The 121,896-nt window shown below is 44.4% G+C and overlaps 4 protein-coding genes and 1 long non-coding RNA gene across 5 annotated transcripts in view; 3 read left to right on the top strand and 2 right to left on the bottom strand.

Moving 5' to 3' along the window:
* Positions 1–1,365: 1,365 nt before the first annotated feature.
* On the bottom strand, positions 1,366–28,303 carry eif3ea (eukaryotic translation initiation factor 3, subunit E, a). The gene is made up of 13 exons (XM_035634728.1): positions 28,147–28,303; positions 26,850–26,967; positions 26,513–26,630; positions 24,340–24,382; positions 23,230–23,334; positions 17,622–17,747; positions 17,139–17,263; positions 14,474–14,600; positions 13,721–13,822; positions 9,606–9,715; positions 3,299–3,401; positions 2,708–2,842; positions 1,366–1,531 (listed from the first exon to the last, which is right to left on the bottom strand). Exons 1-13 carry the CDS (start codon positions 28,234–28,236, stop codon positions 1,496–1,498), a joined length of 1,338 nt encoding a protein of 445 aa, XP_035490621.1. The 5' UTR covers positions 28,237–28,303; the 3' UTR covers positions 1,366–1,495.
* An 8,493-nt stretch (positions 28,304–36,796) lies between these two features.
* Positions 36,797–60,174, top strand: emc2 (ER membrane protein complex subunit 2). Its single transcript, XM_035632652.2, has 11 exons — positions 36,797–36,880; positions 38,262–38,375; positions 40,532–40,596; positions 41,620–41,705; positions 43,539–43,596; positions 47,772–47,857; positions 48,161–48,220; positions 51,795–51,876; positions 52,093–52,203; positions 54,106–54,210; positions 59,603–60,174. The coding sequence occupies exons 1-11, from the start codon at positions 36,841–36,843 to the stop codon at positions 59,687–59,689; spliced, it is 894 nt and encodes a 297-aa protein (XP_035488545.1). The 5' UTR covers positions 36,797–36,840; the 3' UTR covers positions 59,690–60,174.
* Positions 60,175–62,111: 1,937 nt separating this feature from the next.
* On the top strand, positions 62,112–70,514 carry LOC118312763. The gene is made up of 3 exons (XR_007031489.1): positions 62,112–62,203; positions 69,852–70,264; positions 70,393–70,514. It is a non-coding gene; the product is annotated as an uncharacterized LOC118312763 (long non-coding RNA).
* A 30,912-nt stretch (positions 70,515–101,426) lies between these two features.
* Positions 101,427–105,947, bottom strand: LOC118312759 (transmembrane protein 74). Its single transcript, XM_035637622.2, has 2 exons — positions 105,404–105,947; positions 101,427–104,776 (listed from the first exon to the last, which is right to left on the bottom strand). Exon 2 carries the CDS (start codon positions 104,707–104,709, stop codon positions 103,849–103,851), a length of 861 nt encoding a protein of 286 aa, XP_035493515.1. The 5' UTR covers positions 104,710–104,776; positions 105,404–105,947; the 3' UTR covers positions 101,427–103,848.
* Positions 105,948–113,876: 7,929 nt separating this feature from the next.
* Positions 113,877–121,896, top strand: part of trhra (thyrotropin-releasing hormone receptor a) — an 8,380-nt gene continuing 360 nt past the window's right edge. Inside the window, exons 1-2 of the mRNA XM_035637611.2 lie at positions 113,877–115,068; positions 118,897–121,896. The exon at positions 118,897–121,896 is cut by the window's right edge and continues 360 nt beyond it. Coding sequence (XP_035493504.1) covers positions 114,262–115,068; positions 118,897–119,322 — 1,233 coding nt within the window. The 5' untranslated portion in view covers positions 113,877–114,261 and the 3' untranslated portion in view covers positions 119,323–121,896. The remainder of the gene's footprint in view (positions 115,069–118,896) is intronic.

Raw genomic sequence — 121,896 nt, 5'->3', positions numbered from 1 at the left:
TTCTTACTCACTTAAATACCTGATAGACACTAAAATGAGCTCCAATAGTTGTACACTTTCAGCTCCTGAGTGTACGTGCATCCTGAATACACACGTACATTTACCTGCGTGTTCTAGAAGGACTAGAGTTTCATCCATTCTCTCTGGTCACATCGTCCTGATACCTTGTGGGTTGGTAGTTTAGGAAAAAGAAAAATATTGCATTTTGTCATTTCACCTTCATTGTATAAAGAACCCTATGGGGGAAATTAAAGTGCTCATATGATACTTGTTAGGGTTTTTTCCATTAATTTAGTGCTTTGTAGATTTTTTTTTTTTGTGCAAGTCACAGAGGCCAAAGTCTCTCTCTCTCCCACAGAAAGCACCGCTCCTGAAGCGCCTGAAACGCCTCGCTTGTGTTCCTGGCTTGTTTTCTGTAAAGCGTTTATCTCTAAGCGGTTGACCAGTCACCGGACAGTGTGCCAGCCGACCAATCAGAGCAGGCCGGGCCTTTTTCAGGAGGCCGGGCCAAGAGCTAAAACGGAGCGCTTCAGACAGAAAATGCGTATTTTGAACATTACGCCATGTAAACCTAGACGCCCCAAATTAAAATTATGAACCTGTAAATGGCCAAAACACTTTAAGAGGAGGAAAATGTCCATCATCGGTCTGTCCTGGTTCTTTGCTGAAGGAAAGCATGTCATGCTTCGGTCAAGCAGAAGGTTTGTTGAGAGATGAGACACTTTAAAAACGTTTGATTTAGCCTAATGAAGCAGGTGCATTTTCACATAACAACCCCTTGGAAAAACTGTTAAATTACATGTAAGAAGAAGAAGAAAGAAGGAGAAAATTAAAGACGTGATGGAGGGAAAAGGCCTGTTTGTGAGTAACTGTGACGAAGACGGAGGGAGGGAGAGTCAGAGCACTGAGTTATGAGAAGATCGAAAGCAGAGAAAAGCGGGGGTGGGGTGGGACATTAAAAAGATTGTGTCCGTCTGGCTAATGGTTCTTTATGGCTCCCTCATGTCCTCAGATGGGCAGGATGACTGGCAGCGAGTGTGACCACTGGTAACTCTGCATCACCTCCTGCTTGCCCCGGTTCAGCCGACGTCCCGCTCGGCGAGGCCGCCTGCCACGGTGAAGAGAACCACTAAAACACCATAAAACCGACAGACTAAACAGCCATTCATCATTACAGCGCACGCACGCACGCACGCACGCGCACACACACACACACACACACACACACACGTCTTAACTGCCCCACTCCGTGACTCAATGGGCACATTAAAACTTCATCGAGTATCACTGATACAAAACGCTTGACCGCTCAAACCTCAGCCGCCCGTTTGTAATGTCCAGAAATAAGGCAATCGTGGGTGAAAATGGTTTTGTTGGTCACTTTTATTGAACTGGTGATGACTTGAAATCAAGTGCAAAACAGCACTGTGCTGGAGAGAGAAAAAAATAAAAGACGTAAAGCAATGAGCAGGATGGATCCGTCTCTGCTGTGTCGCTAAAATCCAGATTCCTGACCGGCCCAGTTTGGCGTCTGGAAGAAGAGCATGAAGGAAGAAAGTTAGATTTCAGAATTTGTGGATCGCTGAAACCGATCGAAACTCAATTTGTAGGAAATGTGGGGGCAACATACATGTGCAAGCAGTTAGGTGCTGATGTTTTTCCTTGTCGGGAGTGTGTGTGTGTGTGTGTGTGTTCCGCTGGTGAGCGCTGGGTGGCTGTGAGAGCTGACAGGGACCCTGAACAGCCGGCCCAGATGGCAGTAAATGTTCTCTATATGTAAGTGATTTGTAGCCTTGAGGACAGCAGGAAGTAGCGGTGCTCTGTGAGTTGTTTGCAGCCTCTTTTTGTCTAATTACAAAAAACTCCTTAATGAGGGGGGGGGGTTGCCTTCTTTTTTTTTTTTTTTTTTACAGGACAGGGTTACGGCTGCACTCCTGCAGATATTCAAACAACAGGGAGGAGGGTAACAGCCACTAAAGAGCTGCACGGTTAAAAAGGTGAATATTTAACATGTCTGTTGTAACTCCGTGGCCTTGGCGCCGTCAGGTGTTGGATGAGCGAACCGACCAACTCATCAATCTGCTCTAACAAGACGTGCATGTCTTCATGGGACTGCGGAGGTGTGTGAAGCGACCCGCTCACAGTGTCAGAGTACGTGTGTGTGATTATGACATTCTGTGTAGTTGTGGTGCTCGAGCAGTCGGCATACCATGGAGAAAATAAAACACACGTCAACATCAAAAACACACTTAAATGGAATGACTGGACCCTGAGCCAGACATCTGCAGCAGGTCCTAAGTGCAGGGAACTCCGGGGTTTGAGTAATGTTCACCAAGAGCCAGTGTGAGGGGTCCACCTTATTTAAGTTGCTGAGCTGAGTCACCGGGCTCAGGCCTCGTTTTATGGTTGTTTGGAATCTACCTTGTCATTAGGCCTTTGAAGGGCAATGGAGGGATGAAAGCCTCGGCTCTGTTCAACTTGCTCTTACTGGCTTATTTCGTGTAAAGAGAGCTTTTGTTGATGGTTGTTCATCAACATTCTTTGGCCTTGTTCTTCTGAGCTGATCATTTGAGATGCTTTGAACTGCCCCGGGCTCGCGTTGACCTTCTCGCAATCTTGATCGGCGAGGAGAGGGAATGGGTCGCCTTCGGCTGTGAGCGGTGGATCGTGTGCATTTTTTTGCATGTACAGTATGCGCGTTACTCACCTCGTTCCTGTTGTTGTGGGCCTGCTTCTTCTCAATGTTCATCGCCAACATTTGGCTGCGGAACGAGAGGCTCTTGGTCTTCTCAATCACCTGCTGGTATGGAGATATGGCGTTGTTCCCCATGACCACATGGCCCTAGAAACATGGAGAGAGAAAAAATTAACATAGCAATCAAAGTTGGTCTTGCAGACACACCGCCCTACAAACGACCACCAGAGGTTTGCATATGTCCACATCTACTGTAGGAACATGCAGATAATTCTATGTCATTCTGAAGGACTGGGCTGTGATTTCCTGATTACAGAGAACTCTTGTGATGTCTATGCCAAAACATGCAGGTTCAACATGGAGCCTCACAAAAGGGACCAAAAAAGGGTGAGATGTTGCGGTTGCAATGTCCTTTACCCTTCAATCACAACACTCGGACACATATAGTGCCTCTCTATCCTCCAGAGGACGCACAGGAGCTTCTACGTGGGGGCAATGTGACAATCACAACAATCGCCAAACTGCAAAGGTCTGTTTAAAAGGCTTTGATTCATTAGTTCAGCACTGAGCCGACTGATTTGGGAAGAAGACGGGAGGTCTCACCAGTTTGGAGTCGATCTTGGCATCCAGTCTGGCGTTGCGGATAAGGTTCACGATCCATCTCTCAGCCTCCTCGGGCGTCATGTTGAGTTTGTCTGCCAGCATGCTGTTGGGGAGACACAGAAAGACATGAGCTTTGAGGCTGGGTAGAGGGGGTCTGTCTCAGTGGCTTGCAGATCCTCATGAAAGTTAAAGGGAATGCCCAGGGATCTACCATATTTGCGGAGCTCATATAATTCACAATACTCATTTTGAGGTATGACTACATAGGAAAAAAAACTATGGTGCTTGTGAATGCATGGTCTCAGTTTTTGAGTGGCAATGTTGGTCTGTCAATTCATTCATGACATGCATGGTTCCCAGAGGATGAACCCTTTCCACTCTCGCCACCTCAAGTTCCATAAAAAAAATACTTTGGATAATGAAACCTGAAAAACAAACAAATCCGTCACTTTGTGTTTAGTGCTAATGTGGATTTGACAAAGGTCGTCTACGTCGTGAACATTGTACCCGGCTAAACACCATGATGTTAGCATCGTCCCTACACTGTGAGCATCTCCGCTCATTGACATTAACATTTGGCTCAAAGCACTGGTGTGCTTTAGTATCTCAGTCTACAACAAAACATGTGGCTAATCGTTTTATTTTATTTTTCCCAATCATAGACTTGTTGGGTAAGATTAGTCTTTTGCAAACCATGACTTCACCTAAACCAGGCCGCTGTCTGGAAGTGATAAATAGGCTACATAAAATATGTAATGGCACCAAATAACTCTTAGTTAACACCACATTAGGATGGATGTTGAGCATTAGCTGCCAAAGGAATAGTCACTGTTTTCATTTGACAGTGTTAATAAATGGCAAACATATTGCCCTTCAGGCAAAAAGGTGTATAATGCGAAGCACACTCCAAAACACGTCTAATGGTCCTCGGCTAATGAGCGCTTGATTTACAGACCTGTATGAATAACTCAATTAGAAGTGCTAGAAAAGTCTGCCCCACGTTGTGGGCCTCTGTGGTTACTTGAACCTTCTATTTTTTCCCCCCCCGTCCTTTTGTTCCTCTGTCCAGGACACACACTCTCCCCCGGCAGGCCAGGCCACTTAAGCTTGTCATGACCCACTGGTACGAGCAACAACTGTCCCTCAGAAATAAAAGCCAGGTTGGAGACTGGGCTGCTCTTTGATTCAGCTAGACATGGATGTGTCACGGCACCAGGAGGGGACGCACTAGGGTGGCTGGCATTCTTTGATCCAAAGCTTTACCCAGTGCAGCTGGCTTCCCTTGTGGCTTTCAAAATAACTAGACCCCCTCGGTATCCCCCATCTAGAACCCCAACACACACACACACACACACGTTTCCTGCCCCCTCCCTCCTGTCTGACCCCCACCACCCTCCACGCCTACCACATTTCATATAAGGGCCCCAATAAATATCCTCAACCCCTCTCTGCACTGCCGACAATTACCACGGCAACACTACCTCAAAAGCAAGACACCGACCTCTCCAACCCCTGGAAAACCTAACACAAACACTGTACGTACAAATTTGTCATTGCGTATGGCCTCTGTTTGTTTGCACAAAATAATGGGGGTTATAAGGCCTATGAAAACAATTTGCTCGACTAATTATCACTTCCTGGTGCATTAATCACACTGTGTGTGACTCCTCAGCTCGAATCTGCGCGGACCACACCCCTTCTCACGCAACAGCTCTGCAAACTGATCCCACCACGGCCACCATCACTGATTTCGACCGTCGCTCTTGAATTATTTAAGACATTCTTTTGGTGGAGAGTAATCTTACTTGGGATTTGTGATAATGTCTGTCTTACCTCAAGGCTTATACGGGCGGAAAAGAAAAAAGAAGAAGAAAAAAAAAAAGACCAGCACGTGGTCAAATGGTGGCAAACCCACATAAAGAGGGGAAGTGAAATGATGTCAGTGTCTGGATGGGGCATTTAAAGCATAAACAACAAATAAAGAGCATTACCTCAGCATAATGAGCAAAATAGGGTTTGGTCTCCAAGTGACAGTGCATATCTCAACACTTTCACCGCAGTGATGTGATGGAGGGGGTGGGTAGTGACTTAGAAAAGCACCAGTTGGGAGTAGATTTGTGTGGATCGCAGCAGCAAAGATGGGAAACTGGTACAGAGAGACTGACCAACCTGTCACTCACGTCAAAAATACTAGTAACTAACTGGCTCTGGTGGACATCTGATTACACTTCAGGTCGTCAAAAACCTGGGGAAAATGATGCATGACAACAAAATTGCTCCTATGGATCATTATTGGGAACCTAACAAGTTCAGAAAAGCGTCAGCTGTCTAATGACGCAAGTTTGGCCCATGATGGAGAACACATGTCAGCAATCACAGTGACACTTTAAACACAGAGGATTTTTTTAGTTTGCAGGCGTAAATGGTGCTTGGGCAAGTGGTGCATTGTTAACAAAAATAATAACTTGTAACTTGTAATAACTATTTGTTTAGCACTTTTTAAGAACAGAGTTACAAATTGCTGTACAAACACAAAAACAGAACAGTAAAAGATGAGGAGGAAAAGAATCAAACATGTCAATTAGCAAGTTTAACAGGGAATAACTATGATTAAAAATGATACAAAAGATACAAAAAAAGACATCAAACAACAAAATCAAAAAACACACAAAAGTAATTTGGTTAAAAAACAAAGGATAAAAAGAGACTTTGTGAAAAGTGTTGCCTGAGGATCTCAGGCAGTGTGTTAGGTCACAGGGGAGAACAGCACTGAGACACGAGTAGGTGCCAAAGCAGACAGAGACTTAAAATTAATATTTATTTTAAAATTGATTCTAAAAAGCAACGGGTAACCAATGTAGTGAGGCTTTGGAACCAGTTAGGAGTATATATAGCTGGAGCACTTACAATAAGTTGGCTGGAACAGAGATTTTTATTTTTGGAAGAGACGTGTGTACAGGGAGTGACAGTAGCATGACGTAAATGAAAATGATATTCCATAGCTGATGAACTCACGATTGGACAACCTTTTTTTTTTTACGCAGAGGTCCAGTTAAAATCAGAATTAAATATTACACCAATATTTCTGGCAGTTCCACCTCATATTGACTGATGAAAAAGAAAAATGAATTTGACTTGGTGTTATTGGGACAAACGACACCTTCCAATGCAAAGAAATCTCACATGACCCAAACTGCTACATCAAAAATTAACTAAGTTGATAATCCACCTGACAGTGAACACACGCTAGCTTCTACAAGCTTCACAAAAGTAATCGTTTAGTAATGGGAAAAAACAATAGTCAACAGCTGTTATGAGCAGCACTCCTTCATAATCACTGGTATTCAGAAACACCCTTCACTTATTTACCTAACAATCAAGTAATCAACGGCAAAATTTCGAATCAAATTTGTTGTTCGTCGGGATTTTTACCCAAGTGATTAAGTGATTGCTGCGCAGGGGAACTGGGTGTTTTGTTTGACAATTCAGTAAAGTGGGGGCACATGTCAGTCAAGACCAGGTCAGATATGATGATCAAAACAAACACGATCTGGTTTCCTCGCCGGGGACTTAAGCTCACCCCCTAACCCCCTTCCAAACGTGATCCGTGCAGCACAGCACAGGAATAGAGAGCACCCCAAAAGGCCCAGGGCCTTGGCCCGTACTAGTCAAATTCCTCTAATCTAATTTATAAAAGAAAGTCTGGCAATGTTTTCCTCCCAGGAAGGACATTCGTATATCAGAGCAAGGTTACTTTATGTCATTGTCTCTGAGAGACAGAGGTCTACAGCAGCTAAGAGGCAGCTTAAACCTCAGTGTGAAGGTAAGAAAGGAGAAAAAAAGGGAGCAGGCAATAGGTCGGACTCAAACAACCCACACTATTGACATCCTCTGGCCCTTAAGCCGAGCAGACAGCCTGCAAGACTGGTTTTATTTTACACAACCATGATCCCCTTCCTTGGGGGAGAAAGGATCACTTTCATTTCGACCCTTTACTCACTCTGGCTCCTGAGCTTTCGACTTCAGGCTAGGGGACTCCTGTGGGTCTCAATAGCAACCTCACACTCGAGGAGAGGGGTCAGGGATTGGGGTCTAACGCTCTTAGAGGAAAAAGGAGGAGAAAGGAGGGACGGGGGGACGGGGACGGGGGGGGGGGGGGGGGGGGGGGGTCCTTCTCAAAAGTAGCCCCCTTCTTAACATGGCCAGCCTTAAAATGAATCCTTTGTTAAACACTAACATATGATAGTGTTTGGGAGACTCTGAGCCATTTGGAGCAACCTCGCCTTCGGCTTGGGGTAAAATTGATTTTTCGGGGAAACCGAAATGATCGTGTGGTCTTTTTAATGACTCAATTGTGAGGTGGAAAGATCTTCAGTGTTACATCCAAATACACAAGACACCCCGTCCAACTAGCAGTGAGTGTACAAACTGTTGTGTACAAATACAATCTGGGGATGGGTGGGGGAATGCCCAAATGATCACGTCTCAAGCATTTACTAAAGATGTCAAAGGACAAGTGTGTATTTGAGGTCAACGCAGGGCCTCGCCACTGAAACACTCAAGGAAGGACTAAGGAAATAAAGCCTGTAAATCAAACAAGGAAAACAAAGCTAAATTAGAAACATACTCTGGACACTGAAAAGTCTAGACAAAAGGATGTGTGTGTGTGCGCGCGCAGTTACGAGTGTAGGCTGAATCGCTTTTTCACTCCCTACAGTACATTTTACATAAGCCTTTATTACATAAAATAACTAAATTAAGCCAACTTCTTGTCTACTTTCGTTTCCCGAGCTGTGGGCACAGGGCAAGCTAAATATCTGTGAAACCATCGTGGCCAACAGCTGTAAAAATGTCCTCATTAAAAACGGCCATCAACTTCCATCTGAGCACACGCTTGGATACGGAGGGCTTCTGGACAGAGTGCTAACGACATGGAATTTGGGTGTCCGTCAAAAATAGACATGTTCTGTCCATCGTCACTGCACAACCGGAAATAAACATGGAAATCCCTGAAACTGCCCCCGATGTGTGTTCCTGCGTTAGAAGACCTCGACGCACGGAGAGAGCCGGGGACACGGAAAAGAAGGTGAAAAGTAGAAAAATCACAGTTCAACTTCCTCTTTCAGTGTTACCACTAACCTTTGTGGTACTTAACAAGTAAATGGATCCAATTGCAGTAAGTCTGCCAAAAAGAACCAGGACTCCTAATCAATTCCAGACAATCTGCAACTGGAGATTTCGACAGGGCCCGATCATGTTCCTCGGTTCAACCTTGACTACAGACCTCCATGGCTCTATGTAACAGTCAATGCAATCATTTTCGTGTCAACAGAAGTAATTCATTCCCTCTTTCCACTGAACATCGTGTGTTCGTGGACCATATTTGAAATGCAGACCTTGTTTCAAATCATCAGTGTTCGAAATTTGCCTGAGGCGCGGCATTCTATGACTATAGCTCTTTGAAAGCTGTTGAAAATCTGTACTATAAAAAAATGATCAAAAAAGATAACCAAGAAAATAACATGCATTATCTAATATCTCAGATTAGAGAGAGCAACAAGGACAAATCCACCCTTACAAAGATGACGATTAAAGCTGAGAAGGGTGAATGCTTCTGTCTTAATATTTGTCACTATGTAACCTGATTTAAAGAGTCAGTCAAATCCTGTAATCTCTCAATTGCAGACAATTACTATAATCTTTTCCCCCCCCTCTACGCTAATGCTCACTATAATTAGCATTGACTAAATTTCTTGGTTTTGGGGAGGCATCCAAAGTCAATTTTGTTATAATGTAAGTAAACTAAAATTTGAAACAGAACCCACTGACCCCCATCAACCCGATGGAAAAGGAGCTGTAATGTTCCTGTGCATTAGAGTAGCTGGGAACTTGTGTCCTCTAAATCCTGGCCTATTTCCTGGGAGAAAGCTGCCCATCAATTGTTCTCGGACAAGGTGGTCTTAAAAATGTCTCCACAGCGCAAGGTGTGGAGACCTGGAAGCAGTTAAACCTCACAATGCCTAATCCTCAAGATGTGTGCGGTCAGCATGGCTGTGTGTGGACGGGGCCATAAACACTTATCTGCGAGTTAAATTCCACTGATCACAAAGCCCGTGTTCTTACTTCCTGCGCACAGAATGCTTAAAACGTCTAGAGATAGCAAACATGACTTCCTGCTAGTCTTTAGGGATGCCGGCCAGAATTCTGCTATAGTCAGGTTTAAAAGCAACCGTAGCAGCCTCATCCATATAGCCTCACCGACGAGACTGCGAATTTACAAATGAAAAGTGATGTAAAAGTAACTTACCTGATGCTAATGCACTGGTGAATCCTGCAGAAGGTCTCAAAAATGAAGAGACGGGCATTCTCAATGAAGTCCTCCAGGCAAGCAACCAGGAAGAAGTCGTTAACAAGGACCTAAGAGAAAGAAAAGCATGTTACTTAAAGGCAGCGCAAATACTACACAAAGGGTTATTTCGGTCTGTTTACAGAGCTACTTCAAAGTTTATGGTCCAACTTTAAGGTTCGAGTTAAGCGAAACAGTTAAATATTCAGTCGTACTGTTGCTTTGACTCATTAGTACAATCACTCTTGGACCTTCAGACTGAGCAGCAATGGAGAGTCACAAGGGCAGAATCACTAGTATCAATACGTCTGCTTCTAGGAATTCATGTCTTATTCAATTAAGCAAAAAAAAAAAAATCAAAAATGGAAATCTGTTCATTAAAACCAAAGTAAAGCCAATTTTATATATTCAGAGAAAACAGGGCAGGGAGGGTAAAACTGGCTACATGAAGGTAGCCCCAGGCCAAGCAAGGTGCTTCAAATCAACCGCAAATCATTATTTCTCTTTAGCTACCACATGAGACAATACAGTAACGACAGAGCCAACCACAGAGATGACCACATTGCCTGTGACTTGTCATCAGTCTTCAGCTACAGTCATCCAACAACAGCAGCAGCAGCAGCAGCAGCAGCAGCAGTTTAAATAAACTAATAGATGAGAGCAATGCTTTTCAGCCATCTCTACACGGTATCACCTGTGCCTTGTTACTCATAAGAAATACGGCCTTTGCTTGGACTCTCTGACATTGCTACTTATGGCCCAGTCATCCATTGTAAATGTTCATGACCCAACCTCAGCCCTAAAAGGTACTCGTGTGTGAAATGTTCCTTTTCTCAGTGCTCGCTGCATTCCAACTCTCCATTGATCGCAGACCACCATCTTCAAAAGTTCTCTAAGAACTACCCGCCCTCGGTTTGCTTAAGCTTAGAGAGCTGCTATCTTGCCCAGAGTTCTGCTCAAATAAAACCCAACTACATGGCGCTATCAGGCAACGCACATTTCATCCATGACAAGGCATATCTAAGGCTGATAAAACTTTGAAGAGTTAAGTGCCCTAATTACTGTCATCTGGGATTCAAACCGCAAAGCTTAAACAAATCCTGAAAGGGGCTTAAATAGCCCTTTATGGGCAATCTTATGAGGGCCCGACTATAGGTAGGCCTATACTTTTCTTTCTTTAACATGTAAGCATCTAACATCTGACAGTGATTCCAGAATCAGGTGGAGTGGGAAACTGTACAGGACCCCCCCCCCCCCCCCCCCCGCTCGTACTGTTGTACAGTGGTGGGACAGTGAAGTGAAGACAGGGCAGCTGAAAACAATACCCATATCTTGCCATTACAGCAATCACTAAAGAGACGGGTGCCACTCTTCTCGATGGCTCAAAATTGATGCATTACAAATGCTCATCAAGACAACAGCCCATCCCTGTGGGGTATCCATTTACCTCAATCATTCCACGGTCTATGAATCCTTTTACCTCTGAAATAATGTGCCATTTAAATGCTTGCTTTTGAATTTCTTCAGGGGAAAAAAAAAACAGCCCAGACTTCAAAGTGGACCATTTTGAAAAATGTTTGCAGACCATCACAGGCAATGCATTAGAGGTGCTGCTACACAGTTTTGGAACCACCCACCTTGCTCTATTTGCTTGTGAACTGAACTCGGTTCAATAAGAGGGCTTTTGTGCCTACTGGTCATGCTCTGATAAGACTGACAGGTAGGCCACTGTTAAAAGCACCTGGAATAACTTGGGCTCTGACCTCAAAATTTAGTAAGGGTTGTAGCATCTGTTTCAACCACAGAAGACTCTCTGTAAACAGAACCCCGCGAGGCAAGGTCAATCTCAAATCCAGAAAGTTCCTACAAGGTGCACGCAAGTTTTTAACAGGGTCGGTGATTGAGGGCGTGTATCATGTCTTAGCTGAAATTGGATACGGCTCTAATATTGTTGATATGCATCGATAACATCATTTGGAGATGGCCCTTGGAGGCCTTTGCACGGGAAATATGTCAATTTCTCCTGGAACATGCTGTTGATTTTTTTTTCTGACCATGCAAACATTTTCTGAAAGTACAACTAAAAACAAATTTGCCCAGATGAGTTTGGTTATAACTTCCTTGTTTGTTAAGTAGCGCCGAGGCTCAAGACTCTTTGTATCAGCTTGAATATAGGCTGAAATGAAACGGAACCTTCAGTGAACCGCCGAAATGATTTCTAAACATTTACCCCTGGGAAAGACCCATTTGATCAGGCCAGATGTTTTTCATTTTGAAAGGTTTATCGTCGAGGGGCGAAAGATGAAAAAGGGGCCAAATAACCCGTTAGCCCTTTATTCCTCTGAAGGTCCAAATTATCAAGTCATTTGGGAGAACAGGATTACAGTGTGTATTGCAAAGAATGCACTAGTAGATCAAGTTACGCAAAATATACATTCAGCACAACACCAGCTGGGACACCTGTGCTCTCTCTCTCTCTCTCTCTCCCTCCCTCGCTCTCTCTCTGTGTCTGTCTGTCTGTCTGTCTGTCCGTCCGTCCGTCCGTCCGTCCGTCCGTCTGTCCGTCCGTCCCCAGAATCTGAACAGCCCCTAAAAACAATGCTCCCTGGGCTCATGTCATCCAGGGAAACTTCTCCACTGGTCATATCTTGGTTGTGAATGGGATTTCTCTTTTTGTTATGTTCCAGGCAGCGATGAACTTCAAGACCATTTCATTCTGCTCCATTGCCATTAATTGATACTTTTCTGTTTTTTAGGTATTCCTATTATTGTGTTATCCAAATAAAGGAAAATGCAGCCCTTGCATTGCAGTTTCTTAAAATATGAAAACGGTTGTGGCAACACTTGAGAAATACAGAAATAATTTGTGAAAAAAAGTTATATAGGCAGCACGTCCAACAACATTATATGAAGTTGACCTGATAATGCCAAAGCATACTTACTGGTAAACTGTAAAATTCGGTATCTTCTCATATTTATATTCTATTTGTTCATAATGCCTTTAGTGGACAGTGTAATTTGCATAATTGTTATTTTGCAGACTAACTTGTCAATTTGTTGGGTTCAGCCAAGTAAAACCAATGCAGTCTGTGTAATAGTATTCATCTGTTCATACTGTATTAATGTCTGGCCTGTTTGGTGCAGCCAGACACTTATTCAGCTTAACCAAACAGTTTCATTCCTCTATTATTCTACTATGCTTTAATGGCACATGTATCCCAATTGTTGTTTGTTTTTGACACTGATTTGGACTAATTAGTATGTTGCTGCTGTGTGACTAAAGTTTTGTGGAGCTTGTGATAGGGTTATATCAGCATTGTTTTTGAGGACAGACCTAAAGAAGAGGGGGTTCTGAAAAAATCACAGGGATTTGTTTAAAGACATACATAATGATAGAATAAAATTGAAACTTGTTTGTAAGGTTTGTCATTGAGCTGTAAATATCATCCAGATTGCGCTCACTTTAACATATCAAATTATATCACAGCATTCACTGTGTTCAGTAATATAGTCAACATACAAAGAGGACTTTGACAGTACACTACCCGCATTCTATTCTTACATTGAGTACTACAGTTACATTTAGCCAGTAAAAACCAAAATTGAAATAAATGCTCTAAGTGACGGAGCTATGACAGCTCTCTCTCTGAAAACGAGTGCCTGCACGCCTCTGTGGAGGATTCTGCTTATAAAGCTTTTACTGTTAACTACTGGCCTGATGGGTCAATTACAGGCCATAGTAAAAATCTGACTGCCGCCTGAGTCACACCGTGTCCAAGGAGACCTCTATTTCTGACAGAATGATACAAGGCGCCGACTATCACTGTTCTGTCAGCACTGGACCCACGCAGAACTCCAGCAAACAGAACGCTGTGTGAACAGGCCGAGATCAGACGATTACAAACCATGTTTACTACGACACTCCATGTGAAAGTTCAGGAGTCACACCCACAAATCAGAGGTCTTCAGAAGAACCTCTGTATCGTCACGGAGAGGCACAATAAACTCCTTCTTACAGTTTTTCGGAACAACAGGTCGAAATGTATGTTGCTGAGGTCACCAAAGATGTTACTCACCGACTCGCACTCCCGGAGTTTCCTCTGAGCACTGTCAAAGTCAAAGTTCACGTACAGGCACTCCACAAACTCTGTAATTGGATCTTTGTAGGTGTAGGATTCCTTGAAAAAAAATAATAAATATAGGTTTGGTTATGTTATGATGCAAATAAAGCAGACATACACAATGAGGTCCAGTGTGTAGTTATATACATAGAAAAATGCAATGTAAAACATGACTTTACACAATAACTAAAATAGCACCTAGTGTGGTTGTGTATATGTGTATATTCACTTAATATACAACATAAATCCTAGCGCTGGTGACTATATAGTCAGAAGTCAGAATGACCACCTGCTGGGCACAATAGCTAAATAAACATAACAGTTTACAGGGACTTGAACAAAAACACATTGCGAACTCTGAACAGTTGCAAATCATGCTTACAGAGAGAGTCGCAACCTGACCTTAGGCCACAGAGCAGAGCGCTGAGCACATGTTTTAGTGATTACCCACAACCCAAGATGGTACTTGGATCACTGAATTATCTTCTGTCATTGGCAGAGAAAGCTTTGGTACGTTGCATTCAGTCAGTTCACTACCATTTATCAGACATAATGGGTTTAAAGATTCTCGGAGGTTGGATCCAAACAGTAAAACACACGCCCTTCTCTTAAAAAAAAGTGTAAGCAATGCCATTAGATTGCATCCTTCCATGCCTGGGTGGCCTATAAGCAATGACCTGTTAACTGTTTATAAAGGAGTTCTGTTACCTGCTGTATGACCTTCACCAAATCCTTCAGAACCTGCCGACGCTTACGGACATCCTTGTTTGTGATGACCGCTGTGGTCAGGTAACGCAAGATGTGGGGGCACATCGTCTGGATAGCATTGAGGTATCTGGAATAGGGAAGGACAAAAGTAATCACTTTTCAGACAGCAAAGGCATGATCTTTACAAGGACACATCATATAACATTTTGGCTGCTTATCGGTCCCCTGGCATTTAGAACAGAGAAGAGGCCTTTGCAGCTCAACAGATGAATGTCCTAACAGGACTCTCTCACTGCTGGACATGGGTCCCAGATTTAAGCCATCTCTTTCATTAGTGTCCTACGAGAGGGAGGAGGAAGAGAGAACCCCGACAAGAAGATACAGATCGGTGAGCAGGGACCTGCCCAGTAGCTGAAACCCAATCCATCAGGGACTGATGTTTCGACCACAGGTCAACTGGCTCAGGGCTGAACACAAGAGACATGGCACTGCTACAGGCGGATTCTAATCCCACACCAACTATGGAGGCCACGCTCTGTAAAAACAACATGTAAGGTTTGCTTACAGACACGTGCACGCACGCACGTACATGCCACTTTCCTTGTAAAGATGGCAATCAGTCAACATTAACTGTATCGTCAGAAGTCTTTATTGGTTTCTAAATATGTATCTTTGAACTTCACCCTCCACCCCTAACCCCCACTGACCAAATTAAATCAGAAAAAGAGGAAGTGGAGTGGGCCCCTGTAGCCGAGTCCAGAGCAACACATGGTGTTCAGAGAAAGATTGCCAACAACAGTTTAATTAGCTGGAACAATTAAAGGGACAGGGGACCTGTGGCAGTTGTGATGTTGAGTCTAAAAACAGAAGTGGGCTGCTTGGCAAAGCCACCGTCAGCCGGGGTTTTAGGAGAGCTCTCTCTCTCCCTCCTTCCCTTTGTAGTTTCTTGACTCCCGTGGAAGACCGCAATGCTCCGTGCTGTGTTCCTGATTAACTTACACCTACTCACTCTCCAAGGGGGGCTCCAATAGCAAGCAGTCTTGCATGAGTCACTGTACCATATCTGGGGGATATTCACCCTACCCCACTTTGGGGACCTCGTCTTTTTTTTGGGATCTGAGTTTTGAGGCAACAAGCATCGTTGCACTGGTTTGCTGAAGATGCTGCTGAGGCATGCAGCCAAGAATTCAAGTACAAGTTCAAATTTCAACCTTTAAAACGCGCGGGGGGGGGGGGGGGACGACAAGGAAACAAGGTCCCATTTCTCAGCCCACCTAGAAGAGAAAATGGTGTTGAACAATTGTAATATATGAGTAATATAGACAATCAAGCGACTCGGCCTGTATTACTATGATATAACTCCACCAAAGTTGCACCTGTACCATAACTTGCTGAGCACTATATGCTCCGAGGCCAGTGCCAGTCTATCAACAGTACACAAACAAGGCTTTGGAACAACATCTGCTGACTGCAGGGGTAACGGAGGTCAAATGTGGAGCTGAAGGCCAGCCACTGGTCACTGACTTCAGCCAACGGAAGTACTGGTCAAGAGATGGGAAACAAGGGCCAAGCCTCAGCGGGGAAAACATGAGGTTTCGAGACTGTGAAACTGCAAAGCACACAAAACTACCTCCGTTTATCCACACAGATGGTTGGGTGAGCTTTTCATGAGTAATTATTGGGCAGGCCTCCTTAATCATCCACAATAAAATTAAAAACTGAGTAAAATCCAGGGAACCAGACATTTGAGTGTGCTGTGTTGTGGTGGCCTGTCATACTGTCTGTGAAGCCCAATCATCGGGACAATTATACAAGCCTGCAATCAGAACAGGGGGAAGGAGCAAAGACATCAAAATAGGTGGTGTGCAAATTTTAACACAGTGTATAAAGTTTCCGATCTGCAATACACATGGCCTCGTTCTCGACTTGGAGAGTAAACAGACCACACGAACACACACAACCACACGAACACACACGAACACACACACACACACACACACACACACACACACACACACACACACACACACACACACACACACACACACACACACACACACACACACACACACACACACACACACACACACACACACACACACACACACACACACACACACACACTCTTACTTCTGAAACCACTTTAGAAAATACAAGCAGAGTTCATGAAGAAGCCCACCACCCAAAAATGGGTTATTAAAGCAAATGGTTTTCTCTACATCTAGTTCATGTAGAAAATGAGTGACTGGCCTTTTCTCCAAATCCCATCACAATTGAGAATTATTTTTGGAGATACTAGACTTTAACCACACACAAAAAAAACTTTATCTATCACAAAACACATTAGAAAATACAAACACACAAATGCAACTGAGACAAAAAAAATCAATTATAAGAAACAATAGTTACCAAAATAATTCAAGAGAGCTGTCATAGACTCTCTGAAGCGTAAAGTGGCAGCTTCTGGTTGAATTTTCCAAAACAGGAAACACTTGTACTTCAAGCTACAAAACTTTCCCTTTCCTGTCTTCCTGTCACCATTGTTTAGTAGAAATTAATCTCTAAAACTAATTCCAGGCGTTCTCTCATGAGTTTTTAATTTTCTGGGTGTAAAGGGTATGTGAAAAACCAAGAAACTGATAATTCATATTATAAATGTACTCACTGTGGCTGATACAGAAAGAGCTCAATGATATTGTCTCTGCCCTTGGGGTGGTTGAAGAAGACAAAGAGGGACCAGTGAATGAGCCACGTCCGCTGCTGGAGAGACTGGAGAGGAGAGCTGACAGACTGGACAAGGACAAAGACAAAGAAATTAGGCCGGCAGGTGTCACAGAAAACAGACAGACAGGCAAAAAAAATGAAAATGTTAATTTGTTTCGAGACAGCTACTGTAACATAGAAGCTGCCCTTTTCACCAACAAGACACATAAAAGACGTTGAGTGTTCTTGCCTCCTAAATGCCCATCAATCAAAAACAAGACAACCACTTTATACCCAAATCCAAGTTCCCTAAGTAGTCAGATGAGTGCGTGTGGGTGAGGAATAAAATGCCACAGCAGAGCTGTACTGAAAGTGAAATGTCAATATGGAGTCTATGTAAGGGAATCTAGATGAGGTATCAAATTCTGAGAAGTGGGGCATTTACGTTGTTATCGATAGTCTCTCTCAGGCGGGTGAGGTCCTCCATGGCTGCCTCCCAGTTCTGCATCAGGATCTCAGAGGCCAGTTTGCCCCACAGAGAGTTCAGGGCATTCCTGTCTGTAGCTGGGACCTTGTGAAAGCAGGACATAAAAGGGACACTTGGTTAAAAAAAAAATATACATAACATTACAACATACAAAATGTTTTCCACACTTTTTTGAGGGACCAAAATGCTGATTAAAAGTCTCCCAATATAGGATGGCGGACTGTTCAGTAACATCTGCCCTCCTGGCTTCAGTGGTGCTGCTGCGCGGCGCAGTCACTCCTCTTATTTATACTGGATAACCTGATTAAATTATGACATCCTAAGGGAATGGAGTTTGACAGAAAGAGAGAAATGGATCATGAGAGACTGTTTATCTTTTTATTAAAACCAAATTTGCAGCACTTTTAGATATAATAACCACTGCATTGCATTTGACCATACAGCCTGATACCTTCTTACCACATCAAGTGAAGGCATGTTTGGACGTTAGTGACACACTACACTGTCTGAACAATTTGCAAAAATTAAACCATCTTAATAACAGTGGAGAATGTGTAATGTTGAAGGTCCTCAAATCTAATTGCGTATCGGCGATGAAAGACTTTTAACTGGGCCCAAATTGTAATGCCAATTACAATTTGGGCCCAGTTACAGGAAACATTTCAAATGTCATTTAACTTGTCTGCAGTTAAGAATGAGCCGGTGATTTAGCATCATGGTCTCATGACGGTCAAAAGTGATGCAGCAGAGGTCCAGATATGCCAACTTCCTTGAAATTGCCATGGTTATCCGGAGCGGAGGTCAAACCCATCCTGATTTATTATGAAATAGTACATTTATTGTCCTCGGAAAAAAAAATTTACACCAGATATTCAGTTTCACCATCATGTCACGTGAAATGCCAAAATTGTGTCACTGACTGCAATTAAATGAAAAATGAGCTGCCCGACCAATCTGAATTATAACAATCAATCTTAAGGATGGGGCAGACACACTTAGCACCCAGTAGACGGGTGACGACTTCTGACTCCGCACTGACTCTACACCAAATTAAAATTTTTGAGGGCTGATCAAACATATTATCTGTGATTTGTCATTATATATTTAGTTATTTGTTTATTTTTTTGGCTCAAATGATTATACATATTTAAACACACATCACATTCGATAAGATACTTAAGAAGCACAAAATAAGAAACACTAAGAAGTGTTCTGTGCTTGTTGTTTAGCACTTATATTTGGCTAACCAGACAAATAAAAGTTAACTGTTTCCATCCATTTTTGAGAATGATAACTGCAATAATCTCCTTATATTCCCTCCATTAACTCCGGAGAAAGCCTGTCGTTATTACAAGGTAATTACTCTGAAAAATGAAGTGACACTAACAAGACACATCTTGGTGGAGATAATCACTCTGAAATATGTTGCAGGCTACCGTTTCTGATTTCCAGAAACAGGCTAAAACAAACGCAAAAAAACAAATCAGGTAATGAAACACAGGTTGAGAATGCCTCTGAACCTCGGCAGCGCAATCACGGCTGAAGTGGACACTGGACTACACCCTAGGGCTCATTGGAAACTCTGTGCCACAGTAGTTCACGATAACACCAAACACCAGACGCAGCGACATGAGTCAAGCAGGAAGTCAGAGTGGGTGTCTGCTGAGCGGCCAGAGAAACCTAGATGCTAACCACACACCCCCGCGCACCGACGGACAGCCGCTGAAGTGGACTGTGAGACACGACAGATGCACAAGTGGAGGAAACGCTAAAAAAAGAACAGGTTTCCGCTGGAACCCCACGAATTGGGAAAATCATTCCGATATAAAGGTTTTTTTCTTTTCAACTCAGCAAAGACCAGTTTCACTCTGATAACATTTCAACAAACAGCTATAACATGAGACGATAGCCGGTAACTGGGGAGATGTTTGAAAAATCTCTTGTGGTATTTACCCCAAAAGGAGAACACAGTAAGACGGTGTGTTATCCAGTCTGATACACTCAGGTCCATTTTTTTTTTTTTTACACTCAGAAGTCACAACAGAGATCAGTATTGTTACATGTAGAGAAAAAGCTGGCTCTGCCATCAGGATTAAGGTCAGAGTTTCATCTTTTGAAGTGTTTTGTTTGTTAGTTTTCTCCCTCTCTTGGAAGTCCCTGCCTGCTACGTTTGGCTGACCTCCAGGTCATTATGGCAGCTTTCTACAAACACACACAGTCTGGCTTTCACCGATGGCCACGCTAGAAAAGTTTCAATACCTGGGTTTTTCCAGCAGTTACCTTAAGTTTCCATTGGTTTGTGAAATGGGCACATTTCACTGACTGACCAGCAACAATAAATTTACTGTGCTGGGGATCCTACGGGATACTCAATCTTTATTCTTAACATTCAATCCCTGCATTAAGTGATGATATGAATAAGTTGCTCTTTTCGGGCTCGGCCACACTGTAACAAGACCTGAGGCATGGATTTTGCAAGGCTGGCTTCCTTCGTTTAATTGACTGGGTTTCCCACGTTAAATGACTTTATGGAGCCTCACCTCTCCCATACGGGGGAGGGAGAGACAGACAAGGGGCCTGTGAGGATGGGAGGTCCACAAAACACAGAAAAGAGGGGAGGGAGGAGGCAGTACACAGGCTCCCACTAATGAAATCCATTTCTACCTTTCCCCTCCCATCTAAAAAGTCTCTTGCATTGTCAAGAGTAAGCAACAGATATCTAGTTACAGAGCCCGATCTGGCAGGAACTTAAAATGAGGGGTCGGACTATTTGAGGGGTAAAAACTGAAGGAAAAAAACCCTCTATGCTGGACTTCGAACAACATACCTCAATTTGAGCAATTTTGGTTTATTTAGACTGAGCTGCAAAGCCATAAACAACTGTTGCTGGAAGAGAGAGACGCATCCGTTGCAAGCTTTTGAAGAGCCTTACTTTAATGCTTTTTGGGTAAGAGCAGCGCTTGGGTGAATTACTTGTCATCTTGTTTCGGATGCAGCTCTTCCTTATACACATTTGAGCAGATCGGTGAAAAACCCATCAAATGAAGTACCCAACTGCTTCGGGTTAAGTGGGTTGTTTGTAGCGAAGTGGGTTCATCACTGTACAGAGCCGCTGCCAAGTTTTTCAAGAGAGGACGCCCCGGCATACTGAATGTGCATGACTAGCCAGAGTCACTGACATCCCAAAGACAAGAGGCAACACAGCACAGTATCAAATGCCAATTAGAATGGGAACAAAGGACGGTCTTAATGTTTTTCACTCTAATGAATAGACAAAATGTTGATCTTATTCTTGCCCATTCTTTCAGGGCTGGTTTTGGCATGATTCCTGGCTTTACCGCAAAGCTAAATGTTGAACCAAAGACAAACAAATGCAAGAGGACAAGTGAGTGACACTGGGAAACCACTGACTATGCAGGCTGGTTCCACTGGTCATTATAGGCCATTCAGTTGACTTGAACCTACTAACACTTGATGCAAGATTACACAAAAAAACTGCAACATTTCCAGCTGCTAGAAATGTGGTTTTATTCCAAAGGGAGCAGCCACTGAAATTAACAAGGAGGAGGACAGAAGCTTGACTATCCTAAAGAAAAAACCAGAGTAGGACGCCACCCAGGTGCTGCTGGTGTGGACACGTCTGATAGTCCTGCAGCATCTTCACAGTGAGGAACTCTATTGTTTTCCTGGTTCCATTTGTTTCTATGACTTGTGATTGGATGTTAACCAAGTTTGATAGCTGTTGAGGAACCAGCAAATATGAATATCTGGAGTTGGCGACTGAGTCCTCATCACGTTATGTCGTTTGCAGGGATGCACAGCGCTTAAAAATAACTGGGACAAAACATGGGTTGTAACTCAACAGCACATCAGCAACTGCTAAAAAGATCTTGCGTGAAAGCACCTTAAACCTATTTGATAGTTGTCTCTCGACATGTCCATTACATCTGTAAAAATACCAATTACTGAGGAAAGAGCTGCAGCTTCCTCTGTTAGTCTACGTCTTCTTTTGTATCAAAGACCAGCCAAGTACAGAAGATAAAAGCCTAACAAGCAAACCATAGATGTTGTTTGTGAATCTAAAGAGACAACAACTCTAAAATGATAAAGGGCAACCTTTCATGCAATTATAAAAGATTATTGGATATGAGAGACCTCTACATTTGGACTAAAGCTCATGAAAGGTTTGAGAGACCTTTTGAGAAGAAGCAGTCCTTGTAGTGGAGCTGCACCTAGCCCATTTATCCGTCTTCTACTCGTTTCTGAGGGCAAAAGAAAGAGAAACCACAAACTTCCAGAACCCAGGCAACAAGTCTCTTTGTTTATAAAGGAAATAGAGGGGTGTGCATGTGCACTAACAAGCTATACTGCCAGTGCTCTCCGTGAACTGTAATTATCCTTCTCGGCAAAAAACACTTTGGCATTATCTGTTTGTTTTAAAAAACATTTATCTTGAAAATTACTTAATCAGGCTCTTTGTATTGTATACATTTGTCTTTTACTTACAGCTCATAATCCCCTATCTCCCCTGTCATACACACACACATCCCCAGAAACACCTTGCAAAATGTGTGGGGCCTACTTCCTGCTAACTAAAAGATACCTTGCAATAACTAAGCAACACCATAAAATCAGAAGTCATGACAAGGGACTCTTGGCCACCACACTCAAATCAATAAACTGTCTACCGAGGCCCGCACCAAGAGGAGACTACAGACAGATTATGCAGTCAGCCACTGATCACTTGGCCCAGTTAAAGATGCTACTCGAGTCTCCTCCTAATACGGGCGACGTGCAGTGAATTGAATGGGCAATGACATAAGCTTTTCACATTCAATTACTTCTAAGTGTTCTTTTTCCAATCCCATTCAAGTATTGGCCTTTTGAGGAATTAAAATAATCTGGCAAACACAATGTGACGTTCAATTTTAATATGCGGGGAAATGCCTCACGGCAGTTTATAAATAAGGACAGTTAAACACTAGCTGGGGCCCAGACAAATTCTGGGAGCTCATTTCATTTGCTCTGCCAGACTCCGTCTGGATCCCCGCCATTGGGAAGTGATTTCCTCAGGCAGAAAACTTGCCAATCACAACCTATTATCTGATAATGGGCGGGGTTGATACCGTGACGCGGAGAGAAGGTACTTTCGTAAACAACCAAGGCATGCCGCTAAAGAACGAGCATTTGACTAAACCGATATTTTCTCTAATTTCACCCACAAAAACGACAACACTCGCTCACAGACATTGTGGAATCATCATCACACACGTCTCCTCTCCGCTGTAGTCTGTTGACATTTTCGCGTTGCTCAACAGACGTCACATAGTTCGTTGCTCTCACTGGTTGTAGGTCTATCCAATTGCGTCCGGAGGCATTTTGGTTTGCGTCCGTTGGTTATGCCTCTTGGAAATTGAAAATGAACCGAGAGGTCCCAGACTTAAACTCATTTGGGTAATAGGGATACTCTGCTAAGTGAGGTGAAGTGCACAGTTATCGGCAAACATCACTATTAATATTAACTCGCGTTGGGCATGTGTGTGTGTGATAAAATCTGAAAACTTACCAAGACACGGAAGAAGTAGAGGTACTCTGCAGCGCCGGAGTAGTTTCCACACTCGTACTGGAACTTGGCGTATCTGTACAGTGTGTCCAAATACTCCTGACGAAACTTCAAGAGAAACACAAGTGTATCCGTATCACAAACAGAGAAAATATGAATCGTTGGCAGATCAAGTCAAACAATACTTGCAATGCATATTTAAAATCGAAACATTGTGCTTCCTCTGTCATTTAAAGCAGGTCTGGTGCCAAAAAATTACAGTTTTTGTGTCATATCTGCTGTATTTTTTTAAAATCATAATTAAAATAATAACTTCTCAAACAGCTGGGCTACAACAAATGAATTTTAGATCACAGTAACTTAACTGCAAATCTAATTTTAATCTCAGATCTATCCATAGCAGTAGCATAGTTCCCCGGCTGCGGTGGCACACCAGTGCTAAATGAATATAAAGTAAACACTGTTATATCATATCAGTGGTATTTTGCCTGGGCGAGAGAATATTTAACTTTTGCAACAAAAATCTGCCAAGAAGTGGTCATGTGAACTAAATTAGCAATGCATATATAGGGCTATCATTTCGAGCCTACTTGTCTTCCTATATTTAACTGCTGTCCAGTATCTCGGAGCAGCGTGCGCTGACGTCAGGCCATTCACCAAGGTTCAGTATAACTGTGACAGGCTGCGAGCGCTCCAGGCCGCCCAAGCCTTTCCCACAGCAGGCTGTGGGGCCCCGAGCCTGGGCTGTGTGGAGGTGCACTGAGGACAGCGTGCAGGTCAGCGGGATACCGGAGTGGGAGGGGACCGACGGAGGGGAGGGTAAGAAGCCAAACATCATGGTAAATATAGAACCTCCGGCATTCTTGCGGCTCTATCCATGAGTCTCGAGCTACTCCGTTTATTCTTAACAATTCACCACAGAATGTAAATGTCCGCAGAATTTGTGCAAGCCATACAAACCCTGAAAATGAGTTAAGGGTTTTGGGAAGTAATTCTGCATTTCCCTGTGCAGCCTGCCCCTCCCACTTTACCCCTAAAACAACCATGGGTTCACACAAGAGCCATGGGAAACGCAGTGAAGAAGTGAGATGTCAGCAAATCAGGCAAACTTACGTTATGTTTTTCTGCCAGATAGTCAAAGAGCATTCGTCCATCCCTGCAACAGAGAAAAAAAGCAAGACAGTTCCTGTAGTTAGAGGCCATTTAACTTGAGTCGCTGTTTGGCTGCGTCCTGGTGTTTGGAGCCCCATTCAGGTATATTTTTCCACTTCTGGTCTAAATCAAGAGCCGTTTCACTTTTAAAACAGTATGATGGGCTGTTTATTACATTTGGTTTGGCTACTACAAATCTATACTAGCCATGTCTAACAAATTATGTCTGGTGAGTAACGTGAATACTGATTTCTCAGCACAGCCTCTGAGTCTCTATGGCTTTGTCAAAACAAAGGAATGCTCTGGCTTTTCTAAACCATTATATCCCAACGGCATTTAACAACTTTGCCTGTGACCTAAAATCTTGGTATCTATGAGGACAGACACCACACTAAACCGTTGTGTCAATTTAGCATAAGTTCGCTTTTGGAATTTGAAAGTCAGAGTCTGCATTTGCTGGCAATTTCATTTAGTCTGAAGTAGATGTGTGCACTGCTTTAGGACAGGTTGTCTCCAGCTCGGAGGCTAACAAAGGACAGACTCTTGGGATACTTCCCTGTGTGGTGTGGCAGTCTGCTCTCCTGATATTATGTATGAGCCACTTAATTTCCATTTATGTTAGTACCAAAACATCATTAGGGCTCTGAACGTCATTGAGCTACAAATGACTCTCAAACATCAGTAAGGGTTGTCATTAGGGTATAATGGCCATTGTGTTTGTGTTGGGTTTATTAATTATAATGAATAGAAACATGAAACTTGGCCCCATAATTGGAAATAATGTGCAAACCCTTCGCTGGATATATGAGCCCAATCGGCCAGATGGTGGAGCAGGATTTACGGCCAAAAAATTACAATTTCTGAAAGGCCACACCCCTCCGATTGACTTGAAACTTCACAGACACAGGTCCGGCTCAATGTGCTCTACAAAACAAAGTATCTTGGGCCATAAATGTTCAATAAATTGGATAACATGAATAATTGTCATGTGATTTTTTAATTTATTCATTTTTTAAGATTTTGACTATCAACGGGAATTTTGTTAAACAGCATTGTGGGTCTGAGCTACACAATTCTACTATAATGGGGAAATAATTTTTTTAAATGTCACTAAAAGTGAGGCTTTACAGGAAATTGGCAATAACTCATTTACGATTTGAAGCCCTAACACTTTTCAATTCATTTTCTGTATACATTCTGGTGATGATGAACTAAACTTTTTAAACCATATGTCAAACTACCATGTACCACCAGATGTAGGCCTACAACAGAACAATATCTGCATTGTGTCTTAACAGTGATAGAAAATATCTTGCATATGAAAATTCAGCTGAGAACCTTACGCTGAGATGTACAACATGTGGCAACTGTTCACTAAAAAGCAGCATTACTGCCACCTTCTGCACTGAAAAAGTCAAGGAGCCATCGGCAGCATGTAGACTAAAAAACTAAAGTGGTTTCATTGCTTTCACAAGCCCAAACAAATTAGATCACAAATCATAGATCATCCTAATGATGATGGTAATCCACAGAGTGTTATAATGACAGACCGTTTATAGATATAACAATAACATGATTTAATATGAATGCTGTGCTTCTTTTCTGGCCTCCACAGTTGTCCAAATAAAAGTCTGGTTAGAGATATAGGTCTACTGGCTAACCACTCATTAAAATAACCAAGAACAATAGGTTCTATTACCCTGTAAAATACTTTGTGAAGCTGTGTGTATTAAGCACAATGGACAAGACAATGGAGTTTAATATCAACCTATTTCTCATTTTCAGCACAGGATAATATTCTAATCCACACACATTGTAAAAACAAGCAATTACATTGAGTGTAATTGCTGCCGATGGCTCCTTGACTTTTTCAGTGCAGAAGGTGGCAGTAATGCTGCTTTTTAGTGAACAGTTGCCACATGTTGTACATCTCAGCGTAAGGTTCTCAGCTGAATTTTCATATGCAAGATATTTTCTATCACTGTTAAGACACAATGCAGATATTGTTCTGTTGTAGGCCTACATCTGGTGGTACATGGTAGTTTGACATATGGTTTAAAAAGTTTAGTGGAATGGTTGCAATTAGGTCCAGCAATGGTGCTTGAATTGATGAAGAAAAATATTTTTTTTTTACCTGGTGGACTGCATCTGCCTCGTTGTCTCGGGGTCCTCGAACATCTTCACAATGGGTTCCGTCTCTGACTGCAGCTGCTTGAGCTGGGCCACAACCTCTGTCCTCTTCTCCCTCAGAGCTGACACAGGGAAGATACAGAAAAAGTCATTAGCTACAACATAAACCACCATGCATGGTCTGACCCAGCGACCCCCGCACTGGAAAATGCTGTAAAACAAAAGTCCACTGTTAAATCAATTCTGAATGGAGTAAGTGGTGTCGCTCAGCTGCTCTTCATGATGTCTGCTATGATGTGAATGAGTGCAGGAGTGTGTGTGCACCGAGCGTCAACACTTACTTTGGGGAATTTCCTTGTCAAGAAAAAGGCTCCTGTACACGTCCATGGCAAAGTCCACCATGTTGGTGTCACTGAGCAGGTCCAGTTTTCCATGAAGCAGCTCCTGCTCATTGTAGATCTGTGGAACACAGTCAGTGACAGAAAAAACAGTGGTTGGGAGAGATGTACATGAATATCATTATTTGACCTGGAGGACCTGACTATATTACAAAGTCGAATACATTGCAATTGCAATTTTACTTTTTAAACCATTTTGTGGTATATAACTGTAAGCCCCCTCCCATTCATTACTTCTGGTGGTGCCTCGACGCCACAGGCCTCCACCGCCATGTGCATCGTATTAGCTTCCAAATGCTTAACATTATTTACACATATGTTACAGTATATATACAATATGTGTACTGAATGAGCCACAACGACATGTTGGCTATGGTTCATATGACTTCATAAAACGTTCAAGCGCACTTTATTGACGGTCACTGCTGGCCAACGAAATAACGTTCATGCTAGCTTGCTAAGGTTAGCCCACGCTAACGTTAGCTTCAGGGATGCTGACGGATGTCCGCTTGCCCTGGCTTTTTGTGGTAAGTGTTGAATACCAAAGCTGTTAAACAATACTTCCAAAATATGTTGCATCCATATACGTTAATTACCCTCGGTGTTTTTTTTAATTTTTTTTTGTTTCCGTGGATTAGCATCTAGCTCTGTTCTGAGTGGTTCATGTCCCAGTGTATCCCCCGTTAGCAGCAAAATCGCGTGTGTAAATGAGTAATAGTAACATGCTGGAGAGCATCGCCCAACTGTGCAACTTCATACATTTTAACGTGTAAGACTCGTTCAACCATGTGAACATCATCAGTCTGACACAGCGTGTGTGGCTAGTTTCGCAAGCCTAGAGCTAATCACAAAGAAAAAACACGACTTCCGGTACTGGACGTTTCACAGTAAAATTAAGAGGACATCTTCCGGTATCGTGAAATGGTGCGCAACATTAGATATCGTGATGCTTTCATGGTGTTTTATTGTGTTTCACTGCATTAATCTATTAAAACGTTTAAGCCTTAGTTCTCCGCGAAGGTTTCAATGTTTATGACAAAGGTGAAGTGTACTCCGCTTTTATTTAGAAAGCCTTGAGCTACTCTTCCGGTTGCATCAGCGTGCCGCCTTTACACAGCTGCCGAAAATGTGACCAACTCGCTAGCGCGCGTGGCTTTTACGCCCGCTTAAAACCACCAATAGCTCCTAAAATCGACAAAAAACACACATCGACGTGTTCACACGCGAATAAATGTCGTACCTCTTTGACAGACAGGAACTCCAGCAGAGGAAAAACGAGGTGACGGTCTAAAAAGTGGGCAATTTTGGTGGTGAGGTCGTATTCCGCCATTTTTGCTCCGGGGAAAGGGAAGTGGCGGAAGTGTGATGCAGTTGTATTCAGGGGGACGGACCAATCAGCGTCGTCGTCAGCTTCCCCAATGAAATATATAGAAAAGACCTGTGATGCTGATTTTACATCGCTGTTATGAAGATTATTCGCAGTCTATACAATATGCAAGAAAAATTATGCATATAATATGAAGCAAAATAACAATTTATAGATAGACAGACAGATATATAGATAGATAGAAAAAATAGATAGATGGATTGAATATTTCTTTGAGATATGCAGATAGATAGTTTCAAATAATTTACTTCATGTTTATGCAGTGTGCGGAACCTAAAAATCAAACAAATGACTTTTTTAAAATCCCCTAATAACAAGCCAGTGAGGAGTGTAAAACTTTGCACTCCACGCACCACTATGTAGGTGGTATTTGGTTTATATACAGTAATAAGTTTTAAGGTACTTGTGCAAAATGTGAAAATATTTACTGGGTGTGATGAACTCGCCTCCCTCATCAAAGATCTATCATCTCGAACTAAACCTGCCCTGGAGCAGGTAAGCCATCTCATAAACTACCATGGTGATTTACTCCTCCGGTAAGAAGAGAAGCAGCTTTGTACGACGGAAAACCCTGAGTTAAACCTGACGTTACCTCGATAACCGCTATTTAATTGATGGATTCTAAACACCTAAAGTGCCTAAACCTTTTGGGGGTTTCTGAGAAGGATGTATGACTGTGCCTTGTAAAGCGTTCAAAATTCTCATAATTTCCTTGTGGTATTGATACAGTGAAACGTTTCATTTATGAGAGTGATCCGAGTGAACGTTTTGTTGAATGTGAAAACATCGGCTTTCCTCCAGACACCACCAATGTTTCTCCTAAAAGCCCATGTGTGACTTCTTTATGAGACTTAAACCATTTGAGGGCAAAAGTAGTCATGATGAACCCGCATTTACCAGCCAGCTAAATTTGAATCAAAACAACCAGATCATTTCCAATCATTTGACTTTTCCACAAGGTTAGAATGTCTTCACTGTGCACATGAACCATCCACTCTCCTCCCCCTGTATTTCAGCAGCTGCCTCGTAAACGTGCCCATGTGTCGACCATACCCGGCCGACAACAGCCAATATCAGCTACTAAATGACCCATCTCTAACAGGCTTCACTACTACCTTGTTTTCTTGACAACCACACGGCAACTGTCTTGTATTCCTCACACAATTCCACCCTTGTCACCGGTGGGCTGTCTCTCTCCTCCACTCGCACTTCTCCCTGCCGCCTGACAGCAGGTAGAAATGAGTCATAAACAGACACCACTCACCATGGCCAGATGCTGTTTTACTGGGTTCTTCTGACACAGTCAGCTCTGGCTGAGTGGTAGCTCGCTTTAAAAATGAAAAACAAGGGGAGAAAACACAGCGTTTACTCCGCTGAGGCTTCCTCTGTGTCATCTTCTTCGTTTCACGAGAGGTTTAAGAGAGTCACACATACGATTTCTATTAGACCAGTCATAGATTAAATTTGAAGAAGCTATTTTTTATACTTTTTCAAAAAGTTGCCTTTATAAGGTCACAATAAAATACCCCATGTTAAGGTGTTTAGTTTTCCTAAGCTATGCATTTTTTCATGTTCACTTTTTTTCATGCTGTGTTTATACCTATATTTTCATTGTTCTACTTGTGTAGTCCTGCTCGGTATTTGTTTAAGTACATGTATTTTAAATATTGAATATGTTGTGGGTTTTTTTTATGTAAAACTCTTATCTCAATTTTACTTTCATGAGTTGCTTATCATGATTAGTGTCTAAACCTCCCATTTTCCTTGGCGACACTCACAGTTTGTACCCTACTTTTCTTAATAATGCATTAAAGTTAGGGACTGCACAAAAATTATATGGGTGGGAAAAAGGGGTCGAAAAGAGTTTTGTCATTTTTCTTTTGGCTGAAGTTAGGGTTATCAGACTTTTTGGGAGACCAGGTGGTGGTCGTTTTTTTTTAAGTTGCAAATTGATATTCTATTTCAGCCTTTTACAATTCAGTCATTATTAGAATATAACCACTGAAATATAGTTACTTTAATTATAGTGACTGCCTCCAAGGAACATTGTTTGCATTACCGTCCCAAATCCCAGCACACAAGGCAATCACAGTTCAGACTGTTTCTCATTAGTGGTTCCTACAATGGTGGACAAATTACAAAATGCTAATAGACCAGGGGCATCTCTCCCCTCTCTAGCTTCAAAAACATCTTCAAGACTCATCTTCAGCGAGCACCTCTAACACCCTGCCTGACGCATGCAGTGTTTGCCAAATAAGTAAATGTAATGTAGTAATATCAGAAAGACTTTCACACGCGCCATTGTTGATAAATTTGCACTTAACAATAAACTCTTCTTTCTCTGTATGAGGCTTTCATTAATGTGTACATTGGTGGTGGATGCTAGAAGTTGCAATAGGTTTAAACTAGGGCACACAAATATACAAGACCGTCCTCTTATCACACCAATCGTCTGCGCAAGCAGCTTGTTACTACCCATGGTAACGTTTTATTGTGTGGCGTTCCCCTAGCGGCTAAAGTAATTATGACGGGAGCAAAGGAGGAAATTGGGCGACTTAATGTTACGAGCGACAAAGTCTTCGTTGGGAAGTCGGGGTGGATGGATGGGACAACACAGCAAACCGCAGTTTGTTTCCCTTGTGAAACTGATAGTCAGCATTGTTTCTTTAATCCATGACCGTTCCACAACCTTAACCGCGTGTTTGTTGTTGTAACCATGACAACATAGGTCCTTTAACCTGAAGGAAGTACTTATTTTAACCCAAACCACGATCTTTTCCAAAAACGAAGCGGGTAGATTTTGGGGCCTAAATCGAACAAAACCGTGACCGTTCCACATCATTAACTGTCTGTTTGTTTTTGTTACCATGATGATGAGGGTAAGGTATGTTCCAATGAGTTATATCCAAGGGTAGTTACAAGTGACTTATTGTTGTTTAACAATATATTAATAGACAAATATTGTTCTGAAATGTTGTAGTCCAGAGATGGTTGAAATAACAGTAAGAACCCTGGTGACATTAGTAGTACAATAATTTTTGTACAGTCCCTAACCTAGCAGGAAAAGCATTATGTGATCTTCTGACCTTACTTTAGTGCAAAATGACCAAAATCTAGTAATTGTTTCTCACAAAAAGAGCATCATTTTGCACAATTTTTAGTGTGGTGTGAGGTGCGTTCTTACGGTGTATGTGCAAGTAATAGTACTGTACTTATTACAAAGTACTGAATTAAGAAGCAGTGGGAAAAAAATCTTCACTGGTGCAGGCAAAGCCAATAAGCATTCGAAGATAAGTTAAATACCACAAACTAAATCCAAAATGACAAGAAATGATGTATGTCAAACATTGACACACGGGCCAAATTGCATTGGTTTCTCTTGTTTCACATAGTCAATCTTCAGGGGAAAATAAGGTGATTGGAAGGTGGTATTTTTGGAAATGTGCAGACAATTTCCCTTTTTTCCCCTTTCTGATTTAGTCTAGTTCTTTCCTGACGTCACATTGATATTGTTTTTTGCTGACAACATGTTGATCTCACAAAAATACATATATTTAATAATCTTATCCCCGTGCTCAACGCCAACCCTCGTTTTTTACAAGAAGTCTCAGATAGAGTACATATTGAAATTTGCAAAACAAACAACCCCAACTTAAAACCATCAGGACCCGAACTAACCTCAACCCGTGTTGTAAAAGTTGCAGTGCCAACTTGCTCATGCATGCCCTGAGAGAAGAGGAAAGCCAAACCCAGAGAATTTGGGAAAATGGGCATAGGGTGATTGAAACAATCAGTAAAGCAAATCCAAAGGGATGGATCCATGGCAGTATCCTGACACCAGACACTTTGTAGTAATATCTTGGGTCTTAAATATGACTTGTAAACTGCAGGAGGGACCATCTGGTGGGAAGGATATGAAACCAGTTTAAGCTGTACTATATTATAGAGTAAATACTTAAATACTCTAGATTTGACTTTTTGATTAGTTTGTTTCGACAATGATTGATTAGAGCAAAGAAAGAGTTCCAATTGCTTAAAGAAATCATTTGACTGTATGATCATTTGCACTGTAATCTGTCCTTTCAATATCAAGTCAGTGGACACTTAAAACACAGGAAACATGGGGGAACAGCAAGCTTCATTTTTTGCAATTTGTACATCTGTTGCACTTCTGAACAAACTACAACCTCCCAAGGATGGGACGTTGTAGTCAATGGGACATTGAGAAATCTCATTGAGAAGAAAACCTGATGTGAAGCAACATCAGGTTGCCAGAAAGTGCTGGCCAAGAAATAGCCTGGCCCAAAACTCTGTGTAAACCTAAACTTTTTACCTTCAACACTCCAATCTTTATAAACTAAGCTAATTAGCCACTGTAGTTTCATACAGCATACAGATATGAGGGTTATATTTTTCTGCCATTCTTGACAATAAATCAAATGAGCATAGGCATATTTTACATGAAGGCAAAAGCTATTCTATTGTTCTTAGTAAATCGCAAAACATGAGCCAAATCTTCCTTCATTTCGTTGATTGTTGTTTGTCGGATTGGACATCTGTGTGGATAAAGTTTGCGGTCATATTGCAACTGCATCTTGCCGACGTTTCTGAAACAGTGTGAATGCAACTAATGTTTTGCTCCAAGCAGCACCCATACTACCCAGCCAGGCGAAGGAAAGGGCTTATCAAAGCTTCCTGTCCATAAAAGTGAACATAAACATTCATCCACCATTTCTGTCTCTGTAAGTTGAAGCATGTGTGTGTTTTGTTGGACGAAGCAGTTGCAGCCAGCATTGGCTTTGACCACACATGATATCTAGGTTCAATACTGTGGTGTTGTCATGAACACCAATACATTTCAGCGTACAAAAGAGTTATCCATCATTCTACGTGTTCGTGTTGCAAAATGTGCTCCTCGGCCTTTATGGCATAAGCTTAAAGGGTGCTGGAGTGATGGGCCAAATATTCCAAGAAAAACCTCAGCTCTCCGGTTCCCTGAAAGCTTTCTTGGTCAACAAATGATTCAAAAAGAGGGAGAGGAGAAGGCACTGCCAAAGACACCCACCACTGGCCTCATTGTAATATCTGTCAAAATATAAATCAATAAGATCTGAAGACAAATGACTCAGTGGCGGATGTTGCGAAGCCAAGCACCCCTGCCCTGAAACCGAATTCCAGCATCTCATATGAATTTCAATTATGCTTTTGTAAACTTTTTAGATATGCATCACCTCGCTGCGGGTGTATGTCAGGTTATAAATCAGCGGCCCACATTCCTGATTCAGGACCCAGTGCTGACTTCAGCACTGTCACACTCGATGGCAATGGGGTGAAGGTTATCGACCAGACCCATGGGCCAGAAAACAATATAAGCTTACAGCGAGTACCCAATTGCACCGTGCATGGCAGAACATCTGCGCAACACATGTCCACTGCACAGACAAGGAGTGACTTGTGCTCACACACATCAGCAACATCCCAAAAGGCACATAGGGAAGTCAATGAATATTCGACCCTGTTAATCCCTCCTCAACAAGCTCCGCTCCCATGCTCGCTCCCCTCGTTATGCACAACTTCACTCCTCCTCTGCAATTTTCTTTTATAACATGACATTACAGAGATCATGGCACTATCTCCAAATGTGTGGTCATGAGCATTATAATCAGAAGAAGCAGAAAAAAGGGAAATCTGATAACTCCAGATTATGCTGTTAAATTACAAGCTTTGATTGCACGGGGGAGGGATTTGCATTTCCCTCTTCCTGTGAATTTAAAATGTCTGTAATAATTGCCATTGTGTACAATAATGTAGCTAAGTGGAGACCGCTGAATTAAACTATTCTTGAAAAAAATGGAAAGAAAGTAAGACCATCATCGAACTATAGCCACGACTGAATGTCAAACCTTAACTTAGACCCCCTGAGAACGTGTAGAAGTGCTTTACATTTCATATTGGGAAGATTAAAAAAAAGGACTGCTGCTGGAATGACCCCCAGCTGCTGCAACAACTGAGAATGAAGATGATGTGATTCTTGGATATGCCAGAGAAAAATCCAATATTTGGCTCGGAGGAGTCATAATTGTTACGACACAGGCAAATCCTCTCTTAGAGATCAAAAATTCACTTTAATAAGACTGTATGAGTGTTATATAAAATTAGGCTCTAATATGAAGTACCTCCAATTTAACTTCTTTACTGTAATAAAGTCCAGGAAATCAGTATTAAATATTATTGGTATTTCTAGTTCCACATTACCATCCCTTCCTTCGATGAATGAGGCACACCACAGTGTGTGTTGAAGTCTGCTGGAGGTAATTTCATGCACTGTATTATTAAACCCTTGTTCAAATATAACAGGGTGGGGCTATTGGCTATTAAAACCAATCCAGCGACACATAATACACGACATATGGTAATACTCCAATCCGCAATAAGCAATCACGCCACATGAGGTGCCAGGGTAGCAGTACGTCGTAGGCTCCGTACTGTGTCGGTAATGTCAACCCCCAGCATAGTGCGGCTCTGAAAAGGGACTGCATATTGTTCTTGACACTGAAGCCAGGACAGAGAAGTGCAAGGGAGTGAGGAAGCCTAATTGTGATGTGTCATAATTTCCCGCTCAGGATATGGGTGAGGTCAAAGGTGCAATAGAGGGAGTCCATCGCAGGCAGAGCATGCTGAAGTCATCTGTACAGAGTTATTCGGGATGAGGTGAAAGCAACTTGGTCAGACATGAGACCTAATCAGATTTCAAAGTAAACACGGTGCCGCCGGCTCCAGAAGGCTGAGTCCAAACATTGTTGCTAATTGCATCTGTCTTCATTTTCCGCAACCCTCTGTACAACACCAACAAAAAAGAAATCTAGATGGAACAGGAACTGTTTCAAAACCGCAGAGAGCACCTCAACCTTACCTCAATTTTTTAGTCCATAACTGTTCATTTTAGAGATTGCCAACTCTGATTGCTTCTGTCAGAAATCAAAATATAATGGCTGTGAAGTGTTTCTACTGGAATATTTCTCCTTTTTTTTCTCTTCATACATGGAGACTGAAAAGGAAAATATATATATGCTTGTCCCATGCGCCATATGCGGGGCTTCCAGAGCATGGAAACCTACGTAAGCAGCAGTCAAGTAGCACCAATTTGGGTTTTTTAGATGGCTGCAATTGATCTCCCTTATTGTGACATTTCTGTACAAGAGAGCAGCTCCAAGTTAAACAGGCGCCTTATGTCAAGAGGTTTTTTATTCAGCCCCACCACACGCAGCTGCATCTTTGAGTTATAGACAGCTTGTTCACGGAGCACTTTTACCATCATCTCCTGAAATCCCAAAAGACACACCCACTGCATGGTGTTTACTGCAGGTCACTATCAGGGCCCTGGCCTTCAGTGGCACCTTGGCAGACAGGGGAAGCCCTCTACCCCAGAGGACAGAGTATGATTGTTTTAATGTGGTTTCTTTGGTATTTCGTGTTCCAGCAAAAACCCCGACCACACATCAACCGACTGCCATGTGCAGACTAGAAAATTACAAGTGCACAGATCGCAAAAGCTGAGTGTAAATTAAAATGTACACTGTCTTAGTATTTGAATTCCTGCAGAGGTGATGACATTTCATCTCTCCCTTGTGCACTTGCACTGGCCCGTTACTCATGATGCGAGGCTGCTTTACAATATCAGTGTCCCTAGGAAAGAAAAAATCTCCTTGTTGCCCTTTCAGAACATATTCAAAGTATGCTTAGCTGTGGGCAATGTGCATCGAGCGGCACTGGACATGACATCAGATCTCTGAAATGTCTCTGCAAGCAAGTTTATGCTGAGTCTACATCAACAAGTGCCTACTGTGGTAAGGGAGATGTGTGCAAGTGACCATACGCAGTGTGGGGATGAGATTCACAGAGGCTCCTGAGGGAAATCAGGATGAACTGGCAGATGTGCTCAGTAAGCACTTTTCATATATTTTCAGAGGACACTGATAAATTCTAGGCTCAGCTGACTTTCCCAACCGATACTTAGCAGAGGAATTATATAAAAATGGAAATGGAGCATGGGAATGACATCATCTGGGTTGTAAATGCCTCCTGAAAGACCTACTAACCATCGTGCTGCATGCTTGCCGAACAGTGCAAATGGTAATGTGTGTTTACAGTATGATGGAATCACATCTGTCCGTCTGGAGCAGGAGCAATTTGATTAAATTACAAACCTCAAGTAAACCTTGATGAAAGTCTAAAGTGAAACAAGAAGTGATGCTGTTGATATAAATATTAGCTTCTTCTTTTTTTAAATAAACACATCCCTTCCCATTACTTTATAAAAACAAAAAACTCCATGCTCTCAAACGGATAATGATAATATTATTAATAACCGCATTGTGCATAATGATAATATTAATAATATTGACATTCATGATAATATAATAATGATGGTGATCATTGTAGTATATATGTTATCATCATTATTATTATTATTTCCATGTCAACGCCCACAGCTGACGTGAGTCCGTGACGTAGGCGCACGGCGTGTGTTGTCAAAAGAAAAGAAAGATGGCGTCGGTGTCGGAGATGTACGATGTTGGCTGGGAAGGTAAGACCGAAGATGAACGTTCTCCTCGCAAAGTGAAACAACCAATAGACTAACGTGATCATGCTCCTTCCGCGTGTGTCCGTGTCAGTCGCCGCGGAAGAGTCGTCTCACACTGATGAAAACAACACAGGCTAACGAGGCGACGCGAAGTGGTTAGCTAATGCTAGTTAGCATTGTCAGCTAACTTGTCGCGGTCCTCCATCGAGTTTATTATTCAATAGTCGTCGTTTCAACGTAGTTGTCGGTGTTATTCAAGTCGTGTGTGACGTGGAGCACAGAGTCGTGTCTCTCTGCCTGTCTGTCTGTCCGCCTGTCTGTCTGTCTGTCCGCCTGTCTGCCTGCACATCAACTCGCTGTCCATAGCCTGTTAGCTAGTAATGAGGGCATCGGCTAACGTTAGCTCCGGTGTGCTGCCAAAAAGTGATCGCCTGCCAGAAACTGATTTCCGTCGTTTTCGGCAGGTCATGTGCTGTGTGACCCATTCAAAGGTAATTCAACAGGTGAAAATCTGCATGGGTTATAATCGAAGACAGAGCAGGTGAAATAACGCAGTTATAAGAATATTTGCAATCATTTCTTTATTTGATGACATAACCCATTACCATATATCCTCGTGTTAATTACAGTGTAGTAATATTAGACATACAAACGCATACAAGCCATAAAAACGATAGAATCGTATTTCCTGTGAGCGAACCATGTCTGATTACGCTATAAACGGCAAACACTTCTGTTACAAGAAACATTAAAAGCTTCACAAAGACATATCTTTGATATTACTAATATCTTTATGAAGTTGTGTAATGAGAGTTTGTTCCACATAAAATCAGTTTCAGGCAGACCACACCGGCTACGTGTGAATAGATTGTGGCTCTGTATAGGAGATATGACACAGTAATACTAATAATAATGTTAGAGCCATTTGTTGTGCACTCACAAGTGTAGTGGTGCCATAATCATAACCGCAGTGGTTATAGGTTGTTTTAATTTATCTTATCATCAGGAAATATGAATTTAATGCATCTATTCACACTTCCACGGTCCCTGAATCTGATGTCCCACCATCCCCATCCGTTCAGATGACGACAAATCAATGCAAATGTTACTGTGTGCATCAAAGAAAGCTGTGTGTCTGTCTGTCTGTCTGTCTGTCTGTCTGTCTGTCTGTCTGTCTGTGTGTGTGTGTGTGTGTGTGTGTGTGTGTGTGTGTGTGTGTGTGTGTGTGTGTGTGTGTGTGTGTGTGTGTGTGTGTGTGTGTGTTTGTGTGTGTGTGTGTGAGAGAACTCGTGTGTTGCAATGCAGTTAAAGGACCAGACCTGAAACATAGTGCTGATGATACAGATTTACGACTGTGCTCATGGTTGAACGTCTCTGTCCACAGAGATGAGAGACAAGCTGCGTAAGTGGAGAGAAGATAACTGCAGGAACAGTGAACAAATAGTGGACGTCGGCGAAGAGCTCATCGGCGAACATTCGTCCAAACTGGGCGACGACAGTGAGTGTGTCAAGACCACCTTCATATTACACCATTTCATAGAGATGCATGATTATGTTCAGATGAACTCATTGAAACAGGTTAAACATACTGTATACAAGGTAATCGTGGCCTGTATGACCAACTCAGGTTAGCAGGGAAACAAACTACTGTTTTGCAAAAAACACAAAAGACTGCGTCTTGGAATATTTAGAAAAGCGCTATATAGAACATACATATTATGACCCATTAAAACCCATTTAATTACCTTGTGGCCGCTCTCGTGTCACATTATCAGGGTAAGAGATACAGTCTATCCTCCAGTTGTGTTTTGAAAGCGGATCTTTTGCCCTGTAGAGACTAAAAAATCCGAAGGTCCTGCTAAAAACAGCAATGCTAATGTTATTGACTGTGTATTCATATAACTCAGTCCAGTAGAAGACGTCATCTTACATAAACAGATAAGAGATTGGAGATTTTAGGGAAAAGGGTGGAATACTTAATTTGGAATCAGATTGATATTTTCATTTGGGGGTAAGTACACAACTTCAGAAAAGACAGGTTATTGGTAGATGTAGAAAATAACTAGTAATACACTGAGTACCATACACTTTATTTTTGAAGCAGCAGAGAGTTCTACCTACCATTAACACATCAAAAGTCATGGTCACGTCGAGGACAGTGCTGTCCTGTTGTATTACCCCATAAAACTCTCCCTTTCCCCCCAGTCGTTATGATTCATACATTCCTTAGAAGAGGCGGGTAAACACTCAACATGCCATGGTTTTATTGAAACCAACTCTTAAATTGGCTGTGAAATGGGATGGCAATTATCAGAGCAAGAGTTGGCATCATTAAAGTACAAAAAAAAAAACAGTCAGCCATTTGTTTGTTTTGGCATAACCTGCCATGGTTTGGGTGGAGCTGGGTTTTCTTTTTCTTTTCAATTAACACAGGATGTTCGTTTGGCAGAACATATGCCGTGTGCTTGTCAGAGCAGTTTCAGACAAGAGTAGTTTTATCAATTCTATTAATAGGCTCCTGTAGCCAAGCTGTTAGTCAGTATGTTAAAATGTTACAGTTGACGAAATGTGAAAACTTAATTTAACATTAAATTTTTCACAGCCAACCACTAAGTGAAATAGTTGACTGTTGTTAGTGATGGGGCCCAACAGTGCTGAACTTTTTCAGCCTTCCTTGAGATTGGTTTTATGTATCTAAAGAGTCATTTTGAAGAAAATGTATAGTATAATCACGTGAGTGTGTGCGCGTGTGAAAAAAATAGAAAACCAATCATGTGAATTTCAATATTGATATTACACCACCACAAATAATGGGAAACACTGTTATTTAAATCAAAACTGTTGCATCAATATTTTTTATTTATAATGAAAAACAGATATTGAAAGTCCAATCACATTTAGCTGTTAAAACTCGTTCTGACATTTACACTAACTGTTGACACTGTCTCACTACCCAGAAATGTAACTTCAGCTACTCAAGTTCCACAAAAGAAAAAAACTGTTCGCCATGTTGATGTGCACAAGAATTTAGCTGAAAAGCTCCTTGTCAGCTTCTAATCCATACGAGAAGAGAGCATAAGGAAATAATCTAATGATGAGGAAAATAAATAATGGGTTGGAGTGCAGGTTCATTTTTAGATTCATGTTTTCAGTTCAACTTCAGTTTGACATTGAGAGGTTGATAGAAAACATAAAAACTTTTTGTCCCCTTAATATGGTTATGGCAACTTAAATGTGATGTTGTTACCGAAACTGAATTAGTTGTATATTTCAGTCACTGTTGGCAAATGAATAACATGAATATAAAACCTAGCACAGGGGCGTCAGATGTTACACAGTGTTCTTGCATCTGTGATTGTTATTATTATTGCAGTGCTGTTCAAGTTTGAAATTTTATGTATGATTTCTAACATTGTCTTCACTATTTGCTGTGCAGAAAATAGTTAATGTAGCATTACACGTTAAAGGAAATGGGAAAGTTCTTTGAATGAACCTTTAAGCTGTTGATTGACACTGTGGAAGGCTGCTTGCGTGCATCTGATGAGGACAAATGTCAAGTGTACTCTTCAATATATCATGTTTTCATGTTACACCACAGAGTGGAATGGAAAGGGCGTTAACACAGTCTTCTTTGTCTGCGTCTCTTCTGCCCAGTATGGATTATTTATGAGCAGGTGATGATCGCCGCGCTGGACTGCAGTCGGGATGACTTGGCTCTGGTAAGTTTTTGCCGCGCTTCCTCACGCACACACACACACACACACAAACACAAACACAAACACACACACACACACACACACACACACACACACACACACACACACACACACACCCCGGAGCTTCAAAAGCAACCGTACACTCTCTCACAGCCATTCCTATTTCGCAGCACTTAACTGCTCTGCCAAATGTGAAAATCAGTTTTTTTTTTATTTGGCCAAATGGTAATGCTCTCTCTGTACTTCGGAAAAACAATTTGCTGAGACTTGGAATTAGAGGGTGTTGCAAATGAGCGGAGAAGCATGCTTCAAGTGTTAGCTGAACTTGGCCATCACTTCCTAAAGCTTAATGCGATGTTTCTGAGTTCATGTTCTGAAATATTCAAAGCACATGAAAACGGTCTAGTGTGCACGGGATAAAAAAAGACAAGGGGTCGTAGTAATTGAAATGGTTCATCTGTAATCAGTGTGGAAGTGACAAATCCTTTGGCAAAAAGAATGAGTCATTGAGTACGGAGGAGGCAGAACTCAGTCATTAGGAATAGTTGTCTGTTGGCTATCCTCTCTGCCCCGCTGCCAGACAAAAAAAAACAAAAACTAAGGACCAGACTTCAGCTGATGGATAGCGCAAACGATTCAGATCACGCTGCAGACTTTTCCATCTCATTCAGGATAATGCTGAATGTGATTGCAACCATTCCTCACCTCTTTACACGACTTTGCGATCAAACAAATCAAGCTCCGCATGGGCGAGGAAGGAAAGTATCCTCGCTCTCCTTTTTTTAATAATAGCAAGCGCGGTTGCCCAATTGGGTAAAACATATAAACTGTGAAGTTGAACCTTTTGACAGTCTGCGTTTATTTGACTGCATTAGGTGAGTTTAGCTGAAACATTTCAAGGCAGGTGGTTCGTGTTGGAAAATCCACGGGTGTCTGTAGAAGTAAGTGTGCGAGAGCTATAACACAAAGTTTAGTTACAGCCAAGTATAATTGGTCTCTCTCTCTCCTCTGCCCACATCCTTGCAGACCTGTCTGCAGGAACTGAGGAAGCAGTTTCCAGATAGCCACAGAGTGAAGCGATTATCGGGCATGAGGCTGGAAGCTTTGGAAAGGTAAGCATTGGGTACCGAAAGCTCAAGAGAGAGGGGTGACAAAAAAAAAACCTTGCTGTTATGTATGGTACACTACTTTGGGAGGCCTGAGGGCGAGAAACTGTTAGCGGATCCTAAGTGGTACAATGGTCTGGGTGTGTTAGTACAGTATGTGTGTGAGTGTGGGGTAGGGTGTGTTTATGTTGGATCACCCAACATTCCTTGGGAGAGGAGGGGAACGGAGAGTGGAAAGGTTCAACGCTGGGTAGTCCTGTGGCCCTTTCGCCTGAGTTAGGGATTCCCGGGAAGGAAGTGGTCAGATCCCACTGTTATTCTGGGGGTCCCCTCAATCTTCTCTGGTTTCTGTTCCTTCTTTGTTTTCCTTATTTTGTAACTCCTCATGTCTCTCTGTATTTTTTTCCCCCTTTGCCCTCCTTATTTTCACAATTTCTTTCCCATCCTGTTTTGTCTCTGGGCGCAAGCATGTCCTGTAAATATTGACGTGTCACCATAATCTCAATATTGCCCCCTAGCATTCAATCTTCCTCCTCCTCCTCCTTCCTCAATGATATGTTTTATTTTTGAATCTGCAGTTTATAAAAAAAAGTAAGCAGAATGGAGAGTGTGAGCAAGAAAGATAAACAAGGGTGTATTTTAGTCTGAGCCGAGCTGAGAGTGAGGGTAATTCAATCTGTTTACTTCTTACTCACATTCCCCACCCCGGATCACCATTGCTGGTTTATCGGTTATGTCGGAGTTTATGTGATAATTGAGAGTGATTGCTTCGGCACTGTCAGATTAAATAAACGGCACACTGGGATCTAATTGGCAGCAGAAAGAGCTACACTTGAATGACACAGCTTCAAACGGCATGGACCTTCCCCTTTACACACACACACACACACACACACACACACACACACACACGCGCACACACTTGGTTCCTAAACAAATAAAGCAAATCAAAGTGGCTCGTGAGTGGTTGCCTGGTGCCATCTGAAATCTCCCAAAGTGTGGCTGAGTAATAAAGTGAATGTGAGGGAAGCAGCAGCAGCGCTGGAAGTGGGGAACTGCTCAGTGCTAATGGAAACCAGAGGTGCTTCTGTCTGTTGCCGGGCTGTGGGCGGGACACTTTCTGATGAACACTGAACTCCGCCTTTGGCTGCTAAAAATGTTAGCATTGCAGATTGCTTCCCTTATAGAAAAAAAGAAAAATCATCCGTCATCGCCTGATTGGACATGACAAGTGAAGTGCACATGCCTCCCATTCCCAGATTTCTTTACCGTATGATTTGATATTTACAGCTCATAAATTCACCAATTTAAACACAATCATGTGGGCTCAGTCCAGCAGTCGCAGCTAGGCTGTGTGTGTTGGATAGTATTGCTTATCAAGTTCATATGTGTGTGTGTGTGTGTGTTGTAGTAATATGTATTGGCTAAGAGACAGACAACAGCACCAACAACTTGGCCGTGGACCTGGACATGTAAAAGCAGCAATTTGATTTTGTTTAAAAGGTGAATCAAAGTGGATCCAATCAAATGAATACCAGTGTGCTCTGTTTGTATTGATTTCATGATGCATTGTCAAGTGATATAAGCACCTCACCATGTCAGCTCTGTGACCAGGAACCTAAATGTAAATGAGTGTTTATTTCCTCTGTTAGATCACCACTGATTTCTGTATAGGCCTCACTGTAATCATAGGAACATGCCCATGCCGCCGTATACAGAAACTCAGATTACCTTGAACTCTATTTGATTCCCCCACCACCTAATTTTAGCCAATCTGGGATTGGTTAAAAAAAACAAACAACAACTCTGTATTCTTTCCTCTCTCTCGTCTCTCTAAAGGTACGACGAGGCCAACAAGCACTATGATACCATTCTTCAAGATGACCCCACCAACACGGTAAAAAATCCCTCTGCTTAGCGTTCTACTTTGCTTCATTCTGTGGTCTCAGCTTTCTTTTGGCGGGCTTTAAATCTGCCGAAGCACTTTGGTGTTAGTGGTGTGAGTTTGCGAAGTTAAACTCCCCTTGGCCTCTCTGACCTCCACCGCAGCGCTGATCAGCCTATCACCCTCACAACTGAGAAGTGTTCAAGGGAGGGGGGTGGGGTGGGGGTGATTCATGGCCGTAGTCAGTGGCAGACATGTTTGGTGGAAGTAAAGCGTAAATTAGGGTCTTGCCTTTGAAGTTGGTGATTTGCTGGACCTTACAGAACCCCCCACCCTGGGCGAACAGGACGGAGCTCCTGTCCGACCTTCTCCATGGTCGTATACGGTCTTTAGGAGCAAAATCTGCTATGGGGCAAAGGCTGATGGGTAAAGGCGGACAAGCCCCGAATAACCCTACATTCTCCGAAGCGCTCTCCATGCTACCTTCTCTTCTCAATTTACTGTTCATCGCTGTGAAATGACTTGCAGAGGCATGTCTAGCCAATCCCACACCACCAACTCAAAACATAATGTACCTGCTGTAAATTGTTTCCATAAGGACATGTGGCCGTGCGAGAAAATAAATCTTTTAAAGAGTTTTCAAAAGAAACCATGACCCTATTTATTTTGGCTTTACCCCTCCCCCCCCACCCCAAAGATGTTCAACAAGTTTCCTGTACCATGTTGACATATGGATCGCTTTAGATGTGTTAAACATTTTTCTTTCGGCTTGCCGTGTTAGAAACAACAGCATAGACATCCGTGCATTGGATGCCGCACGAGGACTCTTTATATTGTCAGCTGTCTGCTTTAATCAAATGGAAGCTTTACTGAACTTTTACGCCTTTGTTGCTGTTGGAAGTTTGCACGTCGGATTGGCAAGTCCAACTCTAAAACAAGGGATGGGACTGTTTTTACGGTGCCGGTCCCCTCAGTTTCAATTTGAAAGAGTGCTCGGGTCACAGGAGTATTTTTTATTTAAGGCAAGAGATAGGCAGAATTTTTACAAAGCTGTGCATCAGTTTGTTCGCAACATATAGTCTTAGAGGCCTGAGCAAATTCGCATTCATAATTTTTTTGATTTTGTCCAGCATGTTTGTACATTTCCATTGATGCAGCTGCTTGCTAAATGCCATTCAACAACCAAAGGACTTCTGACCAAAATGATTTCTCAGAATTTCTCATGGCGTACGCATCTCTGGCGACACTAAATACAGCAACGACTTGCAAAACAATAAGTTTAGTGATAGTCTACTTTTCCTAAATTATGCCAGAGGCTTGTTCCATACCCCATGTCTGACAGGAAAATAACATTCGGATGTTTGCAGTGAATTATCTGAAAAGATGTAGTCCCATTCATTCCGTCCAAGACAAGATTGAAGTAGAAACCACAAATCACGTTATTTCCTTGTAACATTGTCATTTTCATACACAAAATGGGTGTTGCGCCAGCAAAGTTATGTTTAAGTCAGTGTAGTAGTGTACAACAAATTGCCTAGCATCCATCCACTGTTTTGACAATGGGAGTTGGGATTTCAGCGAATCCCACGGCACCTCCCCAACGCGGCACAGGTCCTCTGGGGATTCCAGAGACATCCTCGGAAAGGGAACGGTCGGTTTCCTGGTCTCTGAATGCCGGAGACTGCCACACTGGCAAGTGTGTGCTGTCAGTCAAACGCGGGGCCGGGAATGGAACAAAACAGACAAATAGGTCCTCTGTCCATGGGATGTTAACCTTAAACCCTCTTTTTCCCACAATCCTTGTCCTGAATGACTTGGGTGTAGCGGTGGAGGGTGGAGCGATGACATGATGACATCGTTCAGGTCACCTGTTTTGTAGCGAGGGCTATCTCCTCCCTGCCTGTTCTCCAAGATGCTCTTAAGAATCGGGCAAGGGACGGGCCTGAGAAATGGCGGAAAATTGGCGACCACAAGGAAGACTTGCGAGGCATCCCAGAATGCGAAGCAGAGATTGGAAACTGAGCTGTTGTAATTACAGGCTGTGGAATAGATGTGGTACCCATTAACCAAAATTGTTGAATCAACAAAAATTGCTCAAGGTTTTTTTTTTTTTCTTTTTTTGCCATGGCAGCGTCCAAATTTTTTTTTAAACTCTTAGCCCTTCCATTGCTCGCTATGTTCCAATACCTACAGCAATGATCTGGCAAAATTATTGTCTGTGTGCGTAAAATGCGTTTTTTTTTCTTCCCACCTTTTCGTTTCTTGTTGTGAGAATTTTCGATCATGCAGTACCGACAACATTTACATACACGTATGTGCCAATTTCTCATTTATTTTTACATTGGACGGAGTCAACCATCGCATTAATAGTGAAAAGCAACGTTCTTCATTTTCAAAAGATGGTATTTCTAAAATAAGCCTTTGTGGTCAAATGGACGACTCCCGTGGTCGACCCGCAATCAGTTCTTATGCAATTAGTATCGTTTAAGGACAAGATTTTGTTTATCTTTAGTAAAATTTAAAGCCTTGATTCAGAATCACAAAACTTGAAATTATAAAAAACATGTTTTGTAAAGGATCATAGTTGAAAATATACAACTTAATTGCTGACAAATGTAAGCAAACCTTTGCGAGTGCGCTAGGTGTGCCACCCTTTTTGCGATGTTTCCCTATTATAAAGGAAGGTTGCGGTAGGTCATAACAAAAAGCCAGGGGTGATGTAAATAATCTACTCCTCACTCCTAAGGCCTCCCCAGAGCGCTAATTAAAAACGAATCACGACAACAGAGGGATCGGACCCGCTGCCAGGTTTTTCTGGATCATTAGTCAGAGAAAGGAGGAGAGCGAGGTGGTTTGGAATTGCTTCTCGTTTAATAAAGTGCTGTGTGACTCTCTGGGCTACCAACTTCCATATGTTCCTTTGAGCCCCAAGTGGTTCTTTATCTGGGAAAGGAAAAAAAAAAAAAGGCTGGGAAAGAAGAGAGGTGGGTGTGGTGATGGTGGGAGCACACAAGTGCAGAACTTCACATTCGACATCACTGTAGCGTTTGTTTTATTATTTTTTTCTGCTCTCTCCTTTTTGGTATTGGATGAGGAAAAGATCCCACATGCTTGTGATTTAGTCTGAAGTGAGTATAAATTCCTGAAACTCACATAGCATCAAGTTCTGTTTTATAGTAGGAGGACGCGAAAGAGGAAATAATGGGTTGACCCCTTCCCCCGCTTCTCGCTGTGCAAAAATTTCATAACGCATATTAACAATTTCTTTAAAATCATTTCAAGGGTGAGGTGAAGCTGCAGGTCATTGTCTCGGCTTGATGGATAAGTGGATTTCTTGTGATGGATGTGTCAGGCGAGGTCCAACTTTACAGCCCGCGAGACATGACTCATGCACAGCAATCAGTAGCTTTGGTTATGAGCAAAGAAGAGGAAGCCCCACTCAATCAAGTGCCAGTCCATAAATAAAATGTGGAAGGGTGCTGCACTTCTAATGGAGTGGCAGCCTCCTGTTCAGGTTTTCACTCACTACCAGAGGAGGGAGGGAGGGAGGGAGGGAGGAGGAATGGGGGGTGGTTAGTGAAACATTTGGTAAAGTCAGAGCAGCAGGACTAATACTTTGTAATTCAGATTGATGAGAATCTAATCCAACTTGAGGTCACTTCACCATCAAAATGAAGCGGAAAGCAATTTTCAGCTGATGTAAGTCGGGCTGGTGCAGTGCTCGATACGTGCCTGTCTCGGCACAGGAAGGCAGGCGTTGGGGTTTTGGGGGAGTGTGCCATTTCCCCCCCGCTTGGTATGACTCACCACTTTATCTCAGCCGCTGAACTCACTGCAGCTCATAATGTGTGCGTCCATCTCCTGCTGGCCACTATCTCCCATTTGTGTCTTGGTCGGCTTAGATTCATTTAACTTCCCCCACCCCAGTAATGATACAAATGAACTCGACAAAGTTGACTCAAGTGTAAAATGTATCTGTGCCTTTTGTCCTTTAATACAGCTGCTGCTGTAATGCACTTAAAGTGCTGATTCATCTTATACATTACCATAAGATGAATCAACATTATTTGGTCTCACAGCAGACTCTCAAAACGCACAACTCTTGCACCCACTCCTCCTCTAACCCGTCTTCAGACAAACACTCGAGGATCCGAGTTCCTTAATCCTGTTTACTCTCTGCTCCACAGGCAGCAAGGAAGCGTAAGATCTCCATACTGAAGGCCCAGGGGAAGAGCGCCGAGGCCATCCGGGAGCTCAACGAGTATCTGGAGCAGTGAGTGTTTCTTTAAGATGGGGGAGAGAGGGTCAGACACCCCCTCCCCTCAACCTCCCCTGGCTTTTATGTTAATTAAAAACGGAGTCTGCTTTCAATTGAGCTGGCACAACTTGTGCATAAAAATGCTAGAAGTTTATCTCCCTTACCTCGAAAGTTGGATGACTGTTATTATTGGTTTTGTAATAAGTAATATCGTAGTTGCAATTTGACTTTACTGTGTTACAATTACAGTTTTTAAATCATTGTAATGACTTAATGTGTGTTTGAGCAACAGAACTTATTGGTATTTTGTGCTCACAGGTTTGTTGGGGACCAAGAGGCGTGGCACGAGTTGTCAGAACTCTACATCAACGAACATGAGTAACCACTTTTTTCTTTTATACAACATATATTAAAATCAGTTCAATTAGAGCCCATGGATGTAATAACCTATTTTCTCCCTATTGGCATAGAATAAAACCGTGACAAATTTGAATCTTGAAAGTTGAACACAAAAAGTTGCATTAAAATGCTGTTATCAAGCTTTAAAACATTTTTTGAAAAACATTTTTTGAAAAACATTTAAACATCTCATTAAGTGATATTCTTGTATTAATTCATGGATTCAGCATTACTGCAGGTTCTGGTGTGGAAGGCCGAATTACATAAATCATCTTATTGTCTGCCTGCTTGCCTTCTCAAAATACAGATTTGCACAAATAGCTCACACGCTCTCTGTTAACAGTGTGACCCACCTTTGCAATCACACCCCATCTGGCTAAACTTTACTGCAAAAAAGGGAGCTCCGGGTTTTATTGCAAAGGTCACCCAATAAACAATCAACTCTGAGCAGCAGTGATTTCACGTCAGCAACTTAAAAAAAATAAATTTGAAAATATGTGAATGGAGTGAAAAGGTGGTGAAATGGTCAGGAAATGCAGGAGATGTGTTGAAGCCAATGAAAATGTCTGTTTAATCTCCACACCCCCTTTATTTGAATAGTTAAGCCGTAGAAGCCACACATGTACTTTTCCTCATATCCGTTGGCATTGCATCATTATGCAGAACGTTACCAGAACAACTCATATGAGTTTGTGTATCTTTTGTGTAACAAAATTTATACTGTGGAGGATGTTTGAGGTGAGTCAAGTTGTTATTTTAGTGTGAACAATTCCTCTTTTTTTTCATATAAAAAGTGCCTTCGAAACAACCAGTCCGTTTGCAGTAGGTAGCCACCATATGTGCAGGGTCAATATGTCAGTTTAACAGGGTTACACTTCAGGCTGATGGCTTGATCTCCAGAGGGCCGTTGGCAGGGGGGGGCACAATAGAAGGCGGTGAGATGCCAGACTCGGCCAGTGGTCTGAATGGAGCCCCTGTCCGTGTTTGTCACGTAAGAGCAGTTTAATAGGATTTCACTCTTAAGTCTCCTCTCTGGCATATGAGAGCCGAGAGACTCCCCGGCCTCCCACTGATATCTCAGTTGCTAAGGAGAACTGCCAGACAGACAAGAGCATTAAAGGGGGGGGGGGAATAATTTTGTTTGTGTCACCTTTTATCCCTCCTTAATTGTCAAGAGCTCAGAAGTGACTGAAGCTGTGTGTGTGTGTGTGTGTGTGTGTGTGTGTGTGTGTGTGTGTGTGTGTGTGTGTGTGTGTGTGTGTGTGTGTGTGTGTGTGTGTGTGTGTGTGTGTGTGTGTGTGTGTGTGTGACTCTGGTTGTTCGGGTGCTAAAGCAGTGGGCGCAGGAATGTGTAGCACGGTGAGAAGGCTACTTATTGGATATTTCATGCTTTTGTCTGAGAGGCTTTCTCGTTGTAGTAGTCGGAGGAAATCCAGGGGTGAGCGGATTATCTCCCGGCTTATCCCCACACTTCTAATATCACACCATTCACTCCCACAGCCCCTTATCTAAAGGCGTGTCAATTTCTTTTCTTTGTTTTCTTTATTTTGGGTTACAAACTCCCGTTTCCCCCTCCTCCTCCTCTTCCGGACAGCTCGGCATTATCGCCACTCTTTTCCAGAGGGATGGGGCAGGAGGCAGAGAGAGGGAGAGGGAGAGCACTTGCTGTGAAATTCCCAGGAGAAGGTGGTGGCACTTCCCCCCCCCCACTCCAGCCAGAGAAAACAGAGGCTGATGGAGAAGCAAGCAAGAGAAATAAACTCTCCTCCCCTTGCTGCACAACACCCTGGGAGCTAAAAATAAACAAAGCAGTGGTGTGTCCGCTCGGCCACCGTAAAGTTGTTAGGGTTGCAGCAGACGTCACTGTTAACACATTAACAAATGTAATTAATATCCTCAGACTTGACACTGCTAAAACAATCCTTATGCCAACAATGTTTACACTAGTGATTACTTTAGACTGTTTGCAAGTGTTGCACAGAGCCGCCGTTGGGAATCTGCCGTTGGCGCCCGTTCTGACCCGGTCCATGAGACTGTTCAGCGAAATTGGACTGGTCATCCAAAATTACAGGATAAATAGTAATAATTTTTTCAAACATACTTTAAACAGTCTGAATCCATTTTTGTCTTCTTCGCAGTCAGAATGTGGTATTGAAACGGGGGAAAGCCCACTGCTGATGGTTTTTCGCTAACCTCCAAAAGAAACAAATACGATTCTCACCGTCTCGCACATGATGGTGGCTACAACCTTACTCGAGCGCTGCGGTGGAGAGAGGGCTTAGGGGGCGGCCGTGGGGAGTAGTTCGGTGTCGGCGGGGTTGGGTGGCTCGGGAGGAAGAGCACGAGAGGTAAGGGGGTCTGGCTCCGGTACAAGATTCTGGCGAATGGCTGATGGGAGCAGGCTCTTGTTGCTGGCCACGGCCACTGCACGAGCACATCTGAAAGTTTTTATGGAGAGGAAGTGGTAATTGTAAGCAGCCCCCAACCATCCCGAAGCCCTCTGATCTCCCCCTCCACTCAACCCCCTTCCCCCTGTTTATTTCTTTCTTTCTCTGTCCGCACCTTCCTTTCCCCTCCTATGCTGTTAATCTCTCAGCCAGTTACCATGGCAGACCTTTCATAGACTGATACAGTCTGTTCTTCACTTTGCGTCAAGCAGCATTTTTTTTTTTAATCATTCGGTTCCTGTGAAAACTCTGCTTAGCATTTGCGTCATTTCTCATAAGCACAGTATATATAAAAGAGAAGTCTCTTATCTTGAGAAGCCTGGTAACACATACAGGAGTCTTTTGGTCCTTCTTTTAACCAATATGGTTTGTCCAGAAACGTGGAATCTTGCCGATTTAAAAAATAAAGGCTGCTCAAAAAGTGGCTGCAAAAAAACAAACGTAACTTTGGATTAGTTTGAATGTGTCGATAGACGACCAGTGCAGTCGTGTGTGTGCGCGTTGACTTCTGTTTTGTTAGGTGTGCGGACGTTTAATGGCTTTGTGCTCCAGTGATATACTGTATCTTAGCTCAACTCGGCCTGTTACCGTGAAGGGGAAACTGTGTATTAGAAGTGGAGTGGCAGCGGATTAGTGTGAGGTCAACAGCTCAGCAAGTCTGCTGCTGAGAAGTGATCTCATCTGAGTATAGGCACAGTGCGCCAGCTCTTACTGTAGTGCTGACCTCAGGAAGGTAGTTAACTACACATTAAAGGCTGAAAAAACACACAGACGGAGGGAGAAGATTGATCCTCGGTGTCCCCAACGGAGGGAGAATCACCACACTAAGATAGGCCTTTACCTTTTTCCAGCTGTCTGGACTGCGTAACCTTTACTGTAAGCCTTTTAAATAAACTTTGTCCTGCGGTGGATCTTCACGGATCTCTGCAACGTTCAGTGGGCTGTAAGTCTGTCGCGCCTCCCGTACCCCACGTAGTTCTCAATTCAGATTTATACCTGTGAATTTTATTGGGCATAGATGTTGTGCTTCACAGTTGAGCAAGCTAAAGGATGACACATCCACAGCTGTATCAATCGCCTTACTGTTTCCCATGTCATTTCCACAGCTATGGAAAAGCTGCTTTTTGCCTGGAGGAGCTGATGATGACCAACCCTCACAATCACTTGTACTGTGAGCAGTACGCTGAGGTAGGTACGCGCCTGCATGTCTGTCATCAAGCATGGGGGCAAACTGTGGAATAAATGTTACAGAGAGAGACACCGACGCACGCCTAACGTCATTGGGAATAGAGGCTCATGAAAGGAGATGTGTTTATATGGGGGTTGTCATGTGTTGCTTACTCAGATGTCGTGCTGTCATTGCTTGAACTGCCCCTTGACGCAGCTTCGTGCCTCCTCACGCAGGTGAAGTACACGCAGGGGGGGCTGGAAAACCTGGAGCTGTCCAGGAAGTATTTTGCCCAGGCGCTGAGGCTGAACAACAGAAACATGAGGGCATTGTTTGGCCTGTACATGGTGAGTACCGCTCTGCGCGGAGAGAAAGTGGGATAGAAAGAGAGAAAAAACAACAACATTAGAACCTTTTTTTTTTTGTTACCCAGTGGTTTGTCAAGGTTGAGCCTGGCCAGTGAGTGTGTCGAGTAACACTGTGTGTGTGTGTGTGTGTGTGTGTGTGTGTGTGTGTGTGTGTGTGTGTGTGTGTGTGTGTGTGTGTGTGTGTGTGTGTGTGTGTGTGTGTGTGTGTGTGTGTGTGTGTGTGTGTGTGTGTGTGTGTGTGTGTGTGTGTGTGTGTGTGTGTGTGTGTGTGTTTTGGGGGGAGCGAAGAAGGGGCTCTCAGACAGGTCAGCTCACTGCTGACTCAGATGGTGAACTCCAGCATAGGAAAAGTCTGCCCCTATGGAGCTCTTTATTTTAGTAATGATACCCCTTTGGTGAGACCTCATTTATGTTTATGACTTGAATAAATAAAGTAGGCACGGTGTAAAAAGAAAAAAAAGGAAAAAGCACCAGAGAAAGAGAGAGGGAGAGCAGGACAACTGCTGTAAGCACTTTGTAACGGGCAAACTATCCAACCGGGTGCCAGTTTGATTGTAAGCCCTGGCCCAACAGCCCTTTCTTCTACGTATTTGTTTAAACAGGATGTTGTCTGCTGGCACCAATGCATCATATGTAACTGAGAGCTGACATAAAAACACAAACAGAGCAGTGCAGTGAATAAAAAGGTAGAGAAGGGGAAGCAGGTCCAACACAGAGAGCCCCAGTGTTTTCCACCGCGGTGCACTGGGATTCTTCATGTAGTCCAAACACCTCGCAGCAGCCACACACCCTCCAACACCACTCAGAGGTTGAGGACATCGTACAGGAGGAGCAGGGTTCAAACCAAGACATTCGCTTCTGTTAACTCTCACGTTTGTCTGAAAGGCAGAGCCGGGGCCTCTAACGGCTTCCTGACAAGCCCTCGACTGACACTCTGCTCTTTAATGGATACTTCAGGTGGAAGGAGGGGGGTTAACCATTATCTGTCACAGATCTGTCTGAAGAGCGTGTTTTGCAGATTGTCAACTCGAATCTGAGGTCCAGCTCCTGACAGGTGCAGGAGGTTCAGAGAAAGGCCACGAAAAAACTTTCACCATCTCTCACCATCTGAGTCAGTTCCACACAAGACTCGGTAGCACTGACCACAGCTCGGTTGTGGGTTAGTTACTCACAACACTCGCGTGGGGATTCCCCTCCATAACGGGCGCACGCTGCTCTGTGGGGATAGCCTGTCTGGGTTGACATCATCTAAATTGAGGTTTCTCTCCCTCTCAAATAAAAAAGAAAGAAAGAAAGAAAATGCTTACTAAAAAAATGCAGAAGCCAAACCATTTTATAGAAAGAGCAGGGCCAGGTTGATTGGTGTGTAGTTAAAGTTTCAGCACACTGGTAGGGAGCGCTTTGATGTGCAGGCAGGGTAAGCTCTCTGGGGTTTGCTGTGTGGAGATGATGGCAGGAACATGGGAAAGACATGGGATTTGTGGTTCGGAGGGGGCAGGCAGAAACCGTGATTCACACGGCGCTCCTCTCGCCGCGCGGCCGCGTTTTCCTTCTTTTTTCGGAGACTTACAAGGCCCTTTCATCACGGGAATCGATGGTGTTGGAGAAATTAGGCCCCCGTTAAGTGACAATTTACGCACGCGGCATTAAAACGCTCACTTTTTCCTCCCATAAATGATTTTCTCCCGTGTCATCAGGCCAAGGTCTGTTTTTTCTCTCCATTCTGCCACAATGACTAGTGGAGTGGTGGATGGTGAGAGTGGTTGCACATTCATCTCAATTACGCCTTTATTGCTGTTTCACCAAGTTTTGATATAAGAACACCCCTTTCCCCTCTTCTCTCCATCTGCTCCTTCCTCCCGTTTTCTGTTTTTCCTCTAGTCTGCAAGTCACATCGCTGCCAGTCCTAAAGTTAGTGCCAAGGTGAAGAAGGACAATATGAAGTATGCTGCCTGGGCTGCAACTCAAATAAATAGAGCCTATAAGGTGAGTCACATATAGATGTTCCTTAGACTTGATATGAGAGCATCAGAATCAGAAAAAACTGAAAACGTATTGATCCGCAGGGGAAAACTGGTTTAGTGTCTCTGGCTACTACTGAGAATTTTCACTTTTTCCCACATCACAATTCATTTCGCCAGACACTGAAAACCACGAGTCGTATTGTTTTATGACTCTTCTGTTGTGTTTTAGATTTCATGGGGCATTTGCACACAATGTCCAGACGTCCAGAAATCCCCCTCATTTGAATAGTATGCAAAAAGTATTTGGAACCGCCGACTGACCCGTGACTGCACAGCAATCCTGACGGATGCCTTTGACTAGCAGCGCTGAAAATTACAACCCTGGTGTCTTTCAGTGTGTCTGGGTACATTTACTGTTGATGTGTTGACTTAAGGCCACAATGTCTGGTAAGACTTTAACCCACACCCTGGCTTCACAGATGAGCCGCTCGCAGAGCCACAAGCCGAATCTCAGAGGGCAACAATCGTGCTAGACTGAAACAGGGAGTTGTCTGAACTGTTGGCTCACAAACTGGGGTTCGAGTGATCTTCAAGTTGAACTGAGCCTTGGAGGTCTGCTGCGAAGTTATGAGCCTCAATATAGATTTTTAAGTGTTTTCCTAACTGGGTTTCGTGTTTAAAATCCAATCAACAATTTCAATCATTTTCCCAGATAGGTGTCGCTAAAACGTTTATTACCGGGGGCCAATGAACCGACGCGTGTTCCCGTTTCGAAAGCGTACACGTGTGCCCGCATATTAGTATCGGCACATGCATGCAAAAGTGTTGAGGGGAAAAAGTGAGGAGCGGCGCAGATTGTTTAACTAAAATGGTTTACGCCGTTGTCGGGGCAACCCGAGGACTGAAGCATATTTAAAAGAAATCTTATTTGCCATGCGGGCTCATATGTGTTGCTTATTTGGACTGCGACAGTTAAACATGTAATAAGTGGTTCCTTGCCCGGCGTGCGTGGGTGCCGTTGAGAGAGAGAGGCTCCCTGCTGAGCCTCTAAAGACCTCGTCTCACCACAGTTGGCGCTCGTCGCCTCCTAGACACATTTCACACGTCGAGCACTTAGACATGTGCAAGTGAGATTGGGAGCTCCTTTAGGAGAGAACCCTCTGCTCGTCCCTGTAGGCTCGAGTTGAAGTGGAACGAAGCGTCACGACCGCAAAGAGTTGCCGCTTGTTTTTGTTCAGGCCCGCACTTGATGCCCAGAGATCAGTGTCTTGAAAAAAATGTCGAGGTGGAACAAGTCGACCAAAATGTCGCCATTCCACAATACTCCACCACTTTGATCAGAACGCTTGCTGACCTTACCCCGCTGTCTCACCAAGTCTTTGATCCCCCCGGGGGATGGGGGACATGATGGATATCTCCAAGAGCAAACTTCTCATCGCAAGTCAGGGGTCTAAAAGAGGGAGAGGGGATTAAGCGCTTAAAAATGAAAATCATATTTGGAGGAAACTTGGCAGTGTCCAAATATCTGAAGGACACACAAGTGAAGCGTTGGAGGAGTCGGGCTCTGACGGGGCAGCTGTAGTTGAGCGGAAGGGTGAAGGTGAAGTGGCGTCTAGCCAGGTAACACCGTGGACATATTACACTAATTACGCCAAATCAAATATTTGCATTTCTAACTGATTATGAATTCATTATTGCTTGTTGCTTGGATACATCTAAGTACATGAGACAAGTTTGGAAACAGACCTGTAACAACATTATACTTTTGGGAACTTCATCTGAAACTGATTACAGGTATTAGACGGCACCGTAACCAGTAGTGTAGCACATGTTTTTCCTTACGTAAATATTTTCTGTATTGCCAGGGAGTTATGGGAGAGGGTTTAACCACAGACAGGGGACACACATCTGAGTTTGATGATGTTGGCTGTAGTGAATCAAACAGATAGCTATTACATGTCTTTAACAGTCCGGTATACGTTTTAATAGCAACTGAAAGGGCAAAATTATTATATTTTCTTGTGTAAGATTATAAAAATGTTATTTTAAGAAACTTGATAGAAAATTTTTATTTTTTTTTCCCCTATTCAGCACTTCTGCACACTGGTGTTTTTTTTCTACAGCTTCACTTAGTTATTGAAGTAAAACATTTTCGGGGGCCAGGGAAGTGAGTGTGTGCATCACCGTGATAGAAAGGCCAACGCTCTAGTGGCCCAGAGGAAAAATGGTTTCGGCTGGCTTGTTATTATGATGACAGACTGAACTACTTCAGCTACTCTTATAGACCCGTGGACAAAGTGTTAAAAAAGTTTGACTCTGTACGTGATGTTTGACCCCCTGATGGTGATAATAATGAGACACCTCAGACAGTCACACCTTTGTCCTCCCGGGGTCATGATGTGAACTGCATCACACACCCCTCCGCTCCTGCCCTGTCGTACAACCTCTCGTGTTTGTTTAAGTTGCTTGGTTAAACGTGGGGTTGTACTGGGATTTCAACTCAGCTGTGATGTTTGTGTATGTGCACTAGTAGATGTTTTTTTTGCTGCTGTGCGAGACAAGTTAAATGACAAGGTGTAAGCTTTTTTTGCCCCCCACCTCCAGTTAAATGACTTCTGAGATCTTGAAAAAAGGAGCGGTGGCGGTGTGGGACTCAGTCAGACAGCTGCAGGCTGCTGTGGGCTTGTGCTGGCTGATTGATGGCCCCTTTAAAGCGTCGCTCGTGTCAGTCGTCCACGTTTATTAGGGCCGCCGGTACCTGGTGATTGTCATACCTCAGTGTGGGAGAAAAAGGTGGGCAGGTGAGTGCAAGTGGGAGCAAGACGTCAGCGAGAGGTCACAACCGACTGGGGCGCTTCAAATAAATAGTTAAAAAAATCAAGAATGTAATTACCTCGGTGGGGTCGGCTGACATGTAAAAGACCTGTGGATGTGTGGGTTGTAGGTGTAAAGGGCTTTGAAGCAGCCCTATATGGCGTGGCCTGCTGCCCCGGCTCTCTGAGCAGATTCTCTGATTAGCTATTCTGTCACGGACCACGGGCTCCCGCTGCGTCACGACTCTATTATCAGACGCTCTAAATAGACGTGAAGCTGTCTGCTCTGCTCCTACTGTTTTAGAACAGGGCAGGAGTTAATGTGGTGGTCTCACCTCAGGCTGCGGAGATAATTGACTACCGGGCCCGGGGTAATGGCGCATTAGGCAGCAAGGCAATGAAATGCACTGATCATTATAGCTACCCCACCACACACACACACTCACACACGCCCTGAATCTAGAAGAATGAGTCACCGCTGGAAATTACTTAGCCAATTGCACACCTTAGCCAACTGCCCTCTCAAAGTTTGGCAAAAGAAAAAGGGAAAAAAAAAAGTTTTGCCATGGAAATAGAGTATAGGCTAGGTTTAGGCTCCAGTTGGTTCCTGTTTGTAGAAGCCTGGGCAGGACCAAAGGTTGATTGAATTAATGTGTCAGCATCAAAAAAAAATCTGTGCTTCATGATGAATGTATCATTGGGCCTTTTTTCTGTTTTATTCTACAAATGCGATTGAATGTAGAGGAGGGTCTGTATTTGGGTTTTTGGAAAAAACGAAAAAAGGCACCGTTGGTGAAAGCACAGCACATCCATTTCTTCATCATCCTTCACCTCTGAGGACATGCAGAATGTGCTCTGTTGTCCGGAGGGAGTGTTGCCATGTGGTTGTGTAACGGTATCCCCCCTTGCCTGTGTTTGACTCGGAGTAATGCTGTTTTCATAATAAGTTAACTGACAGGAACCTGTGATGCGGTTCCGTCCTGCCTGTCCATCTTCTTCATGGCCTCTTCAGAGCCTCTTCAGAGCAGCAGATTCAAGTTGTGTGTCGCTCAACTTATGTTCAGACTAAGCAGCAAGGTTTTCTTGGGATTTTTACTTGTTTCATGCTAATTAGCGAATGTTAGCATGGGAACATGCAAAACGTAGACCGTGGAGACCGTAGACAAATAGCTACTTAACATCAGCGTGTTTACATTGTCGTTGTGAGCATGGTAGCCGAGTGACGTTAGCATTGTAGCGTAAAGTACTGCTGTTCATCAGTGCAGCCTTGCAGACTCATAGCCTTGCTTCATTCCTCTATTGTAGAGTCATTTGACCTGGGGCTGAATGCCGATTAAACGTTATCACACTGGAGAAAACGCCGGGTGTAAGCGGGTTTAAACGGGTTTTTTGGTCGAAGGGTGTGAAAGGGGCTTTAAAGTAGCTTTCCATCCCATCATAAGGTGCAGCCCACCATGAGGTCACCCAATGGTTTTTGGAACTGCAGTTCTGAAGTCTCCCGTTTAGCATTTTGGCCAGTTTCATCTTGGTTTTTACAAACCAGACATTATAAATCAAGTTAGAAGAACTGTAGGGTGATTTTCTCAGACTTCTATAGAAACAGACTTCATTTTGCAACCCGTGGAGTCGACCTCTGCTGATCATTCAAGAGAATACAGGTTTCAGGCCCTTCCACAGTGCTCCACCTTCCAGACACGGTGACTACTTCCATTTTTACATACAGTCTATAGTGCAGACAGACTGTAGCTTGTATGAAGTCTGTCTTAATGCACAACAACCACAATGGAAAAGAAGGAAATCTATCATATTATTGCACTTCCGGCTATATCGCCTCACCTCGTAACTACTGCAGCACTTTGATACCTTTTTGGATAGATTTCATAAAGATTTATTTACGTTGGTTCCGACTGATGTGCTGGGATGAGGTTAATTGGACTGACCCTTCCATTATGTCCCCGGTCCCCCTGCCCAAGGTTGAGGAAGCTGTGTGTCTCTTTGGTATATGTTTTGAGGGGATGGCCTCGTCTGTTGCAAAGATTAATTGGGGAAGAGAAAGTGTGTCCCTGTGTGCACACGCATGAGTAATCCTGTACGTAGCATGTGGATTATAATTTGCGGCACTTCCTATGAACCCCCCATGGCCACGGTGCTTAAATTAGAGTGCAGTGTTATGTATCCCTGAACTAGAGGCTATGGAAGTGGACTAATGTGGGCATCCTGCTGCGAGCACACACACACACACACACACACACACACACACACACACACACACATACTAAAAATGTCATTTATGCAACAGTTTATGGAAAACCCCCAAAGTAGAGCTATTATTTTACTTTGCATGACTTTGAACCGATTCTTGGTGGGTTGTCCGTAAGATCAATGTTTCCTCTGGGACAGAGATGTTTTCTCTCCGTCAGTGGAGTGTGGTATATGGCAGATGAGGTTATCAATGCCTGCGTGAGGCTGTGTTCAAGTGTGTTTGGCTCTTCATTACTTTGGTTGGCTGTGAGACCTAATGAGCCGATGTTCTTCTTTTCCTCTCGCCTGCTCTCCATCTCCCTCCCTCTCTGCCTCTCACCTTCCTCCCCTGACACGCAGATGGCCGGTCGCGGGACGAAAGAGAACAAATGCTCCGTGAAGGCCGTGGAGGAGATGCTGGAGTCCATGCAGATCAACATATCCTAGGTGCCCTCGTCTTTGTCCCTTCTGTTCAGTCGGAGCAACACGGCAGCTCAAATAGCCTTGCAATGTGACCATATAACCACATCACTGATTCATTTTTTTTTATTTTTTTTTAATCCCTTCAAGTTTGAGTCTGTGATTGAGTGAACTTGACACGGAGAATGGGAGACACTTCTTCCCTCACACGCAAAAAATACAATATGATTGACTTAACTTATCCTCCCCACCCCGTTTTTTTTTTTTTTTTTATTTGTTTCACCTTGAACTAATATAAGTAATTACCACATCCACATCAAAGCTATGACTATGTGACCGGGAAAAGATTGCAAGCTGTACAGTAACTGCTATTTATAGAGTCCACACCTGTCCGCACTGAGGTGCTTTACTGTTTCCGTACTTACAGTTTGTAAATTACACTCTAGCTTGAATAAAAATGTTTTTTTCCCTTTTGACAAAATCATTAAATGTCTTAAAAAGAATTAAAATGATTGCTGAGTTGAAATTTATTTTCTTTATTGGTGTTTGGAGCCTGGTGGGAGGCTTTTGTGTTTTGGATTGCCTCTTTCCATGTCTCTAAACAGTCACGTGGTCCCCAGCGCAGCTGCCATAACTACACTGTAAAAAGGATAAGGGAGACATTTGTCATGATGAAGGCAGCAGCAGGGGCCTCTTCTTCCCCAGTGATTCCAGCTGGGAAATCCTGCCTTTCAATTACCCTGGCCAGCAGCTGAACCGACTTCAGCACGCCGAAGAACACCTCTGTCATTTCAGTTTAGAGAGCCCTCGGAGAACGCTGCCAGTAATTAACACGCCACAAGTTGGAAAAGGGAAGGAAAAAAAAAGAAAAAAATCTATTCATGAATTTGGGAACATGCATGACAGGCGGAGGGAAGAAAGACATCTCAGTGCAGCGAGAGGCAGCCCCGGTTTCCTCTGCTGTTCGGTTTCTGTATTGGCTGAATCTGAATAGATCCAAACGATCATCTCAGGCCGCCGCTCACCCGTGCAGGGTTCAGCTGTTACTTCCATCTCTTTTTGTTGTTCAAGTCATGGCAATTGTCTCATAACTTCACTCGTCGGCTAATGGAAAACCTGAGTGTTGAGTTTATGGTCCTTTTTTTTTTTTTGGACCGCCTTTAAATTGAGAGGTCACCAGCTCAAAACCCCCGAGTGTGGAAAGCCATTTTCTCCAGTTTTTTTAATGCTCCCTGGCCTTGGTCAGCGGACGAATGAGTCTGCATTTGATTTGCCTCACAAATCTGGCGGAACCAATGAAAACCAGGGGACGTTTGAGCATAAACTGACCTGAGTTAATTTTTTTTTTTTTCTTTACAGGAAAAGGGGCTGAGGCTCAATGAAGCCCTTTTTTTTTTTGAAGAGTTACAGGGTGAAAGCTGTTTGATATGAAGCAGAATGTTTCCTTTTTGTTGTTGCGCCAATGCAAATACCTCTGTGCTCGCAAAGGTAATTTATGAACTTGGGAGAAGAATAAATGTCAATCAGTTTGACGGATCATCATATGAGGCATCGCTCTCCAGTGCCAACCATACTGAGGCAATAGTGCCATCTGTAGTCTGGATGAAGAACTCATGAATTCGGGTAAAAACCGCTATGCAGCAATGAGTGACAGTAAGTAAGCTACAATTGTGAACTTGACCTGTATGTAATATTATTTCTAACCAATTTGCATCTCTTGATTTGCCAAGCAAGAAAAAAAAAAGATGTTACGCATCATTTATCAGTCATGAATCTGATCAGAAGTTTTTCCCTTGCCTCCAGCTTCCAAACATATCCTTGTAGAGTCAAGAAAAATAGCCTCTTGGCTCCTGCGTGCACCGTAGAACCCGCATAAATCTGAGAACCACCTCTCGGCTCGCTGTTAACAACGTCTCCAATCTCCCGACGGCCTTTTCAACCCTTGTCCCAGTAGTCCAGAGCTTGTGAATACCTTGTAAGTCCATACCTGGACAGCAGGGCCCAGACCAAAAGACAAGCAAACCGCGAGGAGGGAACCTTCTAACCCCACTAAGCCGTTGGCTCAGCTTAAAGTGTGCAGGAGAGTCGCTGTTAGCGCTGCCCATAATCCTGGATTCCCCGGGAGATTAGTCCCTGGAGAGGGTTTGCTTGTCTTCGGCCTGCTCCACAGTGGCCAGGTAGGCTGAACGGGATGAGCCCCCGGGATGATGAGCTTACAACCGGGATAGAGCTGGGCCTGATCAGCCTATTAATCAACCAGCAGGGCGATGACGGTGATTTACAAATGTCCGAGGCCTGTATTGAGAGGCAAAATATTCCTACTGTAATTGGGATGAGTTTTTCCGCTGTGTTCTGTCCTCCTGGTAGTATTTATAGTTTTATTATTTAGATAATAATAAAGACTTGTCAAATTAATAAAAAAATCCCCTTTTTGTTGCAGGTTGACTGTTTTTGGACCAACATAAACGTCGCACAGGTGACCGTAGTGGCAAGAGGAGGAGCCTTAAAGAGCCCTGTCTTTGTCTATAGCGCCGCCAGCAGGTCAGCATTCTCACTTATCCAGTGAAATACTTAATCATTGAGTTGAAGACATTCATGATCCTCAGAGGATCGATCCTAATGACTTTTGTGTTCCCCGAGCGTTTCCCTGTAGGACCACCGTGAGTCTGATGTGTATTGTTTTGAGCAATAGCTGCTTGGATTGATTGTCATGAAATTTGATACATACATGCATTCATGTTCCCCTGAGGATGAGTTGAAATATGATCTCCAGACTTTGCCACGGTAGGCATGTTGCTCTGCTGGCATTTAACCCTCAAACACTGCTGTTTTGTAAGCAAAGGGACTGCATTCGATTAGCACTTCCATCCAAAAGCAACCTACAACTTCCCAGTCATCGAGATGGCACTCTGAGCAGTCAGCCTCGCGGCACCAGCCTACAGACGTGTCAGCATTGCTGCAGACTTGTTATTGAAGTCAAGGAAGGGGTAGCTTGTGAAGAAAGACAGTGGAATTGGCTGCAGTGGTGGGAGGAATTGGGGAGATCAAAGCAAAGGTATGAAGAAGAGCCGATTCGGTGAAGGTCAAAGGTAGAGGAACAAGAAAGTGGACGGCTGCAAGACCAGAGGGAGGAGCGAGCTGCTCCATGATGCTCAGTTTCCCAAAGTGAGGGAGTGAGTGGAAAAGGAGGGCCGGGCTCCAGCGAGCTCATCCATCTCTGTCCGTTTTGGGGGGAGATGCTGGGAGTGCTAAAGACGGATGAGGCATGCAGTCCTAATCCTGCCCTGTCCAGTCACACAAGTGGGCCCTGGTGATGAAATAGTGTTTTGGCTACGAGCAGGGGCTGCCTGACCCACTCCCTTTTTTCTGGGAATGGAGATGCAGGAAAAAATCAGAGAGTTGGATCCGCGAGGACGGATCAGTCAAATAACACCTGACATGTAGTAGGGAAGGGGGGAGATAACCGCTCCGTTCGCCACGCGGTCGGCCGTACAGGGCTCACTGAACAAGCGCACAATGATCTGCGACTCTTGAGCTCGTCCAAGCTTTTTGATCGGTTCCAATTAGCTTTGAATATTAACACGTGTGCACCCGTAATAAATGCACATGCATTATTTTTTGTGCATTTTTCATTGATTTGCCAGGCTCGTCGTGTCAAATTAACTCGGTCTTCGCGATTGGAATCCATTTTGTAGAAAACAATGTTTGACACGCGTGCATTCATCAAAGTAGGGGGTGTTTTGGATACAGTGCTGAGAGTTGACCACATTCCATACGTCCATTCACAGGCGCACTGTGCTCCACCACGTTCTGATAAGGAGTTGTGGAAAGGGGACGAGTTGCACTGCGTAATGAAATTGCAAGAGCTGCATAAGAAACGTTAGGGGGTCACCTGGCAAAGAGTTGCTTTTCTCTCTGGTCATTGCACAATATTTCCTTGTTGATTCTCTGTCTTATTCTTTTCCCCCTACACTATTGCACCAGCATGAATGCATGAGCTTTTTTTTCTTTTGTCTTTCTCCAAGGGCATAGATGCTGGGAAATAAATTTCCTCTCAAGGCAAGAGAACATCTCTGAGCACAGAATGAGTGTGTGTGTGTGTGTGTGAGAGAAAGAGAGAGAGAGAGGCGGGGGTGGGGTGGGGGGATTAGAATTTGCGGTTTTGAAAGTGTGATTATAAATGTGCAGACAATGTGCAGGCATGTCTTTGTGTCAGCTCGAGTTTTTGCGCACATGCGAGTGCGTGTGATTTCGGCAATATGAAGAGCCTTTTGCCTGTGGAATTAAAAAAGCGGCCGGCTTCAGGCGGTGCTTGTGCTCCTAAGCCTCTTGACCAGGAGGCTCCAGACGGCTGCGATCTTTTTCCAGAGGATATCCTGCGGCCTCCGCATGCAGGCCTTTTCTGGTTGCCGCTCCGGCTTCCCAGCTCCAGGCTCTCTGGCAGGGGCCTCGAACCCACCCGCGTACGCGAGGCGAGGCTGCATCCTGTCTCTTAACTCTGTCACAGTGTAAGCGCATGTGTCAAATCAGAGCGGGGCAAGTTTGCTGGCTCCAATAGACAGTTGTTCTCTCCAGCCCAGGCTTCTCAAACCGCAAATCCCCTCTCAGAGCGTCTTCTCAGCCAGAATGCACGGGCTCACCCCACACAAGGCCTGGGGCCTAATTACCAAAAAAAAAGAGAGGGAAAACCAGAATTGGCTACTGATTGAACTTCCTGGGTGAATGTTAATGGCGACCGCAGAGGGATATTTTATACCCCGAGTGGGATGCAACAGAGACTGGCAGTATGTGGAAGCAGGGGAGGCTCGGGGGGTTTCGTGAACACAAACAGGCTAAAACATGTTGTTTTATTCCAAAGGCATTGTGAGACATCTCTTCTGCGTCTTTACTGACATAATACCATCCAGGAATGTTAAACACTGTTTTACTACGGCGCTGTCAAAGGAGTTCAATGGCATTATGACAAACCTCATTCCAACTGGGAACAATAGGACACACATTCCTGCGCATGACGGCTTCGATGGTGTGTGAACACCGTCTTTCCTGGCCACAGGGTGACAGTGGTGAAATGTAGTACGTTCACTCGTGCACTCCACTTTCCATTTTTTCCTTTTCCTTTTTCGCTCTTGACAGAATCAGGCCAGCTGTTTGTCTATTTCCAGGCTTTATGCTAAGAAGCTAACTAGCCGCTAGTTGATGTCAGTGGGCTTCAGAGGTGCTGGTAGGTGGATTTTCTCGGCTCAGGGCAGAGCCAGCTCAGCTGTTTCTCCCCGTTTCCTGTCTTTGCCCCGAGCTAAGCTAGGCTAAGCTAGACAAATTTAGACACAGCCGTGGTTTCACTCTCTTAACTCGACAAGATAGTGTAGGAGAGCACAGCCCCATTGGCCAAACCTGCTGTTGATATGTAGAGAGGTGAACAGAGTTCAGAGATGGCAATGCTTAAACCCCCAGTGTGTCATTTTTTAAAAATTTTCTGGCACCATCTGGTGGTAAAGTTGCAAACCACAACCAACTGAGCACCCGACAGGGAACACGTTATGTTGGCGCACTGCTGATTCTAATTTCCGGTCTCCAGCAGCGCTGGAAATTCAACACGACTTAGCAAACATGGCAACTCAAACGCAGGTCGGGTCCACCTCATGTAACTACATTTAACTCATTCAGAGTTGACGAAAAAACGGTGATTATACATATATGAATACAAAGTTATGGACAATATATTCAATTTCTGTGAATAAGTTCTTCTAAAATATTACACACTGTAGCTTTAATGTCTTGTGTTTCTAGAAAAGGCATGTATCAATCTTCTAATCCCACTCACAGCCAGGGACCGAATAAGTGATGTATTTCCCAAATTGTGAAATTATTCTGTACTTAATCCACCCCTGCAGGCTTTGGAGCTCCTGCCTCAGCATCCTACCACCTGTTACACTATGGTAAAGGTATATATAGTGTAGGCCCCGCAGGTCCTCAGCTTTTTTAATTGCTTTACAAATCCAATAGCATTTCCTATTTAGTAATCTGCAAAATATTGTAACCAGATTTACGTTTACTTGCAACATTATGAGGATGTGTTGTTTGTTTCCATATTTGGCAAATTGCAAATACATTCATACTGATTCGTATTAGTAAACATTGTAACTGTTTTCCTCGTAAATATCTCCAGCATTATCACACTTTTTATTAGTTATTATTTCCAGGTACTCAAGATTGTGGTCCGGTTTTAATACAGAATCATAAAAATGTATCCAATTAGTCAGACAGAATATGTTGATCCAGATTTAATCAGAACCACTTTCTTTCCCTAACCTTAACCGAGTGCTTTTGTTACCTGCATCTGACCACAGTGATGGACTGTGGACGCAAACCCCGGACTCCGACGCGACAGTCGTGAACTTCGTACACCCGCCATCCACCCCGACCACCTGCTGGAGCCGGTGCAGCTAATCATTCTTTCAAAGAATATGTCATAATCCAGGGAACACAGTTCGTACAAAACTCATTTGTTGTTGCAGTTTAGTTGTACAAAAACAGAATTTCTAGGAGATGGGGTTGCATTATTAATTACGCCCATGTGTGCTCGTATTAGCTGCGGCCCACGCAATGGCTTGATTTATCAGTTGGCTGGTTGCCCTGTCCTCACGGTAGCCGTCTTTGGGGGGCGGCTGGTCACCGTTTCATTTCCTCCAACTATGATAACTGGCAAACACAGAGGGGGTTAAAAGAATATTTATATCACAAGGATCCCGATTCAGCCTGGTGTTGTTAGATGTGTGGAAATTATGGCACCAGTGAGGGATTGGAGCCTGCGCTCCTGCAGGACATTCTGACATGCAATGTGGTCTGCCGACTTGCTCTCGACTGTATTCACTTACCCACCGTTCACTTTGCCGACTCGTTTCATCGCGCAGTAAGGTTACCGTATTACATCCTCGCTCACATCCATCCAGTCAGGGCCCATCACTCTCCTCCGCCGAGACACGCTCTGTAATAGACACGACAACATATAGTGCACCCTCTGTTGTGGAAGATAAGGGGGGAATTTTTCGAGTTGCCCTTCTTCTTTTTTTCCCCCGCGATGGATGGGAATGAACTCTACCGTGTTATTGCCACGTACAATTTTATGTGCGGTCACGTACACACGTACGCACCAGCGGATACTTGTGTCGCGCACACACACACACACACACACGCACGCACGCACGCACGCACGCACACACGCACATGCACGCACACGCATTCTCGTCAGTGTAAACTTGGCAGGCTAGCGATGTTACCATCTGCTTGTGGGGAGAGGGATATGGCAGGCGGACGACCACAAACAGCCAAGGTAATGGTGATGGGTTCCACTCAGTCTCTATCTTCCAGACAGCAGTAGACTCCTCATTCCACAGCGTTTGGACTTTGTACAACATGGGCCACGGCACAACGACAAAGTGCTTCTCCAGTTCGCTGGCAGCCTCGGTCGCATTTCTCAGACATTTACGTCGTTCTTTGCGAAAACCCAACAGAATCTCTTATTCATGCGGCTCCTACCCATGTAAATCTTGGCGCCAGTTTCCGCCAATACTTCCAGGTAGGATTTTTTTTCTTCTTCCTTTCTTTCTTCTAAATAAATGCTAATTGGGGCGGGGGGGGGGGGGGGGGGGGGGGGGGTTCTGCGGCTGAAGGATTCTCTTTTTGCTCTTGGAGGCACGTAAAGTGAGGAACACGGGGAGAAGGCTTGAAACTGTGATGCGTAGCCAACAGATGAAAAGAAAGTTAAAAAAAATAAAATAAATCGGTTTATGGGCTCGAAAAAAAAGTTCCTGCCAGTGTAAAACAATTCGGGGCAAATCAATTACCCATGGCAGCATTTTAATGAACAATTTTGTTCATCTGAACTGCAGCGAGCGAACAATCCTATTTCTCCATATCAGGAACATTCGCACTGTACCGGTCTTAATCTGCGTTCACATGAATGTTTTTGGGGGTTTATGATGAATAATTGCATTTGCTACATTAAATGACTGAGTTGATCAGCTAAAGCGTGGCCGCCTCCTGTGACCTTCCCTCAGTATTAGTGTTGGCTAAAGTTTGCTGTTTTTTTCTTTGGTTTTTCGGAGGGAGCCAAAACCAAAAGGGTCTAATTTCACCACACGCTCCTCTCGAGTCAAAGTGGGATCTTTTACATGAAAACATGCCGTATGGATGCTTTAAGAGAGAGAGACATTTTCCTCAGTTCGTCTCGTTGCACTTGATTGTAACAAGTTTGACATTGCGGCGGGTTTTGCACTTTGCAAAAAAGCATTATGATCAATATTGGCAGATATCCATTTCGTCCATCCTTAATTTTTAATCAGTTATGCATCAACGGCAGCACAGAGGAGGAATAATTGCGAATGCTGTGGAGGCAGACGACGAATCTACTTAGCGCGGTTGCCCATGATCAAGAATGCTTCCACAGGTTAAATCTTTAAGGACTATAATTGAAATATAATTGTTTCATGGATAACCCCAAAACTGTATATTTATTTCATCTATTTTTACACAGCTAAGAATGATTTCTAGAGAATAGCCCTGGATCAATTCATGTCTGGTCGTGCATACATGCCCTCAAATATAATATGATATTGTGATAATATTCATATTGTTATTATTATTATTATTCTGTGGGTTGTACTCTGCTGCTCGGGAGAGCGTCCTCTCTCTCGCTGTGTTTTTTTCTTGCTGTATATTCGTACACGGGCTCACGGGGACATTTTCCGGAAATTTACTAGAAAAAAAATGTGGGGCAACGTTTGCGGACATTTTGCGTTCTCACATCCTCTGCATAGGTTCAGTGCATGTAAAGCTTATGCATTAATGCCTTCTGCAGTAACTAATATTCATGTTGCTGACGATACCTCTGAACTTTAATTGAAAGAAGAGGGATTTTGAACGCAGGATTTTCTTCCCTGGAGTATTTTTACATCCGACGTATTGGTGCGTTTCTGTAGGTAACGGATCCGCCACTGTTCTGTCAATATAAGGACTCCGGGCCGTCTTTTCAAGTAATGTTATCACGCAGGCTTTAGGTAGAATTACTTGAACGACACCGGTCCGGGTATCGTGGCTCTTGGCACGTGTCAGCGCATCCAGAGGGAGCGTCGACAACGCCACAAAGAACTTAAGGAAAGAGATCGGGTTTTTCTTTGGGCTATCGAATTCTGCACGGCCCGACAAAGTTTTACCTTCCCTTTGGCGACGGAGACACTTCTTTGCAGAGCTTCAATAATCCCGACCTGCTCACGTCAGGCCCTCTGGTGTCGCGCAGCGGCGCAGCGCTCACAAAGGTCTGCACACGTGACGCGTGTGACACGTGATGCACACCCGTTACCTTTGTGGCGACTGTCCTGTCACTAATTACACTGTTATTAGCTCTGGAAAACTCTCTGCGAGGATTTTTCCTCCTTTTCTCGGAAAATGATCATTGATGCAAATTTGTTTCGTTGTGGAGGCTGTGATTCAGTCCAAGATTCGAGACCGGTCCGGTTTCCCTGCTCGGGGAGGTCTCAGCGAGCGGGATTCAAAAAAAACCAAAAACCAAAATGATTAAGTTCCTTGACTCAGAGCTTTGCCGATCTGCCGTCGTGCGTCAACACTCTTGTGGTTCTTATTTTCGTCTGATACATTGTTGGAGCGCTATCAAGCCCTTAACGGAGCAGAGTCTCAAAGTCTACCTGAATGCTCGGCGGGCATACATGAAGCAGGAGAGGGGGAAAAGGCCTTTTTTTCCTCCTCTGAATCACAATTAATACAGACGGTAGCGTAGACTTGGGCCGAGGGCGCATTTACATTTGAAAAGCTGAATTTGCTCCATCATATGGGGGGGGGGGGAAGTGAGTGACAGCAGCATTGACGTCTTTCTCCGGCAGATCAGCTGATTTCATCGACTCTGCATCTGAAGGTTACGGGGACCCGCGCTGGTCCCTCCTGGCGAGCGCCGGTCCCCGGAGATTTACGGTACAGGCTCGATCCGACAGACACTCTCCCACAGACACCAGCGTAATTCAAACTGACAGATCAAGGGGTTGGCACGGTGTGAGACATTCCATCTCATTACTTTTCCTCACTGCCGCTGCAGACGTCATTGCCGCCATCGCATCACCCACTCCCAATAAGAGCAATCAGGAGTTAATATTACCGAGACTGCTCTTTCTTTTTTCAGGGTTGGATCAAATGTTCCAGGTCTGTTAACGGTAAAGTAAGCAGAGCAAACGGTCCATCGTCGGGAGGCCACGAAGAGCGGTGATTTGTTCGTGGTCGTCCGATCCAGCCCTGTGCCAAATCACCCAGAAGCAGATGCCCCTGATCCAGCTCCCTGGCACCTCCTCGGCCCACCCTCCTCTCTCCTGGCCGGACGGCTCCGGAGTCATGGGAATCAGGGATGCTGTCACTCATCATCAGCCAGTCAAGTGGGACGCCAGAGCTTTATATGGATGCCGGAGCGGAGAGGCTAGGAATGACGACCAGCCAGCGGCTGTGGATCCCCCAGCTGCTGGTCCTGTTATTGTTAGTTGTCCCAAAAAGAGTGCACCGGCGAGGACCGAGCAACAGAAACGGCTGCAACTTCTCCCGATGGTAATCAACTGCCGTCTCTTTCTTTTGTCACATTTATATTTTTGATAATTAGAGTATTATTATTCTGACCTATTAAGGTCATTTCTTATCATTTATTCTATTGTTTTAAATAAGGAATGTATCCACAGATAAATGAATCTGTCATGCATTTGTGTATGGTGGCTGCACCTGGATGTCCATGCTGAACGACACGGACAGAGTCTGTCCACATCGGAGCCAGTGAGCAGGAAGTCGACACATTTCACACCATGTCTGTATTTCCACACAGTCACATCCAGCATGTGCTCAGAAAATAATGCTTCAAACTGTTTTTTATTGTAAAAAAAACAGATAAACTATTGTGTAATCCGCAAAATTAGCGAGCGAGCACGTGTAAAACAACATAGAAGAGATACTGCACACGTGACAAACGAAACGATTGTCCTTATCCTTCTCCTCATCTTCCAGCGGCGGCGGCGGCGTGGACTGGCCCGGATCGACCTCTGTGACACCTGGACCAGTATGGTGAACCGCAGCGGCCTTCTCCACCTCCAGCCGTGGAGGGAAGAGGAGACAGGGAATCACGCCAGTGACAGCGGGGTGCACCGCGGTGCGTTCTCTGTCACAATACGTTAGTGATAACTGGATATCCTGGTTATTTGGGCGACGGTAAGTAGACGTGTAGGTAAACTCGCGGCCTTACGTACTTAAATACTCATTTGTAATATGTATATATGTTTTTTGTTATGCTTTTTTCAAAACCGTAGTTGTCAAATAAAACAGTAGATGGATTTCAATGATTTCCACACTGTTATTAAGCAGTAATTTATCCACCAAATTTGGACCTGATAGACAAAAATATAATTTGGAAAACATTTTATTTTTTTTAAATGAGGAAATGTATAATATTACATTCATTATGTATGTTTATTAAGTGCTCAAAAACTTTTATTAATTAATGCTTTAATTCACTTGCAATCACAAGGTTGAGGATAAACAAATATCATAGTGTACAATCCTGAAGAGATAATATACTATTGGGGGTTGATTTTGGTTTCCTTCTATCACATGTCGGTGTAGGCATGTTCGGTCTGCATTGAGCAGGTCTGAGCGAAGCCACGGGCGAGTTCCGGATAAATCAATTCAATGGCTGTCATGGCCCTTCAGTAATCGGATGGCTCAATACAGGAAGTGTCAAAGTGCTGTCTGAGCGTCCAGCACGATTTTCCTGCTGATCCCGTTGACATGGCCTCTAATAACACCCAGCGCTAAACCCACGAGGACACTGTTCACGATCATGACGTTCCCAGAAAAAAAGCATTCGATATTTCTGAGAATCAACACATGGAGTCACTCTTTAGACCATATTAGTGTTAATTCTGTAGTTTGTCTCTTTTCCCCTTACAGTACGTGACCGTGTGCGGATCGGCTGACGAAACCATAATAAGCAATAAATCCACCATTAACCTCATACACCCTTGGATCCAGACACTTTCGTCACGCTTTATTCGCTGAGGCTTTGGCAGTCGTGTCGCGCATGCACTGAACGCAGCAGTCTGATCATGGTGGTCCTTCGCAATTAAACATCCAGGCTGGATCCAAGTGCCGGGGGGAAATTGTGGTGTGTGTGTGTGTGTGTGTGTGTGTGTGTGTGCGCGAGTCCAGTTTTTAAGGATAAGCAAACCCCAGGGTGTTTGCACTGTCCTTCCACTGACTGGTATTTGGTCTGGTGGTTGTTGGAGTGTCCTCACCCGGCACCAGGGGTCGGCCGGCGGTAGGTGAAAAGTTCAGCCGTCCACTCTCTCCGATGCAAGACAGTTTTTGTGATGTTTGTGACCCTGCGATTTCAGACTCGCCACTCGACGAGACTTTGACCGTTCTCAGCCATGAACTCCGCCTGACGTTCACGTGTGGGGAGCGAAGCGGGAGACTGTCCGAGTCCAACGCGTTCACAACGGCCGGAAGATTTCCGGAGCAGTCAGGGCGAGGGGCGGCGCCCGGGTAGAGCGCCCGACCGCTCGCTGGGATCCTCCGGCTGTTTTCTCACACGTACACTTTTTACGGAAACATTACCAGGGGGCTGGGGTGGGGGGAACAGATCGGGGGAAAAGTGCGGAGCAACATTTGCACACATTTGTGTTCTCATGTTAGTTTGGCACATGGTTGGTGATGAACATGTATCCTCCGGCTCCCGGCCTCCATCAAAGCTACAAGTCTAAAAAAAAACGAAAACGTCCGCGTTGTCTGTGTCTGCGTGCAGGTTTCTGTCCTTGTTTCGACGTCTGCGTCTGTCCGACGCCGACGTTGCCATCTCTAGTCGTGCCACTGGCACGGCTGAGAAACCTGCCGTCAGCTGTTTTCAGCCATTTTATTTCATGAGCGGAGAGGGAAGAGGCTTGAAGGGCACCATGCTCACGGTGGTGGCCCCTCCAGGGCCCTGTAATGACACATCTCACCCAGAAGGTACAGAACAATCTCCTCGCCAATTGTTACCAAAACCGCCATGAATGGACACGGGCTGAACAGAGGCGCGGGAGAGACCCGCTCCGGTTATTCGGTTGAATCTGCGAGAATGTGCTCCGGGTGTCTCCGTGTCAAATTGGACTCCTGGGGAGTGGTTGGCTCAACTGCGAAAAAGGCTCCGAATTGCTTAACAGCCATTAATGTTGGGCAGACGAGTGGTCTGGCCCCAGGGCCTCGTTGAGCGGCGGGGGTCCTGTGGTAGAAAGTCGTGGTCAGTGGAAGGCAGGCGGGGGGCTTGGGAAGCGTGAAGCCCAACACACATGGCCCGCTGGCTGCACCAGAGCAGACGAAACAGATAGGGTGTCTGGGAAAATATGTGCATATTTCGAATTCATCACATTAAAAGACCGCAGAAGAGTATCTTCCACCAGATGTGTCCTGACGGACATGAGCAGGGGAACATTGGGAAGTCATCCACTCCAGGTCTGTCAGAGGACAGACAAGAGAGTAGGGGGATTGACGTGTGTAGGTTCTCTGAGAAGTGTTTATCCCCCCGAGGGACGATGGTGTCATTGAACACACCAAGTGTCTCGACACACAGCACACGTCTGGACACCGTCATGTCCAGTCGCTCTGGATGTTAAAACAGAAAATAGCTTGGCGGCTCTTGAATGTCAGCACAGCAATTTATATCATCATTTGTTTTCAGTCTTGGATTTGTTTTTTTTTGTGAACTTATGACTATTGACTTTGGCTGAACATTGGGAAAAGAGGCGAAAATAAAATTTTATGTTCGCTTTTTTTTGTTCGCTGCCAAAAATCCAAACCATTCAAAGTGGACCAGGATAATTAATTAAAACTCCGTCAGAGTTATGATTTGGAGCAAATGTTACAAAATGTTCCCTGCATCTTTTCTGATCTTTTACAGTACAATTAAAGTTGGGGCTATTAAACGTCTGAATGTCCAACAGACTGTAACTATTTGGAGCTGCAGTGTGCGGCGTGTACTTGGAGAAGTACTCATGGCTCAAACCTTTTTTTTCTTCTTCCCGAGACGCGAGGGCCATCGGGGCGCACAAGACCAAGAGCCACGAGGCTCCGTCTCTGCAAACTGCTGTGTGGATTACGTTGCAGACAGGTTACTCGTGTGGGATGATGCATGTGACTGTACAATGTGCGCAGCATTGAGATCTGGCTCTGACCTCATGCGCGTGCTGCTCCACAGTGTTGTGAAGGTTCAGATTCCCTCTCTCCAGTTGACATCAGGTGTGAGAAGACTCCAGGATGGATGAAGTGTGAGCCATTGGCCCGAGGGGATTCTTTTATATCTTCGTGGTTTTTTTCTTATTATTCTTTTCTGTTGTGGCTCGTCAGCCATGGTGCTGGTTGGGCCGGGGGCTTCTTGGGAGCGGGTTTGCTCCAAGTGTGTTCACCAGAGGGGCAGAGATCTGCTGTCCAGTGTTTTCTGAATTCACTGGCTTGCAAGCGAGTGCAGGGTCTGCTCGCATTTACTCACGTGTGATACCGAGGCCGCAGCTTCCTGTGAAAAGTCCAACCCCCAAATGGCTCTTCCTCTCCGAGGTTGACCGTCATGTGAATTGTCGTTCATGTATTTATCTATTGATTGACCAACCTTCTTTTTAAAAACGTTGACTATTAAATAAAGATTGTCAATTTGTTTTATTCTCCTTCGTGTGTGAATTCTTCAGGACGTCAGAGAGTCATTGTTTAAAAAAAAAAAACCGATTTTCTAAATGAATGGTTTACCCAAAAATAATTGAATACATATGCATTCATAAAATAGATGACAGTCTCGGTTTTCGTTATTTCAATACACACACTTTCCATCAATATCGTCTCGGAGTCGTGAGAGCATCTGGCTCACAAGATCAATCAAATGCATAATTTTCAAAATGAAACCCTCTGGTTTCGGTTGGTAACACAGTATTTCTTATTAAATTCCAAACTGACGTCCACTTAATATTTTTCAAATCTAGAGTTTCAGAAAAGCTTGGCAGGCGGAGACGTGGACCCCTGACAAAGACCACTTATTTGTACATTTGGTCTTTGAAGCACATGCCACCTAACAGACGGGGTTACGTTTCAAAGTGTGGGGACTCACATCGAACGTGCCTTTTCCTCGCATCGATCTCGAGAAAGGTCCTGAAGGTGTCGCACCGAAGGAGAAATTACAAATATACTGTGAGCAACTGTCATAAGGGAGAAGGTTGTATTCCTTTTTTTTTAATTCCAAATGTTGATGCGCAGGCAGGCTGATCTTTGTGATGACAATGCATCCAGGTGGAGAGGAGAACAAGGAGGCAGGTGGATGGATGAACCGGCAACAGGAAGGTCCCCAGAGAACGTGATAGGAATAAAAACAGACGACCCGAGAGAAGGGCTGGAACACCTTGCGCAGGACAGATTAGGAATGAAGAACTGTTGGGGGGGAGAACAGGCGGAATTATCTATAGGGGGATGATATAGTTACTATACTCACCAGCAACATGACTCATATCTCTAAAAGACAACCCACGTAAAGCACACGCAAGGACCTTTGAGTTGAGGACCCTACGTGTGTGGAGGTATGAATCCTCATTTCCTCGTTTCTCGTTCCTAGCATTTTTCTGTCCGTAAGCAATTTTGCCCCCAAAAAATGCATCTGCTTCCTGTTTGTCGTGCCGGTGCACATGGACGGTCACGTGATGAACGTTTTCAGGCGTGTTGGCACGGACTGGGATTAGAACTGATCGTTTTTTATCCTGACAGGCCGTTTCACAATGACAACGTCGTCGTATTGACGCAGCCTGAGATGTTCTCGCCTTCCCAAGAGGTCGCACCCCCACTTCAATTGGATTTCAGAAGTTCGAACTCCAACGGTGCAAGTTTTGCGGCGTCAATATCGTCCTTTCTCAACACAGATCAGGTCTCCGGCTGGGGTCTCCCCCTTCGTGTGTCCCGTCTGTGGCTCTGGACAGAATCCGTACTTGTTTTGGAGCGGGACAGCAGTTATTACTTCTTTTTTTTTTTTACCTGTGGTCGCATGTACTTTTACTCAAACAAAATCCCACAAAACTGAGGGCAACATGAAAAGTTTGTTGACTTTCAACAAGTCCGCTCCGTCCTGTGTGATCTGTCTGTGCTGTGGGAGCTGCTGGCAACTGCCGGGGTTTTTTCTTTGGGATAAGGGTCAGCCAGGCGGTCCTCATCACCCCCCCGTGTGTGTGTGTGTGTGTGTGTGTGTCTGTGTGTGTGTGTGTGTGGGAACGGTATATGGTAATATATTTGGAATAACGGCTGTCGTCAGCAGCAAGATGGTGCCGTGTGTTTTATCCGAATTGATTTTGTAATTACATCCGTCTTCCTCATTGTTCATTATCCTCTCAAGGTGAAAGGCCAACCATTTGCTCAGATTCCTACACACACATAATGATCATAACTCAGAGGTGCTGAGTGAATAGGGCAGCGCTGTATTGTATCTCTAGCGCAGACAAATCCGATCGCTGGCATTAGTTCAGGGACCCAGTGTGTAAGATGAAACACCCGGGGCCTTGACGGATGCTCGGCCCTCACGCCGCCCCCGAGGTAGAGGAGAGGAACATCTGAAGACCATCAGGGAGGGTCGACGCGAACCTTGTCTTGCAGCTCCAGGACAGTGGGGGGGGGGGGGGGGGGGGGGGGGGATCGTCTTTCCAACCACCGTGGGGGCTGAGTTCCACATGTGTGCGTGTTTTTACCTGAAGCGGGAGGGTTAGAGAGGAGCTGGACCAGCAGGTGTTATCTGCTACACTCAAAAATGAAGACGTCTTTTCCTCACAGCGGGAGATAGATGAATGGTTTTCAGGGCTGAAATAAAGACGTGACCAGGCCAGAGTACAGAAGATAAACAAGTCTGGGCTGGTCCGTGTACGGTCCCGTGCGGAGAGAGAAAAGTATCAATTTGCAGAACGGAACTTTAATAACCCAGAGGACGTTTAAAACCTGTTGTGTACCATCGTGCTTCCATATCGAGCCAAATCCTCTTCTGTACATAGTGATGAACCGAGAGCGGAGAATATTCCCTCATGAGCCGCCAGTTATTTGAGCAGACCAGTGTCAAACTGCCATTACTTCATGGCGAGCGTTGTAAGCACTCACAGGATGTGTAACAGACAGATGTGCTTTTGTCCGCTGGCTCTCCTTCACGACGAGTCCGCAGCTCGACAGATGTGACACTTCTCAGTAAACGTCAAGGAAATCTTCATTTTCATACACTGGCATCGGCACGCAGACACATTTTTATGAGCACTTGTAAGGTCTCTGGTAGGAGGGAGACTTTGGCAGAAGTCAAGAGACGCACCGTCAACCTTTTGAACATTTATATGTTTTTCCCCTGCCAGCATTGATCGTATGCAGTAAGTGATTCAAAACGTCTGTCCTGGTTCTAACTTTTCGACACTGGGGAGGCCCCATTCGTGCCGCTGACTTGGGTTTAGCGCCGTTCTTGTGTTGGCGCCTGCTGAGTCACCGGCAGCTCCCGCGTGTTCGCTCCCGTGCTGCGTTCACCTCACGTTACACACAGAGGATATAAGGTCTCGCCCGCGTTCGCTGTTTTCTGTTTCACTTGCGGTGACAGCGAATGACCAGATGGTCAATACCGACAGCAACAGGCTGCAACCGCAGCGCTCTGCGCGCCTCTCTGTGATGCTGCAGGTCATGGCACAGAGCAACACAGAGGGATCAGTGAAATCACATATGGCACAAATGCACCGACGAAACAATGTCAGATCCCGCAGCCAGTTTACTGCATGTCTGCAGGAAATAAAGTGATATTAAAGACTATTCTTCTTGCCATTCCACGCAGATATTGCACTAACCAAGTTAGCAGAAACCGACATTGTCAGTCAGAGCAAAGAAAAGTCACATTCCCTCAAAAACACCAGGGTATTGTACTAGTGTTCATTTCAGGTCCCTGCTCGAAAACGACATGCCCAAAATGAAAAGAGTATATCTCTGCAACTAGAGGGTCTATGTGAATAATCCTGGTATCCATATAAAGGTAACACTTGTGAGATTTCAGCAGATGTGAAGAATGCAGTATAGATGTTAATGTCAAAGTAAATGAAGATAGAACACAACATAAATGTAAGATCTCATGTCCGCCTGAAAATGTTGTGAGTGAATAGCCCCTATGTAATAATGGGGATGAAGCCCATTCCTGTTGAAATCCATAGAACAACATCTGTACATAATCTGTGCCAAATTTCATGCTGATCAAGTGAAGCAGGAAAAAAGTTACAGGCTTTAATAGGGAGATGGTTTCTCACTGCAAAACTCATTTATTTTCAATATTTCTGTTTTAATGAACAGAGTGATCATCTGTCTCTATAAACGATCTCTGTAGTGCGACGTAACGTCGTCAGAGCTTCCAAGCGACTTGACGTAAAATTTAAAGGCCTGTAACTCGGCAGCCCATTGGTCGATCTGAATGATTGACACGTCTACAGAACCGTCAGAGCCAGTAGAATCGACGGACAAATCCACGCCAGCAACACCATTCGCTAACTACAAGGAAGTGAACTGAACCGTGACGAACTCCATTGGTCGAAGCCGTTTCACATTTAGAAATCCTTCCGCCGGAGACGAAGAACGACGGAACAGGGGGATTAATATCTAAACATGATGAGTGGTCTCTGTGCTCGCTAACGGAAGCGGATTTACGGATGGAAACACAACTTTTCGTGACAGAACTTTGACGGCAAGACGTGATTTATGTACGTCGCTGTCTGACACGAACATTTGCTCAGCTGCTGCTTCGATGAATGTTGGTGTGAGAGTTAGAGGAAGCTGGAATCTGCGGAGGCCGGGCGGTCTACGGATGTGTAGCTACTAGCTTGTGTTGTTAGCATGTTAGCATGGTGGCCGCAGCAGCTCCTCTCAGTCTGTCGTGAACATCCTCGACATGTTGTCGTGTTTATGCGATACGCTGACTTGAGTTGCTTGGTGTTTAAATTGTGTTTCGTGTCCTCCAGACTTTTAGTCGACAACAAAAAAGTTGACTTAAAAATAATAGGAAGTGCATTTTTCATTTTATTTTGTATAAACTTTATTTAAATGAACATATTACAAACACAAGAACTCTAGTCCTCTACCTCCTACAGAAATATGTATATGTGAATATGAAGGCTTGAAGAACGCTTCAGGTGTTGAGGTACCATATAAAATAAAAACAAGGATAGTGATGATAATAATAACAATCATTAAACAAACTTAAAAACAATTAAATGTCTCACAGCGGAAATAAGTCAGACATAAGAATATTAAGATTGTTGGCATCATGGGTATTTTTGATCTGTTCAATGGATTTTTGTATGATTTTTAAATAGTGTCCATAATGGGGGTGTTTTGTTTTGGCATATCTGGATTTGTGTATATAATATTTGGCAATGATGATGATGTCATTGATTAAAAACATTCCTGTTTTTTTGTTTTCTAGAATCAGACCCTAATTGAACATTTTTTTTCTAAGAAGAGAAGTCGATGTTAATTGATTTGGATTTGAGCTGATCATGCAAGGATCTCCATAAACTCTGAATATAGCGTCACACAAATAAAATAAATGTTCGGTGGCAGTTTTCTACATCAATCTTAAATCTCTTGATGATGAATTCATTGGAGGAATATATATATATACACATATATATATTGTTTAGAATTTTGAAATGTACTTCCTTGTGTTTTGTCGGGATTAGCTGGTCACTATTTTTGGTTCATTATACATTCTAATACTTCTATAATTATGGGCAAATAAGTGCGATTGCGTCGTACGACTGACGGAGCTGAGGGGAGTTCCAGGCACTGACTCTGTGTTCAGAGATTTATTGAAAGAGGGAGTCTTCCATTCTGTCCACCCTGCACACACACTATATCCTCTAAGTGATTATCCTTTACCACTCATTGATCTTTACTGGCTTTTTATATTGCCTGTATAACATCAGTGGTATATTGTAATTCTCCAACATGCGCTCCTCCGGAATCTCCGCAGGTTTCTCTTCATCTTGTCGCTGCTCAGCTGTAACGCTCTCGCCTTCGACAGTCTGGGATTTATGGAGGAACCGTTCTAGCGTCCACCAGAGGTTTATGAACCCCAGTGAAATGTTATTCTGTTCAGTCTGCTCGATGGTCAGACCACAAACCATCAAACTGTGGCATTAACAGTCAGTATTGACCAGGGTTTTTTTTTTCTTCTCCTCTCCCGCTGTGGCCGGCTCTCGTGGCACGCAGTCAAGACACTGAAGACGGGCCCCAGTCTGAACCTCTGCCTGGATGAAGGGATCAAGCGCTTCTTATTCTACACAGACAAAGAAAAAGAAAAAAAAAAATATATATATATATATATATATATATTTATATGCTGCTTGCATTGAGGGAATGTTTATTCTGTCTGAGGTGAATATGGAATTCGACAGCCATCTCGACCGACCGACCCGCTGACGTCGGTGATTTTATCACTGCACAGGAGATTGTGCTCTATAAAGTTCTCAGAATATTATGTTTCCTCAACTAATACCTCCCTGCTCTATCATTATTCGATTTAGCTGCGATGTCCTGTCAGATTGGACAACAGAAAATATCTATTTAAGTTGTCAGTGTGAGGTCGTGCGTGAGTTTCATGGCTATTGACCGTTACTTCTCTCGTCGTTATCGCCTTACTGCTCTGAGACCGCACAGAATCCAGTGTGTGCACGGTTCTGGCTCTGGCTGAAGACGACGCGAGTGGACACAAAGCAGCTCCGGGTCTCCGGCGTTTCGCATCCACTTCGATCGCACGGAAGAGCCGGTGTTTCGGACGCGACCACGTGCGGTCATTGACCATCAGAGGCGTGGCTAGCTACCTCTGAGTCGACAGACGTTTCATAATAAACCCAGCATTGCAGTTGTTTTCTATCGCGGGGAAAACCCCAGGCCGTTCCTGTTCATTTCTAAATGGCACCGAGGGCGTCGGACGCTCTGTTATCATTTCCGATGAGCAGTAAATCCTGCGAGTGCGGTGTCCAGAGATTTGGCAGAAAGAGAACGACATCTTAAACCGTACAAGTGAGAAATACAATTTTTCCCACCGCAAAGGGATTACAGGACAAGAAACAGGCGGTGGTTTGACATAGAAATAATAGCACAATGGAAAAGTAAGGCCGTCGCGGTCGGGAGCGGTGGGGGGCTCGGTTCTTTGGCCTCCAATGGCAGTGACCCAGGTTCAATCACAACTCGTGTCGAGAGCGGTTCAAGTGTAAGTGGTTTTTATTGTAATTAACCTTTTTTTGCCTAATTTAATCTAATCTAATCATTCTAATCAATGATTGGAATCATTCACTCATTACGTGCCATGTCCTCAAAGGTCCCACGTGGTATCAAGTGCGATTTCCACGTCTTGTTTGAATAAAACACGTCTGGGAAAAATGTAGACCTGCAACAATTTATCGGTTAATCGATTAGTAATAGATTACTAAATTAATCGCCAGCTATTTTGATAATTGATTAATAGGTTCAAGTCAAGGGGGGGGGGGAAACATCAATATTCTCTGATTTCAGCTTCTTAAACGTGAATATTTTCTGGGGTTTTTTGCTCCTCTATGACAGTTAACTGAATATCTTCTATCTATCTCTGGCCTTGACAAACACGGTCTGCATTTTTCACCATTTTATGCCATTTTTTGGACCAAACAACTAATCGATTAATCGAGAAAATAATTGACGGATTAGTCGATAATGAAAACATTCGTTAGTTGCAGCCGTAAAATAATGTGGAGGAAATTTCTTGATCCTATTTATTCTTCCTATATATATATATATATTCTACAACCTTCAGACCAAACTAATGCACCATGAGTGTCTGAGTGAGTACAATGTGCAGACCTCAGTGCCTCACTCAATGTCCAAGGACGGGACGAGATAAGACAGGACGGTCTGGAAGACGTCTCAAGGTGGAGACATGTGACCCAGCATTAGCACTTTGTGACGTCACAACAACACAGTCGCCGCCTCCAGTCCAAACATGCAGGGCTTTAGTTTCTCCTAAAATCTATCTATATTATTATTTGATCTCTATTAAGACTAATATTTTCTTTGTTGCGTTTGTCCTCTCAACGGGGACTTTTATCTAGTGGTTTTAAGTTTCCTGTTTTATTAAGCATAATATTTTTATTATGTCTGTGTAAAGGAATGATATCCAGCGTTTGTAGCCGGAGCTCTGTAAAATGAATAATTGTCTTAATGGCTTTGTGTCCGTGGCCTGTGTCCAGGCAAAGCATATTTCTGCCATAATTCCCCATATGCACCATCGTCCTGTCGCCACCTCTCAACTGTAGTCACCATCTATCCCACGCAAAAATCCACACAGTCGGGCAGCGGTGCAGACGGTAGACGGTTCCTTCTGCCAATTATCCATTTGCTATATAGTTTTAAACTGTACACAGCAGACATCGATGGTCAAAATGTTTTTTGGCCAGTTTGATTTCGTTCAAACAATCACTTCACATTCAAGTGTGAATGTTGCGAACTCAACGAGCAAAAACTGTAAAACGTCCGTCTCGTGTCGTCTTCCAAGCAGACGCATGTATGATTTATTTGTCATGAGAATGCTAGTATTCATTTTGTTTTCATCTCAATTGTTTCGAACCCAAACGAGGATAAATGAACCCAATCAGCACTTACCAACTTTTATCTGATGATGCAAGACGACAGGTTGGAAGATTGTGAAGTGTCATTTGACTTTGTTTTCATCGCCTCGAGTTTTTGTCCTTTCTTGACTGTTGGAAGAGGAAATAACATTCATACTGCGTCATTGCACCCAAGGACTTTTTGTATTAATAATGCCAGTTAGTAAACAGAATAACATGGTGAAATGATGGCAAACAAGAGAAGACGTCGCAGTGGCAGTGAGCATGGTCAGAGCCAACTGATCCTTCTTTAATTCAACATCTATATGTGATTTATTCACATGTGACTATAAACTGCCCCACAGACATGTCTATTACCGTAAAGTCCCCAGAGACACATTTAAAAAAACAAAACTTGATTAACCTAATCAGTTACTATAAAATGTATTGAAATAAGTAAAGATTTTAATTCAAAAAAGTGGCCACAATGCAAACTAGAAAATCCTCATATAAAGAACAATATACTGTAAGAGTCAATGTTTATGACTGATGCCTCTTATCGTCCATGCTTCAGGACCTCCGACACACGTTTGGCACCACATGAGTAAGGTTAGTTCTTGGTAACTGTGTTGCCATGGACACACACACAAGTACATTTCCATGTGTGCTCTCCTCAAGGCGATGAATCAATCAAGCTTACATGCAATAAAAGCAAAAATGGGGGTGAGATTATTATTGCACTGAATACCATGTTTTTCAGAGTGCCATTTTTTTTTTTTTTTGTTGAGCTCTACTGCTGGTCACAGATGAGTGTTTTATGGCCCCCGTGGCCCCTAGCACATGATCCCGATGCAGTAATGGGGCCCTCACATTCCCGTAAGACTGCTTTTTCAAACAGACTGACATTGTAATTCTGCCTGACAAAAGGGCTGTGACGCGGCAAAAAAAAAAAAAAAAAAAAAAAGTGGTGCGGCTATCTCCTCCTGGAAGTCTGGGGCCGCATAGCTGCAAGAGAGAGACCTCTGCACCAGAGCTCACACGACTTGCACCGACGGCTCGGCCAGTGAAAACCATCCTGCATGTTTGGGTTTTTTTAGGTTCTGAAATAACAACGAAGAACAATGGAGGCGCCAGTCCGCAACCCACGCTAATCTGGACACACTTAGCACAGCGTTCGACTGACGCTCGGCACCCCTACTCCGAATTACTGCAGCTATGTGGTGTTTGTATTCCAGAAAGAGCGAGGAGGAGGACAAATGAAAAGCGTGTTGGGGAGTTAGGGGGGTTGGCTTATTGGACCCCGGTTGGAGACCTTGGCCCCAGCAGAGGTCCGAACTGTGAGGTCATCCAGACGGAGGGAGGGAGGGATTCTTACATGCTACTTGCTGCCACTGTGGGTGGTGCACAGCGAGGACGGAGGCCGACATATTAGCTGTCTTACTTGTACCCAGGTATTGGATGTCTTTGAAATAATATTTAGGTTTAGGTTGAGGTGACTCCTCCTGCCCATGCATTTGGTCCAGATTGTTGGCTTGGCCCCAAAACCCAAGAGAAGCATGTGTAAAAATATCAAAGATAGTGCCACGGAAAACCAACCAGAAGGTGTAACAATACCCAGAAGCCAAACTTTCTGTTTCCTTGTATTTCATCCACTGCGTTCCCTTTTGCAGCCCGACAGAGTTTGATTTACAGTATCTGTAATCTATTCTGAGATGACTCAGAAAAAAAACAACATTATCATGTTTTCTAAGTGAAATAAACCATGTCAGGATGATGTGAAAATTAAAAAAATGGCCTCCATAAGAAGTTACCTCAGACTGCATATAACATTCATGTGGCAGTGCGACTACCGTTGTGTATTTCTATTGTCTCCCTACCTTTACTGAATTGATTTTTGAGGATCACTGGTTGTAATCTACGAGGAAACTTCCTCTGAGGCAGAGGCACAATTGGACGAGGTGCCCTGCTATGTCTGTGGCAGATGTGATCTGGCAACTTTGGGCATTCGTGTCTCGTCTTACAGCTCCTGAACACCTATGAGGCAGAGGGGGAGGATGAGGGACATGGTGTGAGAGTGTGCTTCTTTACGCCTCAAACTCAAGAAACGTGAGCGCACCCCAGGGTCCCTCTTCACTAACTTATCGTCACTTCGCCAGCCGAGAGCAGGAAGATTGCACCGAAAAAACATATTTATGCTTTTGCGTGCATTAAATCCTGACAGAAATGTCAAGTTGTTGATGCTACTGCAGGAATCTTCTTCCCAAAAGAGAGAGTCGCTATAGTGAATTCTCAAACACGAGGCCAGGGGCTTTATTTGACCCAGAGGAACCTGGCATTCGTTTGGCTAGACTGAGCACTTTCCTAATCCGCCATGTTGTATATTATTTAAAAATTTTAATAAAGAACCTTGTCCGATTTATATTCTGCCTCAATTTGCGGTGTTGTCTTGCTGTTTTAGGGTTACGGTTGTAGCTCAGCAGTGCTGCTACTGGTGGCACATGATTTGTTTTCACATAGCTTTCCAGCAGCTCGGACTTTTATTTTGAAACATCTGCAGGCAGTGTGCGTAACCTGAACATCTACAAAACATGCAGAATTAGAAACCACAGGATTGATATTCAGTAGTGTGTCCTACCCTATCAGGTTCTTGCCTTGGCTTGTTTCTAGGTAAAAAAAAACATGTCAGGGGGCTCTGTGATAGGGGTCTTGCTAACACAGCTTAATGTTGTGAGAACTCACTGATCACATGTTACCTTCAGAACTGTGTTCAGACCAATGACTGGTGAGAAACGTCTTTGTGTCAGGTAAGAAACAAAAAGTTTGTAAAGTGACTTCTTGATAGTTATCACACCTGCGTGACATGACAGATGCTGGTCCTCAGTATATAAAAAAAACAAAAACCTTTATCAAAATTGTAGCGGACGGCATTTTTCACAGAAGACATTTAAAAACAATCACAGGCATAGATAATAAAATGAATTCCCTTCAGCTCCTTCTTTCTCGGGATCCTGGTGCTGGCCACAATGATGCAACGTTCATAATTCTCTTAATACACTACGCCAGTCATCCCAGTTGCCAACATCTTTTATTTTGAAATCCGCCCTAAACTCTAGCTTCTGTTCCTTGAGAGCAGTTGCACCCTTTTGCCGGAGCCAAAGCCATGCTCCAGAATAATTTTACATATTTTCTGTTAATGCTTCCCAATTAGCGCCTGCTTATTCATTGCAAGAAAAATCCCTGATATATGGTTTTTATTTCACTCGGTCGACAAAACACCACAACACAGGAGAAAGGAGCTTCACTCCCTGCTCCCTCCCACCCGGTAATCATATAATGGGAATTACCACATTTCGGACTGACTCGACTGTGAAAACAGTCACGGTCATGGTTAGAAGTTAAAACAGAACAATAGCAAATCCTCCACAGTCATAATTCTGCCTTGGGGGCAACAAAGGCGCTCACACAAATGCAGCCACCGAAGATGAATAAAAAAAACGGAGCACTGTCAAGGTCACGGTGCCACAACCCACTCAAGCCCATTGCTATGGGAAGTGGAAGATGTTAGAAACAGATGTTTTTCATATTGGCTTTGTGGTGCGGAGTTGACGTTGTTTTATGTTGGCGCAGCTCGGCGTGCTCGCTGCTGCAGGAATCGTGTTCAATTTCATCTCTCCCTAATTACTCACAATAAGTGCTCATCTCTCAGCATCCATAAACACAAATCCCGATCCGGACCCGCACTGCCAGAAGAGTCCTCAGCCACCATGGCCTGTTCAGACCTAATATTGGTGCGTTTGACTATCCTATAAAGGTCCATTAAAAGGCCCTCCAATAACATCATTTAGACAATTTATATTAAAGGATCAAGTGAAAGCAACTTGTGTTTCATTTTTGAGAATTAGAAATGGAAACTAAACATCGGAACCCTAAAACAAATAGCCTTTAATGATTAACTTTATTGACTTTATTGACTTTATTGGAGGTGGGAATGTTCAGGACTTTCCGACCTGGACATCGTCAAATCCTCTCGGGCGCTTGATTGCCAGGATATTTTACATTTGTCCCGCTGTGCCCTCGTTGCACCTGGCTGTTAAAATAAAACGGGATTTGTGCTCGGTTTCTTAATGATGTTTGGAAGGTTGGTACGGTCATGAAAGCAGTAGCAGAGTAGTAAATAATGAGCAGATCTCATCCAAAGTATGTACTCTCATGTGGATGGGTCTGACATTGTCCAGAGCTGTCAGATAAATTTGTGTTTGTCCTCTGTCTCCTTTCTCTGCCTCTTTTCTCTTACACATAGTACATGTACACACAGACACACACACACGCACGCACAGACCGTACCGTCCCAGCCTGGGAACAAATGAAAATGGACAAGCAGTTAACAATATTAAAAGGAGTCCAACACAGGCAGTCTCCTCTCCATTGCCCTATACCTCTGTCTCCCTCTGTCCTGTCCCTTGGTTTTAATGATAAAGTGTGTTGTTCCCCAACTACACCATTGCTTTCACTGCAGAAAGGCCAGAGCCTCGTCCATGATAATTTATTTTTATTCAGGGCACACATGACATGCAACACTTGGCAGGAATACGTACCCGTTTTAGGGGTGATTTAGCGACAAATCTTCTAGTGCCTAGAAAGTAATGCAATTATATATTTTCATGAGTTGAAATAGATCTACGAACTGTATTTATTGCCCACCCAGCAAATATTAGTTTAAAAGCGGTCTTTGGCTGCCACATCTTGATTTGGTTGAATGTCAGAAAGCTGCTATTTGCGGAGCAAACCTGGGAGGTGACATGAAGAAGCAAAAGTCGTGGGGGAAAAAAATGAAAATGGTGAAATCAAGGAAAACAAGGAAAACAATTCCACTGACCACTCTATAAACGCACAAAGAAAACAAAGTAGACGCACAGAGGAAAATGCGCTGTCATTTGGTCTGGCCAGTTTTTAACAAAACATGAGGCCAATGGAAAATAATGCTACTCTGGACTCCCAGAGAGCCCAAATATTGCTGCACTTCTCGAAATGAAACAGGATGAAACGGCAACCAACCAATCGGTCATCTTCATACGGTGTTAAACATTCCCTTTATCAAGTACATTTGCAGTGAGCATGAGTGACTCATCACTTTCACAGAGGCAAAGGGAGAGCACTCGTCACAGCTCTCCTCCCCTCTCACCGTCACCCTTTCACCCCAAATGAGGGTTTACATTACAGTTCAGTGCGAAACGCCAACAGCCCTCAAGCCACACAAAAGCGTCTTATTTTCACTGCAATCTCTCTGTCTCTTTTATCAGGCTTTTGGGTATAGGAAAGAAAAGGCCCAACAGCTGCCAATAGTGAACATTTGGTTGAGAAACAATGGCACGCCCTGTGTGATTCTCACTGCTCCTCGAACCCCAGACGTCCTCCTAGCTGCAAATCCTCTGTTCCTTTTATTTGTCAGATCATAGTTGCCTCCTCCAATTGGTCGCGTCAGCTCTGACTTCAGGAACACCGAGGCGACCTGACCAACATGGTCGTCCCTCTTGCCAGAAGGATGGAGAAGAAAGGAAGAGGGAATGAGAGAAATGCTTTAATTGCTGCAAGAATCTCGACAGTTTGGGAAAAAATTTGTTTGAGAAATGTGTGGGTAATACGACAGAGGCGGGGTGAAAAGTGGCAGTGTGTTCCAGCGGACTCGAATTTGCTGCAGCTTCCACTTGCGACTTGTGTGGCACACACTCTTCTGCTGGGCCCAGGCCATGCTAGGACAACGGCGTAGAATCAAGTGTAATTACAAAAGTGTGGGTGCACATGTGTTTGTCGCAGGGATGGGGATTGGGGTGGTGGTGGTTATGTAGACGTAAGGGAAAGCCATGGGTAATTGATGTTGACAGTTGTGGAAGGGAACTACGTGTCCAAGATGCAAAGGGAAACAATTGAGGAAAGATGACTGAGCGAAGCCACTTCCCATAGACATGAAGTCAGCGCACCACAGCCTGCTAATGACACTCAGGGGTATGATTTATTCTTTTCTTAAGTTTGGTATTACTCTTCTAGGGGTTCCCGAAGCTAACTTGGAGTTTAGGATCGTTCTGAGATATTTGGAAAATTCGAAACTTGGAAGGATTGGAAATCGATCTTGGAAGAATCATTGATACAGTAGCTAGGCTGTTAGTATTTCCGACGAATGCAGTACGTGCAGAAAGCTCCTTCAGTCCCAATGGTTTGGGCTTTCGCTGAGAGCTGTGAAAGCGATTACCGCTGTGGTTCTTGTCCGCATTTCAAACATCTGCAGCAGTTTCTTTCAGTGTTCGATTCTGACAGCAAATATTTGAATAAAGCACAAAATTGTGTCAGCAAATACCTACACACTCATTCACTTTGGAGAGGTTTTAAGCAAAGAGACATTTGCGCCCATTTCAGTGAGTTTATTGGAGGGGACGCGTGGGGAGAGCAAGATTAATGGCTTTAACTTTATCTTGGCAAATCAAATTCCAATAAAGCTCAAAGAGAAATTAAAATCCACCCAGTGCGCGCACTAAACTGTGACTTGATTGATGTGTGAGGGTAAAGCGGTTCCAAAAGCCTGCAGGTGATTCTTTTACAGCCCCGGTATCCAATTCAAACTGGAGGTTTTATTAGCGGCCGATTTCTGCTACGGGGATGCTTGTTTTCTAAATGAAGCTCTACTCACCTGGGCGTGCGTGTCTGAGAGAACGATTTATATTCTCCTTGTTTAACATTAGTGTATAAACGGCTGGCTGTATATTCAGAAGTCCTTGTTTTTTGTTGAAACTCAGGTAAATAAGGAAAATGAGCCCAACAAGCAGGGTCATATTTGGCTACTTATTCTACAATCATGTATCCGAAGCGGTTAGTTGCAAATACTTCTAAATAGTTTTTCTCTTTTCAGTACAAGTAGTTCATTGTTTTGTCCAGGATTGAACATGTAGCTCCAAGACACTTTGTAGGGGTAAATCTGAGGATGCTAGTATGGGGCTGGAGTTACCATCTGACTTCACAAAGAGAAGCCTTTGTCTGATATTTTGACAGTTTGATAACTGAGGCTTCTCTAGGTAAAGACACCGTGTCAAATCACTGTGTATCTCTAACTTTTACAGGCAATCCTCCAGCAGAAGAGTTATGACAATTTCATGATAAGTTCATCTCTTTATCTTTATTGTTGACTGTGACTTCAGTTCTGCTCTCCCTTTCATTCCTGCTGTCCTCCTTGCATCAATGCTGCCCTACATTTAACATTTGCATTCTGAAGGGTTGTACAATCAGTGAAGAGCTAGCTCCCCTCCACCTTCTGTGCGGGATGCCCCGCTGGCTGTGGGGTTCAGGACAAGGGCAACTAAGTGATGTCTGCTCTCTCAGAGGTACTGATAGCCGAGCACAAGGGCAGAACAGAGGGTGGCCTGATGGATGGAAACCATTACGGGTGTAGGTGCCCTACAGGCTTGGGTCAAAGAAGGCCAACAGAGGACCAAACTAAATAAATATACATGACCTGACAGGAAAACATGATTGTAACCTCTTTGACCCCACTGAGACCTTGGACCAATTTGTAAAAGTAGTGTCTTTTCAGTGGAATACAAGACAAATATAACACTTAAATACAGCTACAACGCACGGCTACTACATTAAAACAGGTATTGGGTTTTAATGTTGTGGCTGCTCTGGGTATTCTTTTTTTTCTTTAGCCATTAAGCCATGGAAAGTAATCAAAACTACAAAATAAGTTTTAAATCAGATTACTGATGGTTTAGAATGAACTCTTTCAAAACAGGCCATGGATACACATGTGGTGATCTGTGGTCGGGTGCCAGTCAGGCCATCATCAGGAGAAGGCTGTTCCCAAGAGAGAAGATATCACCATGGCCTGGTTGGCTGACGGCTTCATGGCCCTTATTGAAAAATCAATGTCCATTTGTGCGTCCAGCTCACCTGGCCGTCTGCCAGCTCGGCTGAAGTCACCTAATGAAGCCTGATCCCGTTACCTGATTCCTGATTCACTGAGTCAAAGTGACTTTGCAGGCTGAAGTCATCCACCCATCAGGGACCTCGGGGGCGAGTTCAACATGAACCATGCAGCATGTTGTTGTTGTTGTTTCTGTTGTTTCGCTGTACATTTGTCTGCTCTTCTTATTGTAGAACAGCATCCTGACATGCAGGTCTCCCGGTGGCATTGATTGTACATTTTAGGGTGAAAATTGGCACTTAGTTTCATGATCGTTAGAGCTTATTGTAGATCATACATCATTTTTAAGTCAATTTAAATGTACTCACTGTTTATGCACAGACGTAAAAAATTCCATGTTAAACAGAAACAAAAGGTCGACAAAAACGTTCTGATATCTACTTGGACTTGGAAATATAACTCTAACGTCATCATGCAAGTTTTAATATTAACAAGGAATCTCACTCTCAAGGAAAGCTTCGACGTGTCTGATTTGATAATACAGGAGTGCCATGAAGATATTTCCAATCTTTGAAATCCATCACTTTTGGCATCAATGCTCAGCACGTCAGTTGGATATTGTTTAATGGATCGTTCCTCAAATTCAAAATTCATCTCTGCCTACCTTGTTCGACCTCAGCCACTGACTACCCTCACATTAGCAGGCCAGTTGATGGCCGGGAGGCAAAGCATTATGAGAAGGCAGTGAATTCTCCAATATTTTAGGAATATTTGGGGCATACTGAGCATAACAACATTTGTAAATGGACTGCATTGATGTGGCGCTTTTCTAGTCTTATTCACGTTCACCCATTCACACACACACATTCAACACTTCCATCCACTGTGCCTTTACTATTACACATCATTCACACTCTGCGGGCACAACCGTCGGGGGCAATTTTGGGTTTAGTGTCTTGCCAAAGTTCAGAACCACGACCTTCTAGTTAGTAGACGACCGGCTCTACCGCCTGAGCCACAGCCGCCCGCTCTGGCGTTTTTGTGACAGAAGTTGACTATAAAATGTTGATAAAGATGGGGTGAGAAATTGCATTTTTGCAAACACTGTGTTGCTCCAGTATCGGAAAACTTGGGTAACCCCTCTGTCTAATAGCATACTGTAAATGACTCATACAAGGATGGATTGCTAAAAGCAAAATGCAGCCTGTATCCTAGACTATACACCGAGCAGTATACTGTAACTGTGGTCATCATGTCAAGCTTTGCGGATAAACCACCATAATATCACAGCTGAGATTGAGGCTTTTCTTCCAGTCACTCCACTCACAGTTTACCATTAGATGGATAGAGGGACTACACTATGGTATTGTGTATTGTGATTCATTTTTAGCCCATGCGAGGACTGTGGTCTAATTGTGTCCGGGAAACCTTTCCTGTGTGTAAACGCTCGGCCACTCTGACTGATCATTATGCTAAATGTCAGCTGGCTCTAAAGTTGTGGCTGAGGCAGCTGAGTAGCAAAGCCACCCTTCTTCGGTGGATTACTGCTCTCTGAAGTTTCATCTGTCCACGGATGAGCGGCTGACAGCGGCAGCAGGCTGTAATCCTTCAGGCCACAACAGCAGTGCCTGATCCAAGGTGGAATGAAACATTCAACTTTAAAACCCCAATCAGAATTAAAATCCCAGTAACTCTAGTGGACTGGGTCAGCAAGCTGATCCGGCGGCTGGTGATTACTATGGTACATGACGCAGATATAGAATTTCTTCTCGTCCGGCTGGGTGCTGCGTTGTTCCCTCCATTCTCGGAGAAGTAAAGAAAGGTTTTGAAGAGGAAGTATTTAGCAGAGCATTCCTGATCTACCTTTACTAAAGGGTGAGTCATATCTGTTGGGGGGGAGTGAGGTCAGTGAGGGTGAGGAGGAGGGAGTGATGAGGAGGAAGTTGATGGAGGAAGGAGAGGAGGAGGAGGAGGGGAGGAGGAAGGCTGTGCCGAGGGCATTGCTCATGATAGGAGACACCATCGTCCGGGCGGGAGAGTGCTCTGCCTTTAAAGTGGCCGATGCTCTCAAAGTTGAGCTGGCATTCATTACCAGAATGACGTCGTCTGTCTGTACACCGTGTCTATCCCTCAGTCTGACCCTGAATTCACACTGGGCCCTGCTTCCTCTCATTGAAGGGGAACTGAAAGAGGAGCAAATTTTGAGTGGCCCTGTACAGTAGAAATTCTTGAACATACAACACAAACATACAACTGAAGGTTCCATCCAAAATTCCTCCAGATACTGGGAATTGCCCCCTTTGGTGCTTCCAGCGCCCCCCCTCCAACTCCATCCCTGCAGCTTCGACTCTCCCGTCCCCCCTTCCTCTACACCGTGGAGCCTCACAGAGGAGGCAGTGTGTAATGCAATTTGGTTGATTAAAAGAAAACATTAAAGCACTACCTTATTGAATTTGACGGCACGTACGGATCCGGATCTCACTGGCCACTCTGTTTTATTGGCCAGGATAAAGGGGATCACGTCATTCCCCATCACCTCCCACCTCCACACCACCCTCCACACCCAGCGGCCCCGCCTTCCTTCATCCCTTCCAGCCAAAGACAAACCTTGGCAAGAGGACGTCCTGGCAGGACGGAGACTTGTATAGACACTCCCCCACCCCCCCTTTTCCGACTCCCCGCCCTTTCTCATTGCGCCTCTCTAACCTTGGCCACCACAACAGAGAGAGAGAGAGAGAGAGAGAGAGAGAGAGAGAGAGAGAGAGAGAGAGAGAGAGAGAGAGAGAGAGAGAGAGAGAGAGAGAGAGAGAGAGAGAGAGAGAGAGAGAGAGAGAGAGAGAGAGAGAGAGAGAGAGAGAGAGAGAGAGAGAGAGAGAGAGAGAGACTGAGTGACGGAGCGAAAGACATTACACACAGATGAAAAGAGAAAGCAAGAGAGACCCTTGGCATGAGTAAAGAGGAGTCACTTTGTTTGTGTCAATAAACAGCCTGAGAGGTCATTAATCTCATGAGCAGATGGGTTAGAGGTAGTCACCATTGTCACTGTCTGCCCAAGATGACTCATCCATTGTTCCGAACAGGTTCCAAGTCTCGTAGTCTATAATTTAGACTCCGATGTGACTCCTGGGGGCATGGGTAGGGGGAAGCCTTCAGTGAATATCAAACACCTGCCAATCTCCTCAGCGGGGGCCAAGTATGCTCTCAGCTCGCCATATCCAGTCCATTTATTAGAGTTATGGTGATGGGGCCGGTCTGCCCGGTCATGTATGGGAGCAACAAAACAACTTCTGAATGGAAGTCCTGTGTTTAGATGACATCATCTGTGGCTGCTTCAATTACGCTGCAAGAAATGAATAACAGCGGCACAAGGGGTGACGTAATGTGCCACTGAATTTAGACTTTTAATCTGCATTTGCCAGTATGTGCATCGTTGAATACAAAGTTTTCATTACATCAGCTGTAGAAGAAGATAACTTGTTTTTGTCCGCAGAGAGGGTGACAGCAGTTGACCTTGCAGAATTTGGAATAGAAGTGCACATTGAATGAAGGTCAATGTATCAATGAATTAAAGATTGAATAGTTTTGAACAGCATCTGCAAATATTGTTGTTTTCTCCAAGAACAAAGCAAGGGCACTAGGGTAACTGGAATCGCAGTCATTACACTAATTCATGTTACGCTCTACTTGACCCTGTAAAGGTCAACTTTTTTTCTGTTGCGCCACACCAAACCCCCTAACCTCCTGGACTGTGCTGTCCTTCGTCAGGCCCCTTGCATGACACCTTTTTGAAGCAGAACCTGCTGGGAGGTTTCTTTGAGACACTAAAGCCTCTGCAATCTGACGAGTTAACAGCAGAGGTAGAACCCACACTTTGAACAAATTTGTTTGTTTCAAGCATTCCCCAGCCTTTGGAATGGCGCAGGGGCTGGAGGCAGAATGCCGCAGCTAATAACCATTGTCAAATGAGAAGAAATGAGTAGAATTTCTTCTACGCATGTTTGCGTTGCAGCAAGCTAGTACACGGTGCACATGCTGGAATTACCTGGGTTTAACTCAGAGTTGGGGAAAGTGTGTGAATCGACATGCAGCTAAAGGAAACACTCTGCAGGCAGCACTCAGGGCTAAGCCAGCCAGTTGGTTGTTAAATACTTCCAAAATGTGGGCTGGCTGCTTGTTGAAATAATGGCTTGTTTTCTACTGCTACATGTGATGTGTGGGAGGAGCAGATCTGGAGATGTTGGAGGCCACACTGTTGGACCAGGGCGGAATAACCACACTGATATGGACACCTGATTACCTCCTGAGAACTTACTGATGAGTGAGTAATGTGATACTGTGCAAGTAACTGTTCGTAGCTGTTCCGATGAATATAGTCATCATGCCAATCAGGGAAATCTAATTTTGGTTCCATTACTACACTGTTAGTAAACTAAGACAGAATTACATTTCGTCTTGCTGCTGGCCTCTTCTCGTGCATCTACACTGATCTCTAACAACATTAACCTTGAATGTTGAGGCCTTCAGTATGAAACTTTGGCAGTGAGACATTTTCTTCTCCAAGAAGACTAACAGCTGCTCCTGACTAGACCCACATGTTTTTTATTGTAAAGGGGAAGAAGGAGACACAGTATCAATTAGCAGAGGAGGTAAGCTTTATCAAAGCAAAATTCCAAAATCATTAGCAGAACAGAAACACCCCTAAAAAATTACATGCTTGACATGCTTGACAGGTTTATTGGCAACGTGGATGTCTTTTAGGTCATGCGATTATGCGCACATGCACAATTTCAATTCCTTGCTGTCACTCTTTTGTACCCGATTTTCCTCCGCATCATTGCAAGGTGGAGCATGAGGTGGGTGAGTATGGGAAAGGGAAATATGAGAGAGAGGGAGAGAAGTGTAACAAGAAAAACGGAGGGGGTTGAGGAGAAAGAGGGGCAGAAAAGCAGATTTGAAGGTTAGGATGATGAGAATGCACTGCTTTGCATCGGTGCACTGTGCCACTGGGAAACTTGAGCTGTGAGCAGATACGATTGAATGCTAGAGTTTCCCGCAAAGAGCCCCCCTCACGGCAGAGCATCGGAGGAGGCGGGGGAGGAAGGTTAGCAGGGTGGAGGTATTATTGTGTTAAGACATCAGATCCAGGGCATCATCATCAGTATATCAGTTGCATAACACTTTTGGTCCCGAGGCTGAGAGGATGAAAAAAATTTGTGAAATTAATGGAGAGATTGATTGGAAAGTAACAGCGAGAAGACAAGAAGTTAAAAGACAAGAAAATCAAGAAGAAAGTGGGAGATCTTTGGTGGTAGAGGAGAGTTTTATAACCTCCCATCATACCAGACTCCTGGTTCTGTGAGGAAGCACAGGCCTGGATGAATTATTCAGTTTCTGGCTGGTTGATGTCCTCCGGGACACTCGCTCTGCTCGAATGTTAGAGCACCACTTGACGGTAAATGCTCACTGGGACAAACAAGAGGTCCTTAAAAAAAGACCTGTGCACTTAACTCACACACACACACACACACACACACACACACACACACACACACACACAAACACCCCTTCCCTGCTCACCCCCGTCTGCTTGACCTCAGCCAAGATCAATACACAGTCGTAGCCAGATGTTGCACAACACCACACTGGGGATGGAAGGGTTCTAGGAGGAAACATCCATAGGAAGTTGTGTGCCTGCATTTATAAATGTACTCCTGGCCATGCCAATAGATTGTAGGGGGGGGAAGTGACTTCGCTGACGAGAGAGGGTAGAGAGGCTTGCTTTAACCTTTCACGCCATTGTAGCTTTTCTTTTTTTTAACCATGTACATTTTTACAGAACCGCAGTGATTTACAGAGCTCGGCGCCATAATCCAGGGATTTTCACACAGCCCGTTCTCACAGCATCTTGCTCTCGATGCTGACTGGACAATAAGAGCAGCGTTGTCTGCAGGTTGGGTTTGTGAGGTCCAATGCTGCCATCTTCAGGTCGTCTTCAGCCATTAGGCAGAAATAATAGTGTACACGAACGCAAAAAACTATTGTATGTGGGTGACGGTACTGTAATCCAAGTCCAGTGCATCGCATGCCATCTCCAGTGCATATCACTGCATATGTAACTGATCTTGCTCGGAGGACTCTGAGACCTGCAGATACTGAGATTAATTAATAAAATGAATAAAGGCAAATGAAGATGAAATGTTCTTTCTGCTGCAGCTGGCTCTTGACATCCCTCATCATATTCTACAACAAGTGCACTAGGGATGGTTGCTCCTATGGTTCCTCCATCATTAGTGGAACAAGAGTGTAACATCTTGTCCCTTCAGGTGCGACAAGGTTTTTTACCTGGTCAGAGTGTTGTTACAGCACATCCGGAAGGGCCACTGCTACAGTTTCACCTAATAAGACCTCACGTCACTCCTGTTTCCAAAGTCTCTGCACTGGTTTGAATATTGGACATGCAAAGAAATGTAACTGACTTTCTGCTGCTGACTGTACCAAAAAAATTGAGACAACGACCTGCTGTACAATGGAGGTGTTTTCTGTCGTTCTGGTCCCAGATAGTGGAATTTCTCTTTGTCTCTCAGAGCACAGCAATCAAGGCTTTAACTAGCAGTAGAACTTTTTTTTAACCTTCCTCCTAGAATCTTTTATTACTACTGTTCTGCTATTTTATGACTAGCCACAACACTGTTCACTCTCTGGAGATTATGACAACTAATTTATCACATATTATAATTGAACCATGCGCTCTCTTCTTTTTAAATGTATTTTAAGTCATTTAAATTGTCAGCTCTTCTTCTTTTTGAACCATATTTTGTGGGTAATTTAAATGCTTTTATTTTACACTCAACATTAGTGGTGAAGATTAACAACCCATGTACATTTTTGTCCTATACTGTAACTTACTTAAATAGACATTCAGGGTTAATGTATCTGTAATAACAATTCAATTGTGTGTGTGTGTGTGTGTGTGTGTGTGTGTGTGTGTGTGTGTGTGTGTGTGTGTGTGTGTGTGTGTGTGTGTGTGTGTGTGTGTGTGTGTGTGTGTGTGTGTGTGTGTGTGTGTGTGTGTGTGTGTGTCTTTATACTGAATCCATGTGTGAAAGTGTGTGTAAGTGTGCGTTCAGCCCGTCAGCATCCTCCCTGTCCACATCCTGCTGGCGCTCTCCACCAGCCTGTATCGTCTCTCAGCAGTCAGATCCTCTCTGGTAACCCAACACTGGAGGCAAATGAAATGCAGCGCAGACAATCGGCTCTGCAGCGCCTGCTCTTGGTCTGCTGTCTGTCCAGAGACGACTCCTCTATCGGCTGCCCGTCTCTCGCTTCTGGTCTAAACAGAGCTGATTGTGTAGAGCCGATTTCTCCCCCTCGAGCTGCGGGGCTGAGGCGCACTGTGGAAGCCGCAAATAGACGTGTGTTAACTCCAGCTGGATAAAAGGCAAGTTGAATGCCAAATGAGTAGATAGTAGACGTTGACATTCCTGTTAGATTATAATGACAGTGGCATTTCCCCCCATTTATTTTTTGACATCGGCAACTCGTGATCTTGTAAAGGTCAGTTTCAGCTTGGCCGATATGGCAAAATTCAAATGTGGCGCATGTACAGCCTCTCGCTGTTTTCGGCTGCGCCAGCAGCAACGGTGGCCTGACAGTCTGTTGGACAGCGATGGTGACAAGAGCGGAATATCTGCACAACCACTGGACGGATCCTTTGTACAGATGCACATGGGCCACAGAGGGTTATTCGCTGCATTCTCTACAAACATCCGCGGTTCCCAGACGATGAGACCTAACACATGTTTTGCTGATGCCTCAAATTCTTTTTTTATCTAGCACCATCATCAGATCAATAATTCACTTGTTGATATGATACTTGGGCTTCTCACCGTATACTAATGACATTCATCAGCCTCAGCTGTGCTTTGTGTTTGGGCTAATTAGCGAATGTTAGCTTGCCAACATGCTGAATTATGATGGTAAATTGTACACCTGCTATGCGCGACAGCATTGTCCTGGTTAGCATGGTCACATTAGCATTGAGTTGAAGGTTCAACTTCGGAGCTCCTAGCATGTCTTAACTCAACCGTTAACAATGAAACGTCTGTGTAACAGTGACACATTTACTTCATGTTTCTGTATAAATGTGTTGTTTTGTGCGGCGTGCTTTCCCCCCGTGTTCCGTTGTTGTCCAGTTGTAGATAAACGAGCGAGTTTTCCTCGGCTCACTGATGTCCTTCCAAAGGCCGTGGCCACTTACGCCGCCGTTTACTGCGGCGAAATAGCAACCAGTCATTATTTACTGTAATTAGAGCTAAATGCATAAGCATAATGGGACAAACATGCATACACGGGGAGGCCATACATGATGAATAACCGCATTAGCAGATTGATACAAATTAAATCAATGGAGCCCAGCGCAGCTGATTTACAGCGGGAGCTGAGCAGTGAGGTGATCGAGGGGTGAACTGAGCCTGTGATTTGTTTTTGCAATATGTCTACATTAACTATATCTGCTAAGCTGATGAGGCATCCAGCTCATTGAACATTGGAGGGTTTTATTGTTGTTATAGCAGCCACTGTGTATCCACATCGCTGCCATTGCCGAGAGCCCATTTGAAATTGACAGTAGTGGATGATCGGAGAGGCTGAGAGAGACAGAGGGATGTGACCTACCGCCCTGGACTGCGGTTGAGTGGTTTTACTGTAAGACTGATCCAACCGATCACCTCAATTTCCCCTGTGATCTGCCATGGCAGCCAAGGCGCTGATTCTATCCGTCTGAGAAAGTGATCTTTAGGTGCCAAGCACAACACAGGAAACGGCCCAGCAGACGTTCTCGTGTCGGCTTATGGCAGGCCTGACTGCCGGCTGCGGGATGAGGCAGCTGAGGAGGCATCGGTGAGGTTGACCAGCGAGCGGGTGGCAAAGCGTTTTCTGAGGACCGTTTTAGAATCAGCCCTGTAAGAACGTGGCTGACCAGAGACATAAATTGATTTGACACGGAGCACTGGTTGTGGTCTTTACTTGTAAGAATAGAGGTTTTTGGTCCGTCTCACTGCGCAGCGGAGGAAACTGCTGATCTGTTGGGGATTGCAAAATCGCAGGGCACGAGAGAAAGGATGGGACAAGACAGTTGGCTGAGAAAGAGGGGGTATCTAATAATACACTGCCTTGAAGGGAACACGTACACACACACACACACACACACACACACACACACACACACACACACACACAAGCAGAATAAACTTATTTCTCATGAGCTTTAACGTCATGGTAAAAATAGCAAAGGGCGTACATGGGGCAAAACGAGGATTGTTCGTGCAGGCTAAATGTAAAGTAGCCTAAGTGAGCAAAGAGCTTGGTTGACGACAAACATTTTCAATATGTAATGAAATCAAACGATCAAAATCGCCAAAAATCCACACCGACTAAAAATATCCCGTCCGAGTGAGGCTGTGGAGGAAGCAACTCAGAATGAAGTCATATCCCTGAGGAGTTTGGCTTTAGTCGTCCCCTCTCAAGCAATCAATCGGAGTGGAAACTTTTATTTTTTTGCTCCACTATCCACTGATAGCTGGAGGCCAAGCTCACCGCACATAGGAATATATCGAAATGTGTGTGACAAAAGAGAGGCGGTCCTTTATTTTATACTTGTAGTTTAAAGCACGAGTGCACGCACGGACACTGCACACACGAGAGAGAGAGAGAATAGTTTTGACGTTTTTGGGGAAAAATTGTGCTCAGCCAATTTGGTTAGCTTAGCAAAAAGACTGGAGACAGGGACTGTGGCTCTGTCCACGGGGAACACGGTCAACGTACCAGCACCTGTACAGCTCAGTAGGTAACATGCTCTGTCTTGACAAGTTGTGGATTTCTATGCGGGTTTTATTATTATGTGTGTCTCGTGACCAAACGCAGTGACCCTCTGGAGTCTTGTCGTCGCCTTTAGGTTTCTATAGGCAACCAGCGGATCCTCACGGAACCCGACCGAGAAGGAGCCCCACATGAAAACTGATGTAACATTCACATACTGTGAACAAAGTGAAGAAGCACATTGTTGAATTATTCCCTCAACTCCCACTCCATATATTGTGTAGCACTTCTATCTTGCTCTGCCTGGCAGCATTTTCCAAAGACTTTTATTCATCCAATGGCCAAAAGGCTCATTCAGACCATCGTCGGGGGAACTAACTGCCTCCACAGAAACTGCCTGAAATGAATGTCGAGGTCAGCAGCTTTAATCTAAAGTGAAACACAACACCTGCTCAATGTCATATCCATGCACGCGCACTCGTGCGCACACACGCAGAGCATTAACATCGACAAGGTGGGGGAGTGTAATAACACCTTTTCGGAAACTAGCTGATGGCAGCAGGTCCTCGGCCTTACCTGAAGGGATCGACTTACGGAGGAGCCAACCAAATATCAATAAGGGGTGATTTAGCCGCGCACTGCTCGAGGATAAAGAGCTTACGCACCAAACCTCTGGAAATACACTTGAGCTCGGCGTGTAAAATTCTGTTGCTTCAAGCAAATCCAAGATTTAAATTCCCCCCCCAACACGTACAGTTGGAAGACTGGTGTTGGCTGCGAGGCACAGTGCCAGTCATGGAGGAGGACAAAAAGAAGTAGGGAAGGGGAGGATAAAGAAGGAATAGGACAGATGGGGGGTCGGGAATATTACACATCTGAGGAGCTATTGCATATTAACAATAGTTGTGCATTACATGCCTCGGATAAAGCCGTTTGAAGTCTGCGATGTTAAAGGTTTCCCTCAGGTTTTCAAGATCCTCTGTGCATTACGAGAGTGATATCCCCGCAGATGATGCCCCCTCTGAATACGACTTCGATGCTGAAGGCAAAGCACTGACGTGCATCTTGCAACGTAATTGCTACATTACACTCGCAGGTGTTTGAATGAATCGTTCCGTGTTTGTCATGCAGTCACGAATTTTGGCACCGGCATTGTTGTTGTTCGCTTCTCTGCGTGTTGAACGAGGATCATTTTTTAAATGAATATATTGCTAAGTGAGACAGAAAGAGGAAGAAATGAGCTGTCCGGCACTTGGGTGCCAACACCACCATGAACATCTCTTTAACATCTGTAGTACTGGCTGTGGATTTACAGCCTCGGTGAAGAGAACAGGACAACATCGCCTCGATTGGATCATTCATTTTTTATTACCTTTCCTGGAAAATCTCTTCATTTGGCATTTTACTGCCATTACTGAACGTAATGGGTGTTTTTCGGGGATGCACACACAGGCGCTCGTCGCCTCTGTGGTCACAGAGAAAATGAAAAGTGGTAACACAGACTTGCTCGCGTTCATTGCTGCAACAAAATGTTCTTTTTGAATGAGAATGCAGGCTGAATACCCTATCAGACTCAAGGAATCCAGTCTTTTCACTTGAACTGCACCGACCGGCGCAACGCATTTGGTGACAGTACACACAGGAGCAACGCAACTGAATGAAAGCACAGCGATGGCGTGGCCTGGAGCTGTTTACCATATAGTGATCTGCCCACGCATCTCATTAAGAGAGGCTGACTCATGTCGTCTTGAATGTGAGCCATGGGTCACACAGCCTGCGAGACGAAAAGGACTGTCACTGTACGAAAATCATTAGCACATGTCCTGTGGAATGCAGCGTTTTGGCAGGGGTATATGAATATATGCAAATGTGAATACATTCGGGGGGTTCATGCATGATTTATGAGTCTTACAGGGTAGCCAACACAAAAAAACCCGAGTGTTTCTGAAGAGAATTGCGTGGCATTCTTTATCTCTGCATGGGTTCTGCATTAATATCCATCAAGGAGACATGGACTTAGATTAAGACGGAAACTAAAATCTCCCTCAAACAAGTAAAAAGGAAGTTGGTGTCTGATCGGTTGTCTGATCACCAGGGCATTAACATTTCTATAAAAGTTTGCACATGATAAACGTTGTTCCCTAGGCTCGCTGTGTCACCTGCAATCTTTCAGTTGGCAAATCCTCGTGATAATATGGTGAAAAATAACCCTTTAAAAAGAAATGATCCCTCACTTTGAAGAGGTAATTGGCTCTTTGCAGTGGTGACGGCTTAATGTTGTGGAAGTAGAGCAGTTCTTTCATGTGTGATAAGGTGTTTTTTAAGTCCATCCTTTTGTAGAGAGAGAGATGGAAAGAGAAAAAGAAAATGGTAGCAAAAGGCTGATCAACCCTTTTTTTGATTTATTCATAACTTCCCCCTTTTTGTATTTAGTCAACTTTAAGTCGACTATAAAACTGAACATTTATAGTGTCTCCTTAGTCAACGAAAAAACACTTGGTATCTATGTCTAAGAAAATGTGCCGTTAAAAAAAGGCTATTTTGATTATTTAATTGTAAAAGAAATATTTTCTTTAAATCTGTAATTTCTTCCTTTACGAGATTTTAGTCGTTTTTACTTTTTAAACTATACTCGTCTCTTGTCATCGGTGAAATTGCATGTTCATAGAGTTGATGTTGGTGTTTAATGGCATCGGGGCCGTCTTGTCACTGTCTTGTCTTGGTCATGGGGGTTGGGGGGGAAAGTCACTGAAAAACATGTTAAGGATATAGTTTTTGTAAAATAAAAAATGAAATGGCGCAGGCACTCGGCTGTGGTCACTCAGGACCCTTGACCAACATTGTGCAGACGTCTACCCTCTGAGCTACAAAGGCACCACCAACTGCACCTGTACACTAGTCCATGGAACTTCAAGTGCACTATAAAGTAAAGTCTAATATAAAACAAACACGTGTGTGGTGTCTCTGCAGGGGATGCAGAGGGGGGAAGCAGAGTGAATCAACAAGAGAGCCAAAGAGAGAGAGAGAGCACGGTGCACGTCAGCACTGTGGAACGTAGCCTATTGCTCGGCACAATCAAACCGACGTGGAGCTTTGGCTCGGATGCACGACGCCGGGCTGTGCTGGCTTACCTCAGCACTGCACCAGAGAGGGACTGTCAGTGGATATTACCATGTGGGCCGGTGATCTGATTCCCCCCACATCACGGTGGACTGCAGGGACAGCGAGGCTATAAATCTGCCCCTTGCACCCACACTCTCCTGCCCCCGGGGACACACACGCACACACACACACACACACACACACACACACACACACACACACTCCCCTGGCTTCCTGAAATACGTGCACAATTTTGCTGTTGGAAACATTTTGCATTAAATATGAATACCCTTAATAATAAATGGAGGCTCTTAGCGATTGCACCCTTGGCCCAAAATAAGAGGAAAGAACCAGGGGTTTGTGACACAAAGCTCGCAACACTCACTTTTATGCTGTGGTGCCATTTTAAATCAATCCTCAAAAATTTGACACCATTGTGTGTTGTTGTTTTTTGCTATTGCTCACATTTCATTCGAGTGCTTTTCTTGTCCACTCTGCTCGCCAGTGGATACATAAGAGGACATGTGATCTGTTTGTAAAGAACAAAACTGTTGCAGACATATTTTGAATGTATGATACATTTGTTAGAGAATGGGGATGGCATTAATTCCTCAGTTATACACAAATTGTTTATATATGCAAAAGCTGTTTGTTTTTTTTTATATGCAGAGCAGCACTTAAGTCAAAGTTTCCTCTACTTCCTCCTCCAGGGACAAGTGCTCGGACGAGTGGCTGGGACTGGACCTGGTTTTCAGGCTGATGGAGCCGTACAGTTTGGCGGAGCGCTTTGAGTAAGCGATGACTTTCCTCCTGTACATTTCCCCCTTCCACATGGAGACCATCAGCAGCGTGGAGAGCACCACGCCGCCCAGCGTGAGCAGGCACAGACCGGCTATGACGCACCGGTCCAGGTGGGCACCTATCCGGGCGCTCTCCATCTCCAGCCTCTCCATCTCCCTCGCCGACACGCTGTCACGGTCCACCGCCACGTCGCGAGGCACCGCGTAGGAGATGATGACCAGGGAGATCCCAGTCACCAAGAACGTGACTGCGCTGATGAAGCCGTAGTCTATGGAGCTCCCCGAGCCCTCCCCGAACGAGAGGTCGTCCTCGGACATGAAGGAAAACTCCGGAAACGTCTCGGAGCCAGGCTCGCCGTTGCGCGCGGCTCTGTGGGCACTCCTGCAGCCGGCCTCCGGGCTGGCCGCCGCACGCAGGTTGACATTGTCGTCGGTGTGGGTGAACGACGTCTCTAATTCCTCGTCGCGGCCAACGCGCGCCTTCTCGTCGCCGAGGTGGCCCAGCTTGAGCTCCGCGCCGCCCCTGCGCGGCGCCGCCGCCGTCCTCGGTGCTGAAAGACACCGGCCGCCGTGGCAGCCGCGGGCCGGGCTACAGCCAGCCCCCCCGGGGAGCGCGGCTCCTCCTGTTGATCCGCCCGACTTGCGCGCATGCAGCGCGCCGCGAACTCGGTCAAGGACGTCGGGGGGATCCGACCGCGTGCCACCCTCGTCGGCGGGGAGCGACTCCGGAGAAGCCATTCGGCTGTCGCCACCCGCTGGTTCACTCTGAGCCTTCCTCCCACGACGTCTGCCCTCCTCAGCATCCCTAATAAGAGGGCACAGCTCCAAGTTAAATGGTGCATCTTAATGAGATGATACCCCTCGCTGCAAAGGGGGTGAAACCTTATATCCACTAATGCGCCAACAAAAACTTGTGCGTAACGACGCGCGAAATGCACGTTCCTTTTTTTAATTTTTTTTTTTTATATAGTTATAGCGGAATCGGCAACAGCACTTCAAAGTTGATTAGGTCGTTGAAGAGAAATCCGTGGACCGTGCTGGAAAGGCGCTTACAGCGGGTTGTGATTAGACAAATAGCCCCGAATCCAATTAGGAAAACAATCCACGTATAAACCGAGATTAAGCTCGAGTCCAATTTCTAATTGTTGTTTTTTTTAAAAATGCACACTGCCATGCAGATGGTACTGATGGTCAAATCTAAATCAGATGAAGAACGTATAGGCTCCACGTAAAATGAACGTACCCCACAGAGAGTGCGCCTCCGAGGGAATGATCACCAGCCTCGAACATGAGAATAATACGTGTCTGAACACTCCTGCACACTTTCTGCGCGTTCTGCAGAAGAGCGTGATGTGCTGCACGAGGGTGCACCAGTCATGCACAATCCGGTTATTTCGACCCCCCGTCAGACATTAACGAAATAAAAACTCACCTCGCTACTTCAGCATCCCCTTCGCCTTCTCTTCCTCGTGTGGATGCTGAGACCACATAGAGACAGGCTTCTTTTCTTTTTGATCCTCCCCCAGGAGCCTCATCAGTGAATATGCGTTGGACAGCGTGTGGGATTCTATTCTGTTCCTGCACGATGCTGCATGTGGAGGAGCTCTCTGTCTCTCTCTCTCTCTCTCTGTCTCTCTCTGTCTCTCTCTCTCTCTCTCTCTGTCTCTCTCTCTCTCTCTCTCTCTGTCTCCCCTTAGTCCCTCCCACACACGGAGCCTCGAGAGGCGCGCAGATATCTGTGAGCCGATTGGGATCAGCACCGTGTCAGTGAGCGTACAGGAGCGGGATAAGGGATCAGCAGGGAGCTGAGGACCGACGGTCACATTTCAACGTCCTCCCCACGTAGGAATGTTGTAAAGGATGCAACTGAAACGTCAGTGGAGAACCAAAATCTGTAGGCCTATATGTCAATACTGAAGACAACAGGCAATATGTGAGACTCCTGCACAGTAAGACTGTTTTATACTCACACCGGGCTCCGGCTATTTGATCAGAGCGAAAAAATAAATCCTTGTTTTGCCCTCACAATTGAAGATCATATACACGCACACACTAATCTGCACTATGCCACCATCACCAAATATAAATAAATCCATCCAGCAGCTGTCTTATGCAAAGAGTATATTGTTAAACTGCGCGTATATCATGTACCATCTGTTCTGCCGTGCTCTCTCTCTCAGGAGATTACTGGTCATTATGTCAAAGCCATCCTAATCCACGTTTAATCTAGACGTCTAATAGGTCGTCTGTGACCCGATGTTGGCTAAATCTTTGGTGTGTAGGGTCATCTCGCACGTCTTGGTGGCATCTTCCAAAAATCGAATGATAAGCAATTGGCGCAGGTTGTTTTTTAGTTTTTCCTGATCCCACTTTAAAGTGAATATGTATTCGCTGACTGTTCACCTTCTTCAGCACAACCAGGCAGCAGCCTATAAATATAGCCGCCACTTTTCCTGGAGTCCTAGTGGCTGGGCAAACAGCTTTGGCACCTTTCCCAACAAGAATCCATTTAACAGATGAGTAAAGAGAGAGAGAGGGGGAGTACAAAGAGAGGGAGATGAAAGAAAGAAAGAAAGACTTACTCCACCATTTCCGGATATTAGTTTGCAGAGGCACAGATACACTTCCAGGGTTAGTGACTGATGGATCATAACAGTTTATGGTGCATTTGGTCAGACGGAAGTAGTCAACTTTAGTCGGTCTCCCGCAGAGAAACGGAGTAAGGAAGCTAAAAATCTCGCTGAGCTCGTCTGAGGGGTTAACAACAGCTGACTATCAGATGCTATCTGTCTGCAACAGTGCACCATTTTTCCTGTTGGCAAGGACACCAGGCTTGGAAGAGGAGGGGCGGCCGGGGAGTCAGAGCTTCTAAAGGCTATAAATCCTCACTGTGTGTGTGTGTGTGTGTGTGTGTGTGTGTGTGTGTGTGTGTGTGTGTGTGTGTGTGTGTGTGTGTGTGTGTGTGTGTGTGTGTGTGTGTGTGTGTGTGTGTGTGTGTGTGTGTGTGTGTGTGTGTGTGTGTGTGTTCGTGTGTGTGTCCTGCCACAGGCATGCAGTCGTACACCAAATGAAGATTATAAAACATGGATGTATAGCACTGCATTTTTTCTTCATCCGGTAGCAGATATGGTGATGGCGAGGGGGGAGAGGAGGTTTCCCTCCAAAAGGCCCCGACAGAAAGAGGAAGTGTGGGAGTGTGAATTACGAAGTGAATTAATGAACGAGGGACTGGCTGAGTTCACCTCTCCTCCAGCTGCTCCAGCTGCTCACCGTCCGACAGTAGCAGACTGTGTCGCAAAAAGTAGATGAATATGAATGAACAAGGCCGTACGAGTGTGAAACATGCTGCTGCTGCTGGGGGGGGGGGTTCGTTCAAACTTGCAACTTTATGTATCACCAAAAATATAAACAGGATGCACTTTCCAGTCATTAATCATTTAAGTGCTGTCAAGTTGCAAGTGCTTTAACTGTCAAGAGAAAGGTAGTAATGTTGTGTTCATGTCTTATTGGAATATTTAGTCTTTGAAGTTAATGTGTTGGAAGCAGCAAAATGGCCCAGCGTACGGATCTGAGAGACTTTGACGTGGGCCAAATTGTGACTGGCTAGACGAATGGACAAGAGCATTTATAAAACTGCCTGTCCTGTTGGGTGTTCCCAGTCTGCCGTGGTCAGTTCCTACCAAAAGTGGTCTACGGGAGCACAACCGGTGAACTTGCGACAGTCATGGGCGCCCAAGACTCATTGATATGCCTTGGGGGCGGAGGATAGGTGGTGTTGTCCGATCCCACAGAAGAGCTATTGTAGCACAAATTTGATGCCCATGCTGACCCCTGTCCACCGCCAAAAGTGCCTACAATGGGCATGTGAGCATCAAAACTGGACCACGGACCAATGGAAGAAGGTGGCATGGTCTGCTGAAGGCCAGGCCCCGAAGGGAAGAAGGCAAGCCGGCAGAGGCAGTTTGATGCTTGGGCTGTGTTCTGCTGGGAAAACCTTGGGTCCTGCCATTCATGTGGATTTAACTTTGACATGTTTCACCTACCTAGTACACCCCTTCATGGAAAGGATATTCCCTAATAGCAGTGGCGTCTTTCAAGAAGGATGATGCGCTCTGCCACACTACAACAATGGTTCAGGAACAGTTTGAGGAACACAAGGACGAGTTCAAGGTGTTGACTTGGCCTGCAAATTCCCCCAGACCTCAACCCAGTGGAGCATCTGTGGGATGACGTGCTGGACAAACAAGTCCTATCCACGGAGGCGCCACCTCGCAACTTACAGGACTTCAAGGGTCTGCTCCATCTCCTTCAGAGATCTTGAGGAGTCCGTGCATCGACGCGTCAGAGCTGTTTTGGCGGCAAAATGGTAACGTACAAAATATTAGGCAGGTGGTCATGATGTTTTGGGTGATCGGTGTATATCGCAACTGCGCAATATATGCTACAGTCACTCGATTGCTTATATTAGACTGTTGGCAAGTTGGTACCAAAATATCTTGTAGTAACCCAATTGCTAATGATTTAAATAATAACATTTCCAAAGTTTAAATGATTCCACATTTAGGAATAGCTGGTATAACGTAGTAACACAATTCATAAATCTAAAGGAAGTAATGAAAACAAATTATTATTAAAAGATAAACAGGAAAATTGCTCATGTTGCAGGTGGAAACAGAGTCACAGTCAACCAAAGATTATCCAGAGGTCTCGGAGAGGGCAGTGTGCCATGGCAGCAGGGAACTGTGGATTATTAATAAGCAAGTGTACACGGTCCCCTGGATTTGTTTGGTGAGTCTAGCACGCAAGACCTCCGGTAGCTCTTAGAAAAAAAAAAAGACTTCCAGAGAGCAGAGTGCTGGCGGACAATATTGTGACAAGGGAATTCAGAGAAAGGCAGGCTGAGGTTCATTCCGGACTTTTTTTTCTAGTTGAGAGGGCATACTGTATGTGTGGTGGCAGATACTGGTATGAAATATTTAATACTTGGACATTTAAGTTACTGTGACTTTCTAAATGTAAGTGATGGGACTGGCTCCAACACAGACACTGAGGATTATACTAGCTTTCCTTGTGTGTGTGTGTGTGTGTGTGTGTGTGTGTGTGTGTGTGTGTGTGTGTGTGTGTGTGTGTGTGTGTGTGTGTGTGTGTGTGTGTGTGTGTGTGTGTGTGTGTGTGTGTGTGTGTGTGTGTGTGTGTGTGTGTGTGTGTGTGTGTGTGTGTGTGTGTGTGTGTGTGTAAAGATTTATCCTCCGTTCAAAGATAAGCCTTCACAAAATAATAGCTTTGTGTGATTAAGGAAGCCGACGTGGATAATTAATTCCACCAATTTCATCGAACCCGCTTCCCTTTGTCGTCTCTCTATCGTGATTAATGTGACCTTATCCCACATGCCACAGCTGCTTTTGCATTTTAACACCCTCAATAACTCTTGAGGATAATTGTCCACCTTTCGCCTCCTATACTCTGTCGCCCTCATCTGGATCGCTGATTATTTCTTGCAGCCAGTCTGATGTCCCCAGTTATAATAGTGGCCCCAATTATAAAAAGAACAAACATTTCGTTTTAGCTGCCGGATCAAATTAGTTTTGACAAATACACAGTCGGGTTCAGTCCAGCTCTATGTCCTTTGGTGTGCAATGATTGAGATAAGTGAAGCTATTCAGTACATTTCAGACCGGATATACAGGATGACTTCCATTCATTAGGGTGAATGAGAAAGTCTTGAATTCAGGCCAAATATGTAATTTATATATGGTGAATAAAGTGAGCCAAGCACTGAGTAATCGTCTGGCACGACTGCCGTTGGTAAAAATGTTTGCTCCGGAATTTCTGTTGGGACGTTTACCTTGAATTTTCAATTAGGAACAAAAGGAACTGTCTCTTGAATGCTGCGGCGGATGAATAATTCATTCTATTAACACAGAAGTCACTGCTGAGAATTTGTAGAAGACATTTGTAGCCACTCGTATAACATTTTCTTTGTTCCGTCTGGCGGAGACCAGACGAGAAGTATTCCCCCTTCGCAGCTTCAGGCAGCCGTCTCTCCGTCACTGGTTCGTTTCACGTCCTCCAGTGATCGTTCAGCAATAATGCAAACTCCCCGGAGGTGAAGTATCGGAGCCAAGTGAGTCTGAAGGAATGCATTTCATAAATATAAAAGAATATAGAGGCAAAGGGAGAGAAAAAAAACCTTTTCCAAACCAGGAGAAAAAAGTTAAATAATTCAAAAGCACAGAAACTAAATAGGCATTGAATCAAAGAAACTAAAGCTCAGTAATAGTTTGCGGGCCAGAGCATTTGTTCAACTTCCGATGTTCACATTTGCACAAATCTGTTCAAAGTGATGGCTGAAACAAAGCTACGTGGCAGTATAGTCCACACAGATACATGCCATCTTTGCAAAAATATGCCACGGAGTCTAAATATTTACAGTAACTCGTCCGCCCTCTCTGGCTGAATGCGTCAGAATCAGCATTTAGCCATGAGGTGGCAGTAGAGACCCACTGGGGATGTTGAAGGAACCACAGGAAACATCCGTTTCAGGATCGAAGCAGATAACTTTGCGCTGGTCATTAGTGGAGAGAGCATCAAGTCCTGTCCTTCAATATTATTTTGAGTTGTTCATATGGTTACTTGAGTAATTCATTTAACTGGGGTTCATGAGACTAGATTATTGGCAGGGAATTGTTTTGTTGTTGCTGTTGTTCGTCTTGTTGAACGAGTGCAATGTGAGGCTTCTACTAGCTCCCTACTAACTGTACAGACATGAGTGGTATGATATTTAGCCATCTGACTGTCTGACCCCTTTTAGAAACTGAGGGAGTATATTCCGGAATACTGTATGTCTTGATTTAAATACATCATCTGCATACTTCTTTGGTCCCTGTCACAAAAGGTTTCAAGTTGAGTTAGATGGATGCTATTACTTTAAACTCAATATTGTTGTTTATCAATGATAATTGTAATACGAGCAGACATAATGTAGTAATGAGTGAGCTTCTGATAGGTGAATAGAGCCAGGCTACCCCCCCCCCCCCCCCCCCCCCCCCCCCCCCCCCCATTTCTAGTCTAATAGTAATCTAATAATCTTATGTTTGGCACAGAAATCGGAGTGGTATTAATTTAACTCTTTGCCAGGAAGGAAAGATGCATTTTTCCTATAATGTCAATCTTCCTTCTTTAAATGAGGAATACCCACTGGCAGGGACATTTATCTAATTCACAAGGAAGCAAACAAACGAATAAAGTTTCCGTACCAGGATTCAGTGGACCTGGTTCACAGATTCAGAAGCCCAACCTGTAACAAACAATAATAACTGAATAATCTCCAGCGGAGGGATATCACAGCCGACATTACCATTCCCATTACGAGAAATCAATACCCACTCAGGATTACTGCTGCTTGACACCTCTGGTGGCCGAAATCGTACAGGCAGTGATAACAAACTGTCGGCACCCACCTGTGAATTGTATGATATACCTCTTGACCCCCCCCCCCCCCCCCCCCCGGGACACTTCATTTAGCCCCTCCACTGACGTGGCGCCGCAGACACGGAGAGGGGATCGATGCAGAGGTGACAATGAACTGTCGCACGTGGTGAGTTATGTGTACACTGATCTTTTAAAGACAATCAACACGCTGGACATCGAGAGACCTTGGAGCCCCTGGAACCACGAGAATCCACCGCAGTCAGGTAGTCCTAGTTTCTCGCCACAGATCCGTCCTCGGTCCGAAAAGTAGCCCCCAAAACCCCCTGAGCGTTGCTTCCTTACAGGCTGTTTTTCCCTGCAGACAGCAGCCGCTCCCATTGCTCAACCAGCCTCCAGGGACGGTTCTATAGACAGTGGTTATGAACAGCTGCATCGCCCCCCACTGCGCTGAAATCAGAGTCATTTTTCATCCCCTGCCTTCTATTTTCACTCGATCCCATGTGCAGCTTCCCAGGGAATAACAATCACACTAATCTGGACTGGTGTTGAGCGACTTGCCCCCGAAACCTCGGCCAGCTTGTCTATCGTCCCTGTGCCGAAAACAGCAGATGGAGGGAGTAGCGAACGGTTGAGTCGTGAAACTGTACACCTCAATTGTCTTTGTTCCACGGCGGATATCCTGCAGACGGACACGCGTGCACGCACACAGTGGTGGACGTTTTCTCACCAAGACTCCCTCAAACCCTCTATCTGTAGTGTTACAGGTGTTTATCTTCAGGGAGGAGAATTGCTGCAACGCCGGCGGCGGGCGGCGGCGGGCGTCGCGATAGCCCCCTGAGACCTCACCCACCTGTTTCTACATTGCAGTGCTGTAATCTGAACTGAGCTGCGTGAGCCTTTCATTTCCTCTCCTCGTCGATGAGGCGCAAGAAGTGGCGCGGATGCTGGCAGACAGACAGACAGAGAGAGAGACAGAGACCCGGAGAGACCAGACAGGTATTCGGGGAGAATAGGGACAGATGGTTTCCCTGTAACATATAGTGTTCACATGCCAGTAAACTGCAGTACACCGCTAAAGTGCAAAAATAAAAAGCGGTGCAAATTGGCTTCATGATTTCAAGTCGTGCTGTGAGCATCTCGGAGCCACCAGATGGGATGAAACATCATCGCAATATTGCCCAATAAAACATTTAAGTGACCGAGTTCTTTTATGTTTTAATGACATTTCTATCCCCCTCCATCACTATAACAGTCCCTATAATCGGGTAACATTTAGCCTGAAGGACTCGACAAGAACTTCAGACTGATCTGATTGTGCTTTATGGGATTATCATTTTCTATTTTTTAATCTCTTATCTTGGGAGCTGAGTCACAGGAAACCTTCACGCTCTCAGTGGTATTTGTATCACTCACTGTGGGAACATATTGGTCCTGGTACTTGCAGTGGGTGTGTACAGTATTTGTTTTTGTATGTACAGTACAGTACAATTGATCTGTGTGATCATGCAGAGGAAAGCAGGTGTTCAATGTTTAGACTTCACACAACATGTCTACACCATGCGTATTACGTAATGCAGGCGCAAGCACATTGTGTTACTTCACTGTGTGCGCTTATTAGGGCTGCAACTAACAGTTGTTTTCAAAATCAATTCATCTGTCGATTATTTTTCTCGATTAATCGATTATGGTCCATAAAATTGTGAATAAATGTCCATCCTGTTTCCAAAACCTCAACATGATGTTTTGTTTTGTCCACACACCAAAGATATTTAGTTTACTGTCACAGAGGAGCAAAGAAACCAGAAAATATTCACATTTAAGTTCTGAAATCAGAGAATTTTTTCTCATTAAAGAAACAACTTGAACCGATTAATCGATTATCAAAATAGTTGGCGATTACTTTCGTAATCGATTACTAATCGATTAACTGTTGCATTGTATTGTCAGAAACTCTTATGAAGCATCAGTGTATATACAGTGATGATTAATTCATTATGTATAATGAACATGGGTGATGTTAATAAGGTAATGGAGTCACTACCTGCTTTAATATTTAATAATCTAAGATTGTTAGATATTAATGCATTTCGCTCTTTGCTTAAAGGTACATTAAAGTATGTGGTGTGTTATGAAACGTGTTTTAAGTGAAATGTTAAAGAAGATATATGATGTTACAGGATGATTTTGTGCCAGAAACCTTTTTGTATGTTTGATTCGGTACGGGAAAAGAAGGGGAAAAGTAAGTGTCTTTTTGTGTGCGTGTGTGTGTGTGTGTGTGTGTGCCTGCGTGCGCGTGCGTGTGTGTGTGTGTGTGTGTGAGAGAGTTTGAGAATGTGTGTGCATGTGCATGTGCGTGTGAGGGTGTGTGTTTGAGAGTGAGTGTGCGCGCGCGCGCGTGTTTGAGAGAGTGTGTGTGCGCGCGTGGGTGCGTGCGCGTGTGTGTGAGAGTGTGAGAGAGAGACAGTGGGAGCTGTGTGATGCAGAGGCTCTGGAGGAAGCTCCTCAGTCCTGACCGTGCGCGCAGTGAGACCGGAGCGGGGCGCGGCGAGGTGCACGCTGCCTGCTGCTGCTGCTGCTGCACATCCTCCTCCCCTGCAAACTTCAGCCAACAACAACCCGAGGCTCACTTTACACTGTCTCTCTGTTTGTTGTTCTGATGGCAAACTGCATTCGGAGTTTCAATATGCAATATCAGAGATTGGATGCCGTGGCGAGGGCAAGCCAGTGTGACTGGATTACATCTGGATGAAAGGAAGTTTTTTGGAGGATTTATAGACACCCGAGTTGTTGCTCTCATTTCATTTGTGTATTTATTTTTCGAAAGCCCGGCGCACAGAGCTGCAGCCTCTCTTCTCTCTGATGGCGAACCACACCGTGGACAACATGACGGAGGTGAACGACTCGTCGGTGCGCGACAATCACACCCTGGGCGCCTGGAGCGACTACACCGCCGAGTACAAGGTGGTCAGTGTGTTCCTGGTGTCCCTCATATGCGGCGTGGGCATCGTGGGCAACGTCATGGTCATCCTGGTGGTGCTCACCACCAAGCACATGCGCACGCCCACGAACTGCTACCTGGTGAGCCTGGCCGTGGCCGACCTGATAGTGCTGACGGCCGCCGGGCTGCCCAACATCACCGACGCGCTGTACGGCCAGTGGCTGTTCGGCTACGCGGGCTGCCTGGGCATCACCTACCTGCAGTACCTGGGCATCAACGCGTCCTCCTGCTCCATCACCGCGTTCACCGTGGAGCGCTACATCGCCATCTGCCACCCCATCAAGGCGCAGTTCCTGTGCACGCTGTCCAGGGCGAAGAGGATCATCCTGCTGGTGTGGGCGCTCACGTCCGTCTACTGCGTAATGTGGCTCTTTCTGTCCGACACCAAAGAGTTGGTGTACGACAACGCGGTGCTGCTCAGCTGCGCCTACAGGGTGTCCAGGAGCCTCTACCTGCCCATCTACTTCACCGACTTCGCGGTTTTCTACGTGCTGCCCCTCATGCTGGCCACGGTCCTGTACGGGCTGATCGCGCGGATACTGTTCCTGAACCCGCTGCCGTCGGACCCCAAGGACGGCACCAAGAAGTGGAGGAAGCAGACGAGCCAGGGAGGGAGGATGATCCGCGGCGGCTCCTCCAGCAGCACCACGGCGGCCTCCCGCAGACAGGTGGGCCACCGCTTTGTGTTGTTCCCCACAGCAGTTCGATGCGTACGCGTGTGCGTAAAGGGGAGACGCAGCTCCAGCTGTTCCCTCAGGTCACTCGTAAAGTCCAAATGTCCAATCAGAAACAGGCCTGAGTGGTGTAATTTGGCTCCACTGCTTGTCACTTTGCACATCACCTCATCCATGCACTGTCAAAACGAGAGAGAGGGGTAATTATCTACAAGATTATGGGTCAGTTTCAATAAAAATATTGATTTCACAGAACAAGGCCCATTTTGTTGACATGCTATATTTCCCCAGCTTGTAATCTCACAGGCCACAATGCTTGAATTAAAAAAAACAACGTCCTTCAAACACTAATACCTTTCTACATACTGGGTTTCAGTAAAGCCAACAGAAAAGAAAGTGACTTACTGAGTTGGCACATTCAGACGAAGGTAACACAATGCAGGAACAACCATGAAGCAGTGGTGTTACACCAGACGATGTAATGTTTGATGTGGTGTATGGACGCAAACATACTGTATAGTGTATATGAACTTTGTTCTCACTCACCAAGAAATGTGCAGCTTGTTCTCTTTTTTGACTCGGTGGAACACCAAATTGCTGAAGGCTCTCACACATTCATATCGAGCTCAGCAAAGTGCAAAATCACAAAATTCAAAAGCATCTTTTCAGAACTCTGGTGCAAAAAAAAAAAAAAGTATAGTTCAGCTCACAGTGAATAAGTGTCAAAGACAACAGGACCCTTCGAGGCCAAATCTTGTTCATAGTGATGGAACTCCTTCCATTTATCTCGTTTGCCTTTTCATGCATGTATGACCGTGTTTGGGAAACATTTTAATATTAGATAAAAGACACCCCGCCCTTTTCACACATTCAGAATGTCCAATGGAAGATCATTTAATCCTTTCTGACTTTGTTTAAAACAACAGACGGGCCGTGACAGACACGTACGGGTAGATAGCAGAGTCAGAAGTTTATTTATCAGATCAAGGGAAGCAGCTTTCCTGGAATGACAGGGGGTGTGGTACCCCGAGGGAGCGCCGTCCTCCTATTGGACGGTCTCAATCAGTTAACCCCAACCCAAATAGGCTTTTGGTTTTTTTCCTGTTTTATTTATTTTTTTAAATCTCTGAGTAACACAACCACGCGTATTTCTGGTGCTCTTGCATTCACCGCTCACTGTGCTGGAAAGGAACAAGCCATACCATGTACCACATGTACGTTAGTGAATTACCCAAAGGTCAGGAAATAATGAGGACTGGGTGTTTTCCTGCCGGCGACTCTCGCAGGGACCCCCATCCAATCCGATTACACTGCACCTGCCTGCAGCTGAAGCGTCACAACGCGACTGTGAACGGGATTTAATTACACACGAGTATCACATCAGGACTATCGCCCGGCGAATTGTATTAACGTATCCAGGTTTTGATGAATGGCACATACAGATTTGATCAATCCTCCACATTGGAAATTACTCAACATCCTCCGAATCAAGAATGACTAACTTGCTGGTTTTAAAGTTGCGTCACCAAGGAACACAATATACACAAATATCTGCTCTATCAAAGTAATAATTAATACCCTTGTATTAGACTTCTGCTGCTTTCTTCACATTCGGATCCTTTTCGAGAAACGTCTCACCAGGGCCGAGTCTGTTTCATTGACCCCAGTCATATTAGGAGTGTCCCTGGTGTCGCCGCTCTAAATCTCTTGTTAATCCGTCATCCTTGTTTTGTCTAAAATCAATTAAGGGGACAATGGAGGGCAGTAACACTGCAGATAATTTATTTGGCCATTTCTTTTTTTTACAACATGAACTGACATTTGTGCGTCTGAGGATCAGTGAGGTTTTTTGTTTTTTTTTAAGGACACAACCTTCGATCAGTACTCAGCAGGAAAACGGTAGCAGCTGTGAAGACGAGCAGTGGGATGCGTTCAAGATTTTTCTCAACTCCGATTTTTATCCGTCAATCAAATCTAAAGAGGGAAATGAAATGAAACAAAAAGAAAAAAGGAGAATTTTTAGACCGGTCGGTGAAAATGATTTCCGTTTGTCGAGGCAGAACATTTCTCTCGAGACTCTGTCATGCAAAAATGAGATGTTCAAGACCAACGGACTAATGAGTTGTGCGTTTGAATAAAGTCTGGCCATAGACTTTTTTCTGTGTTGTGTTTTTTTTAACTTTTGCTGACATAGCTTTGGAAGCATGACAACATATTCATGACAGACATTGTTGGATTGAGAATTAAAATGATTAGATCTCCAAAGGTTAATTCATGGTGTGTTGGTTGTTTTGTGCTCTGAAAAGTTTCCAGGTTTGTGGATCTTGAATGCATCTCTCTGTGAGGATCCAGGTGTAACTCCTTTTTCTTCTGATGACTGATTGTATGAGGTTTCCTTCTCAAGGAGAACTCGGTGACACTCTGACACTCTCAAAATCAAATCAGCAGGACCCTGTAATAAATCACCAGAAAGTCATTGACACATCAATCTACTTTATCGTGTGCCGCCCTTCTCTTCTGAAATAACTTTGGGGCGCTAACAAATGTACTGAACTCTTTTCTTCTTCAAACTGAATATTCAGTGTAGGACGGATTTCCTCTTCTGAATCTGGAACCATGGGTTACAACCAACGAAACTCGACCCAAATTCCCGTCACTCCATCAATAATTGAGCAGCCGCGTGGCTGAGCCACGTTAATCTGATCCAGCTTAGTCATGTTGATTCAAGTCAAGTGTTTGGGTGGAGATGCAGCTGTGTTCACAGACGAGACACGCTGTCATCTGGTCGGGTGGAGAGAAGCTCGGTGAAAAGGCTTTATTTTCATGGTGGGACACAATTCATTGCGATTCATGCGCCTGTCGTATTGAGTTCAGTCCTGTAGTCGATTTGCTGATACCAATGGGCAACATGTTCGAATACTGCAGGTCCTACAAATGGACCCGGGGCATCATGTATACGGTGTGCTTGGTGTTCGAGTGGCTTTGGGTAGTGAGAACACCGCTGCCAGGCAACGGCCATATGGTCGCAACTATTAACATAACTGTTAACTGTGTCTAGAGGCCACGGAGGCGGACAAGTCGGCATACGTCGTTTCTTCCCAACATTCCTAAATCCCAGGTTGTGCACCTCACTTGAAAGGAGCCTTCATATGGACTCTCCTCTTGAACATGGCACACATGACCCCAACTTAAGGCAGCGCGAGACAGGAACACGACTTAAGTGCAACAAGTGTGTCCATCTACAGTGCATCCAGAGAAACTCAAGTTATTTTGGTAAGGCCTACAGTATCTCACACTTTTAAAGAAAGTGCAAAACAAACAAACCTGGACCTGCCTGAGCCCCTCCAGAATGTAATCTGTTCTTCCTTGGGGACACCCCTCCACAGAATGTAATGGAAATCGATTTTGTAGTTTCCGGGTAATCCTGCTAAGTAACAAACAGAATGGCAATGAAAACATAACCTCCTTGGCGGAGCGAGGTAATAATTTAATGCTGCTCATGGTGCGTGCAATGTAGTTTTCCACACAACAGTTTAGGGCGCAATGAAAGGTGGTGGTTACATTGCTGAGAAATTGGAGGTGCGGAGCCTGTCAGCTGCAAGTGTTTTATCTAACAGCTGCTACTCCCTTCAATATCAAAAATCCAAATGTGACTGCCTTGTTTTTGCATGGACGCAGTATACATGCTGGTTCACTGTCACAATATGTGCTGCAAAAAAATCCTATAGGCCGTGTGTGAGAAACTTGAAATTCAATCCTCCAGTTTTTGTGATTTTTGATTTTGTTGTTCCAATTTTTTAACTCACGACTGAACTTCATCAGGTGACCAAGATGCTGGCGGTGGTGGTGATCCTCTTCGCCCTGTTGTGGATGCCCTACCGCACCTTGGTGGTGGTAAACTCCTTCCTGGACAAGGCCTACCTGGACACCTGGTTCTTGCTCTTCTGTCGCCTCTGCATCTACTTCAACAGTGCCATTAACCCGGTCATCTACAACGCCATGTCCCAGAAGTTCCGCGCCGCTTTCAAGAAGCTGTGCCACTGCGGCCCCCAGCGCATGGAGAAACCCGCCTCCTACAGCGTGGCGCTCACCTACAGCGTCATCAAGGAGACGTCCAATGGGGAAAGTCCCGACCACTTCACGAGAGAAATGGACGAGCCGAACACACCGACGAATCAGTATCCGCCCACCACCAAGAGGATGCCGTACGAGGCGCCTCCGCCGTCTGTAGCGGATGTCAAAGTGTGAACACACATGCTTCACCTATCAAAGGATATCCGAGCGTCTGACAGCTGCAGTATGGATTCAGTCACCCGGTGGATATTACCGTCGGTTGCAGTTTAATTTCTCTGAGGTGTTTTTCTCTCTGAAATGTTTCCTTTACTTGACAAGCCCATTTGCCAGATGCCAAATGGGTCGAGTTGAATGAGTTATCATGGGCTGTCCAAAGTACTGTTTGGTTCATCTGTAGAGAAGACAAAAGAGAGAGGAAAAAAGTCATTTTCATCTAATGTATCTGAAGAATAAAGAAACACCTTTCTCTTGTATAACCAGTAACATAAACTGTTACAGGAAAAACTAAGCATGAGAGCAGTTTGTCTTCACAGTTACTGTATCTTCGTTGCACCATTGGTTCGGAGTCAGACTGCCTCCCCATCTTTTCCTCTCAATGTCAATGTCAATATTTATCGCAACAGTAACGAAGTCGCTACGTCATCATTTGCTTTTGATCTTAAGATTCGCATCATCGGAGATTCCTCTGGTAAGACGCAGAAGAAAAAATCAACGGTTTGCCGCATCAGCTGCACGGGTTGTTTCCTCAGCGTAGTGCGCCACCCAATCAGGACGGACGTAGCCAAAGTATCTCCACACAACACATTTTACTACCTCGTTTATTCCCCGACAGGTCTTCACATTTTAGATAGCTGGAGAAGTTGAGCTTTCATTCTTCTGTACCAGCTCAAACAACCTTGCTACCTATTTTTTGGGAAGGGTACTGTCCGTCTGTCAAAGACGACGGCTATAGTGTTGAGCAGTAACGCAGCGCTTTACGGCAACATGTTGCCAGTGTTGCCCAGTATGTTTGCCAGTATTTTTACAGACAGGTCCGAGTGGTTTTTGATGGCGTCATTTTTTTTTTTTTACGACGACACTCATGAGACAAAATCTGTGATTTGTGGCACTACAATAAAATGATAAGAGCAGAGCTGCGTACCACGACACAAATACGTTCATTTCTACATTTAAACAAGGCAATTCAAAGTGCCTTTTACCCAACGTTGTAATACAAAGTGTAAAAGAAACATATTTAATTAAATTACGGGACTGTCCACCGGTCCGCATTGGTCGGCACAATCCTGCGACCTGACGTAATTACCTAGTGTCCGAAGGCGTTTTGGTTTTTGCTCATCTTGCCGTTGACTTCATTGTAAAGTGCACAACATAGAATTCCCTAGACAGGGACTAGGAGGTATAGTGCACGGGTGGGTGATTTCGGACACAGCCCTTGTGCACACTTCGCGTCTTATTAGCTGCTTTGCTGATGTTACCCAACCGGGTGAGGCTTTGTTCAGGAATCGGTTTGTGTTTACAGATGGAGGGCTGATTTGGACCCTGCAGCTCCACTGTGAGGACAGGACGTCCGTGCAGTCGTGGGCGCTGACGCAAAGCTGGCTGTCGATGGCGATTACGTGTCTATAGGCTGGCCGTTTCTTAAAAGCACATTGTCTTGTTCTTTCTTTATTTAATTTTTCTCTACACCTGTTGAAGAAATTAATACAGATGATGTATTGTGCGTGTGTGCTTGTGTGTGATGTAACTGATTGCCTTTTCTGTTAGGTTATTAGTAAAGAGAACCTCAAAAAACCTTTTGTGTAATTTGTTTTGAGTAAATGATGAAAAGGATATGAATTGAAAGTGAATTACCTGAAGCTGCATACGACAGGTGAGTGTTGGGTTTAGATGTGGTGACAAACATTGGAGATTATTGCCAGTGAATCAGTCCAATGTTTTGATCAGGTAAATTTCATTTCCGATCAGTGTTTATACTGTTTATATCGCCCAGCCCGGGGACATCGTTGTACCAGCAGTACCTGGTCTCTGCAGACCACTTGTAGCGAACAAATCCCCCCTTTGTTCGTGTTCCTCCCCGACAGAAGCCATGTAATCCAACTGAATCGAAATGCACAACACCGTGACATTTCAGTCTTGCTACTAGAAGGGAAAAGCGCAGACATGGAATTACGTGACCTTTCAAAAAGGTCCAGGCGAAGAGAGGGACGGCCGTCACAGACGTTCACATGAACCCGCTGTATTGATTTCTAAAAAAATCATCGAACTCTAATAATTAACAGTGATAGACAATTTAAAAAAAAAAAAGAAAAAATGATGTTGCTTAGGTCTGCGTAAAGACAACAGCTGTGGACTCTCTGAGGAGCCTGTGAAGGACAGTGACCAGTGTACAGTAATAACAATAATGAGGGAGTCGCGTGTAAGGGGGTCGTCACGGGGTCAAATAACTCTGGGGCCTGTAATTCACCGAGATTGGCTCAGACTGCGGAGTGCAGCACTTTTCCGTGATTTAGCTGCTCGGCAAAAAGCCACAGAGCAACGATGGAATGTGTAAATAGATCGCGACAAAGTGATCCGCACTTGAGCTGGTGCAATGGAGCGGTGCAAGTGTATGGCTCACCTTGTCTATTAAGAGAGAAAATGTCTTTAGCGGTTTCTTTAGCCCGGCACGTGGAAATTGAAGAGCACTCAGGCTGTGAATGCTGAGTGGACTCAGTGGAACGGGCCCGCGTTCGCACGGAACAGCGGGAT

This window comes from Scophthalmus maximus, chromosome 1, assembly GCF_022379125.1.
Source record: "Scophthalmus maximus strain ysfricsl-2021 chromosome 1, ASM2237912v1, whole genome shotgun sequence".
Taxonomy (NCBI): Eukaryota; Metazoa; Chordata; class Actinopteri; order Pleuronectiformes; family Scophthalmidae; genus Scophthalmus; species Scophthalmus maximus.
This window is presented reverse-complemented; position numbering and strand designations above follow the sequence as displayed.

Excerpts from the sequence above, each read along its gene's own strand:
- eif3ea (XM_035634728.1), bottom strand. The coding sequence starts at position 28,236 with ATGGCGGAATACGACCTCACCACCAAAATTGCCCACTTTTTAGACCGT. Across the intron at positions 26,968-28,146 it reads AGTTCCTGTCTGTCAAAGAG|ATCTACAATGAGCAGGAGCT; the intron begins GTACGACATTTA and ends TGTGTTCCACAG. Across the intron at positions 3,402-9,605 it reads CACCAGTGCATTAGCATCAG|CATGCTGGCAGACAAACTCA; the intron begins GTAAGTTACTTT and ends TCTCCCCAACAG.
- LOC118312759 (XM_035637622.2), bottom strand. The coding sequence starts at position 104,709 with ATGGCTTCTCCGGAGTCGCTCCCCGCCGACGAGGGTGGCACGCGGTCG.
- emc2 (XM_035632652.2), top strand. The coding sequence starts at position 36,841 with ATGGCGTCGGTGTCGGAGATGTACGATGTTGGCTGGGAAG. Across the intron at positions 51,877-52,092 it reads ACTGTGAGCAGTACGCTGAG|GTGAAGTACACGCAGGGGGG; the intron begins GTAGGTACGCGC and ends CTCCTCACGCAG. Across the intron at positions 52,204-54,105 it reads CATTGTTTGGCCTGTACATG|TCTGCAAGTCACATCGCTGC; the intron begins GTGAGTACCGCT and ends TTTTTCCTCTAG.